At 46.2% G+C, this 138,511-nt stretch overlaps 6 protein-coding genes and 1 long non-coding RNA gene across 22 annotated transcripts; 4 read left to right on the forward strand and 3 right to left on the reverse strand.

Moving 5' to 3' along the window:
* Nucleotides 1–313: 313 nt before the first annotated feature.
* FAM184A (family with sequence similarity 184 member A) lies at nt 314–49,858 on the forward strand. 2 transcript variants are annotated; one of them, XM_078593017.1, is made up of 21 exons: nt 314–976; nt 29,791–30,029; nt 30,674–30,803; nt 31,747–32,129; nt 32,665–32,815; nt 32,949–33,084; nt 33,358–33,494; nt 34,219–34,425; nt 36,402–36,521; nt 37,167–37,328; nt 37,970–38,091; nt 38,730–38,880; nt 39,983–40,195; nt 40,534–40,687; nt 41,330–41,457; nt 42,678–42,862; nt 43,121–43,267; nt 44,063–44,180; nt 44,303–44,407; nt 44,814–45,076; nt 45,619–49,858. In XM_078593017.1, the coding sequence occupies exons 1-21, from the start codon at nt 815–817 to the stop codon at nt 45,683–45,685; spliced, it is 3,480 nt and encodes a 1,159-aa protein (XP_078449143.1). In that variant the 5' UTR covers nt 314–814; the 3' UTR covers nt 45,686–49,858. The 2 variants fall into 2 exon arrangements, with proteins under 2 accessions (XP_078449143.1, XP_078449142.1); XM_078593016.1 differs by having other exon boundaries at nt 46,898–49,858.
* LOC144717574 (E3 ubiquitin-protein ligase TRIM7-like) lies at nt 11,689–27,081 on the reverse strand. 4 transcript variants are annotated; one of them, XM_078593020.1, is made up of 8 exons: nt 26,951–27,081; nt 25,564–26,226; nt 25,314–25,409; nt 23,326–23,562; nt 21,208–21,230; nt 19,919–20,034; nt 18,851–19,045; nt 11,689–16,016 (listed from the first exon to the last, which is right to left on the reverse strand). In XM_078593020.1, the coding sequence occupies exons 1-8, from the start codon at nt 27,071–27,073 to the stop codon at nt 15,595–15,597; spliced, it is 1,875 nt and encodes a 624-aa protein (XP_078449146.1). In that variant the 5' UTR covers nt 27,074–27,081; the 3' UTR covers nt 11,689–15,594. The 4 variants fall into 4 exon arrangements, with proteins under 4 accessions (XP_078449146.1, XP_078449144.1, XP_078449148.1 ...); XM_078593018.1 differs by having other exon boundaries at nt 18,851–19,074; nt 26,951–27,075; XM_078593022.1 differs by having other exon boundaries at nt 18,851–19,074; nt 25,564–26,215; nt 26,951–27,074.
* A 1,188-nt stretch (nt 49,859–51,046) lies between the features above and the next one.
* Nucleotides 51,047–72,417, forward strand: BRD8 (bromodomain containing 8). 4 transcript variants are annotated; one of them, XM_078593023.1, is made up of 25 exons: nt 51,047–51,134; nt 53,740–53,836; nt 54,935–55,004; nt 57,806–57,855; nt 58,154–58,276; nt 58,385–58,465; nt 58,550–58,614; nt 58,732–58,865; nt 59,492–59,692; nt 60,817–60,937; nt 61,485–61,658; nt 61,851–62,122; nt 62,252–62,509; nt 62,739–63,284; nt 63,609–64,052; nt 64,710–64,809; nt 65,507–65,550; nt 65,951–66,126; nt 67,605–67,697; nt 67,865–67,933; nt 68,161–68,338; nt 68,697–68,801; nt 69,191–69,286; nt 69,647–69,691; nt 71,304–72,417. In XM_078593023.1, the coding sequence occupies exons 1-25, from the start codon at nt 51,113–51,115 to the stop codon at nt 71,361–71,363; spliced, it is 3,624 nt and encodes a 1,207-aa protein (XP_078449149.1). In that variant the 5' UTR covers nt 51,047–51,112; the 3' UTR covers nt 71,364–72,417. The 4 variants fall into 4 exon arrangements, 3 of the variants coding, with proteins under 3 accessions (XP_078449149.1, XP_078449151.1, XP_078449150.1); XM_078593025.1 differs by having other exon boundaries at nt 69,191–69,290; nt 71,304–71,428; XM_078593024.1 differs by lacking the exon at nt 69,191–69,286.
* A 2,145-nt stretch (nt 72,418–74,562) lies between these two features.
* Nucleotides 74,563–86,904, forward strand: FHIP2A (FHF complex subunit HOOK interacting protein 2A). 2 transcript variants are annotated; one of them, XM_078593026.1, is made up of 18 exons: nt 74,563–74,852; nt 75,386–75,464; nt 76,400–76,569; nt 77,250–77,354; nt 77,522–77,644; nt 77,891–77,923; nt 78,140–78,442; nt 78,849–79,045; nt 79,649–79,763; nt 79,918–79,994; nt 80,410–80,602; nt 81,468–81,637; nt 82,263–82,406; nt 82,580–82,670; nt 82,812–82,955; nt 83,358–83,498; nt 83,978–84,081; nt 84,630–86,904. In XM_078593026.1, exons 1-18 carry the CDS (start codon nt 74,808–74,810, stop codon nt 84,733–84,735), a joined length of 2,340 nt encoding a protein of 779 aa, XP_078449152.1. In that variant the 5' UTR covers nt 74,563–74,807; the 3' UTR covers nt 84,736–86,904. The 2 variants fall into 2 exon arrangements, with proteins under 2 accessions (XP_078449152.1, XP_078449153.1); XM_078593027.1 differs by lacking the exon at nt 77,891–77,923 and having other exon boundaries at nt 74,564–74,852.
* Nucleotides 86,898–94,038, reverse strand: FNTA (farnesyltransferase, CAAX box, subunit alpha). The gene is made up of 9 exons (XM_078593029.1): nt 93,588–94,038; nt 91,668–91,753; nt 91,254–91,368; nt 90,730–90,834; nt 90,501–90,627; nt 89,704–89,852; nt 88,623–88,685; nt 87,781–87,970; nt 86,898–87,345 (listed from the first exon to the last, which is right to left on the reverse strand). Exons 1-9 carry the CDS (start codon nt 93,698–93,700, stop codon nt 87,202–87,204), a joined length of 1,092 nt encoding a protein of 363 aa, XP_078449155.1. The 5' UTR covers nt 93,701–94,038; the 3' UTR covers nt 86,898–87,201.
* Nucleotides 94,039–97,879: 3,841 nt separating this feature from the next.
* Nucleotides 97,880–121,431, forward strand: LOC144717578 (tudor domain-containing protein 1-like). 8 transcript variants are annotated; one of them, XM_078593030.1, is made up of 23 exons: nt 97,880–98,646; nt 101,103–101,147; nt 101,600–101,767; nt 103,074–103,170; nt 103,840–103,931; nt 104,344–104,470; nt 104,948–105,000; nt 106,337–106,394; nt 106,589–106,687; nt 106,945–107,133; nt 107,547–107,690; nt 108,950–109,115; nt 110,228–110,299; nt 111,011–111,247; nt 111,816–111,920; nt 112,732–112,902; nt 114,211–114,450; nt 115,777–115,872; nt 116,161–116,274; nt 116,880–117,053; nt 117,530–117,946; nt 118,050–118,159; nt 118,385–121,431. In XM_078593030.1, exons 2-23 carry the CDS (start codon nt 101,122–101,124, stop codon nt 118,532–118,534), a joined length of 3,105 nt encoding a protein of 1,034 aa, XP_078449156.1. In that variant the 5' UTR covers nt 97,880–98,646; nt 101,103–101,121; the 3' UTR covers nt 118,535–121,431. The 8 variants fall into 8 exon arrangements, with proteins under 8 accessions (XP_078449156.1, XP_078449160.1, XP_078449163.1 ...); XM_078593033.1 differs by having other exon boundaries at nt 97,881–98,646; nt 118,062–118,159; XM_078593032.1 differs by lacking the exon at nt 97,880–98,646 and adding an exon at nt 99,345–99,832.
* Nucleotides 121,283–124,888, reverse strand: LOC144717579 (uncharacterized). Its single transcript, XR_013585126.1, has 2 exons — nt 123,138–124,888; nt 121,283–121,830 (listed from the first exon to the last, which is right to left on the reverse strand). It is a non-coding gene; the product is annotated as an uncharacterized LOC144717579 (long non-coding RNA).
* Between the last annotated feature and the right edge of the window lie 13,623 nt (nt 124,889–138,511).

Here is a 138,511-nt window from a genome sequence, read left to right on the forward strand (position 1 = left end):
TTGAATTGTACATCACGTGGACAAGTTTGACGAATCACGATAAACCAACCACTAGGCCACCACAACATCGTCCGAGCGGCGTGCAGTTGCTATGGCGACTCCATGGCAACGACACGCGGAGGAGTCTTCACGCCCCCCCTCGCCGCTTGCCCCGCCCCTCATTACTTGCCCCGCCCACTTTACAACTAGCCCCGCCTACTTAGCTGTTTACCCCGCCCATTAGAGTGCTAACCACGCCTACTTTCTCGCTGGCTCCACCTTCAATGCCGATGGATCCGCCCACTCGTCGTGTGGGCCCGCCCACTCGGGCTTCCAGGTCCGTGTGCCCGCGTCAAGAAGCAAGGGGCAGCATCAGTGGCGGCTGCGGCGGGAGTAGCAGCAGCAGCCGCATTGACCGGTGGCAACATCATTAGGAGACGGTCATAGAATAATTAGAAGCAGCAGCAGCCGCACAAGCAGAACGTCGGTGCAGCGGGTAGAGTCAACACCGGCAGTGTAGGAAGAAGCAGCAGCAGCTTTTGGCATCTAAAAAGTGATGCCTGTCCATGCGCCCAGATTGCGTGGACGTCAATATTAATACAGCTCTGGGGTATTCGTTAATTATTCAAGTTGTGTTTTTTTGTAATGTTACCCGTACGTTCATGCTCGCTCTAGCCGTGCCGAGGGTAATTCAGCAATCGCAAATAAACAAAAACCAGCGGCATCTCGAATGTAAATGCGTGGCCCCGCAGAAGAAGTGTCACTGTCGGCTGTATTTGCCATAAGGAATTCACATTAAATCCTGCCATTACATTTGGTTATTAATTAACTCGCCATGGCAACGGGCATGAGCTGGCAGTATTACAACAGTGGAGGAGGAGGTGGAGGAGGAGGTGGTGGTGGAGGAGCGGGGTCGACCCGAATCGCCGGGACCTCTCTCGAGTACGGGCAGGAGATGCATCTCAAGATGAGCAAGAAGATCGCCCAGCTCACCAAGGTGAGGGCTTGTATGTGGTGGTGAGGAGGTGGTGGTGAGGAGGTGGTGGTGGTGAGGAGGTGGTGGTGAGGAGGTGGTGGTGGTGAGGAGGTGGTGGTGGTGAGGTCCTCAATGAGGAGATGGTGAGGTGGACGTGGTGGTCACGGTGCGAGGTTTGTGGTGTTAATGGTCGTGGTGGTGAGGAGTTGGTGGAGATGGTGGTAACAAAGTGGTGGTGGTGTTCACAAAGTGGTGGTGTTAACAAAGTGGAGGTGGTGTTCACAAAGTGGAGGTGGTGTTCACAAAGTGGAGGTGGTGTTCACAAAGTCGAGGTGGTGGTAACAAAGTGGTGGTGTTCACAAAGTGGTGGTGTTAACAAAGTGGAGGTGGTGTTAACAAAGTGGTGGTGGTGTTAACAAAGTGGAGGTGGCGTTAACAAAGTGGATGGGGTGGCGTTAACAAAGTGGTGGTGGTGTTCACAAAGTGGAGGTGGTGTTAACAAAGTGGATGGGGTGGCGTTAACAAAGTGGTGGTGTTCACAAAGTCGAGGTGGTGTTAACAAAGTGGAGGTGGTGGTGTTCACAAAGTGGAGGTGGTGTTCACAAAGCGGAAGTGGTTGGTGGTAGTGGTGAGAGGTTGGTAGCGGTCGGACGCGGAGATGTTGATGGTGGTGAGGTCGCTGGTGGTGGCATTGATGAAGAGCTGATGGGGGCATTGCCGAGGAGGGGTGGTGAAGGTGAGGATGAAGAGGTGGTGGTGAGCTGATGGTGAGGATGAGGAGACTGGAGTAAATACTTGAATATGTTGAGGGCAAAGGTGGGGGTGAGGAAGTGGTGGTGGTGAGGATATTTTGAGGAAGAGTTGGTGACAGTGAGAGGGTCGTGTTGATGTGGAGGACATGAGGAAGTGGTGATGACGAGGTGGTGAGAGCGAGACATTGTTGAGATCAAAGAGGTGATGCAGATTGAGTGATGCGGGTTGAAGGTGAGGAGATGCTGTGGTTGAGGTGGCGGGGTTGAGAAGGTGGTGAAGCCAAGGAAGTGGTTTTGGCCATTCGCAGGTGAGGGAAGGTGAGGAGGAGATGGAGGAGGTGGTGAGGATGTGATAGGTGGTGACGCTCAATTAAGGGAAGGGCCCATCTCTGTTGAAGGGAGAACTTCAGTCTGAAGTGCAGGGAGGTCACTTAGACTACAACGAAGAGACATGCATCAATAACACTGCCATAAAGGAGAACTTATATAATGGGGACGTTTCAGGCAATTGCCCTTCTTCATGGCACAACGTAAATGACGTAATTTTCATGTGCTGCGAAGAAGAACCATTACCCAAAACTTCGACTATTTTAAATACAGATTTTTAAAAATTCCTTTTAAAGTCAATGTGTTGTTGACGAATGCGTTGAGAATGTTGTGATTTGTGCTGCTGTTTACCAAGGCCATCACAGCAGCAGCATCACCTAATAATTGTTTTAATCTGAAGAGGTGCATTTATTGCAGATTAGATGATTATAACATATCCTGCTTTAAAAGAGAGCCTTGTATTTAAAAAATAAGCGGTCTTAAGGCTGATTACCGGCGAAACGTCGTACTCGAATTGTAAATGTTGTTGTGGGTTTGCTCTCCAACACAATGGTGTGCTGAACTTGTAACCAATTGGCCACGTTTTGTTTACTAATTGTCTGTGTCGGGTGGTGGCGGGCTTAACGACACATTTATATATTTACGCGATCGAATCCAAAAACACCTCTATTATGGATAACATCGGTCGCGAAAGTCCTACGACTAAGTGTTAAACTTAAGGGGACTCATTCGCCTCAAGAGAGGTTTGTTCACAAATGTATAAGAGGTCCTCTGCCTTCAATTAAGAGATGGATTCACTTCGAATGTAAGAGTGTATGTGTCACTCCAGTAACCAGTGCAGCAAAACCATTTACTCTATTCTGCTGCAGCCTATTCTGTAATTATCGTGCGAAATAGTGGGCCCTCTTTTTTGTGAATTCACATCACTGTCGAATGCGTGTTTTACTTGCACAGCATTCAATGTAAACGAATGTTTCTGCAGTTTATTGATTTTCTTTTTTCTTTCTAGTCTGGCCCAGCCGATGTATTATTTCTCAGGCAACACTGCGCGGGTTTGAATGCCGACAAATGCCTGCGTGGTCATTCATTGCACGAGGTATCAGCAGATGCGTAAGTAAGCTCGTGTAAGCTCAGCCGCCGCCAATGCGGCCTTGAACTTGGCAGGGCTTCACTTATTCGCGACGGCATGAACGATATATACCCAAAGCACTCGCCCCTCTGAGTGGAGCCAGTTGATAATCATCAGCAGGTGCCTTCTATTTCGGAATTTCTCCAAGGAACAGATCTCCCGAGTGCCTTTTAAGAGGCCGCGCTGTGATGCAACAGGGGTTGTGAGCTGTGATTCGAGAGAAAATACGCAGAAGCGATCGTGTTTGCCTCGGTGTTATGAACGGCATTAAACTTTAGAGTTTATTGATTGTGTTCAATCTTGCGGCTTACAACGTTTTGATGTCGACTGTGCCGAACTGAAACATTCCATCTTCGATTTTTTTTTTTACGCAGCTTCGTAAACTTTCCCTTATTTTTGATGTGTACCGCCAACAAATGATATTATTAAATAGTAAACTGTAACACCTTTGTTGTTTGCGGCGCTGTTGAAATTAATGGGGAATAGTAAAAAATTTAATCCCCAAAGAGAATTTAATTGTTTTTGTTCACACCAAATTTTTACAAACGCATCTTTATCTTGGCCACACGCTTTTCGTGACGCTTCTCAGCTTGAAATTATTGTCTAATTAAGGACGATGATCACAGAGTCCAGTAATTATGAATGACTCGCAGTTAAATTGTAATTTAAAGTTGACAAGCAATTAAGACAATTCATGAATACACTGGCCAGGTGCCAAATATATAAATGACTTCTAATTAAGTGTTAATGAGACACGTAATTAATCCCTTGTTCAGATTCTGCTAACATCCGTATCAATTAAAGTCGACTGCTGTGGTTGTTGTTGGTATACTAATTAATGGTTGGTCATGATTGCATGTGATGTTGGAAGGTTTTTTTCCCCTTTTCCCCCAGAACTAATTAGCAATTTTAATTCCTATTACACGCACACGTAATTAAACGGTAATGCGTTCGCTTGCTGCTTGACATACTTTCATATCAAGTGTGACTTTGTGGCTTTGGTGATGCGTATTTGAAGTGAAAAACATTACGTGGTTAATTAACCTGACCTGACAACCCGTATTACAATTACTTCAAAACGTGTATTCAGCCACAATGTCACACAAGACGACTGTGCATCACAGTTTAATGGTTTAATTCGCGTAGGTCGAGCACGGCGCCGTCATTTGCAGTATTTTCCCATCGCACCGGACGTTCAAATGTCATGCTTCTTCTTCTATAACTGTGTACAACAGTTGTTTTTCAGGACTAACGGCACTTGCGTGCGGGATCATTTTTAGCAGCAGCCCCGGGGACATGGAATGCGCGTGTTAACATTGTTGGACAATGGGGCCCTGGCAGCCAAGTGGTCAGGCAAGAGTGGTCAAGATTTTTTTTGCGTGGTTGATAGTGACCACGACTAGTAGAGTTTCATTGCGATAACGTTATTTACAGCACGGCGCGCTTGATGGGTCAAGGGGCTAATGTATGTATGCTATAGGACTGGATTTGCAACCGGCTTGAAATTCCAAACTTTGCAAAGACACGGCGTGTACCTAACTCGCTACACCCCCCCCCCCACCAGAGACGTTAATATATTGGTTTAGAAGGTGAGCAATAACAGGCAAATCATATTTATGACTCAACATATGTCATATTCAATAGTTTCATTCAAAGAGCTCACTAACAGCACCCAAGGCACTCATTGAATCAGCGAACTTGAACATTCCCTTGCAATGGAATGCTCACGATCGACAGCTGCAGATGCCACTTGCACCGATGTTTATCTGCCCGGCGTTTCTTCCCCGCAAATACGTGTCAAATAAGCTTGTAGTGCGCTGGATAGGATTTGGTGTGTAAGCAAGTGAAATAGAACTCAAAGACTTTGAAGCAACGTGTCTAATGGAGCTCATTATAGCACCCACAAACCGCAAGAGACAGGGGCTGGGGTTTCTCTATATTTGATGCGGCTTCGCTAATGTTCTGCAGAACGCAAAAATATGGTGATTGCGTAACCTCCCATCTGCAGCTGAATATGAGAAAAATGCATATTTGTGTTGCAGGTGGCCAGTACACGGTTGTCGTACATAGCTGCAACATTCAATCATATACTTGTGTGGGTTTAATGCTTTTGAACTATTTTATGTTTGATTAAGCATACAACTTTTATATTTTTTAAAGGCTACTGCCATTTATGTATGACATTTCACAGGAACTACTATATTTTTTGGGTGCTGAAGGGATGCCTCTGTTGGGGGTAGTTCTGCGGCAAGATTTACAGCATCGTTGGTGCGATATTAAAATACTTTTCCGTTAACTTAACACTTGGTGCAACCATTTGAAGAAGAAAAATCGGCCCGTAATACGAGGTCTCGAGTTTCAGTTTTTTTTTATATTTAAAGAAAAGAATACTTGAATTTTTTTTTCACCGCACACTTTAGCATGCGTTCTGCATCCCCTGCCAGTCGTGCACGCTATACTTGGTAAATTTGCTAAATAAATAGAGGAGGCTTTATACAAGGTCAGGGTAATCCAAGGGAGGTAAAGCATCCGGGTGGTATTTGAAACATGCGTGCCTTAATGCCGGCTGAATGAACGACTTAAGTAGTAGTAAAGGTGTTAAGAAAGGGGAGAGAAAAAAAACACAGGCCGTTTCATTGCCTTGTGCTGATGGAAGAGATGTCGTAGGTGCAATGTTAGTGAAGACTACAGTATTGCCTTTCCTTTTTAGCGCCTCAGGGGTGCGTTACCTCCGATCAAAAGAAACGGGGCAATTGTAAAACGACCATTAAATTACTTTTTTGAAGTTACGTCAACTTCTTCGGAGCAAGGCCTGTACAACTTTCGTTGTTGGTGCAATTTTTTTTGTAAGTTCTTTTCAAAGGGGATTTTGATTGACGATTGTTGCCACATGCCCCGCTGTACGAGGCGAATTATGGCCATGTGTGCTTGGGCTGTATTGTCACAGTGAGGCCACTTATACAACGTAGACAATTGATGTTCTCACTAAATGGGGATATGAGTATATAAGAGATGTATCGCTCGATGGAAAATCTTCGCGGACTATAAACTCAAAGCTTTGCTGTCATCTTCTGCAATATGTCAATTAATTGTGAAAAATTGTTACTGATCATATTAAAATTAAATCCCATTTGTTTTATACTTTTAAGTGCTTATTACAGTATTTAGTAAATATTTATCAATTATTTGCTTATATGTTTGTATTAACAATGGAGAATAAATTACTTTTAAAACATGAATTATCAGAATCAAAATAGAGTATTTATATACTGGAGGAATCCAATGAGCTATAAAGTTCTTTATCACAGATGTATAGTAGGGGCGGATCAGAATGTTACAAACACAAATAATGCAAAATCACGACACGAGTGCAAAGTATAGGAAATGTAAACAAATCACTAAACGAATATACAACTTAAACTGAGCTGTTTCATTTTACCAGGCGAAGCCCGCTCAAGCTATTAGCCTCTTTTTCAGAAGCGACCTGGCAAAGAAATCATAGCTCAACGAAGTGGCTTATCACGTGGAAATTTACAGCAGCCAAATAATCACAATACTGTAATCTAAAGCAGATCAAAAAAAATATCTGGTGCCGAGCAATACTAGTTTAAAAGGACTGCAATCTCTGCAGTTCTCCTAAAACCCCCCAAAGGACATTGTTATTTATGAATTTGTATACCCCAACAAATGGTGCCTCACATCGTATTGTACATGGGGGGTTTTTTTTTTACCACACTTCACGCAATGAGTTGCTCGATGGTGGAATTTCGTGTGGTCGACACCTTTCTGTCTCGAGCCAAAATAAAGCAATTGTCAGGGTTTGCACACCATGAATTCACTTGTAAAACAGTGACATTGTGCTGCAGCGATAGATCTCGGATGGTTAAAAAAGGGGGTCTTTTAAGGAATGTCGATTTAAGATATTTATCATATATACTGCATTGATGTCTGGAAACTTTCTGTGAGCTGATATCAGTTCACACAACCGAGCCCTTGTCTAACTCCTCGGTACAATACCGCTATTCTTGTTGATGCCGCCGCCACCGCCGCTGTACTGATATTGTACAGTTCCATTTTTCCCTCCCGGCAGTGCCCTTCCCTCGTCCCTGAGAAGTGAGAATAGCGCCATTCAGCTCTCCGATGTGGGAGGTTACGGCTGCTTTTAACTTTGACCTTTATCTGTCTCACACTGCACCATTATATTAACGGAGGTACCGTTCAACTTTGCACTGCCCGCCATGGCTTTTTAATGCAGTCGAATTGTGCTGCCATGGAGGATGAGCTTTCAAAAACTATAATATTCGATCAGACGTAAGCGTGCATGGGGGCTGCCCAAGCGTAATGGCTTTGGCTGGCTTTGCTTGCCATAAATGTCATCATTAACATTCATGTCTTGCGTGTCATTTTTGACCCGCCTTGGCAGATGTGCAATAACACTGTCAGCGCACATGTTACAAATGTTGTTGCCCTTATTATTATGATTGTTAATGTGCACTTGTTCGTGTTTTCCCCAGTAAAGTTTGCCAAAAACATTTTTAATGGCCTCCTGAACGTCTTAATCCTTGGGCTTAACCTACTGCTTTTACGACAAGAAGTGCCGAGTGTTTTTCCACGTGAGGCTGCCCACCGCCTGCACGTGCTTGCTTGACAACTACTGGTGTTTGTCTCCATGTGTCATAACAGGATCCTCAGGTGAGGGCATATACCACATTCTATGTCAAGCGCCCTCGTACCTGCTCGAGTAGAAGAATGTTTGGAATTGTGTCAGTCCAGCCCGTAATTTTTTTAATGTTTTTTGTTGAAATATTCAACTTGATAACCTGACGAGATTTTATTTGAAAGTTTTTGGGACAAAATAATAAACAAATAAACCCCGAAGGAATACTCGTTAAGTGGCTTTCATCATGTTGTACTTTGGAATGAGGCACATTCACACGTCATTTTGTCGCGTTTCTACGCAATATATTCTTGTGTTTCTCCAAGGGAATTATAAAGAGTGTAAGAATTAAACGGGTTATCCACAGTTTGTGATGATGGTTTACTTCCGGGAGTCCTGAAAGATTTTCTTGTTGATATTTGAGACTACAGTGCAGGATAAGCCATTCCCACTGTATCCATAACCACTGAGAGTTGTATATCCCAATGGCGAGTGTTTGTGTTTGCGGACAGCAAGGCCCAGAGATGTTATGGGCGTTTAGAAAATTGCCATACATGGCTTAAGGCTCGGGCCTAATACATGTGCTTTAGACAATACTCCGTCGTACAGTACTGTACATAGTTTCAGCAGCAGGGCTGGCATCAATGTATTTTGGACCTGTACACGCAATGCAGTGGCAAAGTGGTCAAATAGATTTGTTGAACAGAAGTATTTGATCTAGGGACACTTATGCAAAACTCAACAGAAATATGTATGCCTCGGACAATGATTTAAAGTCGATAAGGATCGTAGTGGTGAAGTGAATAATGTCAGCTCATGTCAGGGATAAATGGACTGTGGCATCGCAAGACCATGCAGAATAGCGTCGACATGGGAAGACCATTAATTATCCAACAGGGTGGTTGATGATGTACATTGCATTCACCTGGCACAAAGGCAGTGCAGAGAAGTGCAGTGCTTCATTCAACAGCTCCCGTCAACACCTTGGCTTGCTCCGAGACCGACATTGATGGGCTTCAGAGGAAGGTAATACTCTCTCTTCATTCGAGCATGAGCAGCTGAGCAACTTTTTTTTTCCTCTGGACCGGGTGTGTCAAGTGGATGTGCAGTAATTATCAGCTGCATACTCAACGGTGTTGATTTCACTAATTAACACAATTTTTGTTCCTGGGTAGTAAGTATTATTTCGTAATTGCTTATGGCTAAAAAGTATAGAAAATGGCTATTATTCCCCACAAACTTTGCTTTTGTGACCAGGACAGTGATATTATGAAATGTACCTATTTTCCAGAAAATGTAAGATAGATTCAGTGCGGAGTAAACTTGGAGTAACTTCTAGAACATTTTAGAGCTTTCCAGTAACATAAATAGTAGTATAAATACAGGGGCCTTAAGCCCACCAGTTCAGTTTAGTTCCAGCTGCCTAAGTGGATACATATCTGTATTTTTCTGATATGGCATCAAGAGGCTGCAAGCATCCGGCAGTCGCATTTTGCTATGTCTGTGGCCAATTTATCAAGACAAGAGTGAAAAAGTACTCTACGGAAGCATCTGCTAAGATGTGTGAGGCCTACAAGGCATATTTGGGCATGCCTATCGGCAATCAAGACAAACCCTGTGCACCTCATTTCACTTGCGAGCAATGCAAAAACAACTCTGGAAGGTAAGATGGACAATTGTCGCTCGGAATTTTTTGTTATAAAGTTTGTGGGGAATAATATCCATTTTCTGTACTTTTGAGGCATAAGCAATTAGGAAATAACACTACTCAAGATCAACAACAAAAAATGTTACACTGTTTTCAAAGTTGCGTGCACCAGCTTTCTTTCTGTCCGAGCATGACCCGCCATGTGACAGTCGCGGTCCATTTCTCTGCACGGACCAGTGCGGGGGCGGATGGTTTGGAGTGTACGGTTTCTCATGGGAAGAACGCGACTCCTGTATGCGTGAATGTTCAGCAGACAGCAGGGCCCGACCTCAGTGCTGTCTGTATCGCAGGTGATTAATTCTTGTGCACGATAATCCCCGTTTGCGCCGGTCTGCGGGCACGATACCATCGAAAGGCCGAAAATCCTCCTAGAAATTTGTGTAAGATTTGACTTTGATAAATGGGGGCTGTCGCCCAGCTGGATGATAACTTTTTTCGACGTCTCGTGTACAGTGGGAGCAGAAAAGAATTCCTTACACTGCAGACGAGGCGTGACCCCATGAAGCGGGTGTTGACGATTAACCCCACATCACCACCACCGCCGCCTACCTCCTATCGTGCTGAATAAGAAGTTATATTCCCTAAGTGTGCTCTCTCAGCTCACTCAGCAGGGATGATGAGGTTACCTTTTGGGCCCCCCCCCCCCCGGGTGTTGTGAAGGGAGTTTATTTTTTACGCCCCGTAGTGATGCGGGTAAAGTGAGGTGAACCAAGTTACGGGGTGAGATCTGCACATGGCAGCTTTTAACTCTCGATTTTACTTGCATCACTTTTAGCTCTTGACTCTGGGCAGGTGCTAAATTACTTGGTGCGTGATGCAGAGGGTGCTCAAGTTAAAAGAGACAAAAAGTCACGTACAGCTCAAATTTTCAGCCAAAATAAACATTCTTAATCCGTGCTTAGCCCAAGATCATATCGCCGCGTGTATGTGCCCCGGTCTCATCAGATCTCCGAAGCTAAGCAGAGTTGAGAGTGGACGGCGACTTTTGGATGGGCGGCCACTGTGCATAACAGTTGTTATAGGCTCTGGGGCAACGTTGTAGGGCAGCAGAGGCCAGTGCAGCAGAGGCCAGTGCAGCAGAGGCCAGTGTAGCAATATCCATTGTACTTTATCGTACTTTGAATATTTGTTTTCCACTGTCAACCCACTGACTCGTGTGATGAAGTATGGTAAATTACCACCCCGTTACCTACACGACATTCAGAGACCCTTATCCAGCAGTGGATTGACAAAGGAGCTCTACAGGAACATGTAATGCAGAGGACTTGAGTATTTTTATAAAATGAAAATAAAAAAAACTTTCAGCAAAAGTAAATTATCTTAATCCATGTTCATTTACGTGTAATGCTGTATACTGTTAATTTACCTATAAACAAATAAGTGAAAGTGTCGAGTCGTACTCAAATTGTAAATGTTGTGTGTTTACTTTCCAACACACCTGTGTGCTGAACTAGTAACGAATTGACACGTTTTTTTTACGCGACAAACCTTACTAATTGTCTGTATCGGTTGGTGGCGGGTTTGACCACACATTTCTATTTACACGATCTAACTCCAAAAAAACGAACCTCTCATGTACACTACCTGATGTTTTCATTCAAGTCACACTGCGTCCATACACGGCTTCTCTTTCACCGTGGGGCTGAACAATAGCTCAGTGTGCAGATATTTCTGCAGTTGTCACTGCCCACATTTCTTTCTCAGAACGTTTTTAAAAAAAAAATTGCACTCGAACCTCCTGCTGAAAAGTACACTTTGAAAAGTGAATCTCCTGTGGAGCGTTGTTCATATATTCTGCAAAATAAACATTAAGTTCTGCAAAAGGAGCTGGGTAAGTGTGTGCCAAGTTCTTGGCTGTGAAGAGTAATCTCTTTAATCATATAGAAGAGCTCACGAAACAGTATGTCTGTTAAGGTAACTAAATAAAAGCTTAGTTTGGTTTTCATGAGCTACTTGCATACCTCCTTGTTGGTGAAAGAATCCACAATTCTGCAGATAACCGTTGGGTCACATTCCACGCAAGAATGCGCTGAGAAACAGACGTTCTTAATTGCATGTACAATTCATTTTTTTTGATGAAGGTAGCATTTGAAAGTTGTGTTCGAAGGCGTTGCAATGCAAATGTGTGTACAGGTAAACTAAAACACGATTTTTCTTGCGTTAGTTTGCGTGAATATATTTAAATGTGTCGTTAAACCCACCACCACCCGACACAGACAATTATTCAGGTTTGTCATGGAACAGAAAATGCCAATTCGTTATTAGTACAGCACACCGGTGTGTTGGAGAGCAAAGCCACAACATTTCCAATCGAAATATGATTGATATTGGTCACGAAAGCCTCCGTGTTAAACTAAACACACGAGTACAGCGATTGCCATCAACATCATTGTTGACTCGTCACATCATAGTTGTTGTTTTTGTCAGGTCGATTATTGTACATAAATAAAATGCTCTGTGCTTCCCGGCATATGTCAGGCAGCCGTTGAGCTTCGGAAACTCAGCTATGCTGCACAGGGAAACCCTATCGGCTGCCAAGTGGCCTCACTCCCGTTATCGCGGTTTTTTCTTTTAAAAGTGGAGTTTTTCCCCCACTTATTTAATTTTTTCTTCCATGTCTTGACAGGACTGGAACTGGGCAGAATCCCAAAGCCCTGTTTTAGCGTGAACCCAAATGTTTAGTTTTTAACGAGACGTTTGCTTATTTAATCTTCCTCATTACGTGTAATTATATCTATCAATTTAAACATTTGCAGGTAAGTCTGTATATAGTAGTACAGTATTTCTACATTGTTGTGTATACGTAGTACAAGCCAGTACCAACCCGTTCTATGGACGGGTTGATTTAAAACAAAAAACTGCTATCCTTCATAAAAACGACATCGCATGAGTGATCTGAAGCCTCTTCCTCCACCAACCAGTCGGTTACTTTTAACATTCAGTGCAAAACTGTTTTTTGTCCTCCAGGCAACGCCACCACCTATCGCAATTAGCGGGCAGTTTTTTTTTGTAACCTAGGTTTAAGGTCATAGGTCATAGTTCATCATTAATAACGTGCGTTCCTCGTTCCTTCCAGTAAAAACGAGCCATCACTGATTGACAGCCTGATGGATTTTTTATTAAATTATATGTACTGCATGGATGTACTGCATGTTTCAGATTAATTGTTTGTTCTTTTTACCAATAATGCTTCACGAGTGCCCGTTAAGGTGTTGTACAATGTTGTTTTTGGAGCTGATGGCCCACGGGTAGAGAGAAAGAAAGAGAGAAATCACCGATCGCATCTGCTAATCTCGCGGTATTTGTTTCGGACACCCAAACTTATTGATGAGCCCCAGAATGGCAAAAGCAGTCCAAAGTTTGCACGCTTGAATAAATAGTCTGGATAGCCAGGTAGGCCGAGAGAATGGAAACACGTTGGTTGTTTTTTTCTATGTTGTCTGGTTCATATTGATTCACGGTATGCTCCATTGAATTCATGTAGAGCTGCTGTATTTCAGTCTGACAGGTTGGCTGTAAAGTAGGCAAGTTGAACGCCATCCGATGTGTCGGTATTTGTTTAATGGGAGACAGCCTGGGGACGAGACAAGATACATATAAACCTGTCGAGTGTTTGCCTACTGAAACAAATTCTAGATCTAAAACATCGATCCAGATGGGCCCAACCATACACTGACAGATCAAAATGTAATTTTCTCTTGCGATTGTGAAACAGACCCTCGTCTGTTTATTCACCAATACCATTGTGCGTTCTTGTTTGTGCACTCCCAAGGCCACCTCTCCAGTGGGCTGGCCATACAGGCACGCTACTTTACCTGGTGTGGCCCTCCCAAGGCCAGTTTCCATAGCCACAGAGAATGCAACGAGCACCACCGTGGGCTGTGGAGATAGCAGCAGCGCCGTCGCACCACCACACAGAACTGTTTCTCCCCTCCTGCCCCCCCCCCCACACATTCTCATTCCATAGCCAGGTCAGAGCCAGAAGACGAGATTTCCGGTGCGGCGGCGTTTATGGCACGTCTCGTCGCTCGCACTCACGGTGAAGGTGGCGCCGGCGCCGTGGGTTTCTGCACCCACCCCCATCCCCGCCACCTCCTCGTAATCCCTGGATACTCGCGTCGGCCTGACAGGGGCTCGGAGATATGGGCTCGGCAGGGGGGACGCTGAGGCATGTTAGGGCGTGCAGGGCCCACATGAATGCACACTGGCTGCCCAGTGGAGCAGGCACTCCATGCTGTAAGTTACTCTCGGAACGCCGTTATCACTTGGCTTTCACCCAGCAACTAGCTCACACCGGGCTGCCGACGTGGATTGGAGACGTACATTTGTGAATTAGTTCCGTCAATTGTTTTGTTTCAACGTTGAGGCCAGGAGAAGATTCATGTTGTCCAGTCATCAGTTTGATTGCGGCAGTGGCCAATTACAGAATGAGGGAAATCAGACGCGCGTTCCAGAATGTAATGAATCGCCCGCGACCGTAAATAACTGTGCATAAAAATACTGTACGCTTGAAGCCATGACATAATTCATAAAATTAAGTGCTGTAAGAGCCAACCGCTCGGTGTAAACAGCTTTTAAATAGAACATTTTTGCACCACTTAATTTTACATTGGGCTGTCGGGAAACTTCAGTGTCTCAAATAAACTACAGCACGTGGAACTGCGAGTACAGTGATATTGCATCCTACGGGCTGCAATGCAGTTGTGTGTCTATTTGTGGGCTGGCAGGAGGAGAGAGGCTCGGAGTGTCGGTTGTATCCACGTGTAAGTGGATCCTGGCCCAGGAATTCCTGTCCATCCCTGCCCACGACAGGCCTTGGTGTGTCAGCTACTGTGCCTCGGTGGCGAGATGTTAACTACCTCGCCTGATATGCAGGAGGACGTGGGTTCGATACCCTGATGCCTGCTGTATATTTGGAGTTTGCATGTTCTCCCCGTGGCCATGTAGATTTTTCTCCAGGTCCTCCGGTTTTTCCCTCCACATTTAGAATCAACGTGCATTGAGTATTTCGCTGCGATAACTTTCCACGTGATGAGCCACCTCGCTGAGCTAATTGAAAAAGATCTGTATAGCTCAGTGGGTTTTACCGGGTAAAAAAAATGAGTTTAAATAGTTTACTGTGTCGCAGCGCATGCACACGTCGTCGGCGCGGTGTGAAATCACGTAAAAGAACTCGAGCAATCGGGGGGCGGAAGAGGAGCCGTTTAAAATACTGCTTTAGGAAAGTTTCCTCCCATTTTTTTTAATTAGCAAAAGTTATTTATTGCCGTGAGGCGTGAAGGAGACAAAGATGGGGGACTGTAAGGGAAGAGAGAAAGCTGATGGTAAATCATTGAAGAGGAAATTAAAAAGGCAGAGTTATGCGGATGCCTCCATGTGAAACTGCCGTGATATCAGAATCTGAATATTTATTTGTACTGAAGGAATCCGATGAGCTATGAAGCTCTTTTTCCCGTGAAATATTGCCCCCATTATTTTCTTTGGCTACAATCTCATATGGATGGCCAATAATGCCGAAAATCTCTCACCTGGGCTACATTCATGTCTTTTCTTCCGTTCTTTTCCCCAATTATATTTCATTTGCGATATTGGGTCTTTTAATGAGGCAAAGGCAATTTCGTTTGAAACGTTTACCGAAAGCAATTCATCATACCCTGGTAGAGAATAGTCTCTAGAAAGTGACATGACAGAACAACACAGATATCCTCATTTCTACTACATGTCAATCAAACTGAACATTTCTAATTATTACAACTAGAATAAGCTTAATTAAGTTAAAACCACCAGTATGAGACTATCTACACTGTATAATTACACAGGCAGCATTTAATTACAGGCAACTAATACACAACTTCGACCCAGGATCTGAGCAGTGGAGCTCAGTGATTCGGTATGGTGTTGTTCCACCCCGAGCCACTTCACTGCTTTCATGTTAACTCTTATTTATTATTACAGCTTTGATCGTGCTGTTGTTGCTGGCTCATTCATGGTTCGAGCCTTTGGAACCCCTGCTCAGGAACTTCATTTAAACAAGAAAAAAATCTTATCCCTAGGGCCGACAGTCAGCTAAAAAGGCCAGACAGCACAAGCTTGAACGATGGCTTCGTGGCGGCGGCGGTAGTGGCGGTGGCGGCGGAATCGGAGTATTGCGCGCGGTCCGGTTCCACCAGCCTCAGGGGCGCCGTGTTGCGCTGCTCCCGACAGCTGTGCGGGTTGAGCGCCGGGTAGAGCGGCTCGAGGAAGCGGGCGTGGAACGCGTGGAGCAGGGCCATGCTGGCGGCGTCGAAGAACGCCAGCGTCCCCGCCCTCTCGACGAGCAGCACGCCAACGACGGTGGGCCTGGGTACGGCGAGCGCCAGCGGCGGTTCGGCCACGCCGCCGTGCCACGCCGTGTAGACGCCGTTGTGCAGCTCCAGCGCCCACGAGCCGGAGTTGCGGCCCAGCCGGCTGCAGTCGACGCGTGGCACCGATGCGTACGCCATGCCCACCTGTTGGGGCGCCGCGGTCGTGAGAGGTTATCTCCCTGGCCTGGTGTGCAGCAGGTCGTGGGTTGGATCCAGACCCTGACACCTGCTGCATGCTCTTCCCATAGTCGCGTGGATTTTTCTCCGGGTCCTCTGGGTTTTTCCTCCACATTTGAAACATGCATTTATAGTATTTGGCTGCTGTACATTTCCACGTGATAAGAGACTTCGTTGAGCTATCATTTGTGGTCAGGTCACTTCTGAAAAAGAGCTAATAACTCAGGGGGCTTTACCTGGTAAAAAAAATAGTTTAGTTTCACATTCGTATTAAAAGCATTTAAGGCAAGGCCTACGAAATTGAGGACGTCATCGTTATCATCATCAGCCTTGATCTATCCATGGCTGGATTAAGGACTCCCCTCACCTGTCGACCATGGGGGATGTTTGACCATACTTCACCACACTGGTCAATTCGTGGTCGTGAAGGAGTGCTTAGAAGTGTTTCATATATTACTCAACAGACGTGTTGGCCATGCTCAGGAATTACACTCACTAGCTTACTCTTTTGACATCACCGCTTGGACATTTTATCGTCTTCACTAAAGTGACACATTGGAGCAACGGACTCTTCATGCATACTCGTTGGTTCTTTCGGTAAAGTCACGTAGGTATAAAATAACAGAAATTCAATCACGACGTTTCGATTGCAACACAAGCAATCGTCATCAGGTGGGAAAACCACAGCAAGAAATTGTTTTTGCTGAAGTGGGAGAGAGATGCCGAAGTAAGAGGTTATATAGGTAAGAGAGGGGGGAGGGGCAAGGGAGGGGGGAGCGTTGCGTGGACGCTAGGAGAGGGAAAGAGACGTTAAGTAAGAGTATGGATCCCTGAAGTCACGAAAACTTCAAATCTAGATGCTTAAAGCTGTTTCTCATTAATGAGGCTCCACAGCATGTGCCTCGACCATCGCCTGGACAAGCGGACTGAGAAACGAATGAACGAATATAGCACGTGCTTGGGTAGCCCATGACATGCAACCTAGGTATGTAATCTACAGCATGTGAGATGAAATTTTTGGATAGCTTCTTTGGAATTTCTCTTACTTGATACAGCTATCGTGCTGTGACGGTTTCACCTGAAGACGGAGGCTTGTGTTGCCTCCGAAACGTCGTGATTTTTATTTTATTTTTATTTTACTTTTATTAATTTAATTTTTTACCTACGTGACTTTACCTAAAAAAACCTAAGAATATGAATCCTTGCAGTCACGAAAGCTTCAAATCTAGAATTAGCTTCTTTGAGTGGATACACTGGCAAGCCTGAGTGCATTCATAAACAGGTCCGGGTTTGTTCTGTTAGCCATTGTCAGCCACATATTTAGTGGCCATTGTTGGCATTTTGAGATCACACTCGGTTATGGGTCTCCCAGAGGCTCCTGGTTTTGCTTGTTCCAGGAAGGATTTACGGGAGTTGCTTTGGGCACTCACTGTCACAAGTCTATGAGGCGCTTGTCTACGGCATAGCCGCCCTTGAAATTATTTATTTCATTCTTAGTCATTAATGGCCCCTATGTATGCTTCGTATGACTCTCTGAACCTTGGACATTACCACTGAACTCAAATAATTCTAAACACGCCTCAGTCTGACTGTAAGCCTCAAACATTAACACTGCCATACTTTGGTTTTTGTGTGTTATTCGTTGTGGAAACACGAGCAAAAATGAAAATATTAATGACGAAACATCTGCCGTGTTTGTGAAATGATAGCTCTCGCTTGCCGTTGACTCTACGAGTGCAACTTAATGTTTCCCATCAGAATTTCAGGAGCCTGATATCATATCCGTTTTAAGAAAGAGATATGTCCATCAGATTATTCTTGTATTTTATTGGCCGCAACCACCGCCACCATCATCAGATGTCACCTCTCAGATGGATGAAAGTCACACCGTTGTGGTGCAAGCTCCTATTCCATGCAGTAGCATTCCATTTTGCTTACATTATTATTTTCCCCCAAATGGAACTTCCTTCAGAGAAAGTCTTCCCGCTGCCTAGTTTTTTTTTTCCATAAGGGATCGGAACAATACGATTCTAAGATTTTGGGTTTGAATCCAGTCACAAATTACTGCATTAATCAATTGTTTTTATACTTGAGTCCTTTAAATTCCCGTTTTGAGAATATGAAAATGTTTGTCTGACTGCCTTGCAATGAACATTTCCTTTTGTGGCTGTGCTCATCCCAGTTTGAGGATAAAAAGGGCCATGTAAAGGACTTTCAGAAGTTAACTAACAGCCTTCCGTAAGCCATTCTTTGCGAAGGAGCAATGCATTCTTTGAGAGTTCCAAATGGACACCTCATTACACCTCATTACACCAATAGCATGATAGCAGGGTTGTGGAATGGTTTACTTACTGAGGATTAGAACCTTTGGTGTACCACATTAACACACGCTTCAGTCACATTTGTGACAGAAGTGACTGCTCCCACTAAAATTATAAACGGAGTTACCAGATTGAAAGTATTGCCCTCTAGTACCCAATTAGTGTTGCTCAGATGCGTCAATTGATTGAAAAATATTGTTTGCGGCTCGTTTCAAGGTGGTAGACCTCATGGGTCCAGGCGCTGTATGAAATGCATTTTTTGGGCATATGAAAATAACTGGCGGCCCATTGAACTAAAGATGCAGGCCTTATGATGTGAAGATGCGGGTCTTATAAAATGAAGTTGCAGACTGTGTCCAGCCCGTGGGTTTGTAGTATCCCCACCCCCTGCACTTATTGGAGTCGATTTGGCAAAAAGGAAAAAAAAAGCGAAATACTCAACACCGACTGCACGGAACGACTGCGCAGTGTGATGCTCACCGTCCAGCCGGTCTTGCCAGCGACGACCACCTCCCAGTAGCAGCAGCCACGGTGGGTGAGGGCGGGCAGGCCACGGCACGCCAGCACGTTGAGGGTAGAGAGGAAGCGGCCCGGTTCCTCGGGCACGTCTCGGCGCCTCCGCACGCACCGCACCTCCGCGCCGTCCGCAGAGATCTCCAGGTTGGGGTGCGCCGTCTCGGGGTCAAGAGTCACCTCCGTTAGCTCTGCCAAAGATGATGCCCTTTGTATGTAAATGCTTGTCGTTTTGTAACCAGATCACCTGGAGTGCGCCCGATCTTGTCAGATTGTACGTACACATGTTGAACTTCGTTTGCACCGTACGTAGCCAACCGTGCTAATCGGAGTGGCGCAAGCTGAGCAGGGTTTGAGCCAAAATTCATTTTTCTATATTCTTGGTTCTTTCGGTAAAGTCACGTAGAAGGGAAATAAAAAAATAATAAAATAATAAAGCAATAAAAATTATTGCTGTGGATTTCACACCTGATGATGATTGCTTGTATTGCAGTCGAAACGTCGTGAGAATTTTTATTGTTTTATTTTTATATTATTTTATTATTTCCCTTCTACGTGACTTTACCGAAAGAACCAAGAATATGAATCCCTGCAGTCACGAAAGCTTTCAATCAAAACCAAAATTCATTGTTGTACTGTTACTTCTATGCTCACACATCGGTGCTCCTCACCACCAATCCACACTGAAGCAGCATGGTGCAATGATTGCACCCGTCATGGATGCCAAAGGGCATCATGTGTTTGTCTGCTCCAGGAAATTTTGGGCATAACTTCAAACTCGAGGGATGAATAGCTCACATACCTGAAGCTCTCTCATACTTGGAAAGCACCTGAAGGTTTTTTTTTCTTCCTCTCACAGTCGTTCCAGCTGCCTTCACAGCCCTTACCTGCCACCCCTTGTTGTCCAAACGCCTTTTAGAACTTGGCCATCGCGGCCCAAGGTGGTCACTGTGACCCGGGGGAGAGACTGGTCATTCAGCTTCGCAACACTCAGCATCGTCGGAGAATAGAATGTACAATGGTTACGGGACTCACTTGGTTCAAATGCCTTGAGCAGTTTTGAGATTTTCGCTTCAGATTCGAACACCGCCTGCAGTCCGTTGTTTGGATTCTGCGTGATGTCAGGTGGTTCTTTTTCCGCGCCTTTCAAGCTGAAAGGTAACATGAGCCGGAGTAAAAAAAAAAGTGGCTTACAACGCTGATGAAAGTTGATGTTGATGTCTGTTGCAGAACAAAGTGGCAGTAAACAAAATATAAATAAACAGGCCAAAAGCATGGGACTCAAACGGTGGAATCCAGTTTGTAACCTCTTTGACTTATTCAGTCTTGTCAGCAGATTTAGGTGGCCTGGATAACATTAGTCTGGAAGACCCATTGGCCAATGGCCAAAAAATTATATTTTATGGAGAGACAGCATTTTGTGTGTTTATTTATTTATAGTCTGCATTAGCCACGATCCTTCATTACGGTGTATCATGAGTTACAAGTAGGATTTCAATCTATAATTTTCAGCCTTTTATCAATCCAACGCGGGATGAAGACCTCCGCACAATGATTCAGTCACGGGGGTTATTTCACCTTGCTTCACCATGCTGGTTAGTCCACGTTGGTGATCTGTAAGTGGCAGGGTCTTAAACTATTTCAGAGATCACTTGCCACTGATGTTAGCCATGACCAAGAGTTGAAATCGGGTCGTCGGGTTTGTAGGGTATGGCTCTAACCCACTGCACCCCCCCTGAGTTTGCAAATAAACTACACAATTCTACCGATGACAGACGGCGCATCGGGACCGCGTGATTGTTACGAATCACAAACTTAGATCAACAAGCGCAACGTCTGTTTAAGCCAGGTCAATTTTCCACTTTTCATCATCTTAACGGGGCAACGTAAGACAGACGTGACTTGACCTGGGCACCAAGAGGGGGTGACAATGAGCTGGAGAGGACAGCTGTTAGGACTGCCCAGCTGGCAATGCTCGTGGTGTGATGGCCGGGTGTCGAAAGAGGAAAATTGGGTAACTCTTGACACCGTGCGATGCGACGGCGTCAACAGAAACCGGGCGCCGGCCGACCGGAGGAGAGGAATGGGGGGGCTGCCCAATGGTGACGAGGGGGGGTGGGTGGGCGAGGGGGTGCCTGGTGCATGAATAAGTGGAGCAGAGATTGTCTTCGACCGAAGTACACAATGTTTACCAACACTTGGTTCACAGGGGGGATATTTGCATTAAAAAGCTGTCCCAACATATGGACCCCCAGGAAGCTTTTGTATAGCAGCAGTACAAACAGGAAGGCGGGGGGTTGAATAAATAAAAGAACATGGCTTACCTTTCTTGGATAGCCTTGAATGCCTGTCAAATACACACAGAGATTAGATTTTATGTTTAGGTCCTAAAGCAATATGTTTGGTTGAGCACAAGTGGCAGTCCAAGTGCAGTAGGTTATTGTTTTATTTTTAAATGATAAGCAGTTCACTTAGTTCTATTGCATGGCATAACTGTGTTTCCAACATTGCAGAGAGCATCCAGACAAGACAAATGACCGGTTGGTACTCCTGATACATTTGTAGTGACATCGCGGGATGTCACTGTGCAGTGCCGGTCCTAGAGAGGCACGGCGTGCGGTGTAGCGACATCGTGGACACCACAGTGATGTGGGTGTAGTACCGGCCCTAGAGGGGCCCGGTGAGTGCTGATGGATAGCGCTGGATGGCACCACGCTTGGCGTGCAGTTCCAACCCTACAGGACAGGGTGTGTGGGAATGTAGGCCGTAGGAATGAGGTTACTAAAGGCCATGGCACTCTGCTTGACCCGAGAGGACACGTGACCGGTTAAGTCTACAAAGGGGCCCCAAGTGGGGGCTAGGGGTGGTCACGTGGTTAGCATCCAGATCCTACCCGAGGATTCTGGAAGGTGGTCGTGGCCAAGGGCGGAGCCGGCCACGCCGCAGAGAATATAAGCCGGGTCCCCAGGGGGACCGGCGTTGTTGCTCATCCTAAAGAAACCTTCGTCTACGTTCTATGTTCTCTGTTCAACGAGTCTCCAACACGTGGACCCGAGCTGTGGTCCCGGTCTGGAAAAGCTTGTTACGGTGTAACTAGTGTGGTTAGCCTGGTGACTAGTGTAGTTAGCTTGGTGGTCACCAACATAGGTTGTTATTCTGTTAAGGGGAAGTTACCCCGTGTGTTGGAGTTAAATAAATGTGTTGCCTCCAAGTATACATCTGTGACTCAGTTGAACTCACTACACATTCGTCTAAGAATTCCAGCATTTAATTGCTCGCATGGTATTTACTAAAATATGGAATGTGCAAGGGTACAGAGGCATCTGTGTAATCAGGACAGCTTCATAATGAGACAGCAGTGAAACAAAACAACTAATAAGAATGGTAATAGAAACATTAATATCAGTAAAATTGTAATTTGTGGAAATGGTAACTCTCATGGAAATATCCAAGTTTGCAGCCGGTAATTTAAATATTGTTTGCATCATGGGAAAGCCTTACTGGGTCTAATTGGAAGAAAGTTTTGCACTGAGATGTTGGACTAATTTCTCGATGAGCAATACTTTGCATGTGGGAGACAACCAGAGTATCCAGAGAAAAGCCCACCCGCACATCTGCGGTTCTACACACGTGGGTGTCACAAAGACACTTACTGTGCTGGCATGTCATGGCCACCTTACAGCCCGGCGCTGAGGTATAGCGATCTTTGAAACTCGTTGTCAACTAACCCGTGCCTCTCTAAAACGCTTGGCTCAATCACAGACAGTCTAGCTCCACTGCTCCACCGTGTCCGGCTGAATGTCAACAAATAAAAGTGAAAATTGGGGGGATTTGCTGCATGCACAGACATGCAGCAAAGTCGCGTGGTGCCATGGTGGCGAGGTGTTAACTCCCTCGCCTGATATGCAGGAGGTTGTGGGTTCGATACCGACCCTGATGCCTGCTGTATATTTTAAGTTTACATGTTCTACCCGTGGTCGTGAGGATTTTTCTCTGGGTCCTCCGATTGTTGTCTCCACATTTAGAATTAACATGCATTTCGAGTATTTGACCGCTATGAATTTCCACATGATCAGCCATTTAATTGGGCTATCATTTGTGATAGCCAGGTCACTTCTGAAAAATAGTTATTTATACTCGTTGGTTCTTTCGGTAAAGTCACGTAGATGAAAAATAAAAATAATAATAATAAAATGACAATAACTAAATTAAATCTGATGACGGAAGCTTGTGTTGCCTTCGAAACGTCGTAATTTAATTGAGTTATTTTCATTTTTTTTCACCTACGTGACTTTACCGAAAGAACCAAAGAGTATGGATCCTTGCGGTCTCGAAAACTTCAAATCTAGAGTTATTTATATAGCTCAGTGCGCCTTTACCTGGTAAAACAGACAATAATTTAGTTTGTTTTAGAGATTGTGGGGGGGGGGGGAGATCCCCACCTGCAGCGTTTGGTGCGGCAAAGCCTCTGCAGTCACGGCTGCGTGCAGCGAATCAATGGCGCTCTGTAGTCCCTGTGTCTCGCGAGCGATCGCGAGCATCAGCAGCTCGTGCCGGCGCCGCCGCTCGAGTTGGCGCTCGCCGATGAGCCGCAGCACGTGCGTCCGCTCGTCCTCCAGCAGGCTGATGAGCGCCTGGTACTGCACGCCGGCACGCCGCTTTGCCCGTTCCGCCTCCTCCTTCGGGGCGAGAACGGTGGAACGGTGGAACGGCGGCGATGAGTTTGGCACCGTGGTGGGGGGGGGGCACGCGCGTGCCGGCGAGGTGCCAGGTCGCCACGGCCATTCGCGGTCTGGCAGTCGGAAATTGGCACTTCTGTTTTACGCTCGGCGGTCAGGAGGTGCTTAATCTGGTGCTGATTGGTGGTCCGTCCCCTGTTTAATGTTGGGGTGTAGGTTTTTCATATATTACTAGCTTTACTACCCGGCTTCGCCCCGGGACTTGGATTCACCACGCCCGGCCGCCTTTGTCTCCCCAGTGGCGATGTTCACACACCACAAGTTACTTGTTTGAGGCTGAGTCGACCTAGGGGAGGTCCAGTGGTGGCCGTGAGCGGGAGTCAAACTCGGGTCGCCAGGTTCGTAGCGCAGCTCACTAACCACTACACTACCGCTCCCCCCACACACACAAACACGCGTGCGCATCCATAGGTACACATACACGCGCTTGCTGTAGACACACACAACTTTCAGGGTGCGTACGGCAGTAAACGACTCAAATAATAAAGCAGCAATGCTGCGCGAAGAACGCCTTAGACCTGCAACACATTTGTATGGCACTTTACTCGCGGAGGGATCGGGGGTGAGGGATGCGTGACATCAGCAGGCACACTGCGTGACGCTTCCGCATGCGGGTGACATCACAGATGTGACATCATGGCTCACTTGCCGTGCAAAATATATCCATTATTGCGCCCCCCCCCCAAAAAATGCTAAAATCTATTTTTATACTTTTTTCATGGTGTACAGTCTGGAAACTACCGACATGCCAACTTTCAAGTTTGTTGCATGTCGGGAAGTATGCTAAACATTTCAAACATTCACAAATTTCCCTTTTATATACAGTATATAGATAGGCAGCATGGGCCATTGTAGAAACATGCATTGTACTGTACTGAGCTCTGATGTCTATGCTCCTACCTTCATTACCCTGCACTGACCAACATGGTGAAGTGTGGTAAACTAATCCCCACAACACGCACAGCGTGGGGATGCCCCATCCAGAAGTGGGTTGGCAAAGGGCTGTACGTGTACATGTATGTAGGTATATCCTGCTCGTGCAACATAGCCGATTGTCTCCATCGTCAAAATAACTCCTCTAGGTACGCGTGTCCTCGCATATGTGTTCCCCCAAGCGGACGGCCTTTACATAAGATGGAGTTGTGAGATCTGTACTCTTTGGTGCTTTCGGTAAAGTCACGTAGATGAAAAAAATAAACAAAAAATTAAAATAACTGAATTAAATCACGACGTTTCGGAGGCAACACAAGCTTCTGTCATCAGGTGGAACAACCACAGCAAAATTACTGTAATGAGCAATGTTGCTGTGGTTGTTCCACCTGATGACGGAAGCTTGTGTTGCCTCCGAAACGTCGTGATTTAATTTAGTTTTGTTTTCATCTACGTGACTTTACCGAAAGAACCAAAGAGTATGGATCCTTGCAGTCACGAAAACTTCAAATCTAGAATTGTGAGATCTGCTCGTGTGCAGCAGCAAGATCAGGGATGATCACAGTGTGGTGGGGGCCTTCATCCAGAAGTTGATAGACACTTAGGACAATGATGGTATGTTCCCTAAGCCAAGTGTCCGAGCTTAATGTAGCTCAACAGCAAATGGATAGCTGACTGAGTGCTGCCGCGTGTAAATATTGTAATGATGGCTAATTGAAGGCCATTATTTAAGTAGTCTCTGATTCAATCTTGGAACTTACTGCTGCCTCGGTGGACGTCTTCTTAATGGCTTCAATCATTTGCATGTTCCCTTCTTTTCTCTTCGTCAACTTCTCTAGCCAATCGTGGTGGGAGGCCTGATCGCATCAATCACACGTGGAAACATTAAACCGAAATCAACGACGACACATGCAACAACGTTGTTTCCCCACTTGACAAGCGCGCAAAAAAACGCACGAACGTGTTTGCATGGTAGAGGGGGGAGGGATGGTTCGGAGCAGACACGCTCACCTGCATCGTTTCCGCTGCCTCAACATCGGACAGGATCCTGTGCCCGTTGTGCCGCATGGAGATCTGGCATCGCACGCACATGACCTGCCCATCGTCCGCGCAGTACACGCGCAGGTGTGCGCCGTGCTTGCTGCAGCGCGAGATGCACGAGGGTGCCGGGGGCATGGAGCCCTCGCCGGGGTCAGCGTCTGCGTCCGAATCGCCGGCAGCGCCGGTCCACGCGCATTCGGCGTCGCCACGCACGTCAGGGCCGCACCTTTCCGCGTCGTCTTCGCTGCGGGTCGCTTCGTCGCACGCCTCCACTACAGATACGGGTGGCGGGGGCGCTCCGTACCAGATCTCGCTCAGGCAGCCGGGCTCTTTGGATGCTCCACCTGTGTCTGTGCCCTCGTGCTCGAGCGGTTGGGCGGGAATGGTGTTGGCGTTTAGAAGGTCAGAGAAGAACTCCAGCCCAGGGTTTTGGACGCCGGACGCATCGTTCATGACGCTAATTTCGAGGGCTCCAGCTGGACACGGCGGAGGCGACTTTGCCACCGTCGCTGCCTCTCTGTTTCCCTCGGTAGCGGACACTTCTATGTCAAACTGGAGCGGCTCGCTTGAGTCGGAGGACATGGTCGCCTTCCCGGTAGAAGCTGTCCCTGCGTTGTCGACCCTGAAAACAAACTGGAATTATGTAACTTTATGCTTTACAAATTGTCGCAGACAATGTACTTGCTAACACGTATCATATATTTAGATTTGTATTACGAATAATTTCTAGTTCCCGTTTTTTTATTTATAAACGACATGCAACGAAGGGAGAATATGAGAATTGTAGCAAACTTTGTTGATTTAGGTACAACAGTAATGTGTATAATACAGAAGATGGTGAAAGTGAAATTATTTAAGTGCGTTTGTTGAGGACAATGATGGTGGACTTTAGTCAGTGCCCCATGCCCTCTGAGATATCACGAGGAAATGTCCCAGTGGCCATGTGGACTTGAATCTCGGCCGATGGGTTGCCTCGAAGACAAAAACAATTAGCACGCTGCATGGTTGAACACATTTATCCACGACTTGTCGCATTTCTCTCCATTCACCTGCAATAACACCATCCCTCATTCAGTCTCTTCAAGCACGTTACTACTCGACAATAAAACACAGCAGGTTTACAACTACACAGAACATTGTTTGTGACGGCATAGATTTTACGCGGAGTCGCGCGTGCGATAGAGCGCAGTCCTCTACCTCGCAGAAAAAATACGTCTGCATTTGATACACTCTTTCCAAGCGCACGTGTATTATATTAGAATAGAAACAACAACAAAACTCCGCTATACTGTTACATGTGAACAAACAATACAATAGCTGTATTGTCAATTTCGGACAAAAGTATCGTGCAACTCACTCTGCAGCTGGGTTTGAGCTTGGGCTGGTGAGGAGCTGTGTGTGTGTGAGATAGCCTATCGGAGTATCGTGGGCTTCCTCGTAGTTTCGTTGGGCAATCGGTGTTTTCGAACTGCTTCCACATTCTAGAGTGTCACTTTACCACATGAGACTGTTGTGAATTGTGGCTTCTCGGTTGAGGTATTTTTGTTGCAGTAAAAGTTTTTGTTTAATTTACAGTTTGGGTTTTCAACTTTTTTTTATTTAAGATTCGCTTTACATATTCATCGCGCTTAAATATCAATATGCGGTCATAGTTCAAAAGAACGTGTATCCACGTATTTTTTTATTAAAGCGTCAAGCGTGCATTTTAAACATTACATATTAATTGCTATTTGTGTAATGACTAGTGATTCACAGTTGCTTAATTCACTTTAAAATTTTATGCATTTCAAACGTTCCCAGGCAATGTACTTGTTAACACGTATAATAATGAAAGATTTCTGTTATCGTAAATTTTTTTTAGTTCCTGTTTATTTTCGTTTTTCACAGATGTCATTCGGGAAGGAAGAATACGGAAGTTCTAGTAAGCTTCGTTAATTTAGCCACTAAAGTAATCTGTATACTACGGAAGGTTGTGAAATTGCGATGAAGAAATGTATTGCGCTCGCAAGATGTATATATATATTTTTCAGGATTTACTTGAGCCACTTTGGGAGAGTCGAGAGGTCTACATTAGTATTTAGAGACGGGTAATTAAAGCTGTTGTAACGTCTGGTACTGTGCAAAGTGGAAGATTTGGAATTTATAAAACAACTGGCAAATACGTTTGAGGCCAAATAATAATACAATCATTACTTATTGGCGGTGGCCACTAACGACATAACTTTTAGTCATCTCTCCGATTCGGTGATGAGTTACAACTATTCAGGTTTGCGAATCGATTGAAGAATAATTTTGTTTGACACTCCGCTTGATCACGGTCTGTAGTGATGCAGGATTTCGATTAGGGTGGTTACCATTCACTCTTCCAGAGAGTAGAATAACTTTTACACCATTGGAACCTCATTTGCCAGAAGAAAAAATATGATCATTGGTTTTTTACCCTTTTATCTGGCAACAAAACTGACACCTTTTTTTTTTACAAGGAGTCATGTTTGCATAGACCACAATACCTGCAGTCGTAATGCAAACAAAAAACATAACTCTGATAATGTATGCACTGTCCTTGAAGTTGATTGGTCCACACCCGAGACAGCTTTCCTTAGAGCCGAGTCTCACGTGGTGTTGGACCAGATGACGTCAAAAGGCGCACGACTGCAGGTATTGTGGTCTATGGCAAACATGACTCCTTGTATAAAAGGTGTCAGTTTTGTTGGCAGATAAAAGGGTAAAAAAACAAGTATCAGTCGAATAACTGTCACTGTATCATGGGGCCCTATGAAAGAAAACCACTTGTTTTTCATAAGGATCTTGCATTGGGTTTTTATTTAATATGTTCGCAAAAAAAAAAAGAAGTGGGGCGATGTGGTGCGATCAGACACGGTGGCCCGAGGAGCGGAAAGAGAGATGGCGCAGGACAGAGCAGTGTGGAGAAGGTTGGCAAGGACAGCGCACCCCACATGAGTGGGACAAACACGTGGAAGAAGAAAATACATCTAACAACTAGAATTCCTTATCGAGGAAACATGCTAATGAACTGATTACTAATCTATCATATAATTACAATACCCCCCCCTCCGCCTATGATCTCTGCACCTGATGGGTTTAGAGATGAAGTCATCTTGCTCTGTTTAAGACAGGAAGCAGGTACATTGCTTCACTATTCTGGCCTATGGCCCGATGATGCTGCATGTAATTAGCAGCGAAACGTCACGGTACTACTCAAATTGTAAATGTGGATTTACTCTCCAACACACCGGTGGGTTGAAGTAGTAACTAACTGGCGCGTTGTTAACGTGACAAACCTTACTCTTGGTTCGTTCGGTAAAGTCACGTAGAAGGGAAATAATAAAATAATAAAAATATAAAAAATATTATTTTTTATATTTTTTGTTTAATATTTTTATTATTTTATTATTTAACTTCTACGTGACTTTACCGAAAGAACCAAGAATATGAATCCCTGCAGTCACGAAAGCTTTAAATCAAAATGTATGACAAACCTTATTAGCGGTGTTGGGTGGTGGAGGGTTACGACAGATTTATACTTACGCGGTCTCACTGAAAAACCTTTATTATGCATGGAGATTAGTCCACTTGCTGTCCTGCCTTCTGGAAAAACCACGTAGAAGGGAGTTCCACAACATTTTTGTGGTCCACCACCAACTCTGGCTGCCACCACAGTGCTGGATTACAGGCGTGTGCCAATGTAATATAGCTTTAAAACACGTATGCAGTATTATTTGCCTACGTCGAATGGGGGTAGAAATGTTGAATGTGTCCTATGTTTTCATTGTTTATTAAAGTAGTCTGTATACTTTCCGACACAGTTTGCGGTCATGTTCCCACCGAGTCACTGACCGTCAATGAGGTGAGGAGCAGCTCACAATTAATCCGGCGCTTGTCAATAACCTACGCTTCTGCTCATAGTCCCTGCGTGAGTGGGCCAGAGTGCCCAACGTTCTGCCCTTCCCAGAACCCAGGAGCATCGAGTTCGGGCTTCAGCCTGCAAAATGTATTAATCCCCCACCCCCTCTTGTTACAGGTTGTGCCTTGTGCTGGGTTCTTGTCAAAGTATAATATTGGTTGCGAAAGCCTCCGTGTGAAACTAACACACGGTTAATCTGCAAAATAGGTAATCTACCCGTGGACATATATATTTATATGCGTTTGTATTTTTTTTTGCCGACGCATCCGCAGGTCATCTACGCGCTCAACACCAAGAACGACGAGCACGAGGCGGCCGTGTCGGCGCTCCGCGAGGCGCACGCCGAGGAGATGCAGCAGTTCGCGGCGGAGACGCGGCACCGCCTGTTGCGCTACCAGTCCCGCCTGGGCATCGAGTCGGAGCTGCGCGAGAAGGCCCGCTCGCTGGAGGAGGCGCTCGCCGGCGAAGGGCGCCTCCGCCGACAGGCCCAGGAGCAGCTGGAGGCCTACAGGCAAGGGAGGCCCGGCGGCTCGTGAAGACGATCCGTTTAAGGAAGTTGCGTGTCGTTGTCCGAGACTTTGCCTTTCTAAAACCTGGGCAATTGCGTCGATCCAACGGTTGCCCGCGGCTTGACGACCAGCGCTAAAAGGGATTCGCATTGCGGGCCCAGGCGGCGATGGCGTCACGCTGAGCGCGTGGCACCCTGGCCCGCCGCCAATCGGGCATTCAATAGGAGTAACAGTAATGAGCTAAGCATAGTGCCTGAATGGGAGACCACCATTAATAACGGGTTGTTATAGGCTGTGAGACTAAATAAAGGGTAGCAGTGGGCAGTGCAGAAAACTCCGTTGTCCTATTGTACTGCTGTGCTCCCACGTTTATGCTCGCCAGGTTTGCCAACCCGCGCTGACCAGCACGGTGAAGTATGTTCAAAGAATTCCCCACTTCCCGCACGGTGTAGTTGGCGTGAGTATAATGGATCAATAATAATGTTTGGTGATGATAATAGAGTAAACTTGACCTCGGAGGTGTTTCTTACCCTTTGCAAATGGCGCTCACTCAGTATAGCTTGTAAAGCGCCAGCTAAAAAGACCACCCCAGCTTGCTGCCAGTGAAGCCGTTGGTGTGTGGCGCGGCGGTGATGCGGTACGGCAGGCGGCACGTGGAGGAGCGCGACGCCGGCCGGGACGCCGAGCACGCCGACCGCATCCTGACCCTCTCCACGCAGATGCTCGACATGAAGCGCGACTTCGAGGCCAAGATCCTCGGCTTCACTTCGCTGCAGGTCAGGGCGGTGTGCTTTAACGGCCTAGCTGTTAACAACCTAGGTGTTAACAACCCATTCCAATGACATACGTGTACGTCATCAGCTTTTCTTCCGATTTCGTTCCGATTACGTCCGTTTACGTCATGGGAGCAGAATCGATTCCGAACAAAATCAGAATTAAAAGGCCATGTGGGAGGGCGTGACAGATGACCTCAAAGAGTGCGGTCGTGTCGCTACAGTTGTCTGTGTTGAGTACAGCACAATGTCTTTAAAAACCACAGCGCTACTACGCCTCTCTAAATAAAATTAACGCTGAACCGCTTGCGTGTTCCGAGATTCATCGGTGAACGGGACCCACCCTGCAACTTGCAGGAGTCTCGGAACGGGAAAGGGTTAACCATCTCCGCGATTGAACGATGAGTTACAACTATTCAGGTTTGGGAATCGATTCAAGAATGGTTTTGTTCGACACTCCACTTCATTAAGGTCTGTAGTGAATGCAGGATTTTGATTTAGGATAGTGACCATTCACTCCCTCCGGTGAGTCGAATAACTCTCACTGTATCATGGGACCCTGCGAAAAATATCCCATTGCCTTGTGACACTTGGTGTATAATAACAATCTTTAAAATCTGTACATATAAATAAATAAATAAATATTCCCTCCTATTTTAAATGCATGTATTTTTTTCTTTTGCGCCATGCGTAGCCATCCGTGCTAATCGGAGGTGCGGGGGAAGGACAACAAAATGTATTGTAGCTCGTGTGCAGTTGCTGGATGGATCATTATATCGCAGGGCCATGAGTTGGTGATAGTTTAGGAAAACCTTCATCAACCAGTGAATTGTTGATGGCTGATAATGATGGTCCAATTGAACTCCGCATTCACAACTCTGCACACTCTCCTAGCCCACCCCCCTCCCCACTTCCTCAAGCTTCAATGCTGCTGTGTGACCCCCAGAAACGGCTGGAGGAGGAGAAAGAGGCGGCCCTGGCGGAGGCGCGGGCCTCCCACGACCGCGCGCTGCAGGAACTGGAGCAGGGTCGCGACGCCGAGCACAGCCAGATGGCCGCCGAGTCGCACGCGCGGGCCGAGCGCGAGCACGCAGAGGCCGAGCGGCTACGGGCCGAGGGGGAACGTCTGCGCGGGGAGACGGAGCGGCTGGCGTCCGAGGTGCGGCGTCTGGAGGGCGAGCGAGAGACGGGCGAGGCCGAAGTGCGTGCCGGCTACGAGCAGCAGCTGCAGGAGCTGCGCGGAGCCAAGCACGAGAGCCGGCTTGCCGAGTGGGAGGCGCACGAGCAGCGGCTGCGCCAGGAGTTCCAGGCCCACGCGGATGAGCTGCAGTGAGCGACTTGTGCCGTGCCGATCGTTCCAAGGGATACAAAGACAAAAGACAACAATCCCCCCCGTGTAGCCTTAACAGACCGTTGGGGCGCAAGTGCTGTTAGCGAGCACGGCACATGAGGGGGTGGGAGGCCACTATCACGCCCGGCCACCTTTGTCTCCCCAGTGGCGATGTTTACACATTGCATGAGGAACTTATTTGAAGCCGATTCTACCCAAGGGAGGCCCAGAACTAGTTCAAATATTCGTCACTGGTGTTGGACGTGAGTGTTAATCTAACTCGGGTCGCCATGTTCGTAGTGCAACGCTCCCCCAAAGGGACACACAACCCTGCGAACAAGCGGCCTAGTTGTGTACATGCGTGAACTAATAGGCCTGTGATGATGTGTCGATTGCTGTTGCTTGCTGTACTGCCGTCTCCTTGACACTCCGCAACACACCGGGTTTGCGACAAATCTGCGTTAAATCACTCACCTTTGCATCCAAAAGTGCTGGCTCAGAGGCATTCCGTTTCACTGCGCTCATTGCTTGCAGGCGTGGCTGGGAGGCACGGGAGGGCTCTCTGCGGGGCTTCATGGAGAAGCAGCGGGCCGAGCTTCAGCTGAACCAAGCACAAGTCGCCACCTTCAGAGAGCAGGGGGAGCAGCTGCACAGAGACCTCGGGCTCGCACACGAGGGCAAACAGGTACACGATGGGTCTTCATTAGGCGCGCCACGTGGGATCTTCGCGCCCGTGATATTTACCAATGCCGTGGTATTTGACATCCACAAACACATGGCAACGCACCTGGCCTGCGTTCCCTGTGCCATTTATTTAGGATGCAGAGAGACGCCTGGCGGAAGCGCGGCAGGAAGCATCCTCTTCTCAGGCCCGGCTCGCCGACGCCCAGAGGGAGTTGACCACTGTCCGAGACCAGCTGCAGGACCAGGCCGCCCAGCTGCTCAGCAGAGCCAGTGAGTGGCCACCACACCAACATTACACTCGCCTGCCTCAAAACCTCATGCAACCTGCATCCTTTTGGGAAATTTCAAAATGCCAATCAGATATATGTGCCTTTAACCTGGAGTCCAGCATAAAGCAGAATTGTGAAAACAGGCTTTCGTTTAACTGTAAGTCACGGACCTACAGTATTTCTTCACCCATGTGTTTGCAATCGTATTTTGGGGGTTATGGTCAAGTGCGACCATATTTCTGTTTCTTGTGAATCGGTGTGCTCCCATGGGCAGAACGGATTGGCTCCCTGGAGGCCTCGCAGATGGCCGACCATGCGAACATACGGGACCTGGTGGAGCAAGCGTCCCGCCTGCGTGAGAAGCTGAGCCAGGCCGAGAGCGAGCGGACGGTTCTAAAGCAACATGAGACGGTGGGGCCCTTTTAGGCTCTTACGGCCACAAGATGCATGCACGGCACCGCCGCATTGTTTTCCAGTGATAGGCCAATCGTTAGGTTTGAGTGTTTATGTGTATCGTCACATGAGCCAGCTTATAAAGAAGCTGTGCAATTTTATTTTGGTGAATTACTTAGCATCATGGGAGTATACGAACCAATTGGGTCATGAGAATAGCAGGCCATTAGAGAAGTAAAAACATAATCATGGAAATGCTGTTGATGCCACCACCCCATCATTTCTTCCATTTGCTAGATCTGGTAGTTGTTCCAGAGTAAAAATTCTACTTTCGTAGCATCATCATTGAGATATTTTTTTGACTTTTAGGTGCCACTGCAATCATGTCTACAATCTTCCATCTTGCACACTACTATGCTTTCTCATTACATTCGATTCCAAACTTCAAAATTGCTTACACTTTCATCATCATAAATAATTGCGGAGGCGACGAATGCCTGGTTATGCCAACTAGAGCGTCCACCTCTCACTGTGTTTGTAGAAGGCATACACGAACCTTCCATGAAATTCCAGCACCCTCCACATTTACAGGTATTCCTACGCTGGAATATTACCTTCAAACAATACAAAAACTGACTTTGTTCGAATGATGCAAGGGCACAAGAAAATGTATCCGACCGACAATGCCAATTCGCTACCCCCCATCCGTGCATTGTTTCTCCGACCACCGACGGACGTTCAGACGTTGCATTCGCTGGAGAGCGAAAAGCGTCTGCTGAGCGAGCAGCACGAGCGGGAGCTGGCGCGCGCACGTGAGGCCGCGGCGGAGGAGCGGCGCGCCCTGGAGGAGCGGCACCGCGCCGACACGGACGCCGCCGCGCTACGGCACCGGCAGCTCGCTGATGAGGCGCGCTCTGCCGCCGAGGGCGCTACTCGTGCCCTCCGACAGGTGAGCTTGCCGACCGTCGCTACGCCTGGCCGATGCGACATTACAGCAGACATCTTGATATGCAAATTCTTTTGTCAAGGCGCCCTTCCCCCCTTCCAACCCAGCTTAAATATACGCTCCAAGCGTGGTGTTGTTTCATTCAGACGCTGTCTCCCCGACAGACCTGGTCTTCACCTGAGGGACGGCTGCTTTCGTTGTGGCCGAAACGTCGGGATAATTATTTTATGTTTTATTTTTATTATTTTATTAATTTCTTTCTACGTGACTTTACCGAAAGAACCAAGAAGAGGAGCACTTCATCACCTTTATCATTGTAATCATCATCAATCGTGGTTAACCCACCGCTGGATGAAGGCCTCTTGAAGCTGTCCCCATCTCCTTTTTTTTTCTTTCCCGTTGCCCCGCACCTCCGATTAGCGTGGTTGGCTAAGTACGGCGCGAGAGATGTTCAACATACATACATGCATCATTCGCAGGTCTGCGATATAGGAGTTCATCTATCACAGACAGCTTCACGTAGCCATCTTGCTGTACTGCCACATGCTGGCCAGCTCGTCAACCACCGACCCTTGCAAACAAAATTAAAACAAATTTCTGGTGATAATGTGTAGGCAGTGATGCACAAGCACACATAACAAAAATACGCAACATAGTTGTCAACAATGGTGCCTTAAAATAAAAATATATGTAATCGGTGACATTTCAGGCAATTGCCCTTCTTCAAAGCACATGCCTCCAAAGCACTGGGTCACAGGAGTGCGCCACTCTGTCTAGTCGAGAGCAACATCACCATCCCCGCCACGCTGTGACCTTCCCAGAGGAGCTTTTAAAAGTTTTCCACGTTCTTTTTTCTTTTAAGTTACAATTACGTGTTCGATTTGTTTACATGTATCGTTAAGTTCATGTGACGAGATCACAATAGAATTGTTGTGTAAGGTTTGTTTCGGTCAGAGGCATTTCATTTTATTTAATCAACACTGGGTCGCCCGTGTGTATTTCTGAGCTGCATTGTTGAATGTTACCCTGGATTGCCTCGCTCGTGCGCTGTCCCGCAGATGTCACCTACCCAACAAAGTCACCTGTCCTCACACGGCAATGCTCTGTGTTGCACTAAGTGCCGACTGCTGTGCTCCGGTTTTAGAACGTGTTATTTGACTGCCACAGTCTCAAAACAGGATACAAATTTAACCCTCTTGCCTCTTCCATTGAAGGAGCCACCGTGGTATAGATACCAACACACTGCACTCACAGTCTATAAGTACCAAGGTCATGGTCCAGGTCGTTAAAACCATGTGCGACTTTATTTGCATAAAACAGTTATATTAATGTATTTGGGAATGCCTCTCTGGGCATCGATAATATATTCCAGCATGATCTTGCAATTGGGTGATGAGTCACATTCTATGTTTCTACTTTTACATTTGGAGAGAAACCAAAGTACCCAGAGAAAACCCACTCTGCATACGAGGGGATAACACTACAAGGTCCACACGGTTCACTGCAGTAACATGAAACTGCCCATAGGTGAAATAACACTCAGAGGAAGCGGGATATGTAATGTTACGTGAGCACTGCGTTTAAGATGCACCCTAACTTTATAAGAGGAATCTGATCATCAGATTTGTTTTTATCTGCCAGGCCACACGAAGTTGCCAGGGCTCAATGAGGTATGCGAGTGTTAGCGCGCTGCGCTATGAACCTGGCGACCCGGGTTCGATTCCCGCTCACGGCCAACACCAGTGACGATTATCTCAACTGGTCCCGGGCCTCCCCTAGGTCGACTCAGCCTCAAATGAGTACCTGGTGCGATGTGTAAACATCGTCACAAGGGAGACAAAGGCGACCGGGCGTGGTGCTGGCCACCCACCCCCTCGTGTGCCGTGCCGGCCTTCATAGGTGCTCGCTAACAGTACTTGCCCCTACAGTCTGTTAAGGCTAAATGGGGGACCTTTGTCTTTGTTTCCATGCTTGTGAAGGAATTGGAGGAGAAGATGGATCAGCTCAGGCAGCAGCTGGACACAGAGAGAGCCCAACTTCAGGAGCAGACCAGCGTGCACGAGCAGCTCACTGCTAAACTGCAGTCTGCCAACCAGGAGGTGAGTACGGTGCTCTGCAATGGTTTGAAAACAAATTAAGTATCGATTTAATAATACAAACTAATGGAAGCTTCTACTTATGAGTTATGTTGCATGGTTTTTATTAATAGATGAAGGATATTGATCAGGACACCTGCCCAAGTCTTCACAATGTTCAGCAATCCGAAGAAGACCAGAGTTATCTTCATTATTCACCTCATGTCTCTTGTCATATGACAACCTTAGACTTGTCAACCCTCCCAATTTAAGCGGCAGGATTATGATTGTTAAATACTTCAGAGGACAGCACTACCAAAGCAAAAATTGCATCAAAGAAAATTCTGTTTTCAAAAAATGTATGAAGTGCTACGATTTAGCTTTGAAAATCGGAATGCTGTAAAAGTGTAAAAATATTTACATCCTACCTCTTAAATTTGTAGGGCTGGTAAGTCTGCAAACTGTGCCACTCGTGTCTAGTGCAGGCCCATTTATTTTTTTTATTTTACTCTGTGATCTTGCTGACGTTTTTCTTGGTGGTGTCGGCATCGGAAGCACGTGTGAGCTAAGCACGATCGTGGTACCCTCGGGCACCACCCCCTTCCCGCTGACCTCCGACCCCTCGACTCCCCGATTCCCCCCCCCACCCCCATGCTTGTTTGGGAGCAGGTGTCACGGCTGGAGGAACTGGTGCGCTCCGGCGAGCAGGGCCTGGGCTCAGCCACGTCCCACATCGCCGGGCTACGCGACACCGCTGAGAAGCTGCAGCGCGAGCTGGACGCCGCTCGCACGCAGCTGCACAACTCACGAGCCACGGCCGCCACCCTCCAGGTGTCGAGTGACCCTCGACCTCTCCGCCCCTCCTCTCCCGCCACACGAAGAGGGGGTTGCTTTCTCGCCTCGTTTATTTTTCAAAACGTTAACGGGAATTGCGCTGTTATTAATAGGCATGTGGGATGGAGCGGCTGTGTACTGATTAATGCTTTGTGCTATGAATCCGGCAACCTGAGTTTGAGTACCAGCCATAGCTAACATCAGTGATGAGTGATATCTGAAACGGTCCTGCCCCCACCATGTCCTTCACCAGCCTGCACTGAACAGGATGGTGAAGTCCGTAAACCACTCCCCATGACCAACACATTGTGGGAAGGCCTTCATCCAGCAGTAGATTGACAAAGGACAGTTTGGGTCAATCGTTACATTCTGACTAACTCCTTCGGTCAGCACGTCATCAAATTTTCTCAGGGAATTAAATATTTACGTTTTAACAGGAATGATCCTGGTTGATGACACCACAAAATACCTTGGAAGTCATTTCAATTGGTCTCTTATGAAATTGTTATGCCCTTTGCAGTATGGTTTTCTTGAATACAGGAACTTATATGTTCTGGCTTAGTGCTGTGCATTAGTCCTCTGTAATACCCAACAAAACTCTTGTCTAAATTCCAATTTGTGTGTTTGTGTATGTGCAGAAAAAGAATGATGAGCAGAAGCAGGAGCATCAGACCAAGGTCTCCACACTACAGGAGGACACGAAGATCAAGCTGGAGCAGGTGACTCGTGACTTGGAGCAGAAATGGGAGGCGACTTTGAGGTAAGAATACAGGTCTGATGCATATTTAACACATTTTAAAAAACTATCCGCATACATGGATTATGTAACACTCTCCAACGTGTTTGTCTTCGAAAGTGTTTTAATTAGACGTATGTTTATTTATTTTAGATTTTTCTTGGTAAGAGTATGGTTTTTATTTGCTCCGTATGTGTGTGGTTGTTGGGCTTCTTTCGCGTGTATATTTGGTCCTTATGTATAATTAATGCACAGTGTTGTGGGATGCTGTTGGTGTGAATGACGCTATATAAAATGAAAGTATATTATTATTGATCCCAAAGTCGACAACACGGCCAAAGCATTGCCTGTCAACTATTATTATCTTACCAGGTAAGGCCCACTGAGCTTCATAGCTTTTTTTCAGATGAGTGACCTGGCCACAAATGATAGCTCAAGAAAAGTGGCTTATCACGTGGAAATTTGTAGCAGTAGCAATATACTCTGAACGCACATTGATTCTAAACGTGTAGAGAAAAACCGGAGGATCCGGAGAAAAATCACCATGACCACGGGGAGGACGTGCAAACTCCAAATATAGCTGCGTCGGGCGAGGCAGATAACATCTCGCCACCGCGGCACCCCTTGCGATCGGCGCTGCCGCGTCGTGCGCGTCCCTCCAGGTCCAAGTGCGAGCGGCTGCGCGAGGAGCTGCAGGCGCAGCACGCGCAGAGCAAGCGCACGGCGCTGGAGCAGCTGAGCCAGGTCAAGGACCAGGAGCTGGCGGCCACGCGCGACGGCTGGCAGCGCAAGATCCAGGACCTTCTTGACCAGGTGACGAACGGGCGACTTGCCTGTACGTACAATAGAATAATTTAAGCATGCAGGTGGGTAGTTTCATTGCTATCGGGGTGTTCTTATAGGTGTGCGATTGTTATTATATTCACATGAAGGTAATTGTGCTTTTGCGGCCGTCTGGAACGCTCTTCCTTTGGATATTAGGAAGCCAGTGGAGTTATGCACTTTTAAAATCTAGATTGAAAACAAATTTCTTTAGAACTGCTTTTTGTGTTTAGTGTCGTTGTCCTTCCCCCGTACCTCCGATTAGCACGGTTGGCTACATACGGTGCGAAAGAAGTTCAACATACATACATATAGGATACGGGAGTTATAAATGCCCGCGATGGATGGAGTGCGGATGACAGCGTTCAGTGTTTTCTTGCTTGTATTTATTACACCTGCTTTGAGATGGTTTTGAAATATTTTCAGCAGATCATTTTGGACTGATTTCCTCCCCTTTCACTGCTGTATACTTAGAATGAGAAACATCCCAATTTGAGAAGTGAGGGCCGAACTGGTGATATCGATAGCTGGTAACGTTTTAACAAAATACAGGTATGCATCAATTTCAAATAAATATAGTCCCGGTTGAACAAAGTAAAATTGTGTTTAATTGCTTATTTGCTGTTGCTGACAATAGTGCAAAGCAGTGACATGTTTTCCTTCCGATGCATAGAGAAAATCTCTAGGGGAAAGCTTGCAGAAGGCGATTGCCAACGTAAGTGAGGACGGTGGGCATGGGAGAGGCATGTGCATGGGCAATGCATCATGAGCAAGCCTGCATGACCATACATTGTACAAAGCAGGTTCATTCACAGTCATGGATTTGATGTGCCTACAATTGCATGGATTGCATATGATATCATCTTCTTGGTTTTTTCGGTAAAGTCACGATATGTTTATTTGCACTTCAAGCATGCCGTTCATGTGTCTGTTCTTGTTTGTGCTACTATTATTAGCGATGGGTTTTACTTACATTTATTACAAATGTTTTGGTCCGCCCGTTCGATCGTTTGAGAATTTCCCATCGGCCCCGTGAGGTGAGCAACCTAGGACCGACATTCACGCGCGCAACATGGCTCATTACTTCCGACAGATCTCGCTGCTCAAGCAGAACCTGGAGCTGCAGCTGACGCAGTCGCAGGACTCGCTGCAGCGCCTGCAGGCGCAGTACGGCCTGGAGAGGGAACGCACGCGCGAGCACCTTGCCGACGCCCAGCGCGACTACGAGGAGCGTGTGGCCGCCATCGAGGAGCGACACCGGGCAGTCGCGCAGGCCGCGGAGGCCCAGAGATTGCACAAAAATGCCGTGAGTCTCGTCCCTGCGTAAAACGAGTTTATTGGCCCGGGTGCGCGTCCTGCGTTTGAATGTTGCACAGTAGTTGCCACCTGGAAATCCAAGGTGTAGCATGGTTGGGTATGGGCTCCTGGTGCAAGGCATTACATGCACCCCCCCCTTTCCCACCCAATCGAATTTTTTTCACTCTTCATAGCCTGGCTCCTGGGCCTCTTTGTCCCATAGGCCCCCGGTGCACAAGCACCGCCTGCACACTTAACGGCTAAACTACTGATCGGTCTGTTTACCGTGGCGCGTGCACGAACGTGGAACGAGGTGCATCCCTCGTGCGTGGCAACGGTCCGCTTCAGGAGCTGGAGGAGCGTCTGGGTCAGCAGCGCGAGGAGGCCCTGGCGGCACTGCGGATAGAGCATGGCACGGCGGTGGCAACCCTGCTCGATCGCACCCACGGCGAGCTCAGCGCGGAGCGGGAGCGCTGGCGGGAGAAGAAACAGAGGGAGCTGGGTATGCGGCGTGGATGTGCGATTTGTGCAGCTTATGTGCATGTGCACACACGTCCATCCACACATATATATACACAGACATACCTCATACAAGCAGACTTTACTCTGTGTAAATAAGAGGCAGTCATCAGCATCCATGATCATTTGAACACGTAGGCTTTTTAGCTTAGACGAAGAACTTCCCAATCCGTAGCTATGTTACAATCTATTGAGCACCTACACAAAGCATGTATACATATTTATTAGAGATTACACTGTGGTCTGTGCAATGATGTGGTCTATAACGAGAGTCACGTGGCCTGTTCCACAATATCCTCCTCTTCCCAGCCCTGACGCTCCAGGCAATGCCACATTGGTCACAGGCGCCATCTAGTGGCAGAGTGCTGCACATGGCCCTCTCAATATATCTCTTTCTCCTGCTTCTGCAGACAAGCGTATACTTACACCGTTAAAATAAAAATAAAAAATGTAACAGGCGACATTTTCGGGAAATGACTCTTCTTCTTAGAGCATAAAATGTATTACCTCCAAAGTGCTGGATTGCAGGTGTGCGCCAACTGGCCCAGCTAAATACTTTACACACGCAAAGTGTCCTGCTTCTTCGGTGTAAACGTCGCCATCGGGTGCTTGCGCCCCCCTATAGAGGCGCTGCGCGTGGAGCTGTCCCAGCAGCACGCGGCCAGCATGGAGCGGGCGGGGAGTGCGCACCAGCAGCAGCTGGCGGCCATCCGTCTCGAGCTGGAACAAGCGCGGACAGCTGCCCGCCTAAAGGTCAGCCTATGCCCTCTACCTCTCTCTCTCTCCGTGGGCTGCACCACATCTGCTTTGCGTGCCATGTGCATGATCGTCTCTGGTTATGAATAATGAGGGAGTGGCAGCCAAGGATTGGAACGCGTCCGAGTGCACGTCCACCAAGGAGGTGGAGTGCTGAAAGCAGTTCACGTGCAGGTTTCTACTGCTTTTCAGCCATCATTAATTCAGTGCTGGATGAAGGCTTTCCTAAGCCATCGCTAACTCATGACCATGCGATCTAACAATCCATCTAGCACCTTTCCCCGCACCCCCGATTAGCACGGTTGGCTATGTACGGTGCGAAAGAAGTTTAACATACATACATCCATACAGGTGCACGATGAATTGTTGCATCGCAGGATCGTCAAGAGGGGTTTCATAGTTATTGTTAATGTAACTACTTGGACTAAGTCGTGTGTGCATTTAGACGTATTACAGCTTCATGATAAATGGCCCCACCATTCCCAGCTCCATGTTCAGATAAACAATCCTTACGCACTAGAGATCACATTGGGTTGGTCAGAGTAATGGACGCGTCATACCCTTGCTGATCTTATATAATATACTATTAGTGTGAATCTAATGTAAATCTCTCTGCATACATCGATACGTTTGATTGAATGTGAAGGTGGCTCATGGGTCAGAGTGCTGCGCTGGTACGACTGGGTTCAAGTTGGGGTTCCAAACGTTGTGAGTTGATGCTTGCCTGAAAACAAATTAATTTTTAACTGCTTCTTGTGTTTAGTGTGTTCTTTCGCCGCACCTCCAATTAGCACGGTTGGCTACGAATGCACTTAGTATGCTCTTAGTTTGGTCACAGTGACTTAATAAGAATAACATGCCATCACATCAAATTTGGATCTGCAATTAATTTGGCTACATTTCAGCTCTGAGAATTACATATATTGGTTTGACTGTCGTTCATGATAAATGGCCCCACCATTCCTCATTTTGGCAGAGTGGGTGGGAAGGTAATTTGAAGGGATCTTGGAGGTTAGTCTGTAATATCCGCTTCTGTGGGCCGTTCTATAATAAAAAGGGTCGCACTGCTCTGCGGGAAATTTGAATTGATACTATGTCTCATGACATGACACTGATGGCACAATTAAATAGGGAAAGTGACAAGAATTGTCAGGATTTTACATGAATATCGACGTGTAGCATGGTCTGGCTCGTGATGCATGGACTGTCTCGCCCAGGAGGAGGAGCGCGCACGCCTGGCCGAGAGGCTGCGGGATGAGGGGCAAAAGCAGGAGCGGTTGTTGGCTCAGCTGGAGGCTGAGGTGGCTCGGCTGCGGGGTGACATTGCCAGCATTTCCAGGGAGCTGGAGCTCAAGGGGCAGGAGGTGCTGAAGATCAGGAGTGAAACTAACCAGCAGATCAGGTGAGAGTCGCACGGTTCTAAACCTTATTTTACGTCAATTCTATGCATGTATAACTTCTTTCACACATTACCTAGCCAACTGTGCTAATCAGAGGTGCGGGGGAAGGTCAAAAACTATGATAAGGAATGTTACATCGCAGAACCTTGAGAAATGTCAACTTCTTCTGGAGGTCTTCAATCAGCAGTGGATTGATCATGGCTTATGATAATGATTCATAATTTTCCTATAAGGTGCTTTAATCACTCAAACAAAATCAGGGTACAGGAGCAGGAGTTTGGCAGGAGGCTGGAGATGGAGATGAACCGGTTGAATGCGGAGCACCTGCGCAACAAGCAGAGCATGCTGGGAGACTTCAACCAGGCCCAGGAGCTGCTCAAAGACAAGATTTCTGTGTTAGAGATCGCGTGAGTGCCGATTTAGTGCTCACTCCTCCACGAACACACCTGAATGTTTAGACTGTAGAGTTTTTTGGCGGGGGTGGGGAGGTGTTAAGATTATGTTGATAACTTTTGTCAAAGGTCATGCAGTACGTGTGAATAGCTGTGATATGTGGATATACAGGAAGGCGCACTTGTTTGTTTTGCTTAATACAAAGGGATCTGTGAGCCACACACTGTGCCGAAGTGCGTTACGACCTTTGAAAGATTATTTTAAATCCTGATGCTGATTATAAACTTGATGCAATCCTGATTTTTTTTTTTACACGAGCTATTGTGGCATAATTTTATTATAAAGGGTTATTTATAGGCATGTTACATTCTGTCCCCTCTACAATTCAGGGAATTTTCCGAAATTGGCATCAAAATATAATTTATTTTGTTTGCCTTTCTAAAATCTACGGTTATATCAGTCGGTAGAATCTACAGTGGCACAAATATATACGATTTCAAATCATCGTGGTCTTATGCGTATGATCCGTTACATGATTCGTGGAGCGTATGAATCTATTTCAATGGATGAATGGCTTGGGCATATGTTGAGAAGATACAAAGAAGTTGGAATCAGGAAGGCTCTGCAAATGCCACCGGTGTCGGGCACAGGAGTAGAGGAGACTGAGATACGTGAGCCGGACTATGCGAGATAGACACGGACTCGAAGTATATGGAGAAGGAAAATCTAAGCAGCCGAGCCCACGCAGTGCGGAAATTAAACGTTTGGCTTCGAAGAAGCGGATGTGTTAATTGCTTGTGCGTGCACAGGATCGAGGAGGCACAGGAGCGGTACGAGCGGAGAGAACCTCGTCCTGAGGACCTGACGCTCATCTCGGAGCTGCGGGCATTTTTGTCCGACCGTGAGCTGCTGATCAAAAAACTTGTGGTGCGTTTGTGTGTCTATCTCCTGCGGTAATTTTCACAGTTATATATGCATATAAAAATATATAAAGCATCTGTTCTTCATCCCTGCATGTTATCGACCCCAGCAATGTTGAACTTCCACAGGAGGAGAAGAAGTTTTACCAGCTGGAGCTGGTGAACCGGGAAACGAACTTCAACAAGATGTTCAACGCTCACCCGACTGTTGGGGTTATCAATCCTCTCATGAAGGTCACTTCTTGGCATTTTCCTGTGCTACTCGCTTATTCGGATTTTAAGGAGTCAATACATGTGCTCATGGCTCAAAGTTGCTCAAATTAATCACTTTAATGTACTTAGTGACATAGGGAACAGTAGAACTGAATTTATTAAATGCCTTTCACAGCTTTTACCATCATTCTTCCACATGATTGTTTTGAGTGACTGGAATGCATTGCCTGTTCTCTGCAAATCTTCGACATTTATCAAACATTTGTTTTCGAAAAGTAGGTTGAATGAACGAAATCCCTTTGGCTTATGCTAACGCGTGAAAAAATGTAACATGTTTAATATGACACTCAAAGGCGGGGGGGGGGGGGCATTGTTGCCTGGAGGAGGCCGGATGTGCGAGTGGCGCCTTTCGCGTGTCGTCGTACAGCAAAAGAAGGGCTCGGAGAAGCTGCCCAACCGCTTCACGAGCGCGCCAAACCTGAGCCAGCTGGAGGCAGCGCACTCAAGCTTGGCGGCAGGCAACGCCGGCAACCAGGGCGGCGGTAGCATGCTGCAGACAGCCCTCTCCAATGGGCCCAGCCGGCTCAGCCCCATCCCCAGCCTGCCCACGCACGAGCGAGCGTTCCCGCTTGCGCGCCCGCTCCCTCCGCCCGCAGCCATGGTATCGGGCGACCACAAGAAGTCGCTCAGGTAAGTGCCCCAGAATGAGACCGATTGATGCAGCAGCATAGCGTGGATGGGGCAATGGGCCCCGATGCAGAGAATGAGATTGGCGGCCCCCTGTCTCATTTTTGCCCTCTTCGTAGCCCGGCACTTGGGCCCCTGCGGCTCGTGGGCTTCGGTGCAGTTGCACTGCCTGCACACTCAATAGCTACGCCACTGGATTGAAAGGATGTAAGGAACTAGAGGAAATGAAGGGAGAGGATAAGCATGTGTTTTCCTGGCCTTCTTTGTATCTCTGTCACCAGCTCTTCTGGTGCAGATGTTTCGCCTGCGGTGTTTTCTGGCCATATTTAAGATACAAAGGCCTTGTGTTGAATGCGAAAGTGCGATGATGGAATAAACTAGCTGCTGCTCTACGTGTGTGGTGTTGTGATATGTTAACCTTGATATTAAAAGTTGGTCCCTCCACGAGCCGGACTGCATGCATGCATTGCTCTGCCGTTAACTGCCTTTACCGTCCCCTGCCTCTAAACCCACCACGTGACCCCCTGCCCTTCCCCCCTCCCTAGATTCCGGGCGGTGCCCCCAGCGCTGCCTGTGTGCTGGGAGGCTGAGCCGAATTCCCCTGCATCCTGACCCTGCGCTTTGTTTGTCCGTTCTGAAGACGAGCTTGCACGTGTGCCCTGCACACCATTAACCTGGGCTCCCAGCCTCCATAACAAGCACTATTATATGTTTTGTAAAACCGCATTGGCAGTGATGGACAAGCACAAATAACAAAACAAACTCGAGATATTCGTCGACAAAACTGCCTTAAAGTGGGAAAAAATTACATTTTTGGCAATGACCCTTCTTCGTAGCAGAGTTGTTACGTAGCAGAGTTGCTGCGAAGAAGGGTCATTGCTTGAAATGTCACCTTTAAAGTGTGTTTTCCCTTTACAGGGCAGTTGAGTTTTTTGTTATTTCAACAAGCACTTGCTTTGCTCATCAAATTTAGTCAAACTCTGGAACAATTACAAGCATTTGACTATGAGTGTTCGTTCAAATGAAAGACACTCTTGCAATTCACGTATTTTTTTAAAGCATGTCTTCCATTCAGAGTTTCAATGACCCAATAAAAAGGTACATTTGAACGGGTCAATGTTAAACTGTGTTTTCTTAGAACCACCCCCTTAAGTTTCTGCCAAAAGAGGAAGCACTACAATATTTTATTTGCTTTCATGCCTGAGTGTGCATGTGCCTGTTTAAACATCAAAGTGATGTTTTACTGTGATTCGCATTATGTGAATTACATTTTCGAAGCTCATTCACCTTTTATTCCTTCATAAATTAACAGAGTATGAAGCTTGTAAATTATTATTTTAACGATCTGAATGATTTTTTTATGCTACTGTATTGAATGTTGTAACTTTGCACAAACGTTAGCTAGATCTGACCTATACACCTCTTTTTGGGTTGGGTTTTTTAAAACAAAAAATTATTTGACTACCCCAAAACACATTACACTCTACTATGGTATGCAAAAGTGCCTGTTTGGGAGTTTGTTAATGCATGTGGTTTGATAATTGCTTTTTCAATAAACTGCAAGGGCATGAACAGCTTGCAAGGTGTGGCTGGTGTATTTTTTCCCCCTCATTGGTTTTAAGGTGACAATTTTAACTCTTGCTCGGTCTTCTACTCATTGCACAAGTTAATATCGATTAATCATGTCGTGGTGTGTAACACTATACCGTCGTCATGCTAACAGGCTACAAAGCTATGTTTAAAATATATATATATATTGTTTTTAACTGGAACGTGCTGTGTTGGTGCATACACGTGGACTGTCTTTACTGCCCTTTTTTTTAGCTCCATCCCGGATGAGGCCGCTCTGGAGGTTGGATGTGACCCGCAGCGCGAGGAGTGGTTTACACGTTATTTCTCCTTCTGAACAGTGCGCCCACCAGCTGCCGCTCAGCATCAGCGGGGATTTTCCACTTTTTTCTACGTGGTTTAATCCCCAAGCATGAATTACAACAGCGTTCATCGAGGGCTGTAAATTGTGTATAAAAAAAACCTAAAGATGCGTTGACAAATGTGTTAATATAATACAATTGTCATTTTGCTAATATGTGCAGTGTTACGCTCAAGTAAATAGAATTAGTATTGTTACAGGATGTGTATGTTTAAAAAAATGTACATAATGCTGTATTGAAAACCTTAAAGGACTTTATCCGTTGCCAGACAGTATTATTGCTTCGTCGATCATTGTAATGTATGTGTGTTTAATCTAACCACTTGAAACAACAATAATGCATACAAAATACTTATATTTATAAAACACTGTAATATTTGGTGCATGGACACATGCAGATGTCATTGTGTATTGTATGATGCCCAGGGATTAATATCAGCCAGGTATATCTGGGTCAGCGACCCAGGAGATGATTCTGCGTATGCATCCTGTGTATGCATCCTGTAGCCGTGAATACTAGCCTGTCACGTAACCACTCCAGTCTACAAACGACCCAGACAATATTCAGTGAGAAAAAATGTACATAATGCTGTAATATAGTATTCGGTGGGAAATGTAGTCCTGCTGATGCCTTAAGTCATGTATTTTCCTAGTTTGAATTCAGCACAACTCAGATGTAAGCTGGTCCCTCTGCATCTACGTTAGGTGATCCACATGGAGATGGGTATCTGACATCAGTTTATTTCCAATATAGTATACACACTACGGTACACTTCACAGAAGTTCCTAGACTGTTTGATTTTGATGCTATATCTCCAATGCTTTGTACAACTGACATTTAATATTTTCTTAACATAGAATGTTCGAAATAATGTTTTGCTGTGAACTAATATAGAATGTTAACTATGCAGTGGTAGTAATTTAAATGCTTGACGTTTGCACATTATTAGGTGGGTGCTCTCAATTGAATGCCATAGCAAATACTTCTTGTTGCATTTGATGCTTTGTATGGAAGAGAAGACAAGCGTGCTACTGCCAAGTCTACTGACTATGAAATTGAATGTTAATGCATAAAAAGATCAACAGGAAAGCGATGTTGTAAACAGGCCTGTACGCAGTGTACCTCCATAACCACGTGTACTGTAGGTGTAGCAAACATACTTGTCTGGTTTGCGTTCCTTTGAAACCACTGTGCTATGCTGTTCCACAAGGATCCATCCTTGGCCCCCTCTGCGTTCAATACATCTCCTCCCGCTTGGCAAAATCATTTCCAGTTCTTTACGTCGACCATCAACATCCAGCTCAACATCGCCACCGACTCCACGAACCCTTTGTGAACAACACTGCTCATTGAGAAGTTGGCAAAGCATCCCAATGCTAAACTCATGGAAAAGATAATTGGTTCTTTACCCTTCTATCTGGCAACAAAACTGACACCTTTTTTTTTTGTCAGTTTTGTTGCCAGATAGAAGGGTAAAGAACCAATTATCATATTTTTACTGGCAAATGAGGTTCCCATAGTCATGGAAAAGAGTTGAGAATCAGTGAGGCTGTCGTGGCAACATATAAACAATACATTTATTTGCCTCATATGGCATCCACGACACAACACGTGGACTGATGTTTATATACAGGTCTGGAGATATGCAATTTGAGATTGACCATGTTATGAATGTGGAAAACTGAAAATCGTCTGGTCACGGGGTTGGTCTGTTGGCAGTCGTGGCCAATACTTCACTCCTAGTCCACACCTGGATCGCAAGAAGATTTGTTTGTTGATCTCAAGATCAAATTAGAACAATAACATCGGCATTTAATAGAGGCGTGGGTCTTACATGGTAAAATAAAACAAAAATAGTGTCGTGGCTTTGGCTACATGGGCGACAATATTTTCCTTATAGGCGGGCACGTGACTCGCAGGTCAGAGTCACGTGGTGTGCTGAAGGTTGAGATGCACGCGGACCTCGGATATTTGAATTCTAATCGATAACCAACCGTTGTTAAAAGAACCCCAAAAAATCACACATTCAGCTTAAGTAACATAAATCTCGAGTTAATGCCAGAATGCATTTTCGTGTGTTGTATTGTTGGCTGTGTTTAAATGTTCAGTTACTATAGAAAATCATAGTTAATGAGCGGTTGGAATGTTGCGTAAAGCTAAATGTTTAATGATCGCATAAAGTAGCTTTGCTCGTTTACTGAAAAGGTTTTTTGCCATTGTAATTGTTGACCATAGCTTCCTAGTGAATCGATTATCTGAACCGGTCCTGGTTCTCCCCTAGGTCGACTTAGCCCCAAATGAGTACCTGGTGTGCTGTGGTATAAGCATCGCCACTGGGGAGACAAAGGCGGCCGGGCGTGGTGCTGGCCACCCACCCCCTCGTGTGCCGTGTCGCCCATCATAGGTGCTACTCGCTAAAAGCACTTGCCCGAACAGTCTGTTACAGGCTATACGGGGGATCATTGTATTTGGTGTATTGGCCACCAATGATATATTGTGTTATTAATTGGATTTTTGCTCAATTCTACGATAATAAATGCGATGTATATATACTACTATCTCGTTGCCACAAGTGGACACGTGTATTCAATGAATAAGTGCACACTTTGTATATATTGTTCTGTGTATACAATTCCCCGGCATGGTATGTTTGGATGTCAATAAAATCGAATTGTTTTCGTGAATGTTTTTGGTGTGGCCAATCAAGTAATGTTATTACATCAAATTCGACTGCTCTTTTAGTCCAAACTCGTCTGTGTCTCCCCAGATAGAATTACCGTACATAAAGGAACCTGTAAATGACTTTGCATTTATAACTGCTGTAATCTCGGGCAAAAATAAAACGTTGAACGATTGTTTGGTACTGAACTCAATAGAATATACATACAGATTAATACTAACAACCCAGTTAATGTACATAACTAAACTTGCCTGAGTTTAAAGAGGAAATGCAGTACTGTAATATACAATACCTGTCAACCCTTTATCAGTGCCGACCTTATTATACCAATTCAGACCGTATTGGTCACCCGGTGCCCTTATTAATCTCAACGTTCATCCTACAAAGTCCCATCACAAGGGAGAAACACAAATATATGTTTTGTTGCCCGTATTGAAAAGTCTATGCCGTATGGACATGACAACTAAATTTCCATGTAAAATAATACGGGGTAAACCGTAGGGGTTGACAGGTATGGCATCGTAGTGTAAAGTAGTGGTGTGGAGTGTAAAGTAGTGTGTAGTGTATAGTAGTGTATGTAGTGTATAGTTGTGTGTAGTGTATAGCGGTGTAGTATAGTGTAGTGTATAGTGTCGTTTGTATTAAATATTGACTTAAAGCTTTCGTGACTGCAGGAATTTATATTCTTTGGGTCTTTCGGTAAAGTCACGTAGATAGGTTCAAAGAAAATAACAAAAAACACTTGTTATTTTTTTGAACCTATCTACGTGACTTTACCGAAAGACCCAAATAATAGTTTTGTATTAGTGTAGTGTGTAATGTAGAGTAGTGGAGTGTATAGTAGTGTAGTGTGTGGTGTATAGTAGTGGAGTGTATAGTAGTGTAGTGTATAATGTATAGTAGTGTAGTGTATAGTAGTGGAGTGTGTAATGAATAAGAGTGGAGTGTTTAGTAGTGTAGTGTATAATGTATGGTAGTGGAGTGTGTGGTAGTGTAGTGTATAATGTATGGTAGTGGAGTGTGTGGTGTATAGTAGTGTAGTGTATAGTAGCGTAGTGTGTAGTGTATAGTAGTGTAGTGTAACATAGTATTGTAATATATAATATAATCTTTAAAAATATTAGTTTTACTTAATAAACAAACACCCAATATCGGGGGGGGGGGGGGGTGGCAACATTGCAGTGTTTAGATTTGAAGCTTTCGTGACTGCAAGGATTCATAATCTTTGTTTTTTTCGGTAAAGTCACGTAGGTAAAACATGTTTTTATTGTGTCGCCTCCGAAACGTCGTGATTTAATTGAGTTTTTTCATGTATTAAATTTTATTTATTGTTTTACCTACGTGACTTTATCGGAAAAAAAACAAAGAGTATATTGCAGTGTTTATTGTCGATGAAGAGGAGCGAGTCACGTGACGCGCTCATTCGCCATGGCGGGCCCGGGCCCGAGCAGTGAGTCCCACAACACTCGCGCGTTTTAGTTTCTTTTAAAAAAATATTACGATTTCTAATTATTTACTACATTATTTAGACGGCTGTTGTTTCCCACCCCCCACCACACTCACACAAAAACTGAAATGTGCGTGTGTCACGCGTTTTAAATATAATTAAACAAGCGCGTACTGCTGAGGCCTACCCGCAGGCTTTTATTTTTCACTTTCGTTGAAACGCTGAGAATTGACGCGCATTTTTATTTCTGCTGCGTATAATTGGTTCATAAGTTTAGGGGAAAGCGCTTTACGTTGTACAAGCGTTTGGGTAAAATTATACTCGGTATAATTCGCTTTATTGCAAAAGCCGCGCTCGTACGATTCTTAGGTTTCTCCAGCTGTAAATCTTAAAATCGCCTTAACTATTTTAACAACATTCAGAGTTTTATTACGCATTAGTAGTGCCTCGTTTGTTGGATGTCTCGTATTTTCCCTCTTTCATTTGTAAAGGCTATTTTGTCTCGTTTGTACAGGGTGGTCTAGATGTATTGTGACTCCCCCCCACCCCACATTGACCCCTCACCCTGCCACATTGACCCCCCCCACTCCACATTGACCCCTCACATTTGTGTTCCTTGACATTCATTTATGTTTTAAATTAATCTTACTTTTTATAATTCTAGATTTGAAGCTTTCGTGACTGCAATGATTCATACTCTTAGGTTTTTTCGGTAAAGTCACGTAAGTAAAAAATGAAATAAATAATAAAATTTTATACATATTTATAGAAATAAAATAGTTTATAGTTTTACAGAATTAAATTGGGGGGGGTCACAAGACGTCTGGACCACCGTGTACATTCATAACTATGATCAGCTACACCGCCAGTTTTATTTGTACTCCAGTATCTGCCCATCTCGGCCTCATGCTCTGAGGTTCTTTCGGTAAAGTCACGTAGGTAAAAAAATAATAAAATTAAATAATCATAAATGAAATTAACTAAATTAAATCACGACGTTTCGGAACAACACAAAGCCTCCGTCATCAGGTGTAACTGCTCCAGTAAAATTACAAAAATTACTGGAGCAGTTACACCTGATGACGGAGGCTTGTGTTGCTTCCGAAACGTCGTGATTTAATTTAGTTATTTTCATTTTTTATTATTTTATTTGTATTATTTTACCTACGTGACTTACGGAAAAAACCTAAGAGTATGAATCCTTGCAGTCACGAAAGCTTCAAATCTAGAACCTCTCGGCCTCGTCTAAAACAGTTGTTCACTCATTTCCAGAGGTGGTGGACACTTTTCGCTGATAAGACATCAGTGTCGAAGGCCGTCACACCGCCTGCATACAAGAAGTATACTCTTAGGTTTTTTCGGTAAGTCACGTAGGTAAAACATCAAAATTAATGAAAATAAAATAAAACAAAGATCACGACGTTTCGGAGGCAACACAAGTCTCCGTCATCAGGTGGGACCGTCACAGCCGAATTAGCTGCATCAAGTGAGGCAATGATTCAAGATGTAATCCCTTATAAGCAAGTTGGAAGGGGGAGCAGAGGGGGGGGGGTAGCTCATCAGAATGTGGTAGCCAATGAATGGAACGTATCGGGAGGGAGGGGGGCGGAGACTTGTGTTGCCTCCGAAACGTCGTGATCTTTGTTTTATTTTATTTTCATTAATTTTGATATTTTACCTACGTGACTTTACCGAAAAAACCTAAGAGTATGAATCCTTGCAGTCACGAAAGCTTCAAATCTAGAATCATACAAGAAGTGTTTTCACATTTTATGTATTCATCAGACCTCCTTTGCCAGTACCAAAATATAATAATAGGGGTTTCCCCCTTTTTTCTGGCAACAAAACTTAAAACCTTTTTACAAGGATTCATGTCTGCATTAGCCACAATACTTGCAGTCAAAATGGGTTTGTAAAAAGCTTTCAGTTTTGTTGCCAGAAAAAATGTGAAAAACTCTGTTATTATATTTTCTGTATTGTCAGGGGCCACACGAAAGGCCACCAGGGGGCCCCCGGTAGCCCCCGAGCCTTGCAATGAAGAGCATCGCTGATTGTCGTAGCCGTCATTACTTACTCTCTCCCCTGTTCTGTCTCCTCTTTGCGGTCTATACTGTCGTTTGTATGCACGTATTGTATACCTTGTATCGTGGGCCTAGTTTGTACCGCTCCGTGTGTATTCTCATCTCATTGTGTCCGTACTGCCTTGTTTGTACATACTGTTTTTTATTTGTACTGTCTCATATGCCCTTTAAACAGTACTGTCTACCCCCGTTCTGTTGTCTTCTGGTCTGCAGTGTCACATGCACTGTCCTCACTCCATCGGCTCATCTGTGCTGTATCTTATCCATCTGCCTGCTCGCTGTTTCTAGTAGTCTGTACTGCGAGTACTTTACGTCACGTCTATATTGTCTCGTTCTGTTTTCACTTTACTGGCACTTTCATGTCTCAGTGTACTGTCTTGTTCTGTCTCATTCGTTCCCCCATTAATCTGAATGAATGGAAAATGATTGATGCCCCCACAACACAGTTCGATGCATATGAGTGATTCACGCATCTTTGCATGCTTGTTATGATCACTAATCCTCACTGGTGTTTTACCTGTCGTTAGAACACAAGCTACAAAATGTGGGGCCTCAGGAGGAGTGGTCTATCCGGGAAAAACTCTGCCTCGCCTCCTCCGTCATGCGAAGTGGCGATCAAAACTGGTTTGTATTATTCGATACTATTGTATTTGGAGCCCACGTAGCCTAGGCTGCGTAACTACGGTCATGGGCTATGAGGCTACGGTCATAAGGGTGGGTATATGCGGCCGACTTTGGTGGTCAGCAGAGGGAAGCGCAAGCACAAACCGCCTTTTGCCCGTCCAAGGACGGGTGTATTTCATTAAATCTGAAACTTGCAAGCGAAAAGCAGACCGCGACGTGATATTTATTGCATTAATTCTTGTGCAATTTTTAAGGCCGCGGTGACACAGACTTTTTCATTTAAAGGTTATAATCCCTTGTTCATCATGACATCTGTTTTATTTCTATGTCTCAATAGCGTAACGGAGATCGCGTGACGTGAGGGTTCTACCTTTGTAGTGAGCGTTGTAAGTTGACGCTGAGGAGGGGGGAGGAGGCGCCTCGCCCCCCCATGTGGAGTGACAATTTTTATTCCCTTTATTATTATTTTTCTATGTACGTGACTTTACCGAAAGAACCAAAGAATACTGTTCATGAGTATTAATGAGGGGGGCTGACCGATGTGGAGTGACGTCACGCGCGGGACACACAGAGATTCTTGGCTCATTGTAGTAGTAAATAGTATATATATTTTTTTTAGTTAGATAGCGTCAATATAAATGTGTCGTTAAACCCGCCATCACCCAATTAGTAAGGTTTGTCACTTAAATGGAACATGCCGATTCTAAATGTTGCGGATTTGCTCTCCAACACACTGGTGTGCTCTACTAGTAATGGATTGGCATGTTCTGTTTACTTGACAACCCTTACTAATTGGCTGTGTCAGGTGTTGGCGGGTTTAACGACACATTTATATTTACGCGATCTAACCCATAAAACCTCTATTATGGATGATATTGTTAGCGAAAGCCTACGTGTTAAATTGACAAACCATTGTTGTACTCCACTATGTTCCGACATCTACGCTTTACAATTCATGTTGACCAGCAAAGTGAAGTTGGATCAAATAACCCTGACTGCGTGAAGAGGCCCTCATCCACCAGTGTGTACGGTACATGATAATTCAAATAAAATAATGTTGCGTGTCCTTACATGCTTGACTGGTTGTGTGTGAAACAGGGTCTCCGTAAGTCGAGCAATCAAGCCATTTGCAGAACCCGGGAGGCCTCCAGACTGGTTCTCACAAAAGGTGAGACTTGCAGCCATAGTTACACCAGAGGTCGCAAACGGGTTTTGATTCCTTACCCGTACCCGGCCGCACCAGGGTCGCAAATGGGTAGCCGGGTATCGGTTACCTGATTGCGACCTCTGGGATGAAGCCATGTTGCAGGCGCGGGTGGGTTGTTTCTAGGAACTTGAATTGTGAGAAGAGACAAGACATTGGGAAATGAGTGGCAAACGGTTACTCACCAGTGACTCACGGCCTACCCGTACCCATACCCGGCCGCACCAGGGTCGGGTAGGGTACGGGTATCGGGTACCCGATTGCGACCTCTGAGTTAGTTATAATCCACCTTTATTTGTCTTCTTGGTTCTTTCGGTAAAGTCACGTAGAAGGGAAGTAATAAAATAATAAAAATAAAACATAATAAAACAATTCTCACGACGTTTCGGCCACAACGCAAGCAGCCATCCTCAGGCGAAGAATGAAACACCCCAAGCTTGGAGCGTATATTTAAGCTGGGTTAGAGGGGGGGGAGGTGGGAAGAAGAGCGCCTAAACAAAATAATTTGCATATCAAGAGGAATTCAGCATATGGAAAATGCGTAGGAGGTGGGCGGGGGGGGTTCCAAATCAATACTATGCCCGTGCATTATGCAGGATTAGCAGCATCAAAGGGGGGGGGGGAAGGGGGGGAGCATTAACAAAGGAAAGGAATGTTAATAGTATGTAGCTGTAGTTACTAAACAACCACGTAAAAAACTACAGTATAAACTGCATGACAAACTAAAGTATAAACTACATAGCATCATCAGTAAACTTACTATACTCTACAATAAGCTGAGTTACTAACAGTAAGTAATACATGAAAAATTCTACGTTGTAAAAAATTATATAATATGCTTCCATCTAAACTTTATTCTCTTACATCACACGCGTCTATACCGTACTATATACTTCCATAGGCAAAACCAACATTAAATTACATACTGTATTGCTATAAACCACCCTATACCTTATACATTTTTAATATAACACTATGTATTATTCTACCCACCCTAATGTGTATCAAAATGGTTTATTACGTCCTTCCAGTGATTGCTAAGCCAGAATCCATCTTCTCGGTTAAAATTGTCTCTGTGTTTGTAAATGTGGATCGCCTCATGTACGAATCTCTCATGATAGCCAGATGGCTTGCAGAGAACCTCTGTCTTGGAGAAGTCAATGTCATGTGAGCCCACTGAGTTGTAACAGTGATCTGCCACGGCTGAGGTGTTTGTCCTACAGTGTTTCAGGTCAGCTTTATGTTCACGGATGCGGTCCGAGACATGTCGTTTGGTTTCCCCAATGTAACTGCTACCACAGAGGCAACTTAGTTTGTAGACACCAGGGTACTGTATGTCTGGAACCACATCTTTTACAGACGGTACCAGATCACGGATTTTATGTACTGTGTTGAATCGGACCTGGATCTTGTGTTTAATCAGGATTTTGGAGATCTTTTTTGTGACCCCAGCAATGTAGGGTAAGGTGATGGTCTTGAAAGGCTCCTCAACAGGATCCTTCTTGGTGGTTGGAGTGATGGCTTTGCGGATTGTGTAGTCGGAGTAACCATTAGCCTTAAGAGCTTGGCGTACGTGTTTGAGTTCACTGGAAATGTGTTCATGGTCGGAGATGCATTGGGCTCTATGATATAGAGTCTTGATGAGGGAATTCTTCTGGGATGGATGGTGGTGGGAATCCGGTTTTAGATAAGCATCCGTGTGGGTGGCTTTCCTGTAGACAGAGTGGCTCATTGAACCATCAGGTCTCCTTTTGATTAGGACATCCAAAAAGGGTAGCTTGCCATCATTTTCGACTTCCATGGTGAATCTGATGGCTGGGTGTATGGAATTGATATGGTCGAGAAATTGGTCTAGAGCAGGCCGGCCATGTGGCCAGATGACAAAAGTGTCGTCTACGTACCTCTTCCATAAGGTCGGGCGTAGAGTGGCAGTCTGGATGGCGTCCGTCTCAAATTTCTCCATGAAGATGTTGGCTACAACCGGAGATAAGGGGGAGCCCATTGGGGTGCCCTCAATTTGCTTGTAGAAGGTTCCATTCCAGGTGAAGTATGTATTGGTTAAGCAGTGTCTCACCAGGGGGGGTACCCCAGCATTCAGTCCTTGATGAACCAAGTCTTCAATGATTGCGATGGTGTCAGGCACAGGCACCTTGGTGAACAAGGAAACCACATCAAAACTGACAAGCAGGTCGTCTGGGGACAGGGCAATCCCCTTGATTGTTGATACCAGGTCAGTAGAGTTTAGTACTGCAGAGGTGGTTTTTCCAGTGAAAGGCCGTAGGATTTCGGACAAAAAACGAGCCAGTTTGTAAGTCGGGGAGTTGATAGTAGAGACAATGGGACGAAGAGGTGTATCTTCTTTATGTATCTTTGGCAAGCCGTACAATCTTGGTGGCCTGGCTGCAGAAGGTTTCAACGAGAACTGTTTGGTCTGATCAATTAATGCGCCCCCCCCCCTCTAACCCAGCTTAAATATACGCTCCAAGCTTGGGGTGTTTCATTCTTCGCCTGAGGATGGCTGCTTGCGTTGTGGCCGAAACGTCGTGAGAATTGTTTTATTATGTTTTATTTTTATTATTTTATTACTTCCCTTCTACGTGACTTTACCGAAAGAACCAAGAAGATGAATCCCTGCAGTCACGAAAGCTTTAAATCGAAATTTCACCTTTATTTGTTTATATGTAAATTTGTTATTTGAGAATTTGCATTCCCTTTGTTCTTTTTTACACTTCGAAGTCTTTAAACATTTTATTTCCTTTCCGCAGCACTGTGCATCTCAGTATTCCGAACTACTGGAAACTACAGATACACCAAAGTAAGACTATTTTTCCCACCTTGAAAATAGTTGCCACGTGTTTACATTGTAATTTAAATGTTTACATTCTGCATCTTTTGTATGGCGTTTAAAAAAAAGAAATGAGCTACAATTGTACTTATGTAAGGCATTCCACGGCATCCGGGGTTACCTGATTGGAGCCAACTTGTGTCACCAAAATGCGTGTGTATTGGTCAATCATCGGTGATATTTACATGAATTGTGTTCAAGACAGACATAGAATAATTTTTTTGCCAGTTTTGATATTGACTGAAAACATTTAACTGTTGAATGGCAGGCGCAAGAGGGGTGAGCGTGGAGAAGTGGTGGAAACCATTGAAGATGTGATCGTTAAGAAGCTTACCGTTGAACGAATTGAAGAGCTAACAAAAAGCATTCGCGACATACAAGAACGATACAAGTGTGTACTGCTTTCAGACACTCCAACCTCTACCACCACCATTACACACAGATTATTATTTTTGTTAGCATGGTGTGTGGTGGACTGATTTTCTTTTTACTCCAACAGAAAATTAAAACATGAATTGGAACTGGTTCAGAACGGGCAGTTGGACCATAATCTGCATGAAATCTGGAACGACATTGTCGCGTGAGTTTTTACTTATCATGTCTTTAATATTAATACACTCTGCCTCAGTTTAGTTTCGTGACAATAATCGTATTGTATTTGCAGTCGAAAGAAACAAGATGAAGAAGAGGCGGAAGCGAAAAGGAAAGCTGTAGAAGAAGCATATCAAGGTAATGAGTGAAAAACTGATTTTCACATTAGCAAAAGCTTTTTAAACGTTTACTTTTTGTGTGAAGGTTTTGTACCCATTTAATACAACAATGCATTCTGGTGTCTGCTATTCACAGCTCGCATGGCAATCAAAAATGCCCCCAAGAGACCATTGGCTAGCATTCGTACCTTGTCAGCAGATCCCACAACTACTGGCCTGGACTCTCCAAGCTCTGACGTGGCTTCCGGAAGTGACGTGGTTATGGCACAAGTAAGAACATTCTTTATTGGAACTGTAAAATACGTTCGGTTTGAGTTGATCAGCTACTTAACTCTTGTTCTTGTGGTATCACATCGTAAATTAATGCTTGAACAGTTTTAAGGTAGTGCCACCTTCCGAAATGTGGTAAGTGTAATGAGATCGAACATATTATAGCCGTGAAAAGATATCTAAAATACACGCACATTTTCCCAAAATGGTTTCGCTTTCGAAAATGATAACTGCATGTACCAAGGAGGTACTTGAATAAAGCTTGGAAATATTTATTGTCATTAACAATAAACTTGTATTTGAAAATGCTGACTTCACAAGTAGTTTTGAAAACAACTGTTTAGAAAAGTAAGTGGTCTTGGGAAGAATACGTCGCAAGAAGGGGATGATGGCCAGTGGTTGAGACGGACGGAAGCCGGAAGTAGGCAACGCGCCTGAGAGGACTTCCACCATGAAGATGGAGCTATGATATCAGCTCCCGTGCAGCAAGTGCTGAGTGGATTGTTATATTGCAGAACCGTGAGAGATAGTGACATCTTGAAGAAGCTTTCATCCTGCAGTGGACTGAGCATGGCTGATGATGATTTGAAACAAGAATCTAACAGCGTTTCTTTGTTCTCATTCAGCCTCCTTTGGGTGGCATTGCGGTGACGACACCAGCAGTTTCATCTCCTGTGACTTCGACTCCCACTGCGGCGCCTGGGGTTGACGATTCACTAGCAAAGAAAGCAGCAACCATAGATGTACAGAAACCGAGCCCCCCACAGTCGCCGCTGACTGAGCTTCTGCGTAAAAACGGGATTCCATCCTTCGGCACCGTAACCTCGGTAAGGTTACACCGTCACCTCATTACCAAAAAAAAGCCCCACCTTCATGGGACCTCCTTTGCCAGTACCAAAATATACTAATAGGGTTTTTTCCCTTTTTTCTGGCAACAAAACTGACACCTTTTGCAAGGAATCATGTTTACATTAACCACAATACTTTCAGTCAAATGCAAACAAAAAACAATACTCTGATAATTTATGCATTGTCCTTGAACCTGATTGGTCCACACCAGAGACAGCTTTCTTTAGAGCCTAGTCTCATATGGTGTTCGACCAGATGACGCCAAAAGGGCCTAGTCTCATATGGTGTTGCAAAAGGTGTCGGTTTTGTTGCCAGAAAAAAGGGGAAAAACCTTATTCGTAAAACCCACCTTGTTTGGCATTAACACTGCCGTGCATACTGGAAAAATGGAAAATATGTTGCCATTTCAGGCACTGACCCTTGCCCATGATATGCTCTTATATTATAAGGGAGTTTTATTGATGAACATTATGAGTTTTCTTTGTATACTACTGATACTGTAGGTTCTTATATTTTTATATGTTCTGTTTAACCTCATAGCTATTACGAAAATGTGGGAAATGGTATGACACTTTTGTAACACTTGATTAAGCTAAATCAAGCTTTTGGCATATATCGTGGGAGATGGTGGCACATTAACAACAAGAACAACCGCCATTCGACACTAAGTGGCGGTGACGTCACCACGGCGCTTGTGCCAGGCTATGTGCACATAAAGGCCACGTGAAGTGTCGAACGCCTGCTAGCAGTTCACGGGACGGACCCAAGTGCCGTGGGTTGACTGACTGAGATGACTGGCTGATGCACCATCTGTGCCCCCTACTATGCCAACTTGGCACATTGCACACTGTGTTACAAACTTGATCACCAGTGGCAAGTGGTATCTGCATGCATCCTTGGTCTCCACTTAGCTGTCTCGGCCTGAAATTAGTTCCTGGTGTGTTCATAAACATCAGCATGAGGGATACAAAAATGTCTACTTCTGGTGTTGGCACTTCCAATCTCTGGTGAGCAATGCTCATCTGAATATATGCTCACGACAGAAATTGAACAATTCTTTTAGTTAAACACCACACGTATTTGTCTTTGTTGCCATGTCTAGGAGAAGTGTGGTGAGGGCACGTTCGCAGAAACGGGCATTGAAGCTGATCCTGTTCCTCTGCATGAAATGCCTATCACCCCATCCCCTATCCTTACCATAACACCTGGCCCTCCATCTGCAGGTGAACACAACAGTGCACCACACACTTCGTATTTTGTCACTGACACATTGCACAAATTCTTCTGCTTCTTCGTCTCTGCCGTCAGTTGGAGCTCTTACCTTGCAACGCCTGTAGATGTTTTATTCTTCTGCACTATTTGGTTCCAGCTGGTCACCACACACTTACATGTTGACATTAAAACAAATGAAGTTTACTTCTCGGTTATTTATTTCATTGTTGTGCAAAAGGTTGGGAGGGTCGGTTAGCATCTTATTAGGATACTGGGAAATAGTATAACATATGGGAGCTGTTTAGCAATCCCTTAGCAAGGGTTTTACCTATACTTTGAGTGTAATTATTGGATTTTATCGTAGTTTGCATTCTATCTATATCACAAGTGTAGTTATTGGTTTTTACTCCATTTCGATTATATTTTAGAGATACTTGAGCATTTCTAATAAATTTTACATGAAGCGCTTTGAGATAGTTTGATATGAAAGGCGCTTGATAAAGTAAAGATTATTATTGGTCGGTTACACTTTTTGGTCTTTTTCCTTTCATAATCCAGTGGCACCAACTCTGTCCAAACTGCTGGAATCTGGGCTGTCTGCAGTGCCAATTCCTGCAGCAATCGCCGTTTTCCAGACACCGCCAATGGAAGCGCCTGCGGTTGCACTCAGGATCTCGGAGATTCCTGAGCCCATTCCGGTGCTGAAACAAGCTCAGGAGGAAGCGGGCAAAAGTAAAATATTACATTTCTAATGTATGTTTTTTGCACATTTGTAAATTGTGATTTTTTTACAATGGCAGTTTATTTTGTTTTCATGGCCGAGTTATTTTTTCATGGTTATTGAATTCACGTTATCTTTGAATTATCTTAATTTTTCGGGTTTCCCTTTTACAATTGTTCCTCATTCTTCGCCGTGTATTTCAGTGTTGGCAAATCAAAGCGACGTACAAATGAGCGTCACCGTCGTGGGACAAAGGCTGTTGCTTCCCTGCGAGAGCAATGCGCACGTTGCCGTTGTCACGGCTCCTCCGGCGGTGGAGGCTCCTGCCGCCGAAATGGCGCCCCAAGAAGTTAATGCGGCCGCTTTGACGACGGACGCCACAGCAGCAGCATCCGAGCCAGCAGTGACATTGGCAGAGGAGATTATTCCACAGCCAAAAAGCGAACTCGCTCCCCCTGCGCTTCCCAAGGCTGAGGTCAGTGTCATATCTAATCACATTGAGATTGTCTTCTTACCTATAAAAGGCTCTTCATGAATCCATCTTGGCATGGATTATATTGTTGGCCAAGTGCAAGAGCTGCCAATGTCTTGTGCGTTTGAGCAGGTGGTGCCAGAGGCAGCGAGGGTCGAAGTTCAGCCACTAGCGGAGGTTTTGACCGAACAGCCGCAAGTGGAGGAGGAGGTGGTGGTGGAGTCTCTGCAGCAGGCACTCGTGCCTCAAGTGGAGGAGGCGGCGATGGGCGATGGGGATGGGGATGTGCTCGGCGAGATGGAGGATGGGGAGCAGGACATTGATATTCCCCTTGGAAGTGAGGAGGAGAAGGCATTGTTAGAGGAGCAGAGCCCCCCATCTCATCCGGAAGTACGTCTCTGATGCAGCTGGCATCATTAAAATTGCATTGCCATGGACTTTGTACACAAAATTTTTACATTATACACCATGAGCAGACGAGTGTGTGCAGAACAAACACTTTTGTGAAAAATCAGCTTTGTATTAAATATTTTACGTAACTTACATTTGTATAACGTATACAGTTGCAACATATACATTTGTAATAGCAGTTGTGAATGTTGCTTTTTTTTTGTTGCAGATTCAGATTGCTCAGGAGGAAGAAGGAATGGCAGAGGAGATATTTTCTACTCCACCTGAAACGCCTGCACCCATGCCCACTCCCATGCCCACTCCCATGCCCACTCCCATATCCACTCCCATATCCACTCCCATATCCACTCCCATATCCACTCCCATATCTACTCCCATACCGGCTCCCATACCGATATCTACACCATTGCCCATACCCACTCCTGTGCCCACTCCTGTGCCCACTCCTGTGCCCACTCCTGTGGCCACTCCTGTGCCAACTCCTGTGCCCACTCCCGTGCCCACCCCCGTGGCCACCCCCATAGTCATCCCCGTGGCCACCTCCATGCCGACACCAATGGTCACACCCATGCCCACCCCGATGCCCACCCCAATGGCCACACCTATGCCCACCCCAATGGCCACACCCATTTCCACCCTGATGTCCACACCCATGCCCACACCCATGCCCACACCTGCACGTGATACTTCACCCACACCCTTGCCCACACCCAGCCAAGAAGAGCTCAAGCCAAGTCTGGTGCAGCCCTTTATGGTACCTGTTTCACTTTTTTTTTGTATCCACAAGTGTTTGCTCGTGTTCTTGAGTTTGTTTTGGCATAAAAAAAAATCCTGACTGTATTTTAACCACAGACAGTAAAATTTTGTTGCAACGCACAGGTGACCAGGAGATGACGGTGTAGGTTTTTGTTATCTCTGCATACGTATGGGTTTTTTTTAAAGGGCACTCTGGGTTCCTGCTACATGCAGGATTTCGCCTTAAAATGAAGTTAGCCAAACCTTTAGTGCAGGATCCTGCTCAGAGTCTTGGAACCTAGTGATAGTTTTGAAGACAACTAAATTATGCTTTTTTTTACAGCCGCCTCCCGAGGTAAATGAAGAAATAGCAGTCGAAGCGGCAAAACTATCTCCACCCGTGGAACCGGTTCCCCAGGTCAAGTGTGAAGCAGCTGATCCCCCGGCTGAGCAATTGGCATCACCCAAAGTCCAGGCACACACGTCCCCACAGCCGACCTCGCCTGTAACTCAACCCAAAGATGAAACGGAGATCCAAGCTGCAGACCCAGCTACGGAGGGCGTGGTTGAGGATGTTGAACAGAAGAAAAATGAGCAGCCTAACCTGGAGGCGACGGCACAGACTGAGCCCCTTGTCGATGTAGAAAACAAGCGTGAGGGCACGACTGAGGCTTCAGAGGAGGTGGAGACGCACCAGATTCCAGACATTGTTCCCGAAGAAGAGGAGGACGACGAGGTGACTGTGAAAAAGGACGAGCCAGAACCGGAGGGGAGCAAGCAAGAGCAGGCAAGAATCCAGGACTGCCGCCCAATGTCGCTGCATAAGTACAGATTAAGTGATCGTAATTTTATTTCATGAGAACATATCCATTGGACGAAAGATTATACCGACTAAAGGAAATTGGTAGCACTGTGTGATGAAACCGCCGGTGAGTTGTATTGAATCTCATGGCTCACATGTCTGAACTGGCTCTGGGGCCCCACCTTATACTAACTCACACTGACCAGGGTGGTGACGTTCGGTCAAACAACTCCCATGGTTTTGAAATATATAAAAGGGGCCTTCATCCAGCATAGGATTGACAAAGGGCTATTAAAGTATTTTTAAACAAGACTTTTTTAAAGATTTAGCAGACCACTTATTTGAGCCCTGAAATCTATTTTTTATAATTGTCTTTTGATATGGATTACATGTTTGTTATGCAAAAACAAAGTTTGCTGACACATTTGTGCCAACCGCTAATTGCTTTCCTCGGCTATCGGAGAAAGCTTGGTCTAAGACTACCTTTACCAAGTGAACGATGCTTTTCCAGCCTGCGTTTCCCTAACTCTGTGTGGCTTAAGGTTTAGCGAGCTAAAACAAAGCGGCTTAAAACTTCCTATAAGTGTAATAACCTGGTTATGCGTAAACTTTATGATCGTACGTCTTGTTGTGTTGGCACAGGCAGTGCCTTCTGATCCAGCCTCTCCAGCGAGCAGCACCAGCTCCAAGGTACCAAGCGAAGACACTCCGCTGGGCATACGCAGGAAGCCAGGCCGCCCAAGTGAGCTACCATCCTTTACCACGTGGTGATATACTCCACAACTTTGATCCGTACATTTGCAATCTGTTATCACTGTAGCTTGGAGCTGGAAAAATGCATCAATGGAAATCTGGATATTAATTCTCAACCCAAACAATACATGCATTAAATTGCTCCACAGCTTTTTAATCATGCAAAGTATAAATATGCATTTTAAAACCCAGTTTCTGAGCACAAGCCCAAAACGTCAGGTGACGTCAGTTAACTTGCACGATCTGACCCACAAATCATTGCCGAATCATTATATTGGTCACTAAAGGCTACGTGTTATATAGTTAATACATTTCTTGATATTTGAAAAGTCAAAAGAGCTTGGAAACCTATTGGTCACTAGCATTTTTTTCATTAAGCAAATTTCAAGGATAATGACTTTTTGCATTATAATATCAATATAACGCCCATTGACTTACAGGGAATTGATTTATCCTACTTTAAATGAAATATATTTTTATCATTCTGTTTTTTTGGTTTTGGTTGTTTCTCAGTTTATTTAGTTGAATCCAGGCTTGTTTAATCCCACCAGGAGATGCTTCTGTTTAAATAACACAATGCACTTTTGCAGTGATTCTTGACAGTATCAAATCATGTAGATAAGTGCTTAATACTTTTACGTGGGAAAATAGAACATCAGCTTTTAATTCTCTGTATTCTTTTACAGATAAAAGAAGCATGGTCAAAAAAATTGTGAAACTGCAGCAAAAGGTGAACAAAGTTGACAAGCCACACACACATCGCTTTACTACATTGGGTGTGCGTGAATAATGCTACTCTTGCTGTGACGTGGAGTCCACCCCGTATTTTTATAATTGCAACGATCTTCTGCTTCTAAAGCCCCGAAGCGCACCATTTACATCAGATTAGGGATACGTCCCTCACCGACCCGGTCAAGACCTCGCCACCGCCACCGCCGTCATCCTGGATACATCAAATTGGCCTTGACTCCTCCCCTGTTGCTGTTATTGAGACTTGGGAACGAGGGCCTACGCAGAGGTCCTCACGGATAAACGTAAAGGACCCCGGCTGTCCAAGCAAAGTGATGATGATGATGATGAATTGATATTGATGATGAATAATGACATTTGGGGCTACCACCTGCGCACAGGAGGTGGGCAGCGAGGCCGGTAGCATCGAGGAGGAGCGTAGCGAGACGGACATTCTGGAGGTAATGGAGCACGGAGCCAGTGAGAGCGAGGACGGGTCCAGCATGCACAACACGCTGCACATGCCCTCCACCAGCCTCACCGACTCGGTGCCCAACAGCCCTGCCTCCTCGCAGTTGTACGTCTCGCTCACTCCCACCATAAACACAGCTCCACACCACTGTAACATTGTTAATGTTTTAGATATTTTTCCCCGTAAGTTTATGCCATTTGTGCTATCGGTATGGTGTCATGAAATGTAGCATCCGTTCAGATGTCACTCAGAGCAGCGTGAACCTTCGTGTTAGAGAACGGTCCTTGGAAGCGGATACTGTAGAATTACCTGTGAAATCCATTCAGGTGACCTCTGATCCACACAGGTGGAACACTTCTCCACCTGCTTTGGCACTGATGGAAATGTTGGTTGCATGAGAAACTATATTTTGGGGGGTACTTTACCCAAATCAAGTGCAGAATCACATTTATTGTGTTAGTGTTTTTGTATACAGTCATCTCTGAGAGCATCAACGTTCTATATTTAAGAACCTGGTTTTAATGACAGGTGGCTTCCTGGATTTGAACGCAGAATTTCATTTTTGTGAGCTCAATGTTTCGTCCTCTTTCTAGTCACCCAGCCGCCTGTGGGTGACATTTCAATTATTGTATTCCCACTGTTAAAATATACGCACTTTCAGCACACAGGGATTGAACTAATTTGATGAGCGTAGTTTCTAGGAGTGGTCAGGAGCTTGTTGCGATGCAGAAATCTCTAAAATTCAGCTTAACCTCTTTCGGGTTCCAGCCCAGGGCCTTGATGCCATCGTCTGGAGTGCCTCCACAACCACGTCGCTTCTGAGCCTGGCAACGAACTCCTGACTGCTCTTGGGAGCCACTATCATCATGTAATTCATGCCATGCTAAGTACGGTTTACATATTTAACTTAGTAAATCAGTGTTTTGGGCTGCATGGACGATTCTACAGCAGATTTAATCGGTGGTAATGTTGTAAATCACCTTAACCGACCGGCAATGATCAGCTCAGTAATGTATGGCCAAACAATTCCCATGATATGGGGGAGGCCTTTATCCTGCAGTGGATGAACAAAGAGGGCTGTAAATGATCCAATTCACGTCATTCTTTTGTTGCTATTTGTTATTGTTTTTTTAATGGACACATTCAGACCTTAAAGAATACAGCTTGTTTAATGTTACTATTTTATAACAGGAGGATGTACAGTAAAACCTTGGATTGCGAGTAACTTGGTCTGCGAGTGTTTTGCAAGATGAGCAAATTTTTTAAATGAATATTAATTTGATTAACGAGCGAGGTCTTGCAATACGAGTAGTACGTGTATACGCTTTGTCTGCCGAGCGCCACGTGATCACAACTGATATACGAGTGCTTTGATATACGAGTGCTTTGGATTACAAGCACGTTTCCGGAACGAATTATGCTCGCAATCCAAGGTTTTACTGTATATTCATCTTTATGGAAAAAAAACACATTTGCCTTGTACAAAGCCTTGGTCCTTTCTGGGAGAATATCAAAATGTTTAGATGACATGGTCTTCGTTTCTTTCTGCTGACGCATCGTGACGTGCTTGTTATTTTGTTTAGCTCCATTGGCAGTGAAGATCCAGAAGCACTCCAAGCTCAGAAAATTTGGAAAAAGTCCATCATGCTGGTTTGGCGGGCAGCGGCCAACCACAAGTAAGTGTGCTTATCAAAACAATTCTGTTAAATCAACTTTCTAAGCATGTGCTCATTTTCCAATATAGTTGTGGGCTGTGTCCTATGAATATCTTTACATATCTTGCACCTACAAAATGATGCATCGACGATTTTTATTTTGACTCTCAATGTGTCATTTTTTTCAGGTATGCCAACGTTTTCTTACAACCGGTGACCAACGACATTGCCCCTGGCTATCACTCCATCGTCCACAGGTGCGCTTACACATGTTTTGAAAAGCAGATTGTACCTGAATAAAATTGCTGCTGAATTAGCATCACATATCATCTCGCATCACATTTCTCACAACGCCATCAAACGCATTTTCTGTTTACAAATGTCTTCAAATGCTTATTCCAACATGAGTTTTGCTCGCATTTGAATACATACTCGTCCGTGCAATGTTCTAAATGATTTTCACCTGGTGGACTGCACCCCCCAGGCCTATGGACCTGTCGACCATCAAGAAGAACATTGAAAATGGCGCAATCCGCACCACGGCCGAGTTCCAGCGTGACGTCATGCTCATGTTCCAGAACGCCATAATGTACAACAGCTCGGACCACGACGTGTTTCACATGGCCGTGGAGATGCAGCGCGATGTCATGGAGCATGTGCAGGTAGTGACGCGCGACCGGCTCGTCTGCTGCGTGCGGTCGGTTCGCGTACAGCTGGAGGAAACAATGTGTTAAGATCACACAAAATTTGCCAGTATATTGAGTTCAAGGCATTGTTTATAAATGGGATGTTTGTATTTTTATGGATTGATGGTCTCGTTAAGTCAATCTTTTGTTGCAGCATTAGGATTGTTATAAAAACTGCTAAATATCCATTCTCACTTTGAGTTCAAGGCATTGTTTATAAATGAGATGTTTGTATTTTTATGGATTGATGGTCTCTTTTAAGTCCATCTTTTGTTGCAGCATTAGGTTTGTTATAAAAACTGCTAAATATCCATTCTCACTTTTTTTCGAGCAGCAATTTCTGGCGACCCAGCTGATTATGCAGACGTCAGAATCGAGTGTGGGCGCTAAGGTTCTGCGGGGTCGAGACCCAGCCAAGAAGCAAGAATCCCTGGAGAAGGTATGCATGAGTGTGATCGCAAACATCTGACGAATCCTTGAATGAAAAATAATCCTGTTGCCAAACATGTTTTTCCTCAGACAGCAGCATATTTTCTTTTGAACGTTTCAAAATTCGTAGCGACAAACACTCAATTGCGCCTTTGTTTTCACCACCACTTTTTATGTTGCCTTCATGAAATGCTCCTTTGCAGCCAAATGCATGTGTGCCCTGGAAGTCTGGGTTGTAAAATATAAGGGCAGCTGGGTGAGCGGATGGACCCATGGCTGGTGCTGGGGGGACGGACAGGCGTGGAGTGTGTGTGTGTTGTGAGCTTGTGCGAGATCGACAGCTTGTGCGCGTGCCTGGATATCGATGCGCTAAGCGTGGGTTGTGTGTGTCGCACACAGGTGCATACGCAGACACTGTCTCACAGGTTTGCCGTCTCGCGAGCGTCGGCTTTCTCCATGAGCAGTAGCAGGGGTGGCAGTCTGACGCAACCACATGTTTGTAATTATGCACGATCAAATACAATGCATTTTTTGTGCTTCGATTTTCCGCTTCAATTTCTTAATTCTCTTGGTTTTTTTGCTTTGCAATTAAGCTACGCATCATGGAGTTGCAAATTAAATGTAACTCGCCGTCTATGCCTTAACATAACCGAAAGCCAGAAAAAAATGCTTTGTCAAGTCTTGAATGATTCCAATAATTCTCTCATTCCCTTCTCCTTGGCGTTGCAGCAATATATTCTGAAATGCTTGAGGCACAAGCTGCTGGAGCAAAGATTTTAATTCATGTTTTTTTACCTAACATTATACCAACTTTGCTGGATGTCCTATAAAATATTGTCGTTTTTTTCGTCACAGGACATCCTCAGTATGGGCTCTCCTGCATTCCTACTGTCCTTATTTGTAAGTATGCACCTGTGTTCACGCTAATCTGTTAGTCACTGTGTGTGTGAGCATGCAATGTGTGCATGCTTATGGGCTTTTATCATCAGCCCCACTAAAACACAATACTTACCTGGGTATTTGATGGCCTAAAATACTTTTCCCCTTCAACTCTCCATGTGAAGAGAATGGAGGCATTTCTATACCTGGACTGTGTGTTTATATGACCAGCTCTAGTCGAGTGACATTTTTCTTTCAACGCTGTGTGGCAGCTACCTGGCCTATTTCTGCATACAAAGCTCCAAGTATTTTTGGCCACTGGTTACGAAACATGGACCCCTTTAAAGGAGCATCTGCATTGGTTTGAAATATTGTGGCTGACCTACCTATGATCCCTTTTCGGTTCAACCAGACTTCATTTGTGTGAGGAGCTTCCAGATCTTGGAAAGATTTAGCCACATTCCCATTAATGAGCTCTGGCAGGCAAGGCTTCATTGGCTGGGTCATGAAGCCCACATGCTCAGCTATTGGCTGCCCACGCAGCTTCTGTTTGGCCAGATTGAGCGGGCTATACAGGCATGGCTCAGGCTAGAGAAGAGATGGCCTGATTTGTTACAAAAGAATGTGAAGCTGATTGGACTGACAGATAATAAACCTCTGGAGGAGGCTCATGAAGGGTGCAATTGGGTAGTTGGAGGCAATTGCCTTCCAACAACAATGGAGGGCAGAGGAGCAACACTCACAGCAACGAGCAGAGCACCGGGTGGCAAAGGCACAGGAAGTTAGCACACTGGGAAGCACAGGTGGTGCATCTTTGGTCATCTCAATCTGTTAACCCATAACGGGTCTGTCCCATGACCTGCCAGTGAGCCTTTCAGACTTCATGTGGCCCCTAAGTGCATCTAGCCTGGCGCAAGCATAGTGATAGCGTCACCACCAATTAATGGAGAAAGGCGGCTTATTGTTTCGATATATACTGTATTTGAGAGTAGGCCTCGGCAAGGTAAGGTAAAAGGTAAAAACAACGAGCCTACCTTTACCACCCTACCTTTTACCTTACCACAATACAATCACTCTACCCTTACCTTTTACCCTTTAGCAAGGTAAGGTAAAAGGTCAAAAGCAACGAGCCTACCTTTACCCTACCTTTTACAAATTACCCAATTACAGGGTAATTACTGGGGTACTATACATGAAAAAAGGTTTATAATAGGTAAATTGTAGGTAGAGCGCTTTATTCATATAGAATACTCTCAATGATTTCAATTTTAAATGGAGGCCACGGACTGCGCCACGGAGCTTTTAGCGAGCGGTAAACAAGGTATTTACCGGGTAATACTTCGCGCTACATTTACCCTACCGGGTAATTCTTCCGCGCTACCTTTATCCTACCCTTTACCTTACCCCTTGGCATGTCGACACCTTTACCCTTTTACCGGGTAAAAAGGGTAAATTACCTTACCTTGCCGAGAACAATTTGAGAGTGATTGTGTGTTGTGCTTAAGTATATTTTGTATGAGTGTGATATTATGCTTTTTGTTTGGTACGGCACTTTTAAAAGCGAGAGTGTTACACCGCACAAGTGGTGTTTGCAAAGGTAATACTTGACCTTTGCCAATGACTCTCTGTCCAGGATGTGGGCACGAGGGGGCGGCGGTCTGCCATTGAGGCTGACATGAAGATGAAGAAGTAGGGAAGGATGCTCGTCACTGTTTTACCCCCAGCTGGTGGATGTTCATCACCAGGCCATCACGAAAAGGACAAAGGCCAAGTTCTCACTTAGTTTCCTCTATCGTATGTGTACGGCCTTGGCAACGGTGAGCCACTTGGTCTTGAAAGTTAATTTTAGCCCACTAGGTTTTAACCCGTGAGGAAAAATCTGCATTGTAGGTTCAAATTGTTCGCAGATAATTGTAAATGGTCAGAGCTGTGGAGCAACCATTCATCGCAAACATCTTTGATTAATAATTCTATGCGTATTGTTCATTACATACTGATTGACATTACAATATTACAAATTAGCAAAGTTACATTTCCCACATGATATTTTCAACAGCATCAACATTTGATTAAATTCTGGATCCATTGGTAGGTATCAGACAAATGTACTTGTGACAGTTCAACTATAATAGATACATGTTTTAAGCCACTGACTGGCTGTATTCCCAATGCTTTGTTAAGCTGCATAGTGCTCTAAATATGTAACCACAAGACCATAATGTTATCTTAAATGTTACCACAGTCATTAATCATTGTCACAACGTAGCTGGAGATGCTCGCGTTCATTTTGGCATGCAGATATTTTACGATGTGTTTTCTCCGCCCCTTTTGAGTATCGGCCAGGGGAAGAAAGGGAGAATGTATATTTAGTTTCATGTGAACGAGCACTGCCCTCGCATTTGCGCCGGATTCACAAGCCCGGGGTCGAGCTTGGGTTGTATGACGTCAGTACGCACCAACCACGCTCGACGCTGTGGGATGATGGTGATGCCCCCACCCCCACGTGCCAGCCAGCGATTTTTTTGGTTATTTCTAATATCGTATGATGTATTGTAGTTTTAAGGTTTTGTACAGAACATGTTTTTTTTTAAGTCTTACATTTGGAGAGGACCATTAGAAGAGAGACAAGGCTGTGATGTTGAGATGCTTATATTGTTGAAATGGTGTAAATTTGTTTTGTGTTTATTTGAAAAATGTATATGCTTAATGTGTACTGAACGTTGGATAAAATAAATGTTGCATTCTAATGTGTGTGTTGAATAACTTCATTGGTAACACTTTGCATATTGGCGTGCTTAATGGTTATAAAAATTGAGCCAGAAAGTATATTCTTTGTTTTTAGATTTTCTAAAACCTGTGGATAGATTGTGTCCGTTTGCATTTGATATTTATGCTAGGTGAAGGCCCCCATTTGACCTTGATATTCATTACCTCTCTTGTGGTGGAGTATGTTTTACCCTCGTTTACAAGTTGGTTAATATCTACAAATATTTGGTCTACATTTGCATGGCTTCTGCAACGGGGCACTGCTTTGTTGACAATAAGTAACGAGAGTGGACAGATGCACCCATGTTTTGATCTCCAGCAATTGGTGAGACAGAACATATTCACCGACCTGTCCTGAACAGCATGGTAAGTAAAATTTGTTGACCTAAAGCTTTCGTGACGACAGAAATTCTTATTCTTGGGTCTACATGACTACCGAAAGACTTAAGAATATAAGTAAAATATGGTCAAACACCCCCCATGGCCAACAAACCATAGCCATCAGACACCAGCAGCTCTGGATCACCAGTCATGGCACTCGCTGCAAGGTGAAAGTGGAGTGGATGTTTTAAAAAATGCAGTTTAACAAGAAGATGCCTTTGGATTAGATGATTGCTCATACGGCACAGTAACTGTAGTGAATCAATCTTTGTTGATTTGGGGACAGTATTGAGTGTAATGCATTGAAATATTTGGACTCTGAAGTAAGCAGAGGGTAACTTTTTCATAAGTCCCGAACTGCAATACAACTTTCCATGTAATACATCAGAACGAATGTACAACACTTTAAACTTTAGTTTGAAATGTAAAAATACACAACTTATTTACAGAGTAGGAACTGCCATGAAGATGGTGATGATACAAAAATTAGCCTAGGAAGCAAACATGATCTCTCCCAGGCTATTCACAGAAACAAGATATTTTACAGAAAAGTTTAATAAATATAGGGATTCACCGTATGTCTGTTTATGACAATCATAATTGATCAACCTTTTCAATCTATGCCAATTATCCACGATGGCATGGCTCAAACACTCGGACGGTGAAAAGACAATGGAGGTATGATAATAGGTTTTTTCCCATTTTTTTCTGGCAACAAAACAGGTGTTAAGATGTTAAAACACCAAACTGAAACCTTTTACAAGGAATCATGTCTGCATTAACCACTGCTTGTGGTCAGAATGCAAACAACAAAGAGACAGCTTTCTTTTGAGCCTCGTCTCAAACGGTGTTAGACCAGAGGACGCCAAAAGGCGTACAACCCAAAGACAAGCACAAAAAGTTGATTAAAAGTAAGCATTGACATTCATTGGGCATTATGTAAAAACAAAATCTCGTTAAGAGTATCTGTTTTTAGCCATTGGTCAAGGCTGGAGTGGCTGGATGTTCCCTTTTACATTGAACCCAGAGGGAAGGTCAAAAAACTAAACACAAAAGGGTGATTTTTTTATCAAGTAAAATTATCTGGTTTTGGCCACTGGTCAAAGCTGGAGTGGCTGGAGGTTCCCTTTCACATTGAGCCCAGAGGGAAGGGCACAAAAATAAACAAACTAAACACAAAAAGGTAATCCAAGTACATTTTTACATTAATTAAGCAAAGACGTGGACGTTATTTAAAAACAAATTCAAGTAAAAAATTAACTTGTTGGCCACTGGTAAAAGCTGGAGTGGTTGGAGGGTTTCTAACACATTGAACACAGAGGGAGAGCAAAAAATAAATACAAAACAGTGATTAAAAAAATAACAACCTTTGACATAAATTGAGCAAAGACATGGACGTAATCTTTTTTTTTATCTCGTAATTTTTTTATATCTGTTTTTGCCCACTGGTCAAAGCTGAAGTGGTTGAAAAAGTCTCGTAAAGATTTTTTAATCTGTTTTTGACCACGGGCAAAGCTGAAGTGGTTGAAAAAGTCTGGTAAAAAAAATTGCAATCTGTTTTTGACCACGGATCAAAGTTAAAGTGGTTGAAAAAGTCTCGCAAAATGTTTAAATCTGTTTTTGACCACGGATTAAAGCTGAAGTTGTTGAAAAAGTCTCGTAAAAAACATTTTTATCTGTTTTTGTCCACGGGTCAAAGCTGCCTGGAGTGGCTGCCAGGTTCCCTTTGACACCGAGCCCAGAGGGCGCCGTACTGAGAGGGGGGGGAGCAGTCGAGAGGCGCTTCCCAACTGCGTGCGCGGGTTGGTGACTCTCATCCACCGCTCATCACCACCACCACCCCATTCCTAACCAAGTCGTGTCCCCAACACCATCTCTCTCTCTCTCTCGCCACCACCAAGCCTCCTCTTTCACGCTGGACCGCGCCAAACAGAAGTTCGTGCAGCAGAAGCTGAAGTCTCGGCGAGACATTCGCGAGGCGAAGGCGAAAATGTTCAGCAAGCTCACCACCATCTTACAACATGCCGTGGAAGTCGTGAGTCTCCTCTCGTCGCCTTTTGTTCCGTCGGGCACTCGCCCGCGCGCCGGCTCTTGTCGGCGAATTCGCGGTTATTGTTTTATCGTCGACGTTAAATTATAGTCGCCGGGAATGCCACCAGCACCGCCACCCCCCGAGGGGTTTTGCGGCCTAGCACCGGTGTGGGATTGTCTGCTCGGCCGGGAGACGATGCGCCGTCCTCGGTTGTGGCTGCTAGCCGACGCCGATGTCTCGTAGGCCGCTACCGGGAGTAAAGGGGCTTTGAAGCCACGTAAGCTTTTGTCAGATGTCAATTTATTTTTATTTGTTTAAATATATATATTATATTTCCATCGTATTTGAAGCAATGTTTCTATTGTAGATAAGAGAATGTTGTAGTTTACAGTTGTGTCTTGCGGGAATTTCGCGAGATCGTCGTGATCGTTGTATGCGGTTCGCTGTGGGTCGTTTAAAATCAAGTGCAGTTACCGTGGCCCCTTTGTTTATGTTTAACATCAATAATCTTTGTTAATCTCTTCTCTCTCGCTTAGCTCGCCCCCAACATGCCCCGTCAAGAGGACTTCGTGTACCACTGGAAAGCGATTACGCACTATTACATCGAAACCTCGGGTCAGAATTCACTGTTTATTGTCTGAATTTCCTTTGTAACATAACGTCACACTTGTACAATATTCCGTGTACGAGTAAGGATATTTGCTCTCGTAAAGCTGTTATATTCACGCGCATGACCACCGATTGTCGCTTCGTTCACTCGTAGTGTTGTGTTTTTTGTTATTGTTTCAAAAGCTATGCCAAATCCAAAAGTGCAGCCGTATTTTTTGGCAAGTAAGTTTGGGACGTAACTCCCAAAGTGGCAAGCAACGTGGCATTTGGGTGTGCATTGCCATAATCGGTGAAAATATAACATGTGCCTTAAATGTTACCAGGTACTTAATGGACATAGTCATGCGCTATATTTACCAAGGAAAACCTCACGGAGTAATTTCTGACTCGGGAGGTTCCCGCATGGGCATGTTTGGCCAATTCAATTAACGAATATTTGGAATGTGCCAGAACACCTACGTTGTAAAACCGCGCATGAGTAATTCAAGTCAAAGGTGGAGGTGACGCTCAAGGCTCCACGCAAATAATTCAAGAATCGATTGCTGTAATCCCATCTCTTGGCCATATTGCATCCCAAGCTGACAACATAAGGCATTTTAAGACAGTCTCCTACCTCAGTATTAACCAGGCCTAATTGTGCTTAGCTTCTAACAAGATCAGGAACAGTCAGGGTCCTTCAGTCATGGGCATTCGGCTCAAGTGTAGTGCTGTCTAGGATTATGGATTTTACCTATTTTGCAAGACATTCATGTGGTTCTGTTTGTGTTGTTTTATAAATGCCTCATTTGATTTCTAAGCAAGTACAGTAAACTATTGCTCATGCACATCGATTGTAAGTGTGGATAATTGTTTTGTTTCCAAATTAAAGGACGAGGCATACTTCCAACAACAATGTACGTTGCATAATGCATCTCCGTTGGACCCCTTTCATTTTTGCGCAGATGACAAGGCCCCCGTAACGGACACAAACATCCCGTCGCACCTGGAGCAAATGGTGTCCATCCTGGCGGAGGAGGAGACGGAGCGGGAGACGGGCGAGACTGGACCCTGCATGGAGTACCTGCTGCAGCACAAGATCCTGGAGACGCTCTTCACCTTGAGCCGCGCCGACGTCAGTGTTCACCCGTCACTTTAATTACTAAATACGTTATACGAGGTCGCGCTCATTGTGTGATACACACAAAGTGCTCGCCTCAAATGAAGCACGTTACTTCGGTGAGCATTCCAAGGAGCATAAACCATCACGCGGACTCCGGTCATCCTCGCAGTGGATTTTGGTTAGCCATCGAACAAAGACGGTCACCGCATCGCGCACTTTCAGATGCGCTTCTGTGGCCGTCTGGAACGCTCTTCCTTACGATATCAGAAAGCCACTGGAGCTATGCACTTTTAAATAATCTAGATTGAAAACTCATTTCTTTAGAACTGCTGTTTAGGTGTCCTTCCCCCGCGCCTCCGATTAGCACTTTTGGCTACGTACGGTGCAAAAGAGGTTTCACATGTATGCATACATACATACTCGTGTGTGCTTTTACAGCCACGCAACAAGTTACTGACTCGTACATTTTACTTTGCTCAGAAGTAATGGAGTGACTCGTATTTAGAGCTTAAGGGATGAGGAGATGCTTTTTTTATATTTGAGAAATTATATAGGGTGTGTACTGTAGTCTCAGTAAATTGTCAGGGTAGGTATTCTCTGAATAAATATATTGTCCCAAAGCAATGCCAAACTGAATTGTGTTTGTGAGATTTCGCGAGTCTTGACATTTCTTTTCCCTTGTTCACGTGTAGTGCCCACCTGGGATGAAACAGCAGGTGCTGATCTTCTTCTCAAAGCTGTTGGGAAGGATCCAGCAACCCATCCTGCCACACATAAATGTCCACCGCCCAGTGTTGGTGAGCAAAGTGCAGTCATTTCTCCTTTACACCTCCCTATACGTAAAGAATAACTTTTTGGGTAGTCAAGTGCTCTCTACTTTTAAAGTTATAAGCCACTGTGTGCAAGGCAGCGCACGATGTGTTTAATGCTTAACCAAAAATTGATGTGTTGTGTTTGCCCACAGAAACTGATACGGCTGTGTGGAGAAGTGTTGGCTGCCCCAACGGAGAATGAAGAGATTCAGTTCCTGTGCATAGTCTGCGCCAAGCTTAAGCAGGACCCCTACCTTGTTAACTTCTTTATGGAGGTATGGTGCAGACTTTATCGATTTTATAATGCAACAACAGTGGACCGTATCTTTATTCTGTATGAGGAACACTTATCCTTTTCTGCAACTTGTTCTTTATTGCCCGTAGTAGATAGCTCTAGATATCCGATTTGCCTTTTTCACATTTTCCTTCAATCTCCACTGTTCTGCTATGCTCCCTTTTATCACTCCTTTAATCCTGAATTCCTTGCCTCTTTTTTCCATTCTAAAATGTTACGTCTGTAGGCAGATACGCTTGTGTTCCGAATCCCATACATGGTAAGTACCTCAGGAATTGCGCGGTTATTTGGGAAGAATATGTGCGGGCGTGCATCCACGCTATTGCTGTGAAGCAGGCTAACCTTAAGCTTAGAATTCTAACAAACTTGCATAACCTTTTGCATATTTATATCATTTTAACATTTTACATAACGTCAAATGTCATGAGTGGCATTGGTTGTAATGATGATGTTGTTTTTTTGTGTGCACTTTCAGAACAAATCTTCAAACGTGACAAGCCCCCTTCCAAATTCAACAAATTCAGGCCCTCTTACGTCCAACAAAACAACACTACCAGATGGCATTCGTTCAGAAGGCAGCACAACGCAATGCGGAAACTCAAAACCTGGCCAAAATGAAAGGACTTTTGAGGAGAAAAATTCCTCACCTGGCTGTGCTAATGCTCAGAAGAATGCCGTGGCAGTGGGTGCAACTGCATCCTCAGGAACATTGTCGCCCGCACCATCGGGACAAGATTACAACCTGGTGCATTCACTACTCAATCTCATCAATAGTCCCGTGAGTTGCTTACACTTTTCTGCGTAATTGTTGCTGTGGCATTTATGAACAATTTACACGTGTGCCTATGACCAAGAAACAACGAGCGGAGTGCCGGGCAGCTAAAATGCAGCAAGTTGGCACAGGAGGGGGCACAGCTGGTGCATCTGCCAGTCATCTCGGTCATTCGACCCATGGCACCTGGGTCTGTCCCGTGATCTCCTGTCAGCGAGCCTTCGACACTTCACATGGACTCAAAGTGCACCTGGCCTGGCATAGGCACCGTGGTGACATCACTAACTTAGTGGAAAATAGCGGATATTGGTATTCATATGACCAAGCATTGGATTGCTGCTGCTGATGTATAAATGGATCACCGCGTATATTAATTGATGACGACGATGATGATGATGTGCCGGCTGAACAGGACGGGCGCATCGCGGTAAAGGCTTGCGAGGGCCTCATGCTTCTCGTGAGCCTGCCCGAGGCGTCCGCAGCACGCTGCCTCACCGACAACACGGCGCTGTGTCGCCTGCTTGCCGGACGCCTGGTGTCGCTGCACGCCGCCCTGCCGACCTCTCTCGATCCCCTTGACCTCGAATCGCTGCAGACCGTCAATTGGGGGTTCGTGCACACTGCTTGCCTCCCCCAGTCTCACGTGCAATCAGTGACGTTAGTACCGGCTGTGACGGGGCAGGAAGGTGTTGAAATGGGAGAGCCTGCATTGTTAGGCAAAAGATAAAGGTGAAGCTGTGGTTTCTAGGCTCGGAGATGGAACATCTGCAACAATGTAGTGTATTAGCCCACGACCAGAATGCGCCTAATATCGTCAGATCTTGGAAACTAAACAGAGGTGAGCCTAGATAGTGCTTGGATGGGTGAGCTTTGTGCACAGCACATTGTTTTAGGATGTGAGACTGTGGTGGGCATCAGGCAGGGGCAGTGTAGATACATCCATTGTTTTACTGTATCTCTCGACTCCAACAGCTATGCTTCCTGCTCTCTAACCTGCTCTGGCCAGCTTGGTTGAAGTGTGAGCAAATAGTCCCCATGACTCGCACGATGTGGGAAGGACCGCAACCAGCAGTTGATTGACAACAGGCCTGTAAATGTACGTTTGTATGTTGAACTTCTTTCGCACCGTACGTAGCCAACCAATTGGAGGTCCGATTAGCACGGTTGTACATGCAGTGTATCAAGATGCGCATGCCCTTCCTTTGTGTGCAGGCTGGACACGTACAGCCATAAGGAAGACATGACGGCCTTCCATGGAAAGCGAGCACTGATCTCCTTCCTGTCCTGGCTGGATTACTGTGATCAGCTCATAAAGGAGGCTCATCAGGTACTTGTTAATAGAGAAAAACTGGCAAGTTGGCAGTAAGAAATTGAGACCGTATATCCCATGGAGCATGTTTCTACCATTCACTATTTGCACCTGACATTTGTTTTTCATGCAGTGTCATGTTTTGTAACACAAATTCCCTTTGCTCCTGCAGATAATTGCTACAGCCATCGCAACGACCATCAGAGAGCAGTATTTTACTGAGGTTTTGGAGCAAAAGTTGATGCAGACGTAAGCCACATGGGTATCTTTTCATATTTATATCTGAATTTTACGTGGGGAGGGGGGGGGCCCTTGTAAATATGCATCAACGTGCCGACTACCAAAAACACTTGAGTCACCAGCACTGAACAGTTGGATGTATTCTGTATTCGGGTAACCTCACTTGCAGCACACAGTTTTGTAAATTACATTTTTGAGTTGTGAACTTTCAGCTCTATAATGTATATATATTTTTTATTTCTTTGAATGATAACAATCGTCATTCCCTAAATGTGTTCACTCTGTCGACAACTATGACTTTTAGAAACTTGTTCAGCTTGCAACCTCACGAGCCAACTGTCACACTGCTCAAACGTGATTAACCGTAAATTCTGAACCGTGCCATTTCTCACGATGGCTGTGGCTCGCTCGGTTCCCTTAACAGATCCGAGGTGGGGATCCTGACGAGCACGACGCTGCTGGCTCGCCTGGCGCGACAGGTGAGCTCGCCGGCGCTGCTGGAGCAGCTGGTCCTCTTCTTGCTGGGCGACACCTCCGGGTCGGAGGTGCCCGGCGCTGCCAGCCGCCACTCGCTGAGGGACCGCCTCATCGAACGCTGCGACCACATCTCTGACGAGGTGACCCTCTCAAACACACCTCATCGTTGCCAGCCACCGCAGACGATCTTAATACGACAGCAGTGGTTCTAGAGCTGCAGTGTTTTGTTGTACATGTGCAGTCCTTTGTCATCCTACCTCTGGATGAGGGCCTCATGGATCATGGGGGTTATTTGACCACCACGCTGGTAATTTTCAGGTTGGTGAAGTCAGGGAGTATAAATTTGGGAGATATAAGTACAGTACAATGGATTTTTGCTGTACTTCCTCTACTGCCTACCATGTCAGCCGAAAGCCTATAACAACCTGCTATGCATGGTCACCCATCTCAGCTTCCCTGGGTCCCATTGGTAGTTGCTTTTGTAGTTTGATTTTATTGTATTGTGATTGGGGTTTTTACTGGTGTCAAGTGTTTTATTTTTATATCATATATTTTTTTTACCTCTGATGTATAGCGCTTTGTAATTACCATTTTTAAATGCACTTTGTAAAACCGAGTTTGTTATTATTATTGCTGCTTAGATACTGAGGTCTGCAGAGATTCGGCACATTCCAGGCGATTTGGTCTTCCACTGTGTTGATCATTAGTTAATAACATTTGATTAAAGTTTTGTTGTTATGAATACTCTACCGTTTATAGGCAGAATGGTAACTCAACGACAAGCCATTATGCACGTGGCTTCAGCATTGGCCTATTTTTTAAGAACCCTTGTCTCATTGCAATGCCTTAGCTTTGCTCATAATTTCACAATGTGCACTAATTTATATTAATTGTTATAAGTTTTAATAAAAGTTAATTAAGCGTTTAGCAGGAAAACAAAATCACGTGGTGTTCTTTATTGTCATAATCAGTTACTGTTTTGTTTGTTTTCCCGCCCCAACTCAGATTAGCATCGGGACGCTGAAGCTGTTTGAGACGCTGCTGCAGAAACCGCAGATGCACGTGCTGCAGAACCTGGCTCTCCGCAACCTGGAGGAGCGCAACTACATGGAGTACAAGCCGCCGAGCCAAGAGGACCACGAGATCGCCGAGAACGGGCAGATCGCCGGTGCCGTGTGAGTTGGCCTCTGTTTCGCCACATGCCGCGTCCCGCTGCCTGAGCCTCCGATGCACACGTCCTGGTGCAGACGACTTGGCAGATAGTCGGGGGAAGGCCTTCGTTACGATAAAATGACAAGCAGCTGTTTAGCGTCATTATTCCCTCTTGTCTCAGACTGGTTTTGTGTGTAAGTTTTGAGCTTATTTGGGAGAAAAGTTTAACAATTTTTATTATGAGTGATTTTACTGGGAGGTGCATGCACTGCTGTAAATGTGTCAGTTTTTGGAGAGTTCATATTAAGCTTGTACTGATTCACCTACCGTCTTATTTTCTGTTTTGATTAATTTAGCACCCTCTAGTGACAGCAAGGGTCACGAAAACCTATTGCGTACATGGCATATGAATACAAATATAGTCAAGACTGTCGCACACGATTCAATGCATGTTTCACGAATGAAATAATACCAACGTCTTGTTATTCAATTGGTTGGTAATTTCCATGAGGTGGTTGCACGAAAGGTCGACACCATCACGGTGGAACAGCTTAAGGAGCGGCATCTGTTTGCGGAGGCATTGAGAAAAGGAGGGGGGGGCAGGCTCTTCTGCTTGTGACGGCCGGGCAATTTCCCTGTGTGGCTCAGGGACCTTGAGGAGGACCCAATGTTTGCCGACATGCTGTCCGGTGGCCAGGGCTTCTCAGGCTCCGACTGGCTCTCCCACTCCCCGGTCCACTCGCCCGACCATGGCAAGGATGGAAAGACCGAAGTGCACAAGGTGGTCAACAGGTGAGGTCAAACGTGCGGCTGGGTCGTCGCAACCTGCATGTGAACTCGTATCTTATCGAGGTGCCAATGAAAGGCTAAAGAGTGTATTTCTGAAGGTGCCTCGTTTGTGCTGCAGCAAAACGTGTTTAACTCACCCGTGGAGTTGTGTCCTTGCTGGCTCGTGTCATTTTCAGTTTTCTGTGCCTTGTCCCTGATGAGGCCAAGTCCTCGTACCAGCTCGAGGGTTCCGGCTACGACACCTACCTCCGGGACGCCCACAGGCAGGTAAGCCTTGAAAGAGCAGCGCAACGTCGTCATGCATTTGTTCTCCCTTTACGCCTGGAACATGGACTAAACCTTAACTGAAGTTCAATGAAAGAAGGAAAACGGGTGTGCAGTCAAATTCCCTTCTCGCCACCTCTGCAGTTCCGCGAATGCTGCGTGGCGTGCCAGCACTGGGACTGGCCAGCTAAACCCAAGGCTATCGAGCGGTGCAACCTTGACGCTCCGTTTTTCGAAGGCCAGTTCTTCAAGGTGCTCTTCGACCGCATGGCTCGCATTCTGGACCAGGTTTGTAATCCCACGAGCTGAAAACCTGCACTTGCAACCTCGGCATTGAAAGCGTAGTTATCTAGGAAACCCTAATAAGAGTCTAGGGATACTTTTGCCTAGATTGTTTGGCCAGTTGCTATTTCGATATTCTTCGGTTATTTTTGTACCCTTATTCATACATGAGAAAGTGTTTATGCTACGTACATTGTTCTGCAGTAAAGAGTGTTACGTATAAAGTAGTTTAAACATATTAAACCAAAGTCAGGAGTCACGTAGTACATAGTTTGTGATAAATGCCCTAGTTCCTTGGTTCCTCTTGTCAAGAGTCTTTAATTTGCAGATGGACAAATGGCAATCTTATGTACATGTATTCCATTCCTGCACGTTGCAATGCCTGCAACATCCGCTCGCTTCTTGCAGCCGTACGACGTGAACTTGCAAGTGACGTCGGTGCTGTCAAAGCTGGCTCTCTACCCACACCCCCACCTGCACGAGTACCTGCTGGATCCCTACATCAACCTGGCTCCCGGCTGCCGCTCCCTCTTCTCCGTCATCGTTCGGGTGAGGGCACCGCACCACGGTCACATTCGCTACGTGAGTGACCGGAGCGTTATACTTGCTCGCTTGAAGGGAGGCTTGATATTCAATGCGGAATTTCATATTGACCGTAAAAAAAGGTGTCAGTTTTGTTGCCAGATAAAATGGTAAAAAACAATTAGCATATTTTTTCTTCTGGCAAATGAGGTTCCAATGGTGTAAATGCTTACCCCGAGCTCTCATACTCTGATGGTGCATTTTCTTTGAGTTGTGCACCTTTTGGCGTCATCTGGTCCAACACCATGCGAGACTAGGCTCTAAGGAAAGCTGTCTCGGGTGTGGACCAATCAACTTCAAGGACAGTGCACACATCAGAGTTATGTTTTTTGTTTGCATTACGACCGCAGGTATTGTGGTCTATGCAAACATGACTCCTTGTAAAAAAAGGTGTCAATTTTGTTGCCAGATAGAAGGGTAAAAAACCAATTATCATATTTGTGCAGGTTGTTGGGGATCTGATGCTAAGAATTCAGCGCATCCCAGACTTCAGCTCGAAGATGATGCTGGTGCGGAGGAGGCTGCTTGGCACCGAGCCCGAGGGACCTCCGTGAGTGATCTTTCCACAAGGCCATCTATTCGTCAAATTTTCCATTTCGTAATATTTTACAGGTGTCACTGTTCAGGATAATTACTTCATTGTCTTTGCAACTGGAGATATTCAACTCTGTTTAACACGTAGGAGGCTTTCGCAACCAATATCATCGATAATACAGGTTTTTTTGTTTGTTACATCTAACCCATTCATAATACAGGTTTTTTTTTATTTAAAAAATCTAACCCAAAAAACTTGTATTATGGATATTCAACCCTCTTGGCTTTATACATTTATAGGTCTATTTTCAATGTTTAACGTGCCAATAGAACAGACCGTGCATGTAATTGCACATGGTTAATATTTTCACCTGATTTCATATGAAGAATTCCATTTGACAGGTATAAACAATATGCATTTGCTAGGTTCTTGTGGCCACAGCTGGCAATTGCAATGTGTTGTTGTTGGTGGGAGGCTGCTTCCCACTGCAGGTAGCCGAACGATGCCATATGTAACGAAGTGGCGATGCCCCCTTGCTGTGCTGCGTGCTTGCAACTGAACAGGATCGACCACCTCACGCTGCTGGAGGGCGTGATTGTTCTGGAGGAGTTCTGCAAGGAGCTGGCCGCCATCGCCTTCGTCAAACATCATGCGGCGAGCGTCATGTGACAGCCCGTTGGTAGCAACGTGAGAGAGGAACGTTTTAAAATATCACGTCGATGGTGTGCACGTTGACGCACCTCCTTCTCGCGGGACTCAAGTTTGGTAAAGAACCGTTAGGAGTTACTGATCCCCAGACACTTTGAATCCTCCGGAAAGAACATTCAACCAAGCTTGGAGGAAGGAAGAGGGACCTGCCGTTGTGGATTACATAATCACTGCTGTCTTTTGGCGGATGGGAAAGAACGTCACTTTACCATTTTATCATTTATGCCTCAGAATTGAGTGTTCAGCTTCGTCATGGTTTTAAAAATGTGTATTATTATTGTTTTTACCTGTTATACAAATTAGTTCTTGCCCCCCCCCCCCCCCAAAGTTAAGCTTTCATTCATCTGTTATTTTACAACAGGACTAAGCAGGCATTTGAAATCCACTGCATTCTATTGAGGCATGTATTTTTTTTAATGGCCGATGAAGCTTTTAATACACTGTACATAATGCATACTATCATCGCCCGCTCTGTATGACACTTGCGATTTGGGGTCACGTTCCATTTACAAAAATGCACTTTGACGCCAAAGTACATGGCTCCAAACACGCCACATGGAGAGAGGAACGTTTGCACAGGAAAATCTGTCCACCTTATGTTGTGCATGGTTTTGAGCTTGCTTGGGGGACTACTTCGCAAATTCGCCGAATGCCACAGGATGCAAATCTCCACTCGCCTCGCCACCGCTGAAGCTACAAAGCTACTCTGCGTTTAACTTTCTGCTGCTTCAACCTGAAGAGACTACCTGAGGATGGTTTTCCTTCCGATATTTTTACAAATGTTAATTTGTGCGTGTGGGCTTGCCTTTGCACATTGGATGACTTTCGGACTTGATCCACTAACAAGGCCTTAAGAGGAAGATACACCTGCCACAGCAGATTTGTTTTATTACAATAGCATGATGCTTTTAAGTTCGAAGCCCTGGGTTTAAGAACTTGTTCAAAACAGCATACTAATGTGGATTTATTTAAAACACGCTTTTTGATATATGGTGTAATGGCATTATTATTTCTGTTCTGTGGGTTCTTAGCCTAGCCAATGTAAAGCAATTATTTTTATTGGAGCAATTCGTGTTTAGGTGCTTTAAATAGTGTATTTGTGCTTAAAATCCCATTTTGACGTAGATTTTAGGCAAGTACATAGTGTAACTTCACACAGGTCGCTTATTGTTTTCCCCTCGTCTTTGCAGGTTACTGCGGAAATTGTACACTTTACAACAGTATTCTAAATGTCACTAATGCTGCGTTAATGTTCATCTGGCACAGACACAAATGCAATAATAAAAGCTCCCAGAGGTCTTGAAATTACTTGCAGCACAACTCATTGGTCACTTTCATCTGTGGCGCGTTAGTTCAGGTCAGCTTATTAATGAAGTTAAAATGAGCCATGGTTTGCGGAAACTAACCAGGCATCACTTGATTTGAAATTAATATGAAACTTGTGATTCTGGCAGGCAGTTTCCAGATGTAAACATAGGTGTTGCAATTAATGAAAAATGTCAACAGCAATCTCAAAAGGCTTTACCTGTCCCAGCAGCATATTGTATACTCTGTACACAAGGGATATGGAATTTTAGTCTCGATCATGTCGCAATATGGGAAAAAAAGTTATCTGGCAACAAGAAACCAGTAAGTGATGTTCATGCATGCCACTTATTTGGGGCACAGTTATTGAATTACGTTACATCCTAAGCACTTGCAACGTCCAAAATGACACGTTAATATGTATATTGCTGTGTGAAGGTTGTGTTTGTGTAGCATTTTCACATGTACTGTGTTTTATCAGATGCAACTGAAGCTGCATTGTAAATTGAGGTTAAGTTCACGGCTTCCCTTCTCCCCTTGTACATTGTTGAGGCAAATGGGCCAAACAATAATCATTACGTACAGTATTACTTGTGTGGTGTTTTTCTATCTCAAGGCTAAATAATATTTATACTAAGCAATTTCGCGTTGTGTAATTAACGGTGACATTTCATAGCCACATGATGCATTTGGGCATAAGGTGAAAAGCTTTTGGGATCCTCAAGGAGGCAGTTTGCGTTAGATTGTTTTCATTCATATGAGCGCTTTATCAACTTCTGTAACCAAATGTAAAAACAAATTGAAAGTGTGACCCTGCGTAACTTCCACTCGTGCAAAATTGTTTATTGTTTGAATACATCGAGCAATTTCCTTAAGTTTGACATTTTTAGATCTTGCAAAAAAAACACAATCTGCATCCATTTCACCTGCCACTCCTATATCTGCTGGTACAAGCGAAGTGCAGACTTAAATATGAATCATTTACAATAAGATCCAAGTTAGAGGCCACAACTTTCAGAATACCTTTAAGGGAATAAAACTTAAGTCATGGGAGGCAGGCGAAAGCAGTTTTAACAATTTGTTCAAAGCTTGCGTGGAGATGATTCCAGAGGGGGGTCACGTTCAAGCCGTGGCCTGCACAGGCCGCACGGAAGGCTCCTTGTTTGACGCGGCCAGGGATCCGAACCTCTGCTGCAGGGAATTGGCGACGTACCGCCAGTACTCGCCACGAATCGTGTCCAGCTCCGTGGCAAGCTGCCCGCACAGCTGGGGACATGACGAGGCATGCGATTGACGTCATTTCTTTTTTTAGGTGTTACTCTCCTTGCATTATTAGTTTGCAATGTTGGCACCGTGAGACAAATAAATTTCAATTTGGAGCTCTCGAAGTGAGCAGTTGTACACTGGATCAGAAGAAACTTCCATCCAAATGGGAGTTCACCCTTTATAAGCTCTGCAACGAGTCAGAAGTGCCCAATGCAAAACCAAATGTTTTTGTGGTCATTGGTAACCAGGCTAAGATCAATTTGAGGACCCAGCTTATTACCAGCTGGTTACCTGGATTAGAACCAAGGATTTCAACGGTACAGACTCCGTGCTCCGATACGGTATTAGCCTACCCATACCACCCAGCCACCTTTGTTTCTCTTTAGTACAAGAGCTTGATCTGCAAGTGTGTGAAGGGGGCAAGGAGGGAGTTACCTTCAGTGCTGTGGCGAGCGTCTCTGCTCTGTCCCCACAGCCACTGTCCAGCTGGTCCTCGTGCAGGTCGACAATGAAGGCGAGTAGGTAAGGCGACACGGTCACGTCGTCCGACACCTGCCCATCCCGAATCTCTTCGATCAGCTCCAGCAGGCTCGGATACCGAGCCAGCCCCTTCTCCTCCAAGATGCTGCAAGCATGGATATGATATATAAAGAGTGCGTCTAAAAAACTTTAACACTTCTAAGAATCTGCAATAATACCACAAGAAATGTGCCTCTGGGCTCTGGAGACCACCTGGAGAAGATTCTAGGCATGTATTGACAATGATGGCAAACAAGTTGAGACCCTTTTCAGCTATTAACATACATTTGTTATTATGTTAGTGTATTATCCGTTCTTTTTCGGTGTAAATATTTTTTTAAGCACCCTGTATATGTGGATGTTTATATGTATGCATGACAGGGACATGTGAAACATATATATAACCTGCTACTCTGTCCATTCAGCTATTTCAATTGAACTATGAACTGTGTGGCAGAGTTGGTTCTGGATTAAACAGTACCACGTGAATAACTAAAATGGCAAGTAAGCTTGAGCACATGTTCTGTTTGTATATGTACAGTCCCCTTTGTCAATCCAATGTGTTTTTATCTTGTGTCATCGTGCTGGATGTTTTTATTGCTTATGTTAAATACAATAACGCATTGTTAAAAGTACAAATACGTCAGTAAAATCACCTTAAAGGTAATGCTATTGAATGTGGTGATTTGCTGGCAACGCAGTCCTATAATTTATTCCCGAATGAGTTTGATAGTTGTGTCAAAAAGGCAACACCTTACCCTCTTAAATAGTTCCAGGAGCTTTCGTTGTGTGGAGCCTTCTTAATCATGTTCAGAGTATAACTGTGGAAAAAATGTCCATTAGAATTAATACAAAAACATTCTTTTACAAATATTTTAAAACATATCCATGAAGGACCGCCTGGTATACATTCATGTTATAGCCCAGTCCTCAATTGTGTCTCAACGGTTATTCGTCCATGGGTCAAGGTTAACTATTGAACTTGTCGGTACAACCTAAAAAAACATTAGTGGTACTAATTTATTTATGAGTAATGCGATCATTTTTATTTTAAAAGGGGGTGGCCATATTTCTATAAAATTGCCTGTTAAAAAATTTTTTTACGACAAAAGTTATTCTTCCTCAAATTCTAGACAACAATTATATTAACCTTGGTGACTTCATAGAGAAACAAATGTCTCATTTACATGGAAGGGTGAATCACTGCATGCGTCATGCTGATGGCTCTAAATGTTACGGTATTTAATTTTCATAAGCAGTTAAAAGTAGACACTACACTATCATCCAATACAGTTTCGGCAAAGCCACCGCTTGCACGTACCATAGTAGTCGCAGTTATACTTCTATTAATACATGCTTGCATCAAATCATGTGTGTGAAAATACATAATTTTTCTATTCATGTTAATCTTAAACAATATTACAGTTTTCGCTAATGGAGTGGACAAAAGTACATGACACAGAACAATATATTAAACAAGATAGTTAAAATGAAACTGAAAAGGAAACAATTCTTGAATCGAATTATGATGCCTGAATCAGGACCATTTAAAGGGCAATGGGTGAGGAAAAGGGGAGGTAATTTATTACAGGTCTAGGAGGCAGGCAAGGAGAAAGCTCCTGGCTGGCACAGTGCACCAGTCGAGTGGCAGCATATGTTAGGTCCCTGCTGCCAAAAGGCCCAAGCGAGCTCTCTTCCTATGCCCAAGTCTTGACATTAATGGCTGATCTGACGCAGCCACGAGGCCGTCTCCATCCACGAGGTTCTCCAGCGCAGAGAACCTAAGGGCGCAGTGACAGCTGAGAGGGTTATTTGACGTGTAGAAGGTGCAAAACTCACTGGACCTCCCGATCCAGCGTGGCCGAGTCGCTGTAGCCTGTGGTGCGAGACACAACGAAGTGACGCTCATTCCAGGCCGAGTTGTTCCTTAGGTCCTCGTCCAGGAGTCGCTCGACAAAGTCGAGTTCCTTATCCCACAGGTTGAACTCCTACGGAGAAAATAGGAGTGTATTTACAACCGTATCGATTCTGTTGATTGCATGGAAATGAGCCGAAGGAGAATGAGTGCAGCGCTTCATAAAAATACTGCAAAGTGACGTGGGGTCAAAGCTAAATTAGCAAGACAAAAGTGACGTCCAACGGGTTTGAAAACGACGCAAGTGTTTTAAACTAATGAAAAGGGATATAATACTCAGGGAGTATTTGAAGGTGAACCAGGATGAAAGTGAGGACAGAGACAAACGAAAAGCAGGTTAGAACAGTTTTGAAAATGAAAAGCAACGTAAAAAATGCTATCGTCTTGACTGAAGAAAAGTAATTGGCTTGGACAGGAAACATTGCTGGAAAGGATGATGGCAATGGTTAAGAGGGAACACCAAAGAGTACGTCCACGAGGGAGGTGGAGCCATTAAATCAGCTGTGTGCAGTAGCTAACGCAATTGGTGCACCGCTAAGCTGTCACGGATGGTGACGGCTTTGGGAGGCCTTCATCTAGCAGAACATGGTTCATGATGATTGTATGATTGGACGGCAATCATACAATCAGAAGCAGGGGAAGAGCTGCATGGTAAACAACAACAAATATATAACTGGGCAAGGGGGGGCAAGGGCTGCTTGCTGCGCCTTGGCGACCATACCTGTATCACCCACTGTCGGTGCTGCCAGGCGTGGTAGTTCTTTGCGTCCTGTTTCAAAATCTCTGCCGTGAAATCCAGTTCATCCGTGGCATCTTTCAGCCAATCCACCAAAAGCCTTCGGTGATGCCTGACGATGGGTTATCACAAAAATTAGCATAAGTTTGCAATTCTAAAAGCATTTGACTTTTATAGCACAGGTAGTTGTGTGTTGCGTAGGCACTGCCATTACCAGACTTGATAGTTCTTGGGTTGATCCTCAATAATCTCTTGAACATATGCCAGCTCCTCCCGGAGGTCTTTATTAAGTGACCGCAAAAGCACTCTGCGATAATGCCTGCCAACATGCACCATAACACCACACATTACATTTACAAGACACACACACAAGTGAATGGGTGGCTCAATGGGAAAATACTGCACCCATGTGACGATGTCTCTATTTGGAGTTGCGATAAATGTCCAACTGCTGGATGAGGCCATCTGACACCATGTCTGTCATTTGACCATACTTTCACTATCATAAGCACAGGTTGGTGAAACCCACATCTGGTACAGATATCACTCGTCAATGATGTTAACAGTGGTTGGGAATTTAGAACGCTGATCGTCAGGTTCAGAATGCGGTGGGCTAACCAATGTGCACCGCTCTACCCCCACCCCCCCACCCGGATTCTCCGTATCAGAATAAATGAGTTTTCTCATGATAATTTATAAGTGAAGGCCAGCACAGAGCCGGAGTTGAGCAGCACACACCAGACTGTGTAGTTGGCGGAGTTGAGCGCGATGGCGTCAGCGGTGAGCAGCAGGGCACGCTCGCTCCTCTCATCGCACTTGAGAACCGCGCGGAAGTAATCGAATACGTCTTGGACTGTCAAGGGACACGTTGCACCAGGTGAGCTTCCTCGCAAAGAGCCAGTGATGTTTTCCACGTTCTGTTTTTGCCACAACTGTAAATGCTTCCATTTTCTCTTTATTAATTTCGAGCTCTTAAAGCAACAATACTGTGTAAGTCTGTGTTTAATAAAAATGGAGGGATAAGCATTTAAAGGAAAATATATATGAACACAAGGTTAAATATATTTGTTTTTAAAAAGCCTCGGGCTGCATTTGCAGGCCACATGTCTAAGGGATGGCGATCTGCCGAGTGTTAATGCAACCGGAACCCACACTTGTCAGAGTAAGCAATCTGCACCACGGCGTTGGGGCCCTCTTCTTGCGGCACTGGCTTCAGATCCTTCCACTCGACACGGTCTCTGTAGACGGCACCCACAGTGAGCAGTGTTAACAGTTAACAACAACAAGTGCCTCCTCATTGAGGGTATCATCACCATTCAGCCATTACCAAGCTCTGCCCCACAAGCAATGGGCTAACCAAAACAAAAAGAGCAGCCATTATTTTTTTAATTCGGTAAAAACAAACCCAACTCAACATTTCAAGAGCCGCAATGCAGTGTGTGGTGAATACGATACGGTGGTGCTTAATAAAGTGTCACAAAGCAGTCCTTAAAGAGCCGCATCCGGCTCCGGAGCCACAGGTATCCGACCCCTCGGCTATCCGAACTGACCAAGGTAGAGGTGCAATTCCCTATTCCCCAAAAGGAAAAGACAGAAAAAAAATTATGAACTCAAATGTGACTGGCGCACCACAATGAAGAGTGCAACAGACACATCGTGAATTCTTTGTCTGCTGCAAGCGTTCTCCCCAGGGCACGAGTGGATCTCACTCCCGATCCTCTGAATCCATCGGATGGTTTTACAACTTGGATATCGATTTGTTGTTGCTACTACACAATTCACATCCTGAGGAAAGTAGACGAATAATAAGCGAGGATAGGGCAATGATAATGACAGGACAAATGTACTTGGAGGAGAGTAAACAATAATAATATTATCTTAGTCGACAGCAAAAAGCTAAGTGAGAAAGTTGCTGATTTTGGACGAGCTCTAAGCAACAGATTCAAATGGCCAGAGAGAAAGGGAAACAATTGGATGGATGTTACCACTTTTAATCATGCAGTAACTAGCATAGTAACGGGCAGTGCATTGAGACAGTGTGGGTGGGAAGATAATTTGTACGATACTACACAATACAGTTTGTGTTGAGTAAGATGAGCGATATAAACAAAAAATAATAGACGGGAGACGTAAACAAAAGACTCGCATAATTACGTAAAATGATTGTTGGTGAAAACTATTTTAAAAGACATCGGCTCAACGATGATGAAGGCGTCTTAGCAAGGGGCGTGGGCACGAAGGCGACAAAAACGGAGGTTGACGGATCAGCATTTCGCACACACAAAGACAAAACACACAATCATCGATCTGACAGGGGTCGGCAACCTACGGCATGCGGCGGCTCTTTAAGGGCTCTGGCTTCGTGGCCGTGATTTAATCAAAGCATCACCACCGTGTCTCGTATTCACCACAATGCACTGGCGGATCTCGAAATGTTGAGTTGGTTTTTTTGGCCGAATTCGAAACAAATGTCTAATTATCTTGTTATTCTGGCTACCGACCTCTCCTGATCTATCGTATCAAAACGAATGGTGGAGTGTGACGGAGATAAACACAGGAACAGGCTTGAATATACTGCAAACCTGTCAACCCCTTATCAGTGCTTATCCTATTACAGACCAACTCAGACCCTATTGGCCACCCCGTGCCCTGTAAATCTCAACATTCATCCTACAAAGATCCCATTACAAGGGAGAACACACAAAAAATAGACAATTTGTGTTTGCCCGTATTGAAACGGCTGTACGCCGTATGGATCTGAAAACTCAATTTCCCTCTTCAAGAATACGGGGTAAGCCGTCTGGGTTGACAACTACGATACTCATGCCTGTTCGTCTATTTGTTTGCGTTTCTCCCTGGCGATGCGACTTTGTAGGATGCACGTTGAGATTTATAAGGAGCACGGCGGTGACCAACACGGTCTCAATAGGTCTGTAATAAGGGGACACTGTTAAGGGGTTGACAGGCATGCATAATTTATATACGCTATATGTATAGCCCGGGGTGGAGGTAGAATCGCGAATGAACACAAACTGCACAATCACACGCGGGAGGACCCGACCTAGGCCGTACCGGTAGAAGACGTAAACCGCTCTGTGTCTCGTCTCCGCCTCGTCGTCGGAGTTCTCCACGTCGTCCACAGCCACCACCGCCGCTGCCGCCGCCGCAGCGTCCTGCGCGTCCATCTCAAGGCAAGGGATGAGGGGAGAGATGGAGGCGAGTTTGCACGCCGCCGCCGTCACTACGGGAAGTCTCCTCAGCTGGCGAACTCCCTCCTCCTACTCCGCCCAGCACGTGACGACTTCCGGCTCCAGCATCGCGGCACGCGATTGGCTACGGCCGAGTAAGCCACTCCCCCTTCGCAGGAAAACAAAACTTTCTACCGTGATTGGTCCACGCGGCTGTGACTACGGGGGGGGGGGGGGTGGTGAAGAGCTCGCGCGATTGGCTACGGCCGAGCAAGCCACTCCCCCTCCCGCAGAAAAAAAACTCTCTGCTTCCGTGATTGGTTCACGCGGCTGTTACTACAGGGGGGGGGGTGAAGAGCTCGCGCGATTGGCTACGGCCGAGCAAGCCACTCCCCCCCCCCCTCGCAGGAAAAAAACTCTCTGCTACTGTGATTGGTCCACGCGGCTGTGACTATAGGGGGGTGGGGGGGTAAAGAGCTCGCGCGATTGGCTACGGCCGAGCAAGCCACTCCCCCCGCCCACAGAAAAAAAACTTTCTGCTACCGTGATTGGTTCACGCGTCTGTGACTACAGGGGGGGGGGGGGGTGGGGGTGAAGAGCTCTCACGATTGGTCGAATACGCCGTCGATTAATAGTAATGCGATTCGCGTTGCAAATGAAATCGACAGAGACTCCTCAACTTACGAACGAATGAGGTTGCAGAGGTTCTGTTCGTAAGTCGATTTGTTCGCAAGTTCAACTTTACTGCTGTCGATTCCAAACACGTTGTACGGGGTGTACATGAAACACGAGGAATGGCTATAAAAGTTGTATAATCTCCTGTAGATGCCACTGGTTCTTCATGTCCTGTCGATGCCACTAATTCATGTTCTGCACATGTAGATGCCACTAGTTCTTTGTGTTCTGTATATGCAGATGCCACTGGTTCTTCATGGTCTGCAGATGTAGATGCCACTGGTTCTTCACGTTCTGCAGATGTAGATGCCACTGGTTCTTCACGTTCTGCAGATGTAGATGCCACTGGTTCTTCACGTTCTGCAGATGTAGATGCCACTGGTTCTTCACGTTCTGCAGATGTAGATTCCACTGCTTCTTCACCTTCTGCAGATGTAGATGCCACTGGTTCTTCACGTTCTGCAGATGTAGATGCCACTGGTTCTTCACGTTCTGCAGATGTAGATGCCACTGGTTCTTCACGTTCTGCAGATGTAGATGCCACTGGTTCTTCAAGTTCTGCAGATGTAGATGCCACCGCCGCCATCTGTTGCTCAGCGGTTGAACTTACGACTCTCGGTCCGAACACGCAACTTGGACATACGAACCGGGTTTGTTCGTATCTCTGACAGTTCATAAGTCGAACGTTCTTAGGTATAGGAGTCCCTGTATTTGGTGTTTGAACATCTTATAACACCTTTTTATTGCCAGAAATGGTCAAACATATTCTTATTTTTCATACTTTGATACTGGCAAAAAGGTCCCATGATTTAATATATATTTATGACTTCTCAGAATCTGAATGGTTTATTTATACTGGAGGAGGAATCTGATGAGCTTATAAAGCTCTTATTCACACATTTCCCAATTAGGGGCAGAATGTTACAACAACAACAAACAATCCAAACACACGATATGAGTGCAAAGTATAGGACATGTAAACAAATCACGATAAATTAAATATATAAAATTTGTATCTTATCAGGTAAAGTCCACTGAACGATGAACTTATTTTTGATAGCTCAACGAGGTGACTATCATTTGTCTATGAAAGCAATCTAAATACTCGAAATGAATGTTTCTAAATGTGGACGAAGGGACATTTCCCGAAACGTTGCCTTGTACTGAATGTTTTATTTTAAGGCTACATGCGGTGTTATTGGCGAATGTAAGGAATTATATTTGTTACAATGTTTGATAATACAAAATCGACAACATATGTAATACACGTATTCTTGTACTGTATGTAGTATATCACGAATCAAACATAACATCAAATATCACGCCATACGAATGTTTGGTGCTCTGTGTGTGTGCGTGTGTTGGTTATGTGTGGAGGAGTTGGGTGCCTCTAAGACCGGTTCAGCAGCTATCCAAGGGGTCGGCAAAAACCTGCGGTGACTCTTTAAGGACTGCAGTGCGACTCTTGAAATTCTAAACAAATGGCTCTTCTTGCTATTTTGGTTGACGGCCTCTGTGACCATGGAAGTCCAGTTTACCATGGGAGGCCAGTTCACCATGGGAGTCCAAATTGATACTTAAAACTTTCGTGATTGCAGGAATTCATAGTCTTGGTTCTTTCGGTAAAGTCACGTAGATAGAAAATTAAAATAAAAAAACCCACGACGTTTCGATCGCAACACAAGCGGTCTTCTTCACCTGTTCACCATGGGAGTCCAGTTCATCATGGAAATCCAGTTTACCATGGGGGCCAGTTAACCATGGAAATCCAGTTCACCATGGAAGTCCAGTTCACCATGAAAGTCCAGTTCACAATGAAAGTCCAGTTTACCATGAAAGTCCAGTTCTCTATGGAAATACAGTTCTCTATGGAAGTCCAGTTCTCTATAGAAATCCAGTTCACCATGGAAGTCCAGTTCTCTATGCAAGTCCAGTTCACCATGGAAATCCAGTTCACCATGGAAGTCCAGTTCTCTATAGAAGTCCAGTCCTCTATGAAAGTCTAGTTCACCATGAAAGTCCATTTCACCATGGAAGTCCAGTTCTCTATGGAAGTCCAGTTCACCATGGAAGTCCAGTTCTCTATGCAAGTCTAGATCACCATGGAAATCCAGTTCACCATGGAAGTCCAGTTCTCTATAGAAGACCAGTCCTCTATGAAAGTCTAGTTCACCATGAAAGTCCAGTTCACCATGGAAGTCCAGTTCTCTATAGAAGTCCAGTTCTCTATGGAAGTATAGTTCACCATGAAAGTCCAGTTCACCATGGAAGTCCAGTTCTCTATAGAAGTCCAGTTCTCTATGGAAGTCTAGTTCACCATGAAAGTCCAGTTCACCATGGAAGTCCAGTTCTCTATGGAAGTCCAGTTCACCATGGAAGTCCAGTTCTCTATAGAAGTCCAGTTTACCATGGAAGTCCAGTTCTCTATGGAAGTCCAGTTCACCATGGAAGTCCAGTTTACCATGGGCACGGGTTGGCAACCTGCAGCTCATTCAAGGAATGTTGTTTCGTGACAGAAATTCACCAAGGACCACCACCGTCTCGTATTCACCACGCGCGTTTCTGGCTCTTGAAATATAGATTTATTTTTTCCAACCCAAATAAAAACAAATGGACACGTTGGTTTGGCGACTGACCCCTGTGAGCTGTCCGCTCACCACTGATGTGAAACGTGGCGGGAAATCCACGACTACAGCACCACCGCCAACCGCTACGAATTCCTCATCTTTATTAAACGTGTTTTTTTCTTTCATCAAATTGTACCCAAAATGTCTACGTTACAGATAAGATAATGAGAGGCAAAACGATTATGGAGCACCGTTCGTTTAAATAATCGATGATTTAACATTGTTGAGCAAACATTGTTGCAAACGTAGCTGCCAATATCACGTGCACATTCCTGCGGAGGGAGCTGGTTGGAACGTTGGGTTGCTCGGTCAATGGCCAGGGTCAACGGCGGCGTGGTGTATTCCGCAAATATGCCCGACTGTGAGGGTGGGCACAAGCCGGCGTGAGTAGGTTAAACGTTGAGTTTTATAAGGGCACCACGGGGTAACCAGCCCCTCCCCACCCAGTCCCACCCCTCCCACCCCCCACCCAGCCCCACTCTCCCCCTGCCATTCCCCACCTTCCCCACCCAGCCCCTCCCTGCACGACGGACGGACGGACACAATAATCCCCTATAGGCTTGGTGTAACCAGAGGTTCCTACCAGTACCAGGAGGTTCCTACCAGTATAACCCTTTTACATACACACGAATGAACACATCCACGAATCGATAACCGACTTCATTGATTTTAGTCGATTACCATCGATAGTTTGCAATCGTTTAATATGAATCTGATTGCAGTACATAAAGTCATGAACGAATGCAAAGTGTTGTCGAGTAATCGTCGAAATACATCTATTTGTACGCGGAATCGATAATTGTTTGGTACGCTGAATCGACAATCGATTAGTGTACAGCATCGATAATCGATTAATCGTTGCATAACCACGCCTCCCCCCCACTGTTGATGCAAGTTGGTTCATCCCAAGCGTCACGCGGGCTCCGTCCAACTCACGTGGAATGGACGGCGTTTGGGTTTCCAAGATTACTTTTATTTAACAACAAAAAAATTCGTCATTTTTAGTGTTTCTTTACAAACGCTAAACGGGGCTTCGGGTTGTCTGGAGTTGAGCCGTTTCATCTCGTACCGCACCACACTCAACAACTACACTCACCCACTCAACCACCACACAACACTCACTCAACTACCACACCACCACACTCGCCACACCACACTCAACCACCACACTCACCCACTCACTCAACCACCACACTCGCCACACCACACTCACCCACTCACCCAACCACCACACCACACTCACCCACTCACTCAACCACCACACCACACTCACTCAACCACCACACTCCCTCAAGCCACCACACTCACCACACCACACTCACCCAACCACCACACTCACCCACTCAACCACCACACCACACTCACTCAACCACCACACTACACTCAAACCACCACACTCACCCAACCACCACACCACACTCACCCAACCACCACACCACACTCACCCACTCACTCAACCACCAACACCACACTCACTCAACCACCAACACCACACTCACTCAACCATAGGGTCACCAATATCCGCCATTCGGCACTAAGTGACGGTGACGTTACCACGGCGTCTTTGCCAGGCAAGGTGCACTTTGTGGCCACGTGAAGTGACGAAGGCTCGCTGACAAGGAGGTCTCGGGACAGACCCAGGTGCCACATCAACTCACCCACTCAATCAACCACCACCACCACATCAACTCACCCACTCACTCAACCGCCACCACATCAACTCACCCTCTCACTCAACCACCACCAACACTGCAGGTCACCACTCAACTAAACCACTCAACTAAACCACTCACTCGACCATCCACTCAACCACCACCACATCAACTCATCCTCTCACTCAACCACCACCACATCAACTCACCCTCTCACTCAACCACCACCACATCAACTCATCCTCTCACTCAACCACCACCACATCAACTCATCCTCTCACTCAACCACCACCACATCAACTCATCCTCTCACTCAACCACCACCACATCAACTCACCCTCTCACTCAACCACCACCACATCAACTCACCCTCTCACTCAACCACCACATCAACTCACCCTCTCACTCAACCACCACCACATCAACTTACCCTCGCACTCAACCACCACCAACACTGCTGGTTACCACTCAACTAAACCACTCACTCGACCATCCACTCAACCACCACCACATCAACTCATCCTCTCACTCAACCATCACCACATCAAACTCACCCTCTCACTCAACCACCACCAACACTGCAGGTCACCACTCAACTAAACCACTCAACTAAACCACTCACTCGACCATCCACTCAACCACCACCACATCAACTCATCCTCTCACTCAACCACCACCACATCAACTCACCCTCTCACTCAACCACCACCACATCAACTCACCTCTCACTCAACAACCACCACATCAACTCACCCTCTCACTCAACCGCCACCACATCAACTCATCCTCTCACTCAACCACCACCACATCAACTCATCCTCTCACTCAACCACCACCACATCAACTCACCCTCTCACTCAACCACCACCACATCAACTCACCCTCTCACTCAACCACCACCACATCAACTCACCCTCTCACTCAACCACCACCAACACTGCAGGTCATCGTGCTTCTGTCTGCTTCTTCCATCGATTCTCTTGGCCAGGCGTTTGCCGTGTTAAAGTCAACTTGCTTAAATTAACAACCCCTATGGACATTGATCCATTAACAACTTGAACGCTCACTGGTTGAGTCTTTTTTTTATTTAATCGGGACGGGTATTAGCTTGGCAGCCTTAATTTAAAACAGCTTAAAGGAAACGACATAAAAAATACAAATTCGCTTTTTGGTTGGTAAGTTTGTGCCATTCCACCCACCACGTGGTCGCTCTGGCGGCAATGGTCGCGCCAGACGTTGACTTTAACTTCGCTTCGTGTGAAAGTGTTCGCACATAAACTACTCGATAGTTACCGATTGTTAATCCTTATCGATTGATTGTTTTGTGCGAGAGATGTATTCAGCGTCGTGTTGCTGCGTATTAGCGTGCGAACAATAATAAACGCCGTACAAGCCACGGGCGAGGTATCTAAGAAAAAAAGATCGTGATTTTTAAATCTAAAATTCAGCTTTTGTCGTACAGAGTACTTGGTGTGAATTCTAGATTTGAAGCTTTCGTGACTGCAAGGATTCATACTCTTAGGTTTTTTCGGTAAAGTCACGTAGGTAAAAATAAAAATAAATATAAAAAATAATAGGAAAAAAATAATATATTAAATAAAATTATATGTTGTGTTTTTTCCTATTATTACTTCTATTATTTTTATATATTATTTTTTTTATTACTTATTTTTACCTACGTGACTTTACCAGAAAAAAAAACCTAAGAGTATACTTGGTGTGGTTTAATGAACGACAATCTCGTGTGTCCTGGGCCCTCTCGTGGCCTAGGCAGCAGCCAAAGAGATGCTGGAAAGTGTTAAGCAAAATAAGTAATATTTAAAACAATTCTTTTTAAAACACGCTTTAATGGAATGTATCGTACTAGTAATGGCAGAACTCCACGACTCCAGGAAGTGGCCCCGAAACTTTCCACAACGTAAGGTGTCGTGGTGATTTACAGCCAACGTTGAGTTGATCGTGGACAATTCGACCCAAGCCGAAAGAAAGATTGTTTAAAAATGTGTTTTATATTTTTTATGATAGAATATAGTATTGTCATCAGTATGGCATAAGTATACCACGTTTGCAGTCGATACCATCTTGGGAAGTGGGTTAAAATTGAGCTACAAGATTTGAGGATACGACAACAACAGAGTGATTTAAATAAAAGCGTGTAAAATAAAAAGAGGGGCTTTCCGCAGAGACTACGGAGAGGTGCAGCCCATGGCACTATAGAAATATACATTTGTGTTACTGTACTATACAGACCTCTAACGTGCAATGATTTCCAGCAAGCATGGAACGTTGGGGACGATGTTTGTCCCAACGTTGGTCCCAAAGTTCCAAGTTTCCTGCTCCCGTCCACCCCCTCTTCACCAACCCGCAGGATGGTTACGTCAAAGAGTGGGCATCTCTATTATTCATGCTGTTGATGTTGACAAAGTTGTGTTTTTGTACTTTCAGACGTCCTTCTCGCAAATTAATGGCAGACCAGAGGAACCCCGGCGGGTGAGCAGCGCACTCCACGGTGTCAGAGGATGAATTTGATTGTAATAAAAACTGAGTTACCAGTGCCACATCCACTAGAAGGGGAGTAGAGTCTAGCGAATGTATGGAAATAAAGAAGAAGCAGGGTCAGAGGGGATATAAAGAATGGGAAGTAAGATGAAAAGGAATGGGAAACTGGTACCGAAAGTATTCTTAGGTTTTTTCGGTAAAGTCACGTAATTACATTTTTTTAATTAATAAAAGTAAAATCTAGAATTGGTACCGAAAGGGCGGAGATATAGAAGCAGACATAGCCTGGACCACAATATCGGGGATGAGAGAGTGATGATGTTGAGAGGGTGATGATGTTGAGAGGATGATGATGAGAGGATGACGATGAGAGGGTGATGATGATGACAGGGAGTGGATGCACGATTGAGAAATGGGCTTTGACAATTGCTTGGTCTCGTAAGGGCTCGGCCTGGCCGAAGCTTTGCTTGCAGATTTGAGGAAGAAGTCGGGGAAAAGGACTTGGATGTGTGGAACCCCATGAGAGAAGATTTCAAAAATGTTAGCTTCAACTGCTACAACCGAGGACCGGGAGCCCGACTACCGATGTGGGCACAGCCGGCAAACAGCTGGTACCGGAACACTTTAGTTCCCTTATGTTAAAATGTGGCTTCCTAGAACAGGTTAGCGGGGTATAGTTGCGCTTACAGAGTTTGCAGCAACGCTGAGTCCATAACAAATGTCTCACAGTGCAGGTTCTGAGGTCAGGGGTTAAGAGGTTAGACCGACAGCTGATATCTGCGACAATGTGGTTGTATCATGTCGGTTAATAAAAATGTATCCAATTCTGTTTATCCATCTTATCTGACAGGCACTATTTTACTTTACTTCACCGAGTGTTAACATCCCCAGTTATTTTTTGGCAGTGCTCTCTTCATTGTTCAGCCAGCATTGGTATAAACATGGGCATTTTCGTTCTTTTGTCTATCATGTGTATCAGACCTCCCCTCCCCCCTCTCTGTCCATTGTGTTGGCGTGTGCAGCAGCAACCGCGTCCAAGCCGTCGTCCATTGTTTTGGCCCCGCTCCCTCCCCCTCCCGATGCGTTGTGCTTAGCACTCCGTGCTGTCTTTGAGCCCCGCCCCCCTCCCTCCCGATACGTTCCATTCATTGGCTACCACATTCTGATGAGCTCCCCCCCCCCTCTCCTCCCCCCTTCAACTTGCTTTTAAGGGATTACTTCTTGAATCGTTGCCTCACTTGATGCAGCTAATTCGGCTGTGACGGTCCCACCTGATGACGGAGACTTGTGTTGCCTCCGAAACGTCGTGATTTTTGTTTTTATTTTATTTTCATTAATTTTGATGTTTTACCTACGTGACTTTACCGAAAAAACCTAAGAATATGATGCCTTGCAGTCACGAAAGCTTCAAATCTAGAATTATCCAGAAAAGCTTCACTGAATCCTAAGGCTATTTATTCAAGAGCATTCTGATATTGGAATATTTGGCCAGTCCATTGTAAAGGAATGTTTTGTATGTGGCAGGAAACTAGAGCACCTGGAAAAAAGCCATGCTTACAAGGGTTAACACTTGTAGGACTGCACAGATTTGCTCACAAACTCACTTGCTGTGCTACACAAATTAATTATATATCTCCAGGCCACCTCTCAGTTTGACGAGGAACCTTCTGTATTGTAAAATATTGAGGGGTTTGCTTGTTAACAATTCATTGGAAACCAACTGCATGTTTTGACAGTATGCTGTAGCTCATTCTTTTTCTGTGTTTATGATTCTATGTCAGTAGAAGAGGAAAACAAATGATTTAGAACATTTTATTTAACAAATTAGACCGTGCTAATCAAATAACCTTTTGTGTTTTGTGTTGATGCTTTGGCCTCTTCTCCAATCTTATACATCCCGACACTTGACAAAACCAGCATGGCAGAAAATGGAATTCCTGACCGAACGGCCAACTCAAGCATGGTAAAATCCATGCAAATTTTTGTCAACTGCCTTCCTCAGGAAATGACTGAGGTACGTTGTTCGGTCTTGCGTGATCTTCAAGGCAGTTGGGAGTGAGGTTTACCAACAAAGAGAAGCATAATTTTTCCCAGTATCTCAACATCAAATGAAAATACATTTTTATTGAGCCAACCTATTGGTTTTCCAGACGTGTCAAGCAGTATCGGTTTAAGCAAAAAAAAAACTCTGGACTGGTTTTCAAATTCTAGATCTCATTGGGTTGCCAGATGTTATTGCTATAGGCAAGAGCATTCCATCTAAACAAGCATGCAAATAACATGGAAAGTAATTGATGCTGATACTAGGATCTGCTAGTAGGAATCCTCCACACCAACGTGAATAGATAGGAGTTTCACCACACTGAAGTGCAGGCTAAGAGACCTCCCAAATAGAAAAAATGAAAATGGGTGGAGGTTAGGGGGGGGTGACCCTTATCTAACAGTACTATGAAGCTGCGTTGCTGGATATGACCTCTCATTGATAGATCAGAGTCTTCTACAAAATATGGAGTGACAAACCAGAGTTACAGAGGCCTATTAGAACTTATGCAAATTAACTTTAACCTGACGGCTACGCAGTCAGCTTCCAAGCTGATATTTAGATACTTACAAAGGCCACCAGGTGCTTTAAAGCATGGCCATCCATACTGTCGTGTTTTAAAATAAAATGTCCTTGTTTTAGGAGGCTATGAAGAAGCTTTTCAGCCAATCAGGAGATGTGCTCTATGTGAAGAAGATATTGAAGAAACATGGACCTTTTCGCACAGCTTGCGGGTTAGTTGTATCTATGTATGTATATGTATGTTGGGAATTCTTTCTCACCGTTTGTAGTCAAATGTCCTAATCGGAGGTGGGGAGGAACGACAACAAACTAAATACAAAAAGCATTTATAGTTTTGTTTTAAATTCATGCATAGCTCCAGTGGCTTCCTATATCGGAAGGAAGACCGTTCCAGACGGCCGCAGAAGCGCGCGATGCAGTGATCGTCTTTGATCGATGGCTAACCAAAAGCCTCTGCGAGGATGATTGGAGCATGTTGGTTTATGCATGCCAAGCAACTGTGGGGTTTATAAAATGGTAACAAAAGATCTTCTCTATTTTAGTTTTTATAAAGTAAACATTTGTCTCCACCTTGATTGAGGAACGGCAGTGACCTGCCTGTAGTGATGTCGCTGTCCCTTTTAGGTTCGTAGTGTTCTCGAAGCTCAGCGAGGCTATGGATGCCATCCGCCGATTCAACCACTTCCAAATTGGGTCATTCACTTTGCAGGTGTCGTTCTCTCGGGAGAACGACACCTGCAAAAAGCAGCAGGTGAGCCTCGGTGATGCAAAGGTTCACTGACACACACTTGCACACTTGTTTTTTTTCTGTGCGTGCATCTTGAATTCAAGTTGAGAAAGGCAAGAGTGGTGGCATAGCGGTTGGCGCATTGCGTTACAAACCCGTGGGGCTCATTTCGGTAAAACTGTCGTGGATACCGTCGGCGGTCAGTGTGGTATCTTGATTGGTCCTTTGGCCCCTCCCTGCCGTTAACCAACCCGCACTGACCAGCGCATGGGGCAGGATGGTCACACAGCTCCCATGGCTAACACATTGTGGGGAGGGCTTCATACGGCAGTGGATTGATAGAGGACCTGTGAATGAGAATTGCATAAAATAGAAAGTTAAAGATGTCAATGCCATCCAAAGAACAACTTGTGCATTATTTTGCATACATTCTTTGACATTTCTTCCTGAGCTGTTCAGCACAATTGCATAATTTAACTATGATAACATTTTTGTGCAAAGGAGGAATCATTTATTCTTGAGGACGAAACCATGAAGGCATCAAATGCCAGCAGGTAAGAAGATAACGCTTGTTTATTATAATGTCAGCGACCTGTGAATCATGCCTGCACATCAGGACTCTCATCATCTCGGGATCGACAGTATACGCCTAGGAGCGTGGCAGCATGCTGCAACTGTGTGCTGGGTTCCACGACCATTAGAAAAACAGAGCCAAGCCATTGCTGGGCTTTTGCAAGCATGATCCCGAAAAACGTTAAGACTGGTTCCCAAGGGCAGGCCGGGTGAAAGCGTGTGAGCTTGCACCCCCGAGGTTCTACGCTCCATTCCAGGCAGCCACCTGTGATTAAACTGGTTCTTGAAGTGGAACAAGTTGATGGTCTCATCTCAATCATGAATGAATTTAGAAAACCCATCACATTATATTACAATGGCGGCGCACACCGTTCCCTGCTGTGAAGTGCGGCAGGGAGTGCCGGGCGGACTGCTTGCCCTGCATGTGTTGGAGAAGGAGGCTATCACGTGGCTCTCTGGCTACGTGGGCTGACGTCTACTAGCATATTACATCGACATTTATGTTTATTATTCACATTCCATTGTGTATCTGGTGCTCTAACTGCGTGAAAGTCACGTGGAAAAGCATTCGCTAAATAAATTAAGTTACATTTTATTTCCTTAATTTTGCAGCGTGGCGTGTGGGAAAGGATACTGTTTAGCGTTTGGATAAAACTGGTTACTTGAAGGGATTTGCGAATGTTCTGTAATATCTGCGAACACACCGGAGCTCTGCACTGCTCAGCGAGCGTTACGAATGGATACATTGTTTTAAGACATGCCCTTGATAGTGTAATTAAAATTAAATCTAGAAATTGCAACGAATTAGAAATATATATATTTACAGCTAAGCATGAGCCACGAACTTGTGCATCCTTGTGTAGTTGTGATCCACTTGTACATATCTCACATTTATAGAGCGCTTTTATCCAAGGCGCTTTTTACAAAGGTTACGAGTGGTACAATGAAGGTAGCTAAACGTGATCTGGTGAATAGGGATGGGGTATGGGGTGGCAGGATAGTGGGTACGGGAATTACGGTGGTACCTAGGAATGGAGGGAAGGATGAGCCAGGGAGAAGAGGTGGGGGTCTTGAGGGAGGAGCGGAAACGAGACGGGGAGGGTGCTCACTTAATGTGGAGGGGACGTTTGTTCCACTGCAAGGGGGCAAGTAGGGAAAAGGAGCGTCAACGGTGATTGTGCACAAGGAGTGGGGAACGGTTAGGAGTAGTGGGAGAGATTGAGAGCGGGGCGGGAGTGGACATTAAACGCGAGACAAGGGAAGCGAGGTACGGTGGGCCAAGGCCATGAAGACATTTATATATTATTCACTTTTCAGTGGTACGGTGGGGAAATCGGTGGAAGCATACGGTGCCCAAGTGGAGCCCAAAACAGCCGTGAGTAACACTGCATCATCATAATCATCAGCAGCACCATTGTTCTATCCACTGCTAGATGAAGCCCCCCCCACCCCCCAAACACCATCTTTTACAGTCTCGCGACACTACATTACGTTGCAATAATTTCTGACAATATTTGTTACTTTTTGCTGCTACCGCTTTTCTGCTGGCTTGACCGCCGCCTCCCGCAGGTGCAGATGGCGGCCGCAACTCCAGCGGTGCGGAGCATCCCCGGGATATCGTTGGGCGACCTCGGCCTGCAGTTCGTCCCGCACGGAGAAGCCATCCAGGTGCTGGTTGTCTCTCACTCGCAGTGCCACTCCTCTGTAGCTGTCACTCCGAGTTTCTTGGGTTAGATCGCGTAAATATATACATTTTGTTAAACCTGCCACCACCCGACACAGCCAATTCAGTAAGGTTTGTGTGCTGCATGGCCATTGCGGGCAGGACTTGCCCTCCGGCTATCGTACCACGTCGTTCGCATTGCTCGCTCGTTGAAGCCCGCGTTCTCGCTGCATGTCTCGCGTGCCGCAACACGTGTGTCCAGTGCATGATGACGGAGTGGCAGAATCCCGGGCGATTCTACGTGCAGCAATTGACCTCGGGAACGGAGACCGGCTTGCGGGAGCTGCTCGCCCTGTGCCAGGGCCCCGATGGGGTCGGGGGCCCTCCTGCCCGGCCCGGCTACCGGCCCTGGAAGGGGGACGTGTGCGCCGCACTCTTCTCGCAGGACCAGGTGAGGAGGGCCGATGGCGAGCACCGCCGTGAAATCCGTTTGTCCCCGTCACGACGACGAAATATTAATTTGTGACTTGCTGTTGAGAGCCGGTAAGTAAAGGGCCAGTGCGTAGAGTCTGAACGGCCGCGGGAGATGGCTTCTGAATCGCTGCAGCAGGCCTCTTATGCACTCGGGGCGCACGTAATATCTTCTCGATTTTGTTGCCGCTCATGTGCACACCTACATGAAGGTGTTATTGGGTATTGAAGGACGAGGTAGGGCAAGAGGTGCTGTGATGTTCAGAGGCATTCAATTTTGGGAAGTTTTTCGTGGTTGAATAGCCGGGTGCCATTTGTGTGTACGTATGTGTGTTCAGCTTCTTTCGCACCGTACATAGCCAGTCGTGCTAATCAGAGGTGTCGCGCTGCCAGGTGTGGTACCGTGTGGTGGTGTCGGAGGTTGATGAGGCCCGTGGGTGCATCCTCGCCTACTTCCTGGACTATGGCAGCTGGGAGGACGTGGCCTTTGAGAACGTGCGCCCACCGCCAGAGGAGTTCCGCAAACACCCTCCCTACGTGAGTCCGGAGGACCGACGGCCCTTGTTTAACCGGGGAGCGAGGGCCTATTTGTGAGTTCGTTACACTAAACTAAACTATTTTAATTTAAAGCGTTCGTGACTGCAGGGATTCATCTTCTTGGTTCTTTTGGTAAAGCCACGTAGAAGGGAAATAATAAAATAATAAAAAATAAAACATAATAAAATTCAATTCTCACGACGTTTCGGCCACAACGCAAGCAGCCGTCCTCAGGTGAAGAACAGGTCTGTCGGAAAGACAGCGTCTGAATGAGCTGCCAAGCTTGGTGGTGCTCATTCAGTCGCTGTCTTTCCGACAGACCTGTTCTTCACCTGAGGACGGCCGCTTGCGTTGTGGCAGAAACGTCGTGAGAATTGTATTTTCTTATGCTTTTTTATTTTTAATATTTTATTATTTCCCTTCTACGTGACTTTACCGAAAGAACCAAGAAGATAAACTATTTTAATTTCACCTGGTAAGGCCCACTGAGCTACATAGCTCTTTTTCAGAAGCGACCTGGACACAAATGCTAGCTCAAAAAAGTGGCTTATGTGGAAATTTATAGCAGCCAAATACTCTTAAACGAATGTTGATTCTAAATGTAGAGGGGAAAAACCGGAGGACTTGGAGAAATGTCCACTTGAGCACGGGGAGAACATGCAAACTCCAAATATATAGGCGTCAGGGCCAGGATCAAACCCATGACGTGTATACCGGGCAAGGTAATTAACATCTCGCCACCGTGGTACTCACTTGATGACAATGTTCAGCAGAAGACATTGTTGTACATCACGTCTATGCTCCAATGTCTGTGTCGCCAGTCTTTTTATCAACCCGCACCGAAAGAAATGGCGAAGTATGGTCAAGTAACACTCAATGAGACGCAAAGCAAGGGGAGGCTCTCCTCAAGCATCAGATTGACAAAAGGGCTACACGTGCGCGTGAACCGCACACGCCACTCGCACTCACAACCTGCAACGCACACACGTTAACACCGATTACACACACCCCCTGGAGAGACTTTGAAAACTTGCAGACAGTCCTCTACGTACTGAATGGTGCACCTGGAGGTCTCAGTGGGTGTGGTCTTGCAGAGCGGGTGTGGCCTAAGTCCCCCGGCGCTCCTGTGGACGCAGCAGCACAATAAAAACTCGAGAGAACACGGAAAAAAGCAAGGCTGCGGTGGGACAGGGCATGGTGCAGGCACCTTGCTGCATGTTTAAGCACGCGCTCCCGTATGTGCGCCTTGTCTCCTGTAGACGTTGCAGTGCAGCCTGACTGCGGTGCGAGCCCGCTCCGGCGGGTGGGGCGATGACGTGCTACAGCTGCGGGTGTTGCTGCTGAACCAGACGTTCGTGCTCAGGGTGGAGGAGTACGACGAAGCCACCAGGACATACATGGTGGACCTGGAGATGCCCATCACCGGTAAGAGAGATGGGGGTGGTGGGGGGGGGAGGGGGCCTCGAGGTTACCTGCTCGCCAGCTCGCTCGCTCACTTGGTCATAACCCTCAGAAAGGCAAAAGTGGCTATGTAGCAGAGGTCGCAAATGGGTTTTGATTCCTTACCCGTACCCGGCCGCACCAGGGTCGCAAATGGGTACCCGTACCCGGTAGGGTACGGGTAGCCGTTCCCTACCCATACCCGGCCGGGTACGGGTAGCCGTTCCCTACCCGTACCCGTACCCTACCCGAAATGAGTGACAAACGGCTACTCACCAGTGACTCACGGCCTACCCGTACCTGTACCCGGCTGCACCAGGGTCGCAAACGGCTACCCGTACCCGGATGGGTACGGGTAGCCGGGTATCGGGTAGGGTACGGGTATCGGGTACCCGGTTGCGACCTCTGCTATGCAGCCTGCGCACACGATTTTTTGTCGTAATTTGAAATGCCTCATTGAGCCTCAGGACTCGATATTAGGAGGGTCCTGCGTTGGGATGTTTGGCCTTTTCCACCAATGAATTGCAGTTTAATCGCACGTGGCCGAAGTCTGGTTTTGAACGCAGGTTCTTTGAGGAGTGTTTGTTTTGCATGGGAGGAAACTGGAGTATCCGGAAAAAATAACCCATACAAGGAGATAACACTCAAAAAGTCCACACGGACAGGTTCGCAAACCCGCTTGTTGCACGACCAACTCCGGGCCACCTCGCGACCCATAGAGTTTGGGAGTTTGACAAATATGCTGCACATACCTGTCAACGCCTTTATCAGTGCCCTATATTATTACTCACCAAGTCAGACCTTATTGGTCACCCCGTGCCCTTATAGAATTCAACGTTCATCCTACAAAGTCCCATCACAAGGGAGAAACACAAACAAATAGGCACATTTTTTTGCCCGTATTGAAGTGGCCTGTACGCCGTTAAGGACCTGAAAACTCAATTTCCCTGTACAACAATGCAGGTAGACCGTATGGGTTTGACGGGTGTGTATGCATGATTCGAAGCGCTGGGCCCCAGGTGGCGAGTCACCATGCCCACCGCGCTGCTAACTTAATTTACATTTCTTTTGCTCCGTGTCCAAATTCGACTCAACAGGCCGCTCACTCCGCGAGTCTTTGCTGGAGGAAGGGTTTTGCGTTGCAGAATCCGACACCAACTGCCGTGCGGGTGAGGATACTTCTGATTGCTTTTCGTGTAGGTGTCTGTTCTGTGAGTGGCATCGGTGGCCTCAACTTTTGGAAAAAAGAACCCACATCAGAAGTGTACAAAGCATTGCATTGTTGGCAAGTCTTCCTGGGCTCATCACCGCCACTGCAAACCTGTGACCGTTGTGGTTTGCTACAAATGCCGGCGTTAATTCTCGTAGAGTTTGCGCCGGTGACGTTCGCTGGGGTTCGTTCTTACCGCTTTTGGCCATGAAAATGCAGCAAAGCATCATCGTGCCGTCCATATACACTGCCAACAATTGAGACAGTGTCATAAACACAGCATTTATGATCTATGATACTTATATTTCAGCCCACTGGGAGAAATAGTCTCAATCTAATAATTGAAAAACATGCTGTTGGTATCCATCCAAGCAGAAAAAGCTGCTACTGATTGAACCATTTTTGATAGAACTAAACTTTCCCCATAAATGATTGACACTCAAAGGGCTACTTCTCGTAGCCATCGGCACACAGCTATTTCTGATTCAATCAATGGAGGAGCACAACTCTAAACTCAGAAAATGATTGATGCTCAAAAGGAGCGGCTACTGCCGTTGACACAGAGAGAGAGAAAGCAGCCACCGATTGAGCCAGCGGAGTAGCGAGACTCCAGCCCTCCTGATAACCACCGAGCACCGTCACGTGCGACGCCGTGTTGCGCCATCCACAGCTCCCTCGGCCCCTCTCGAGGGCATCGGCCCAGGCCAGGATGCTGGCCCCACTGCCGACACCGGGGCTGTTGGTGAGGACGAGAAGGCGAGCGGGGTTGGTGCCGACGTTAGCTCCGGCGTGGAGCTAGAAAGAGGCGCGTCCGCGAGACTCCCCTGCGTGGGAGATTCCTTCAACGTTGTGGTCGGAGACCTTGTCAATCCGGGCCTATTCTACTGCCAGCGCACGGAGTTTGCCGGTGAGATCCGTGTAGGACGCGTAGCCTCGGTGTATTAGTATTGTACGGTAGGCATGTTACGTCTTTCCAATCATTTGGTTATGCCGCATGCCAATTTTGAATATATTTGACACCTGTACCGTGATGAATTGTTACGTGTTTTTTTTGCCGAGTGCAATGTGAAGCCAGGAGGGGGGTGGGGGGTTGAGGTATCGCACTGCAGACCACATTACTCCATCGTCTGAAGGCTGTGGCTGCTCATTAATGGGCGGTGAGGTCAAGGCACGCGTGGAGCAGTGACGGAGTGGTTCGCGCATTCCACTATGACGCATCGGTGGCGAGCGATATCTCAACCAGTCGTGACCCCCGCGCCCGCCCCAACTCGCACTAAGGTCGGCATGGTGATCCCGTATGGGAAGACAGCTGTCCAGCAGTGGCTGCGGGCTTAACATTTTTTTAAAAGTTAAACCAAAGCTCAACGGAGGTGGTGCATTGGCACAAAACTCACACTTATTTTTTCAGTCTGCACGATAACGAGTGTCCTGCGCCGGCACCTCCTGCTCCCTCCCCTCCGTTTCACCTCCCCCAGAAGAGCTGGCTAAGGTGATGGCGATGGTCGCGTGCCTCGGCTCCGAGCCGGAGCCTCCCAGGGTGTCGCCGTGTGTCGGACAAGTCGTCACGGCGCAGTACTCAGGTAGGGGCACGGCGAGCGCGGGTCGCGACGCACTGCCACGTAGCCTCTTGACGTACGGTCTGCAAAGATCGCAGCCTCCGGTGGCGCCAAATAGCGCGATGTATGTGTGTACGTTGAACTTCTTTCGCACCGTACGTAGCCATCCGTGCTAATCGCAGGTGCGGTGGGGGGGAAGGACAAACAAACGACTATAAGGAATGTTACATCGCAGAACCTTGAGAAATGGCGACTTCTTGTGGAGGTCTTGATTCAGCACTGGATTGATCATGGCTTATGATGATTAATAATTTTCCTATATGGCTTTATGATGATTAATAATTTTCCTATATATTGTTCGTCTGTTATAAAAAAACATGTTGTGAAATAAAGCTCAATAATTAAAGGTCTAAATAGCTATGTTACCCATTAAATGTGTTTGTTTAAATGCATTACCACTTAAAAGTAAGCCTAGGCATGAAAGGCATTGTGCGTGGCATGCCACGGGAAGGGGAGTCGAGTCAAAAATATAATGTAGCCGCGTGGGGGGTGAGAGGGGAGACGAGAGAGGGAGATAGATGGAAGGACCAAGCAGATGGGAGCTGCACGGAGCAGCGTCTGTTTTCACGGGGGCGGGGAGAGCGGAGTGATTTGGAGTTCGAGTGCCCGCATCTAAGTCATCGTGACTTATGGAAGGCTTGAGGCTGATTGAGACGCGTAGGTTTGAATGTGCTGCCTCGTATAACCGAGGGGGGTTGTGACGATTGCTGGAGGTGTGCGGGGGTGGGAGGGGGTCAATGACGAGGTAACGATGCTCGTGATCGTTGCATCCCAGGGGATAAAGTGTGGTACCGAGCCATGATCCTGGACGTGGTGAGCGAGGACACGGTGAAAGTTTGCTACATGGACTTTGGCAACAGCGAGTGCCTGAAGGTGTCCCGCCTGCGGGCCATCCCGCATGCGCTGCTGAAGTTGCCCGCCCAAGCCCTGCGGTGCTCCCTGTCAGGTGCCAGTTTAATGACAATAATAATGTCGTGTTCATTCATGATAATAATAATTGTGTATTTTTATATTTGTCCATGAAAGTCTTACTGAGTCGTAATACTTTTTTTTCAAGAGAGAATAATTTATTTAGTTATTGCCGAGTGGAGGAACTGGTTCTTGTCATGGGAATGTGGATTTTCCATTATTCGGAGAGAGTATCTTACAGAGGAGAAGACGATTTGATAAATTGTGTTTAGATTGTTGGTAAGCATGTCGAGGCTTTGAAGCAAAATTTTATTTTCTCTAGAATTTTCCCTGTAAATGGATCCGTCAATAAATTAATCATTATGTGCCAATATCGCCTTCAATAAAGTAGGCATCGGTGCACATTACAGCAGACCGGGGATGGTACAGGGGGCGTAGAGCAACGGGATTGAGAGAAACGAAACCCGTCACGCCCTCAGCGGCTAACACTGACTGAGCAAAGTGAAATAAAGTGCAAGCGTGCGCAACGAACAATATAAGCAAAATAAGTAGTAGAAATAAATCGGTAAAGAAACAGTATTTTTTTATTTTAGATTTTATCGGACGGCAAGTCTGAATAGGGGCGTGTCTTGCACAGACCACGGAATTGAGAGACACTCGGCGCGTAACGGACGTATCTCTCCCCGAGGTCGCATGGATTTTTCTCACCAGTCTTCTGGTTTATTTCCCTCCAAATTAAGAAACGCGCATTTAGAGTATTTGCCTGCTATACATTTCCACGTGATTAGCCACTTCGTTGAGCTTTCATTTGTGGCCAGGTTGCTTCTGAAAAGTTAACTAATAGCTCAGTGGGCTTTACCTGGTAAGCTACAAATGTTGTTTGCGATTTGTTTACCTTTCCTATACTTTGCACTCCTGTGGTGTTTTTGTAATTTTCGTTGTCATTTTCTGACGCCGTGCCCCGACTGACCATCTGTGAAAAAGAGCTTTATCGCTCATATGATCTCTCCTCCACTATAAATAAAGGTTCTCATTGTGATTGAGGATGTTGCACTGAACGTGTGTGTGTGTATATATACACTCACGGCCAACACCAGTGACGATTATCTGAACCGGTCCTGGGACTCCCCTAGGTCGACTCAGCCTGAAATGAGTACCTGGTGCGGTGTGTAAACATCGCCACTAGGGAGACAAAGACAGTCGGGCGTGGTGCTGGCCACCCACCCCCTCGTGTACCGTTCTGGCCTTCATAGGTGCTCGCTAACGGCACTTGCCCCTACAGTCTGTTAAGGCTACACGGGGGATCTTTATCTTTATACACACACCTGTTTGTATAACCGTGCAGGCATCCGGCCGCTGTGCGATGCGTGGAGCGTGGAGGCGACGGGGCTGCTGGCGGGGCTGGTGAGCGGTGAGATTCTGTGCGCCCGCGTGGTGGCGCGCGACGCGCACACGTCGACGCTCGAGGTGAAACTCGGACTCGCGGAGGACCCCGTGTGCGACTTCTCCGAGTTGCTCGTCAAGCACGGGGTGGCTGCGCTCGCGGCGCCCGACGAAATCTCGCCACCTCCGTCTGCTGCTCATTGTGAGTTCCTCTTCATAATCAACGTTTTTGGGTTTAGATCGCGTTATTTGCAAATGTGTCGTAACCCTCCACCACCCGACACGGCCAATCAGTAAAAAAAGTGTCACGTTGACAAAAGACAAATAGTTCACTGCTTTAGCCCACCGGTGTGTTGAAGCGTGAAACCACAACATTTACAATTTTTGAGTACGACGTTTCGCTGGTAATTGCATCCAGCATCATCGGGCAATTCGCCAGAATGGTGAGGCTCTGCTCTGTCTCCCGTTCTTATATAGAGCAGCAGCAGAGTGACGTCATCATTAACTCATCAGGTGCAACGATTTGAGTAATATTGGTCGCGAAAGCCTACGTGTTAAACTGAGTTCCTCTTCGCTGAACTGGAGTCCGATCGTGGCTTGTATTTGTAATTCGTCAGGAATTCCAATCGCAACATGATTGCGATTGTTACTTGAGCAAACGAATAACGCTGTAATTGTAATTAGAATTGACTCCCATGCCTGAGCATTCATCCTGAGTTCCTTGTCCACATGATGCAGTGCTAACAGTGGAGGAGTTACTGATGTCACTGCTGCTGTTTAGTGTTAGTGGGGCCACCTGTCCAGCCACGCTTCTAAGTGGTGTGTATGCACTTGTGTTCCTTCGCAATTAATTTAATATTAACCCCAGGTCTTCCATGTGGTGAGTTTTCACATTCGCCATCATCAGTCATTATCAATCCACCGATGAAGGCCTCCCCAGGCCATCGGCATCTCTTCGAGTCCTCTTGCACGTGAAATAATTTGACTGTGCCGTCTCCATGGCTTGTTCCCTCTTCGCTGCCGCTCTTATCGTGAAGTCTTCACTACCCGGCCATCATCTTTACTCGTGAAATGTCCTGCCCCACGCCTGCTTACTTTTCTCAACAATCGGTATACCTCTTAGCAGGCGTATGTTCTTTAATTCAAGTATTCCTCCTCCGCGTCTCATTGTAATTCTAAGGATGAATCTCTCCATCGTTTCACACTTTTCAGTTTCTGTCTTAGATGACAGCTGACAAGTGGCGATTAGGGAAACATTCGGATTTTGTGGTCGCGAGACAGTGCCAGGGTGCCGCCAAAGCTGGCAGCGATAAAAGTTTGTGCTTTTGCACAAAACAAGCTCTTGTAAATTTCTCTTCCCTCCCTTCACAGAAGCGGCTCACCCACCCTCTTGCCCACCCTCTCACCCCACCCTCTCACCCACCCTCTCGCCCACCCTCTTGCCCACCCTCTCACCCCACCCTCTCACCCACCCTCTCGCCCACCCTCTCGCCTACCCGTTCATTCGCCTGCTCCCCCACCTTTGCAGGCATCATGGAGTTTCCCGTGGGGGCCCAGTTCTCCGTCACGGTCACGGATGTACAGCACCCTGGTCACTTCTATTGCATCCGGCTTGTCGACAGCGGTGAGTGGCTCATTGACCGACCGTGCAGTCCCTGACCCTTGTGAACTACCCCGGGACAGAGCCTGGCTCACGTGTATAAGAGAAAAGAGGTGCCTAGAGGCAATCGGAGTACTTGGAGAATACCGGCAAATGAGAGGAATGCACGATTACACGTGGAGCATCCAAGCACGATCTTTAATTTTACATCAACGCTGACGCGTTGTACGACCCCGGCAACTAAACTCCGAGAGGATGAACGTTTCATCTCCGCCGTGTGGGGGGCCTTCCCCGACGTATGTGGTGGCGCAGAAATCCAGGCTCTCCAGGAGGTGCTGGTGGAGGTGGCCTCGTATTGCGACCGCACGAAGCCACAGCCAGACTTCCTGCCCAAGCCGGGGCAGCTGTGCTGCGCGCGCTACAGCAGTAAGCGCCGCTGCCTCACACTGCCACCTCTTCACCACTCGCACGTTCGCTCAAACAGCTGACTGGATCGTTCACTCGATTGCTCAAAAAAATCCGAGCGACTCCTCGACTGCGCTCGCTCAAACGTCTCTCGTGGTCCACAACGACCCAGTGACGCTCGGCAATGTGGAACTTTGGCCTCACGTGACCAATCACTGAATTGACGGCTCGCCCCAAACGTCTGAATGACCGTTTGCTTGCTCTCTTGCTCGCTTGAGTGACCGCACGCTCTCCGGCTCGCTCGAGTGTCTAACCGACCACACACTCGCTCCAGTGTCCAACTGACTGCTTGATGGCTCACTCAAACGTCTGACGGCACTATTCATACACTCACCCGTCGTTTCTGTCTTTTTACTGACTGCTCTCTCGCTTGCTCGATCATTTGACCGGACGCTTCCTCGCCCACTCAAGCGTCTGTCCACCTTGCTAGCTCCCTCGCTGGAACGACCAACCAACCAACCAACCCCCTCCCCCCCGCATACTCATCTCTCTGTTGTTCACATCATCCGACCGTTCTGTTCACTCGGTTGTCTTTGTGAATGCTCGCCGACGTCCGTGCCCCTCAGGCAACGGGAGCTGGTACCGCGCACGCGTGCTGGCCTGCGACGGGGAGCTCGTGCGCGTCGAGTACCCCGACTTCGGCAACAGCGAGGAGGTGGGCGTGCAAGACCTGAGGCCTCTCGACGGGGACGGCCACCTGCTGCGCTGCCCCTTCATGGCCTTCCGCTGCAGCCTGGCGGGTGGGCACTGCCACAGAACGCCAGCAAGTACACACACGCGCGTGCACGCACACGTGTGCGTCCGCGCGCGCGTGTGTACTTGCTTGTGTGACGATTATCTGAACCGGTCCTGCGCTTTCCCTAGGTCGACTCGGCTTCAAATGAGTATCTGGTGTAGTGTGTAAATATTGCTTGTTCATCTGATTTATTTTGCACCAAAGACCTTGCTTAATATTTACAGCGCCTAAACGATTCGGGGGATTTAAATGTGTCGAGCGCTTGAATGTGGTAATTCTCAAAACGCATTAGGAAATGTTTGTCCGGAGCAAAAAGGAGCTCGAAGTGGCACAACAATGAATGTGTGTGTTGAGCTTCTTTCGCACCGTACGTAGCCAACCGTGCTAATAGGAGGTGCGGGAGAAGGAAAAACTTACCACAGTAGTCCGTCTAACCTGATGTTTTCGTCTCGATACATTTACCCGTCTTTGTGCGTGGAGGTGTGCTGCCCGTCGACTCTGACTCTTGGTCGCCGGAGTCCACGGAGGCGCTGCTCAACCTCGTGTCCGACCGGTGCCTGCGTGCCACTGTGATGGCACCGCGAGCCGGAGACGCGGTCCCTGTGGACCTGCAGGACATGACGGCGCAGCAGGAGGACTCGAGCCAGGCGGCGCCTGACGCACACAAGTCCGTGGCGCACCAGCTGGCGCTCATGGGTCTGGCCGTGCTGGCGGAAGGGCCTGGCGACCTGCCGGAGGATCGAGAGCCCACGGTCCGGGTGTGCGGCGTCCGGTGCGGGTCGAACTCCGTCAGCGACGGCAGCTCGGTCGAGGCAATCGCGACGCTGGACGATCGTCTCCCCGATGTTCCGCCCACCGATGCATGCGACCGGCAACATCCCGGCGCCGTCGCTGAAGGTGCCCTTGCGTGCGCCGAGCCATTCCGTGTCTTGCACCACGTCCGGATGATTGTTCGTGAATTGAAGTGTGTCGTCGCGCGTTGCGTTTAATGCGACGGCAGTGCATCCCGTAGGTGCGGAGGTGGCGCTGGATTTGGGTGAATCGAGAGCTGTGGACGATCCCTCGGTTGAAGCCCCGGCCGTCCCTGAGGGATTTGTCGTTAATGACCCGGTGAGGCTTAGACAATGTGGATACTTTGACCTGGCGTGACTATTCACTTTACCGACCACCCATAACAGTTTGATAATTGTTGCTTAATTTTCACAATTTCCATCTAAATTTGTACGCTTTAACTGCGTTTGAACTTTTATTTTACGGGTAACATTTTCCTTACATTTTCCTTAAGTTATTTCTGTGCATGACCCTTCTACCTGCGTTTGTAACCTTCCGTGCCAGCCGGTCCTACTTCAAGGGGTCCTGTCCGAGATTCTGACCGAGGTGACGGAGGCCGTGAAGATGTTGGAGCCGCTGATGGAAGCGAAGAGGAAACTTGAACGTGTCGTCAAGCTCATCCAACGATCCTTGGAGGAGGAGGCCCATGAGTAGTGATTGTTGTCGATCGTTAACAGGATGGGAACAAATTATTATTTGGTGACTATTCTTACCAAACCAGGATTCGGCAAATGAGTTTGTGTGCAAGTGTTTAATATCCCAGTTATTATATTCTTGGTTCTTTCGGTAAAGTCCCGTAGAAGGGAAATAATAAAATAATAAAAATTTAAAATAATACAAATTCTTACGACCCCTCTTCTTGGTTCTTTCGGTAAAGTCACGTAGAAGGGAAGTAATAAAATAATACAAATAAAACATAAAACAATTCTCACGACGTTTCGGCCACAACGCAAGCAGCCGTCTCAGGTGAAAACCAGGTCTGTCGAGGCGACAGCGTCTGAATGAAACAGCACATGTGCTTGGAGCATATATATAAGCTGGGTTGGAACGGGGGAAAAGAGCGCCTTGACAAATGAATATGCATATCAAGAGGCATTTAGCATATTTATGGGAAATGCAGGTATGTGATTAGTACTACTCATGCCCGTGCATTATGCAGACGCTGTCGCCTCGACAGACCTGGTTTCCACCTGAGGACGTCTGCTTGCGTTGTGGCCGAAACGTCGTGAGAATTGTTTTATTATGTTTTATTTTTATTATTTTATTACTTCCCTTCTACGTGACTTTACCGAAAGAACCAAGAAGATGAATCCCTGCAGTCACGAAAGCTTTAAATTGAAAAATTCTTACGACGTTTCGACTGCGTCGTGAGAATTTTTATTGTTGAATATTTTTATTATTGTATTATTTCCCTTCTACGTGACTTTACCGAAAGAACCAAGAATATGAATCCCTGCAGTCACGAAAGCTTTAAATCAAAATTTCCCAGTTATTGTTTCATCTCGGCCGAAAGTTGAAGGACCATACTAACAACGCGGCAGATGGTCAAGGCGACGTGTGTAAGCGGTTTCGTCAAGATTAGAATCTTAATCGTAGGTTTTACCTGCACGTGTCTCGTCTTGTCACCGTCTACATTGTTTCCGCTGCCTGTGTATCTGCCGTACAGTTGTGCATGATGCCAAGCAGAAATGTAAAAAAAACATTTGCGTTGACTCGTTCATAAAAGTAATTGCGTTTGTATTTATTGAACCTGACGGGGCCGTCTTGCTTGCCCCACACAGCATCGCGATCGCGTGAAGACGTTCAAGACAACAAGCGTTTCGTCTTGATGGCGTGCTTTGCTGCTAAACACTTGTGTTGTTGCCACTAGAGGGTGCTGTCGTCGCAGATGTGAATGTGCTGCCATAGCAGCTAAGTACAAATCCATTGTGCTGGCTTATCTGAATGTGACAACACACCACGCAGATACATAGAGGACGGCTGCTTGCGTTGTGGCCGAAACGTCGTGAGAATTATTTTATTATGTTTTATTTTTATTATTTTATTACTTCCCTTCTACGCGACTTTATCGAAATAACCAAGAAGAGGTACATTGAGGTTTTATTATCGCTATCCGCCGTTTTCTAGCTACTGTTGGATGAAGGGCTGCCCGTGCTGTTGGCATGTCGCGCAGTGCTGCGATGCAACAATCCATTGCATTCACTCGCATAGCTTAATCTCTGGGATGGTTTTCCTTCCAGGTGTGTTCTCTCCTTTGGCCACCATTCCATCCGCAGTCTTCTCTCTCTCCCCTTCTAGCTGTTTGGCCTGCCCCATGCCCCTTTTAGTACGGCGAGTGATTTGTGTTCATATTCTTGGTTCTTTGGGTAAATTCTAGATTTGAAGCTTTCGTGACTGCAAGGATTCATACTCATAGTTTTTTCGGTAAAGTCACGTAGGTAAAAAATGAAATTGAAATTAATAAAATAATAAAAATCACGACGTTTCGGAGGCAACACAAGTCTCCGTCATCAGGTGGGACCGTCACAGCCAGATTTGCTGTATCAAGTGTTGCCTCCGAAACGTGATTTTTATTATTTTATTTTTATTTATTTCATTTTTTTACCTACGTGACTTTACAGAAAAAACTAAGAGCATGAATCTTTGGGTAAAGTCAATGCGTTCCGCCGATGAATGTGATCCTTTGCGTACATCCCTAGCCGTCCTTTGTGAGCTTCTCCAGACGTTTCCTTTTGTCAAAATGTTATTGATACATGTGAAGTGTGTTCTTATTTAGGCACATTGTTACGTTGCTATTCCGTGATCAGACTCCCTTTTTTCAAAAGAACCGCATCCTGCCCTTGCTCGCTGCTATTCAATTGTATCGATCCCCCGCGAAAAAAATATCGATGCTGTGAGTAGCCTTGTCGTCTTCGTGAAACACAAAATCAACCCCCCAAACTTGAGAGGTCACTTCTCGTTTTGTGTCACTGCCATCTGGAATTCTCTCCCCTTGGCTGTTCTCACCGCTCATTCTCTCACCCTCAGTGTATGTCAAGATGTAGGGGACCCTCTTCCTCTCGTCGACTAGTGCCCAAATAATGATCTTTCCCAGTTGACTCGCCTCCATCCTGCATACAAACCATTGACCCCCTTGCTGCATTAATCTACCATTTCATAATTCATGCATTACCATTGCGGTGGTTGTGTCAGCCTGGCCACGGCATGTCATGCCACTGGCTCAATTTACTCATTCCCCTGTTTTGATTTTCTTATTTGCATTTAATTTAATTAGTTTGCCCTTTACTCTGTTTATTATGTAGTGTCTTGGTACCGAAAACTGGAGATGTCTTTGTATTTGGACACTTTATTAATTAAAAAATCATCATTATAGTTGTCTCGAAAGCTGATGTCAACAGGTGATTTGTTAAACATTTTATTTGCAGCGAGCATTTTTGTTGCCAACTAAAAAGACGTGAGATTGACGTTTTTCTCTACGGCAAGTGTGAAGTGGCGTGAAAACCTAATTTGACATTTTGATTCCTTATTAAACTGAACGTGCAATTACATCATTCACAACTGATGCCCGCTACTGGGGCCCACTCTTACCCACGTTTTTTTGTCGTCGTTAAGCACCACAAAAGTAATTCGGCCAGTGCGTGTGAGTGTGACCATCTCAAACAAAACAATTCAAATCGAAAGCCGGAAAGATGCAGAAACAAGCACAAAACAAAGCGGAGAGAGAGCGAGAGAGCGCCTTGTCTCGCAGACCGCCGTCCCCTCTCAGGGGTCCGATGTCGGGCGAACGGGAAACGTTCCGATGTCGGAGAGCCACTTTCGCAGGATGCCCTCCGAGGCGGCCGCGCTCCTGCGGGTCGTCGCCGGTGCCACGGGGACCAGGCTCCGTGGCCTCAGCCATTGGACGAACCTCTTGAGCTCCGAGCGGCTGCTGTGGTCCACGAAGGGCACGCCTGAGTGTGTGCGGTGGACGCCACGGGGTGGGTTGGGGTGACGGGGCAGAGGAGGAGAAGTGTGTTTTATGGGATCTTTTGCCAGTATCAAAAATAATGAAAAATAACGGGTTTTTACCCTTTCTGGCAATAAAACAGGAGGTGTAAAGCTGTTCAAACACCAAATTGAAACAACTTTTGCAAGGAATCAAGCCTGCATTTACACGTGGCAAAACATGAAAAAAATATGGCATTGTCTTTGAAACTGGTCTACACCAGAGACAGCCTTCTTCATAGCCATGTCTCACCAGTGTCAGACCAGAGAACGCCAAACGGCGAACGGTACAAAGACAATGCCACGCGTATTGGAGCACTTGTAGCTGTTATATCTCGATACATGCAGACACTGGCGAGACAAGGCTGTCTCTGGTGTTGGCCAATCAGTTTCAAAGACAATGCGTACATTGTCGGAGCATGTTTGCACGTTTTACCACGAGTACGTGTGGTTAGTGCAGAGGAGGAGTGTTTTATTTCACACGCTGCTCCACAAACCCGATGGCCTGAGTTGTATTCTTGGCCATGGTGCTAATATCGAGTGATATCTGAAACGGTCCCAGGCACCCTATTTTCATCAACCCGCACTGACCAGCTTGGGGAGGTATGATCAAAACGCACACCTCGTAATCTTCACGGCACGGGGAGGCTTGCATACAAAAGTGTTTCGACGGTGGGTCGTAATTAAATTGTTTTGGAGACGCAGTCGCACTGCACTGTCGGCTGTATTCACAGTTGATTTGTGGGGGAAAAAACACCCTTAACGAACATCGGCATGTGCCCGTGAAGATTGCAAGGTGGTGAAACATGTTTAGCACGTAGGCAAAACAACCTATAGGAAGCTGAAAAACGAGATCATTTTGAAGAAGAAAAAATTAACCCGTAAAAGCTAAGTTTTTCACTATAAATCCTTTATATGCGTGGCGGCTAGAGTCCTCTCGTCCTCTGGCTTGAGATGGCTGCCACCTATGGGTCAGATGATTGCTTGCCACCATTAAGCAATTGGTAATTTAATATAATTTATTTTTTCCTAAAAAGTGTAAAATGTTGGAAAAAATTTTTCACGAAAATAAATTGTCACGCACAACGAGTCTGTGCAAAATGTCAGCTCGATTGGATCACGGGAAGTGGGTTAAAAAACGACCGAAAGATTTGCACGGTCGTAAGCGCGCAAGCAAGCAAGTGAACTTAATAAAAAGGATTTAAAAAAAACGATTAGTGTATTGGCATGGGAACCCATGAATTCAACTCTCTAAACTACGCAACCGTCTAACCGTAGATGATGACGTTCTGTGAGATGTGCGGCTGGATGTCGGAGAGGCGAGAGTGTCCTGTGAAGTCCCATTGTGCCACGGGTTTGAAGGCGAGGAGGTAGTCGTACTGGGCAGAGAATCTCCGCAAGTGGGCGCTCAGCCCCTGAGAAGGAGAGAAGAAGCCGTTACCCCCCTTGGCACTTGGGTGCCACTCTCTTCAAGGTTCACACAACCCATGGGCCACACGATTTAGATTAGTGTTATTCGCAAATTTTCAGAAGGGGGACCACTTTCGCCGATGAGACATCAGCGTGGATTCCGCCACACCGCTTTCACGGGGTGTTTTCACATTCGTGTCTTGTTGTAGGGCCGCACCAAAGGCCTGCCAGTGGACCGTGGGCCTTGCAATGAAGAACGCTGAGTTAGGGTGACGTACCGTGCAACGGAACCTCTCACGAAAAGCGTTGGTATAAAAAACCTGTCCTTACATCACCATGGTCTTGTCTTGTGTTCATCGTGAAGTAACTATGGAAGTTTAAAACCCAGCGTGGTGTTATCAAGTATTTAGTACTGCTATGGTTTTTTAGCATTGTTGTAACTTGCTGACCTGCCCCTTCTGGAAATCTGAAAAATAGCTTCATATAATCGGATTCCTCCAGCAGTCTAAATAAAGATTCTGGTGTTGAAGTTACTGTACTTTAACATGTGCAGACTTCTGTATGAGATGTTTAGCTGAGATTGTGTTCCTTCTACATACATGTATATATTTTAAATTGAACGTCTATTGCCGGTCTTACAAATTAAAATGTGTCGTGTTGACCAGGATGAACCGGCGAGAATACCGCTACAATTCAATGAGGCGAGAAGGCCCTGGGATTTGGGCAAATTCTCCCCGTGTGACTTAACTCATGAAACACATTCTTTTGAAAGAGGACATTCATGCGGGTGAAATTGAAACATCGGCGGATCCACCCAGCCCAAGTTATGTTTCGACTGAGTGGAGGCAATTCATTTGGGATGTACCAGGCGTAGCAATGTTCGTGCTAAGGTCCATGAGGTTGACAGTACACACGCGCTTGACTCAGAGCGCAGCATCCTTGCACTGGCAAATTCGTCCCGGCCACAAAGGTGGCGTCCACCAAATGCAGTCACATGTGTATAACATGTGTATAACATGCCCTCTTACCGGTTTTTTTTGCGCCAATTCACAGCGCAAGCGACCTGTAACTCATGCCAGGCTGCCCGGTGGGTAACCTAATAGTGTGGCACAACACGCGGGTGACTCGTAGAATTGGCTAATGGGTCTCGAGCGTATCGAATGTTAATTCATGAAATAAAAACAAAGTGTCCAGAGGGTAGAATTAGAACGGTTGCTTCAGAGGGGCGGCGTTGGCTTTTCAGTTCGGTGTTTGAACGCTCGATTGTGTCTGCGGCGGTTGCGAAAATTACAGTATTCGAGAAATGTAGCCGGGTAAAACACTCTCACGTTTTCTTAACTCCTCGTGTGTGCAGCGAGTTGATTGATTAGAGCGGACGAGAAGCAAAGTCCCCGTGACTGGATCCCAACCAAAAGCACAGCGCTCGTTGTGTAACGGTTTCAAAGTAAACAGCGTTGCCGAAATAGGCGCCGTGATTCGAGTGTTTTGAACGCCGCAATTTCGTTTGGCTCCGTTCAAATTTTTTTTTTAAAACCCAACCGGTTTCGTTTTTTGTTGCTCACGAGTTGGTTTCATGAAAACTTGTTTCGAGAGACGGGAAGAAAGTTGTTAAGTTTGAGCACGACGCTCGCGTTAATTTACGGACAAAATCAATCAACGACAACTCTTGAAGGGCCCTTTTTTCTCATTCCATAATTATTTGAGTTCATGTAAAAATTTTCCTGCAGCCCGGTTCCATTTGCCGGCAACCCCGCCAACACTCCAAAAAAAAACCGATATTGAAACACGCCACACGAATAGCGACTCGTTTTGGAGGATGCTGACCATTGGGGGTTTTTTTACGGGGGTGGGGGCGGTGGGGAAGGGTGGAGGTGAGCGGTAGGGAGGGAAAAGGGGTTTGGGGGGTGGTGGGAGGGGAGGATTGGGGGGCATGAGAGGGGGTGGGGGGGATGAGGGGTGGGGGGGATGGTGGGGGTGATGACGGACCTTGAAGCTGAGCTTAGTGATGGCGAGCGCGTGGAGGCGCGTGGCGTGCCAGTCCAGGGTGACGAGATCCCGCGCTCGCCCCGTGCCCAGCAGCTGCAACGTGTCGTAGTTTTCCATCGCCATGGCCGCTCGGCAGCCCACGGCCTCGGCCAACGCTGCCCCCGAGGGCGGGGAGGAGGAATTGGCGTCAACGACAGCGGAGCGGCTGCGAGACTTCATTTGGCAGTGGCGTCAATGTTGACTGAAACTTTGCGAACTTCTAAGCGAAAACTGTTTGGGAGGGTTAATTGAGGTGAATGTGCAAGTTAGTACGTTACGGAATACGTACCTTTGTCAATAACATCTGGTAAACCGGCAGTATATATTTAACACGCCTGACAGCTGATGATACTCAGAATGTTGAAACTGGTCCAGAGTTTGCTTGCTTAAACAAATTCTGCTTGACAACGTGAAATTATTGGTTTGGAAAGCTAAAAACCTGATGGATCAAAAGCACATTTTTCATTGAAGGCCCCAGACAATTATGGGTTTTTTTGTGTTAATGTTTATAAAAGTTTAAATGCTTTATTAATCTATGTTGCTGTTAAATTACTCAATGGGGACACAGCGACCTCACCCATCACCCAGACAGAGGCCTCACCCAGACAGAGCTTCTCGTCGCCCGGCGCGCGGTAGCCGCAGGCGAGCATCGTGCGCGGGTTCCGGGCCACAGCGCTGGAGGCCAGACGCGTCGCAAAGCGCAGGACGTCCTCTCGTGCCGGCGGCTCCTTCTCCAGGGGCAAGCACCTGCCCCGCGGGCGTTTGCGTTCAGAGGTTATCACCGGGCTCACCCAAAGTAATGGGGACCCGATGCAACAACAATGCGATACATTACAAATTTTATTCTAGATTTGAAGTTTTCGTGACTGCAAGGATTCATACTCTTTGGTTTTTTCGGTAAAGTCACGTAGCGAAAAAATTTAAGTAAATTGACTCACGACGTTTCGGAAGCAACACAAGCCTCCGTCATCAGGTGTAACTGCTCCAGTAAAATTGTTGTAGCGTATGAGTGAGTGAAACAGTTTTATATAGTCACGCAGGGCCTCACACAGCGCTTTACAACACAATCCCGGTAAAAAAAAAAACCTAACGTGAAAACCAAGAGGTGAGCAACGCCTGCATATATATACGCAAGAGAAAATCAATTAGTTTTCAGACGAGCCATAAAAACCTCGACTGACGGAGCGTCACCTAGCGGAAACCGGGGCGAGTGAGACATCCCCACAAACATGGCTCCTGCGTTGCACGTTTGTGCAGCGCCTCTATTGTCGATCCGCTGCACCCAAGTCGGCAGGTCAAGGTGGGCAGGTCGGTGGAGATACGACCCGGAACCACGCGGCGGTGCTCCACAAAAGCGAGAGAGCCGCGACTGCTGCGACATGCACCCGCCACTGGAAGTACATTTGACTTTGGTGGACGGGCACAAAATGAAATCCACTGCTGGATGAGGGCCGTGGGTTATTCGACCACACTTGAGCACGCCGGGTCAATGGGGCCGGAGAGCGTTGGGGCGTACGATGGATTTTTCTGCACCGCATCCCGCTAACGATGTCGCCCCCGCCAGCAACCTACACACCCGTTGTACGCACTCATCCAGACACTTTCCAGGCTCAACTCTGCTTAGCTTCTGCTGAGATCGGATACGTTGCGGCCGATTTAGTTTATGTCTATGCTGTCGATATAAGTTGAGTAGCCACTGCACATGGATGTGGATTGGGGCTTTGGCAAGTAAAATGGAAAGAGCTTCTACGTTCAACACAGAGGCGGGGGTGTAGAAACTTCCCAGAGGGAGGGGTTGGGAGATCAATCACGGAATGTTAAGCTATTTAAATAGGGCCGATATATTGTGTTTTTCTTATAAAGCAAGCATTCCATTTATTGTCTGATTCAACAACACCTCAACGTTACAAGTTGGGGTGGAGTAGAGAGGATCGGTGGTTGTGACCTGTACTTTCTACCCTCCAATCCCCGTAATCTGAAAAAGAGCTTCATAGCTGATCGGATATCTCCAAGGGGATCTTTTCACCAAGGGGATCGTCTGTCCGGTGAAAGCCTCGCCCGCGTGTCTGCCAGCTCCACGTTGGACAGGAACGACCGGGAAGATTTGGGCAAATGGGGAGTGAGAGGCCTGTTTGAAGCCAACAACCCCGACGGGAGGTTTTGGGCAACTGGGGAGTGAGAGGCCTGTTTGAAGCCAACAACCCCGACGGGAGGATTTGGGTATATGGGGAGTGAGAGGCCTGTTTGAAGCCAACAACCCCGATGGGAGGTTTTGGGCAACTGGGGAGTGAGAGGCCTGTTTGGAGCCAACAACTCCGACACTTTAAGTGTCCCTGTTTTTAGTCACCGCTTAGGATGCCAACTCCCGAAGTATATCAAGGTCATTATAGCCACTGCTTTTGATGCCATCACACATCAACGTTGCTTCCTCTCCACCGCTCGGCCCCACAGTTGCTGCAAAGTAGGCAGTCGACATTCAAGGTTCCACCTCCTGTATTTTGGTCTTCCATTTAGTTGCGGACTTCTGGGCTCCACTCCATTGCATGTCCCGGTCACCTGCCCTCCTCCTTCCAACCCGGCGCCCATGGCAACCTTCTCTTCCTGATTACACCCACACGCACTCGCTTTCCACCTATATCTTTCCACACCTTAACCCATCGTTCCATGAGCTTTTTTTACATCCTCCACGTGCCACCGATACGCAAAGGCCAGACGAGTCTATTCCAGTTGCTTCATTGCTACTGGGAAAATACAATTATTTGTTGCTTACTTTTGTCAATCCGCCAATGGGTTAAGGCCTCTCCACGCCTCATTATTCATAGGGTTATTTGACCATACTTCACCACGCTGGTCAATGCGGGTTGGCGAAGGGCGGAGAGTCGGTCCACATGACCCATTGTGATATGACACGCTATCTGGCTTATCACACCGTTAGCCAGAGGTGTGGACTCGAGTCATGTGACTTGGACTCGAGTCAGACTCGAGTCATGAATTTGATGACTTGCGACTCGACTTGGACTTGCATAACAATGACTTTGTCCCACCTATGAGATGTGGACTCGAGTCATGTGACTTGGACTCGAGTCAGACTCGAGTCATGAATTTGATGACTTGCGACTCGACTTGGACTTGCATAACAATGACTTTGTCCCACCTCTGCCGTTAGCTCGACAACAGTGCAGCGTGTGAGCCCACAATGATAACATTGCCCGAACGTAGCCGCCGCTTTGCCAACAACAGCGTCCGCAAGCACTCGAGTCGGGCAACTGCACAGGCGGGCAAGCATGCGCTCACGTGGTGTCCATGTAGCAAACGTCGACGCGGCGAGCGGCGAGTTGCAGGTTCCTCTCCATGGCAGCGCTCGCACGGAAGTGTCCGGTGTAGAGGATCGTCCTGCCGTCGGGCACCATGAACAGGAACATAGACGCTCCGGCACAACTGAGGACACGCGCGCACGTGGAGACACGTCAATCAGCTCGGGCAGGGGTCGGCAAACCGAAACAACAAGAAGAGCCATTTTTGGTTCGAATTCGGTAAAAAGAAACTGAACATTTCAAGAGCCGCAATGCTCTGTGGTGAATACGAGACGGTGGGTCCTTAATAAATAACGTCACGAGGCAATCCTTGAAGAGTCGCCGACCCCTGAGCAAGGGGGGAGGGGTGCAAGCCCCGCGATTACTTTCTCACGCCACTGCTGGCGAAACGTTGGGGTGCCATAATTGGCACGGTTGGCTACGTACAGTGCAAAAGAAGTTTGACATACATACGTACGTAACAACCCAAAAAAAACCCATCGATCGGTGAGCCAAAGCTTGTGGTTAATAATCTGGCCCATGGGCCGTTAGGCGCCGCACCCCTGGTGGTTCTAAATTAGGGGTTGGGCAACGAAAATAACAAAAAGCAGTTTTATTCGAATTCGGTAAAAAAACATTTCGAGTGCAATGCACGTGGATACAAGACGGTCCTTAATGAATAACGTCAAACCATTGCTTATGTAATGCCTGTTTTAAGAGCAGCACACGCACAGCGACTTGTAATGCCGCATTACAAATTATTTTGGGGCTTTTAGACGTTAACCGTTGATCGAAAATAAATAGGAAGTTTTTTTTTTTAACTTTGCAATTATAGCGTCGGAAGCCACGAAGCAGTCGCTTAAAGAGCCGCAGGTTGCCAACCCCTTTGTTCTAAACCCTCACGGGTAATGAGGTTCATCTTCTTGGTTCTTTCGGTAAAGTCACGTAGAAGGGAAGTAAGAAAATAATAAAAATAAAACATAATAAAATAATTCTCACGACGTTTCGGCCACAACGCAAGCAGCCGTCATCAGGTGAAAACCAGGTCTGTCGGGGAGACAGCGTCTGAATGTCTTCACCTGAGGACGGCTGCTTGCGTTGTGGCCGAAACGTCGTGAGAATTATTTTATTATGTTTTATTTTTATTATTTTATTACTTCCCTTCTACGTGACTTTACCGAAAGAACCAAGAAGATGAATCCCTGCAGTCACGAAAACTTTAAATCGAAAGGTAATGAGGTTGTTCGACCGCGGGGGGCTCGCTCACTGGTTGGCGTCGATCAGGACGACTCGCACGCCGTTCACCACGGACACGGTGTTCAGGGGCAGTCGGTGCAGATGAGCATCCTGCACGCCCAGCTTGCAGTTCGCCAGGTCGGCCGTTACCTACGGTGGTGGTGGGTGGGGGGTCAGGGGAGTGAATTGACAAGGGAGGAGACGAACATTATGGAGATGGAGCGCATGGTCAGCATCAACATCTTCGTTTGGAATGGAGGAGGAATCCGATGAGCTATGAAGCTCTTTTTCACAGATGTCCAGTGGGGGCGGGTCAGCCGAGTTGCAACAGCAACGAGTACACAACAAAACGACAGGAGTGCGAATTCGAGAAAATGGTAAGCAAGCAAGGGACAATTTTTTAAATCAATTTATTTGTCAAGATTGATCTTCTTGGTTCTTTCGGTAAAGTCACGTAGAAGGGAAGTAATAAAATAATAAAAATAAAACATAATAAAATAATTCTCACGACGTTTCGGCCACAACGCAAGCAGCCGTCCTCAGGTGAAGAATGAAACACCACCAAGCTTTCATGGTGGTGTTTCATTCTTCACCTGAGGACGGCTGCTTGCGTTGTGGCCGAAACGTCGTGAGAATTATATTATTATGTTTTATTTTTATTATTTTATTACTTCCCTTCTACGTGACTTTACCGAAAGAACCAAGAAGATGAATCCCTGCAGTCACGAAAGCTTTAAATCGAAATTCGTCAAGATTGGTTAAGGTAGCAAAAAACAAAAGCAGCAAAACAGCCGATCGTAACGACGCAATAGACGACGCAATGGATGCGACAATTTGCACCATGGTTTAATGGATTTTTCGCCATCGAGGTTCGCGATTCCATTCAAAGCAATAATTTATGTAAACACAAATTGCGAATGCAGCGGCCTCCAGTGGCTGCAGAGGGTCACGGGGAACTAATTACATACGGCATGTACGCGTTGAAAATTGTTGTTATTATAATGCATGCGTTGAGATGCACGTAGCGTGAGCTTAATAGCTGATAATAATAATGTGTCCATGCATATTTACAACCCTGAAAAGCATATATTGTTAATTTGTTCACTGTCCTTTATTTAACCAGATAAGGCCAATGGAGATTAAATATCCCATTTAGCAAGGAATGCATGGGTATACATAACTTAAAAAATATTTGTTTTAATAAAAATGTGTTTGCAATAACATTAAAAACAAAAAAAGAAACAAGACACACGTGACTTGGAGCATATGCAACATTTAGTTGGCTCAATTTTTATTTTATTTTAATAATTTTGAGGATGCCATCTTTGTTCCGATGTTGTTTCTGTGTGAAGATACACCGTGGAGAAGCCAGCACGATGCATCACAACATCATATTTATTTCTCTTCTTTCTTTTTATGTTTTCCTTAAATCACACCTGCCAACGAGGTTTTATTTATTATTCTTGTGGTTTTTTTCGTGTGTTCCTGCGAGGAACAGACAGCTTAGCATGCATGAATCAAAAGGCGCCTTTCCGCTTCATATCCACGTCGGGGTGCATCTGCGGTGCGGCCGCCACGGGTTTGTTCACTGCGCTGTGAACCCGCCGACCCGAGCCCGGCATTCCCGCTCACGACCAATAACAGTGGGGGGGGATAATTTTAAACCGGTCGTGGGCCTCCCCGAGGTCGACTCAGCCTCAAATGGGTATCTGGTGCGGTCGTTTGTAACCGTGCGCAACCGGGCCACCCACCGTGCCGGTATCAATAGGTGCTCGCTAACAGCCTCTTAGGGAGGGGAGGTGGGAATATCCGAATTTTTTTTATTCGCTTCGAACCATACACTGGAGGGTGGGGGGGAGGGTCAGCTGTCACCTTGCTGCAGTAGATGGGTCGGTCGAAGGAGCGCGAGAGCCCGCGGTAGGCGTGCGGGTGGAAGTGGCTCAGGAAGTGGGCGCTGCAGCTCGCGACGGCTCCGCACGAGAAGGCGTCCACCGCAAAACTCGTGCCTGGAGCGAGAGAGAGCGGGAGAAGAAGACAACAACAACAAGTGACACCATCGCCACAAACTGACGGCAAAATATGTTCCTCTCGCGCGCGCCGACTCCAGCGTTTGTGTAAAAAAAAAAATCGCGGAGGAGGCACGAACGTTTCTGAAGTATACACGCTTTAGAATATATTTTCCTTCCCTGTATATAAATGGAAGGGAAACGTTTTTTTTTATATGTGTGTGTTATCTCTTGGGAAGGAAAATTACAGCAATACATTTATGGTCTTGAGAAAGTCCGACGTGTTGTTTGACCTGGGATTTTGCTCGTAAATGTATCGTTCCCTTCAACCGTTCCAGATGCCACCCGCGTGGCTCCGGATGCCCCCTCACGGTTCGCGGCGACAGAGGTGGCCGCGTCCCGCTTCCTCCTCTGCATCGATGTGGGAAGTTTCTTCCCGGCGTTTGCCATTCTCTCGACGCTGATGCCGCTCTGGAGGAGCCTGCGCTCCACCTCCTGCCTGCTCGGAGCCCTGCGTACCACCTTGCCACCGATCCGGGCCCTCCTCGTGGCTCCTCCGCTCGCCAGAACATTTTGTCCGCTCGCCAGAACATTTTGTCTGCTCGACATTCCTCCCCGTGCCCTCACGTTTGCGACCTCGGAGCCCGAACCGTCGACGCCGGTGCTTGCGCGGCGGCTAATTTGTGTGCGGTCTCCATTCGGCGAGCCGCTGGCTTCGCCGCGCTCAAAGCGATCAGGCTCCTCTTCCACCGCTTCTTCAGCCGGCACCCGCTCCGTCGCCGGTGGGGCACCGTCATCGCCGTAACGTGTCCACAGCAGCGGGCCCTCCTTCGGCGCGTTACCGCGGCCTTCGTGTGCGTTGGCAGGGCTCGCGCGTGCGTCCCAGGTCCGCGGGGTCACAGATCCTCTCTTATGCCGCCCACCGTTCTGCTGACCTGGTGGGAACTCTAGAACCCGAGTTGTCCTGCTCATGGCGCTGATCTGTTTTTGTCTATTTTCGGCCTTTTCTATCATTGCCCTGAGCCGGGAAACAACTTGACCCCCTGTCGGCTGCTGAGCTGGTGGTGTTTTATTTGCGCTGTCGTCTGTTCGATTCTGCAGGTTCTTTGAGAGTCTGCCCGAAAGTTCACGCGACCTCAGTTGTTGTTTTTGCCCATAAAAGGAAGCGGTGTTCATCTGGCCGTGGTTCGCATTGACGCAAGTTTCACCCTCAATGTCCCTGATATTGTACGAATGGTCCCAGCGGTCGTTTGGCCGTGCACGGCTGCTGTGCGCGCTCAAAGACGCGCGTGTCGGACTCGATGGAACATCGTCTTTACAGACACTTGGATCTGACACGGAGGGCCCACGATTCTGCGGCGCGACCGTGCCACCGAGGCTTAGGGTCGAACTTGTTGTCCCATCGTCACGGCGAACAGGTCTGCTGTAAGTCGACGTGGACAGCTGCTGTTGGTTGAGCACCTGCGATTCCGTCGCGTGCGGGGCACTCGCGACGCCATCCTCGTCCACCGCCGCACCGCCTGGAAGCTGCGCGGATCGAGCGCTGCCAGGGAGCGACGCAGCGCCCGCGTCGGCCGAGTCGCGCTGCGCCATCGACGGCAGGGTCGCGTCTCCCTGCTCGTTCGCGGCCTCACCGCCGGCCGATTTTGCCCCGGAACGACGGCACGACGCGTGCGGGCGCGGCCGTCCGTCGACGTTCGCGATCGTCGTCGTCGTTTGCCGCGCCGCCGCCGAGGACACAAATTCAGCGGCGTCCGAACAGTTTTGCGAGACCCGCCGGCCACGGGGGCCGCGAACGCTTCCCATCGATGGTCGCGCCGCCGGCTTCTGCCCAGTCGAAACGGCGGCCCGCGGGCGTTCGTCGCCGCCGCGTTCGTTCGCCGCGTCGAGAGCGCGCATCATTCTCGAGCTGCCGCGGTAATTTACGGCCGCCGCGCGGGTCGCCACGTGGAGCCGCGCGGCCTCGTCTGTCATCGCGCGAAACAAGTTTCCCCTCGTCGGGAGCCGCTCCAGGTCGCTCGGGAGAATGAAGGGAAAAGTCTTTTGCGCCACTCCGCGGAACGCGCGGGGCGTTGGCGTGAGGCTGCAGCCGTCGCCTTGCGATGAAAAGTCCGACGAGGCGGCGTACAAGATGGGAGAGAAGGGTAAACGTTCGGCACTGTCCCCCTTCGTTCTCCGAGTCGAGCCCGTGGCCGCGCCGCGCAGGGCACGCGCAGGCTGCCCGCGTCGCTTTAGGCGTCCCACAATGGAGCTCTTGATGTCCGGTGAAGTCTGGGTGCTTTGTGTCAGTGTGTCGTATTTTCTCGTGCACCGATTGCCGCATGCCCTGGAATTTATTTGAGTGCATTCCTCCTCCTCGTCCTCCACCACCACCAAATCGAAGCAAATGTCGCGATCACCCTTTCGCCAAAATTGATCATTTTCCACATTTTCACGAAAAGCTGGGGGCATCGTCTCCTCGCTCCTCCGGCTTGGCTCTGCAGATTCCCGCCGAGTGGAATTGCTGTCGCTCTGCAAATTGGGCCTGTTCGATTTTACAATTCCTCCGAATCGCGATCCCTCGGGCCGCGGCGCGCCCTCGTCATCACGTTCTGTTCCAGGTAACCGCTGCTGGCCACCCTCTCCGTTTGCCTGGCGGTCGTCCGGATTTTTACTCCCAAATCTTCTCGGCGTCATCGACTGCTCAAAATCATCGGAGTCGCTGAAGTCATCGCATATCTGCGGTCCCAACGGTGTGTTTTGCATTGCAGAGGATGGAGCCGAGTGTTTTGTTTGGCCGCAGCTTGCCACGCTTTGATTTCCATACACTGATTCCGTGATGTCTTGCAGCATGCGATTCCTCCCCTGTGTTTGGGTGTGCAGCTGCAGTAGACTGTCTTTGTAGGACACTGCTGCACCCAAGGCACCTGTCCTGCAATTTCCATATTTATTAGGTATCAGGTGGGAGCCTGTACTCTCTGAAGATCCCAGCTGTTGTTGTAAGTCCCTTATCTGATGTTGTTTTAACCGAGTCAAGTTTGGTTTTAGTAACACATTTCTGAAGTCTTCTTCATCTGAGCCATCCTCGTCGCTTATGGAAGATTCTGGAATCTCTGTGATGGTCTCTTCTGGCCTTTGGTCAGCCCGCCAGTCAGGGAGGAGGGCCCTTGTTTCTGCAGCTGGAGAAGATGTGATGAGAGGGCTGCTCTTTGTTGGCGAATTGGCTTTCCTGCATCTCTTGAGTTTAAAGTGCTTGCCCCCAGACCTAAAAAATTACAAATGTTTAAATTAATGACGAAAAAAGTAAAGGCGAAAGAGGCAAAGGTACAGTCCTGCAATTGTATCCATGCACAACTGCTGATGAAAGGGCCTCAACTAGACGGAGTTCTAGAGAGTCCATCTAGAGGGTAGTTGGCCTACTCTTCCACGCTGGCCAGGCGTCTTGGAAGCGGTGGGAGTACCCACAGACGAGCTGCCGATATACAATTCGTGGTGTCGCCGTAATTACTGCTGGATGGAGATGTGAAAATGGGTAAAATAAAAACTAAATTGTATTCTAGATTTGAAGCTTTCGTGACTGCAAGGATGCATACTCTTAGGTTTTTTCGGTAAAGTCACGTAGGTAAAAAATAAAAATAAAATAATAATAAAAAATGAAAACATATCATTTATTATTATTTTTTACCTACGTGACTTTACCGAAAAAACTAAATTGTACACACCTCAAATAAGGCATCATGCCCTAAAACATCAACTGAAAAAGATCAGCAGCTGCCAAGACAGCATCTTGAGACGTTATCGCGTTTAGACGTTATACAAAGCCACACGATAGAATGTTGTACATGTCACGGCCCGGGTTAAACGTACCTGATCACGGAAAGGAAGCTCGCGTCCTGAGCCGGTGACACGTAGCCACTGTCATCGGCTGTTGCATTTCGGGACATCTCGCAGCTGCTGTTTTGGGTCTCAACACAAGAGACATTATTGTGATTATTATTCATTGGCGACTGCTTCCAGTAGTCTTCCCCCGTTGATCGGAGCTGTACGCGCATGTTTTCATCGTTCGATGCGCTGTCACGTAGCTGCACCAGACGGGCCTCGGCCGAGTAGATGTTCTGTTCCGTTGGGTGTCCTTGATCTATGATGTCGTGCAGCCAGCCGGCGGAGGAGACGTTTGCTTCCCCTAAATCGTGAGTGACATCATGATGGCTGTGTTGAGAAATCTGATGTGGAGTTGTCCGTTCAATACCTTTTTGGAAAACAAGGGTCGTCGGTGCCACAGATGAGATCAATACTCAGATTAGATTTTTTAAAAATATTCAGCATTGATATTTTATTAGCACTCAGGTGAATATTATACCAAGGAGATATCGTTTCTGCATATTTATGTTTATGTTGATATAAACTAAATAAAACGTGATTCCTGAATGGTATCATAACTCCATACCACCACAATTCATTGGATCGCTGTTTGATGCGGGCAGTGTGAATTAATCATTACGTGCCTGGCTTGCATCGTTATTTTCAATTCATGTGCACGGCGCGATTTCATTTTTTTCTTCGTCGTATGTTGTGTGTTAAAAACGAAAAAAAACACACGAACAGATAGCAATCGGCTAGCTGGCCGATCGGCTTGGCTTTATCTCCCGCGATCTTACAGAGTTGCACCTCGCGCATGGAAAGAAATCTACGGCAAGGCAAACGTAGATTGATTGATTTTTGTTTTTTTTTACCAGCGCAGCGAGGCGCTGCATGGCCACCTACGAGCGCGTTGTCCACTGCTGCAAGGCCTCGCGGCTCCCAAATAACTCTCGCCAGCCACAGGATATCGGCGATATGCCACGTGTGAAAAGGTTCCATTGCCAGTAATCAGTCAAGAGTAGAAGTGACACGTATAATATACATTTTGGTCTTCTTGGCTCTTTCGGTAAAGTCACGTAGAAGGGAAATAATAAAATAAAACATAATAAAAATAATTCTCACGACGTTTCGGCCACAACGCAAACAGCCGTCCTCAGGTGAAGAATGAAACACCACCAAGCTTGGAGCGTATATTTAAGCTGGGTTGGAGGGGGAAGAAGAGCGCCTTGACAAAATAATTTGCATATCAAGAGGAATTTAGCATATTTATGGGAAATGCAAATAATTTTGTCAAGGCGCTCTTCTTCCCCCTCCAACCCAGCTTAAATATACGCTCCAAGCTTGGTGGTGTTTCATTCTTCACCTGAGGACGGCTGCTTGCGTTGTGGCCGAAACGTCGTGAGAATTATTTTATTATTTTATTATTTCCCTTCTACGTGACTTTACCGAAAGAACCAAGAAGATGAATCCCTGCAGTCACGAAAGCTTTAAATCGAAATACATTTTGGTGTTCACAGATAATGTTGCCGACCTTCTTTGCAGCTGTTTTTGTTTCCCACTAACGGACACAGATGCAGCAAAATCCATTGTTATGGACTGTGCTTCTATGCCCCCCATGTCCCTTCTCCCTGACTTCACAAACCCTGGCTACTCATGTGACGCCCACAACTCCGCACAGCGTGGAGATGCCCTCATCCAGCAGTGAGTTGTCTAAAGGGTTGTACACGTAGTTTGTCTGTATGTGGGGTGGTAGGGGTATCGCGTTCGCCGCGTGTTGCAGAGGTTCACGGTTCGAATCCAGTGGTCGCTCTGGTTATTCCTGCGGTGTGCAATAATTAAAATAAATCGACTGTGTTCGCTTCACAGTGCACGTTCAGGGTCCCGTAATATTCGAAACATGAAGGCCATTGCGTGCTAGTGTCATGGTGCACAAACATTGTTCAAGAATTGTAAGAAAAAACTTCCCACAAATTACTCAATTAGGATTAGACACGGCAATAATCACCCCTCCCCTGCGAACACTTCGAAAGACCTTCTTGAAAAAGAGACTCAGTCAGGCTCTCCTGGATAATCAAGCATAATAAGAAAAAATATGTCACAACAATTTACTTTATATTAATTTGCCTGTAACAACACATGTCCTTCAGTCAATTTTACACGCAAAGATGCAACTGTTGTTGGCATTATACGCTTTAGCGATAAAGAGGGAAAATGTTACTGAATGTAAGAATATATTTAAGGTTTTATAAAAAATATATGTTAAACACATGGAGAAAGATATTTAATCTTTATTAGTGATAATGCAGCATTTTAAGATGCACTGTCACTTCAATTTAAAAAAAAAATCTGTATTACAATTACAACGAATACAGATGTCGCTGTGCGTAATGCAATGACAGACTGACACAAAGATTTTATTTCCAAGAGAATAAAAAATGGGCCATCTTTTTTCGTAATTTACTTTCATTCTTTCGCTAACTCTCTCAGCTCGCAACCGTCATTGCAGCTTCCACATATTCACTCGTTTGTGCTGGCGTCATCAAAATGTATGACAGCATTTGTGTTTTGTTCAGCTTTTTTTCTTAATGAGGAACACGTTGACACTTTGAGGAAGTAGGATCAACGCTTTGCCTGGCTGCGAGGGGAAAAATGTTTGCGGATTATTATTTCTGTTGATACCATCTTGGCGGGTAGATGGAGGCACAGCGATTAACGCAGTCTGATCAAAAAGTGAACACTTTAGAGTGCTGGCCGACAACAAACGTCAGAGAATGGTGTGCTGCTATTCATGTTATTGCTCTTCATGTTCACCGCTGTCATTTCACTGGAAGATTACT

The sequence above is a fragment of the Lampetra planeri genome, chromosome 4 (assembly GCF_965212315.1).
Source record: "Lampetra planeri chromosome 4, kcLamPlan1.2.h2, whole genome shotgun sequence".
NCBI lineage: Eukaryota > Metazoa > Chordata > Hyperoartia > Petromyzontiformes > Petromyzontidae > Lampetra > Lampetra planeri.

Bases quoted from the DNA above. Each gene is read 5' to 3' on its own strand.
- FAM184A (XM_078593016.1), top strand. From the start codon at position 815: ATGGCAACGGGCATGAGCTGGCAGTATTACAACAGTGGAGGAGGAGGT. The intron at 41,458-42,677 runs GTCAGCCTATGC...TGTCTCGCCCAG, and splicing joins GGACAGCTGCCCGCCTAAAG to GAGGAGGAGCGCGCACGCCT. The intron at 45,077-46,897 runs GTAAGTGCCCCA...CCTTTTTTTTAG, and splicing joins GACCACAAGAAGTCGCTCAG to CTCCATCCCGGATGAGGCCG.
- LOC144717574 (XM_078593018.1), bottom strand. From the start codon at position 27,073: ATGTGGAAGCAGTTCGAAAACACCGATTGCCCAACGAAACTACGAGGA. The intron at 23,563-25,313 runs GTAAGTTCCAAG...CTCGCCCCGAAG, and splicing joins AGACGTCCACCGAGGCAGCA to GAGGAGGCGGAACGGGCAAA. The intron at 19,075-19,918 runs GTGAGTCCCGTA...CATCTTTGGCAG, and splicing joins GCTCAAGGCATTTGAACCAA to AGCTAACGGAGGTGACTCTT.
- BRD8 (XM_078593023.1), top strand. From the start codon at position 51,113: ATGGCGGGCCCGGGCCCGAGCA. The intron at 51,135-53,739 runs GTGAGTCCCACA...ACCTGTCGTTAG, and splicing joins GGCGGGCCCGGGCCCGAGCA to AACACAAGCTACAAAATGTG. The intron at 62,510-62,738 runs GTACGTCTCTGA...TTTTTGTTGCAG, and splicing joins GCCCCCCATCTCATCCGGAA to ATTCAGATTGCTCAGGAGGA.
- FHIP2A (XM_078593026.1), top strand. From the start codon at position 74,808: ATGTTCAGCAAGCTCACCACCATCTTACAACATGCCGTGGAAGTC. The intron at 78,443-78,848 runs GTGAGTTGCTTA...CCGGCTGAACAG, and splicing joins TCAATCTCATCAATAGTCCC to GACGGGCGCATCGCGGTAAA. The intron at 81,638-82,262 runs GTGAGTTGGCCT...TGTGTGGCTCAG, and splicing joins GGGCAGATCGCCGGTGCCGT to GGACCTTGAGGAGGACCCAA.
- FNTA (XM_078593029.1), bottom strand. From the start codon at position 93,700: ATGGACGCGCAGGACGCTGCGGCGGCGGCAGCGGCGGTGGTGGCTGTG. The intron at 91,754-93,587 runs GTACGGCCTAGG...TGCCGTCTACAG, and splicing joins GCGGTTTACGTCTTCTACCG to AGACCGTGTCGAGTGGAAGG. The intron at 91,369-91,667 runs GTGGGTTCCGGT...GTCCCTTGACAG, and splicing joins GATTGCTTACTCTGACAAGT to TCCAAGACGTATTCGATTAC.
- LOC144717578 (XM_078593030.1), top strand. From the start codon at position 101,122: ATGGCAGACCAGAGGAACCCCGGCGG. The intron at 107,134-107,546 runs GTGAGGAGGGCC...TCGCGCTGCCAG, and splicing joins CACTCTTCTCGCAGGACCAG to GTGTGGTACCGTGTGGTGGT. The intron at 109,116-110,227 runs GTAAGAGAGATG...TCGACTCAACAG, and splicing joins CCTGGAGATGCCCATCACCG to GCCGCTCACTCCGCGAGTCT.